Raw genomic sequence first — 125,073 nt, 5'->3', positions numbered from 1 at the left:
AAAAAAAAGTCACCAGAAAACTACGTTTAATGGTGCATGTGCAGAGTTATGTCAGCAATGATTACTTATTTTTTCAGTCAATCGATCAGCCTCGATCAGGACTGTGATAAACTGTGTTAAAAGAAGCATAAAGCTCAAGATGAACTCCAATGGCTGTTAACTCTGAGCCACTGCTCATTAGTTTCTCAATACCTGCAATATTTTCTAATAAATGGCCAACGCACATGAAAGCTATCAACTGTCTGAATTTGATTTCTATCCAGGCTTTTTCAAAAGAGGCTGCACATAAACAATATAATAGGAGTGATATGATGACTAAAGACCCAGCGAGGTTGCATCGAGAGCTGTCAGCCACCTTTGTACAACATGACAAAGAGCAGCAAATGTGTCAAAACTGTGACAGTCTGATATAATCAAAAGTCCAGCCGAAAAACACAATGTTCACCAACACGTTATCTGTGTTTCAGGACTGGGCTCATGGCATGAACCTCTATGACATAAAGATGAATTAACAATATAAAAAAATGATATATTACTCAATAAAGCTGTCTTATTTATTCTCAAACCATCATTCCTTCCATATCTGTCATGGTGGCCGGCGACATCTGAACGAATCTGCTCCTCTCTGCAAACAAAGCCAGCTGTGACTCCGAGGAAACATGCAATATTCTCCACAGCAGACAATGTTTCATCACCACCAACCAAGTTCAAATGTATTCTAAAAACCCTCTTTTCACTACAGTGTGTGTCACATCATTAATGTTAATGTTATCGCCCAGATACTGAGCGGGAATAATCACATTCAGTCAATTTGAAAATGGTAAAAGATGGGGAAGAAAAGTACTTGCAAAAGATTTTCCCATTTCCTGTACTTCTTCATTGAGGTGAGCATTGGAGTGGATAATTAAATGTAAACTGCCCAGTGTAATTTGTCATGTCATGTGAAGGACCCAAGGCATTTTCACAGCGAGCAGATGCTACTCAGCACTTCTCTGGCAAAATCTTTCATATGGGTCACAGTTTCCTTTGCTGTTGTTCGTGCCAGATGGCTAAGTTAGAGGGGTTTGCCTTTCAAAACCACCTTTGCGCACATTTTAATAGCTTATAAGTGTAACATTAATGAGAGCCTAGAATATACAGTGGCTGTCCAGGTGCCTTTGAGCAAAGCGCTTGACCCCCAGCTGCTTCACGATCAGCGGTGGTGCTGTGGTTCTACTGGCCAACTACTGTGTGGGGTAAAGATGCTGGATGAAAATGAAGAAGTGTGCTGCTCGAAACAGGAGTTGGTACAAGTGAAGTCTCCCTGAATAAATCAATGAAAATGGACAAATATTGAAAGAACCATCAAGTGTGATGCTGCTACTCATTCAGAAGAAACAGAAACAGACAAGTTCCACATTAAATCTGCAATTTTCTTGGATTTGAGTTCTGTCATAATGTACAAAAGGTTACAGATGAGCGACCTACAGTATTATACAAGCAACCGTGTGTATTTAGCCCGTCCATCGAAGCTTAAGTTCACATAAAATCAGGTTTCCATTATTTTTAATGACATGCTGCACCACTCCCTTCAAAGAGAGTGACAGTGCAGATCATCGTGTTGAGTGTTAACACATTTATGTTCTCGATACACCAACAACAGCATTCAGTTGTCAGTAGTTTAAGTCTCATGGTTTATGCATCTTTTGGGATAATACCTGGAATATTCATACACGTTGGGATCTTGACACATGCTGACTACAGGGAAAGACGTCAACCACTGCTATCAAACTACATGTCTGGACCGAGTTTAGCAATGAGACCAATTAATATGTGTCATGTTATGAAAAGGAGCAGCGTAGTGTTTAACCAGGAAGGATATCATCGCAGCACCAAGTTATATTTGAGTTTTTGGGCACTGACTACATATTTTGTAGTTAATAGTCACTCACATGCCATCTTCATGTCGCGGAAAGACGTCCGGCATCCAGGCTGCACTGAGGTCCACTGTTGGTGAAGAAAAGATCGTCTCTGCGCAGCACATCATCAGTTTTAGTCCATATGATTGTGGCAAAATGGCCTCTGTGGAAAGCAGCCAGTGAGAATCTGACACTCGTGATTTGAATCAATGACTTTCTGAATTCAATCTGAACTCTTTCAGTGCTGGAAATATCTGAATAAGATGTCACAGCGTCAACATTTGTTCAAATATGCAGGAATTAAAATAACCAATTTTAGCTTTTTACAGATGTGTCTTCATTTTTGGTGGAGTTTTTTTTTTTTTTTTTTACAGTGAATAATAAATGTTCTAACTCTAGATTAAGTAAGCCTGTGGTTATCTTTTATCCTCTTATCTTTTAGTCATTAGGCACTGCAGACCTAATTTGTCAATCGTGCCATAGTAAGCCCCCTTCTTAAAGATTGGTGGTTGTGTGCAGGCAGAACATCTGCAGTTATTGATCCACCAGACTCTAATGCCCTTCTGATCCATATCACTGTAAGGCCTTATCAGTGACATACAGGGCTTTTCTTTGATGCTTATAGTATCCAATGAAGTTTCACGCATGAATGCCAGAAAGGATACTAGAATATGCAACTTCTCTTTAAAGCGGGAGCACAGAATAACAAGATATATCTTTGGTGGTCTTTGAGGCCCACAGCAGGGTGGTGCCCCCCCCCACCAGACCGACCGTACCCACGGACACTGCTTGCACTGTTTTTATTCATTTTATACTACACTGATACACATCATTGCACGCATATCTTTCATATTTTTGTTTGTATTTGTTATGTATTGCACTGCTTATCTATTCCTTATTCATTATATAATTCCTCTCCCTCCCTTACATATCGATATTCAACTGCTGTGAGACCGAAATCTCGCCATGGGAATTAATAAAGCACAATCTATCTATCTATATACGTAAAAGTGATGTAAACTTAAATGTTTGATACAACATGACATGATTTCTATGCATTAAATTGCTCTCAGTGGACTCTTGGTTTATAGATTACTTAGATTAGATGTGTAGATTACTGTACTTTGCAAAAATAAACTCTAAAGATAAAGACAGTGCTTAAAGATTTGCCTTGTTCCCAATGCTTAGAGGGATTATGATATGCACAGAGACGGCAGTGTAGAGCTCGGCTCGAGGATAATAAAGTGTGTGCTTATAAACCAGTCAGCATGGCAAGACACCTAAGCAGGCTCAACTCTTGGCTGGTGCATATCACATTGAATTATCAAGAAAAAATGAGCAGTGTCGTACCGATGCGTGACTGCTGCTGGTGCGGCAAGAGCAGCAATAGGTTAGTGAATACATTTTGTTTTTCAAATCAAACTCTTCATCCCTGATCCCAATCCTTCCGACACCCCCACAAAGACGTACCTCTTGTCCTCCTCTAAAATGACTAGCTAGCATGTTAAGTTTTCTATAGAATACTGCTGTCAGGACTCTATTACGAAATCGTGAAATATCTCTTCGAAAGCACAAGATGCAGTTGTTCCCATGACGATGTCGACTCGATTGTAATTTACCGCACAATACACTAATAATTTGTGCTCATATGAGGTAGTTTGATATGAGAAGATGAATACGTCCATCCAGTTGGTTTACTTTCTTTATGGTGCTTCCCATAATTTCACTGTTTTAATCGTAATTCCATTGAGCAGAGGCCTCATTCTGGGGTTTCCCTTCCGATCTCACTCAGGTGTACTGAGGACAGTGTCACAGATATAATAATATTTGTGTTGTGACCCATGTGGAAGTGTATCTATAAAATCTGTGCCTCTGCAAATGTTCAGCACGGAGAGCAGCAGAAGGCATGCCACATGTTTTCACAAAACAGAAACACTTGAGTAAGGCGACCGAATATCAAAGAAAACAGACTTGCCTCAGAAAATATTAGAGCATGAATGTCCTCAGAAACATCTGCTGTAATACTTCTCCAGACAGAAACAAATGCACAATGTATAATTTGTACTTTTTGGCAAAGAATTAGGGAAAATATTCTACTTTAATTAAGATAAAAAGTGTTTTACAGTGAATACAGTGTTTGGCGGTACCATTGTTCATTAATGTTATATCATTATATCATCATATCTATTTTATTATCATAATGTGTGTTTTTATAAATTAAATTCCTCCAGATCAACACCATTATATTATAGAATTTTAAATAGCACAGTACATATTTCAAATCGACTCTGACATACAATTGCATGCAATAAATGACATCATAAACAGTGATGTATTGATTTTGACACCTTTTACTGATACTTTGGTTGAAATGCAGAACTAATATTTACAGTAAGATTTAGAAAAGCTTTTTGCTCATCACCCAGTTCTTTCTTAACAGAAACTAAAATAAAGATAACATTTTTAGTTATAAAGGATGTTTATCATTTTTCACATGAATCAATTTATAGTATATGTTTATATCTCAATTCTCAGGTGTGACAAGAAATCTATGATTTACAACTTTTTTGTTTTAATTGAACATGAATTCTCAGAAATAATTATCTTGAGTGACCCAGCAACTATACAAGTCCTCATACCTGAATCTAACCTACCACATCCAGGGTTGAAGTCTGGTTAAATTGTAGTGCTTGTTTAAGGTTTTGGAAAAATCACGGTTCACAATTTGGCTCCTCCTGTCCACATGTGGAAGTGAGCTTGGACAAGACAGTGAACCCCAGGTTGCTCCATACACACTTGTGCTACTGTATCCTCAGGCAACGTCACTGAGTTCTGGCCATGGTTGTGGCCTCATGGCTTATTACCTTCTGTTGGAATCTGGGCTCTGCATAACATATGCCTAACATATACTTACACAGTGAAGCGCTTGGCATTGGTTGATTTTCATCTCTGTGACATCACTTAATTTAAGATAGCAATACAGAGAGAAATGTGGGAACACAAACGCAAACATAGGCTACCTTTTGCTTGATAATGTTGCTGTGGCTTACTTTTACCTCTATAAGTACATTTTGAGCACCTGCACGAATGAGTCATGAAAATGAATTAAAATTAATTTCATCACCGTCCTGAGTGGAGAGACTGACGTTGTAGGCCTATATAATCCCCATATATCATAATGTTCCCTTTTTTGTAAGGCCAATGACTCATTGGCATCATAGTCTGTAGTTTCATATAAAATATTAATGTGACTCTGCAAGTCTTTCAAGTCTAGCCAAGTTAACACTTGCAGCACACCTAAACCCCATATCAAACAGCAGCAGCTGCAGAGAAGCCCCAAGCCACCTCAGCTTAATCCAATTTGACTGGCCATCACTGTGGGCGATGCTGGATGGAACATTATGTGAGGTGGATAGAGCTTTTTACTCTGCATTAGTGGAAAGAGATTTATCAGTCCACTTTTGACTTTGCTGTGAAAAAATAAGTTGGTCAAAGACTCATATTTATGCAGTTATGTTGGATCATACAGTCATTTGAGCGATAAAATGAATAAACTGGTATTCATCACTGTTAGTCACATGCAAAGGAGACAATGGGTGGGAATCATGGGTCTATGGTGACAGGTAGGTTTTCATATTTCACAACTATTCAGAATAGCAAACAAATTGTTGAGGAAATCTCACGCTGATGCAGATTCTTATTATTATCTGCACTTCCGCTCTTTGACCTTGAAATGTAATTGGCTGACTCTTCCTTTAAGGGAAGATGCACATGTTGGACAGTCTCCATTTCTGTTGCTTGGACGCTTCAAAGCCCGCATTTGGAAACTGGTGAATTGTCTGAGGAGTCTGAGCTCCAGTGACAGAGAAGGTGCAGAAATAAGCTTTTAGCTAATCCATGCCAAACATATCAGACATCTGTCACTTGAAGCGCCGGCCAGCCTTCTGCTTCGCAAGCTCATTTGGCACTTGAAACTAAAGATTTCTGAGACAATCTTTAGATTATGCTGCTATATATCTGTCTCTGTACTTTCATGGTGCATGCACTCTATTCTGGCTGCCAACGTATCAGGGGCTCCCTGTGGTTCAAATGTCAGAACGATGCTCATTCCAACCGACAGAATTAACTTACAGTCAGCTCAGCACGCAAGGGGTCCAAATGATAGGATGCACCATCAGGAGATAATGTTACTCACCTGAGCTGCAGCTCTGTGGAAACAAATAAGTGAATATGTGAACAGATGCAGAGCCACTGTGGCATTGGGATGACCTCAAAAACAAGCAATTAGCATCATGGATTTTTCCAATCTGATAAAATATGACATGATTTTGCTCCAGCAGAACTGCTATTGTTCTGTTATGTTCACACACTCAAAACATATTTCATATTCTGTCACATCCATCCTTGCCCTCTCTCTCTCTCTCTCTCTCTCTCTCTCTCTCTAGCTCTCTATCATAACAGATGGTGAGAGGGATTCACTCCCTGGGTCAGATGCACACACGGAACAGGTACTGTACAGCAGTAGCTCAAAGCACTTCATCGCAGTGTCATGGAAGAGTGTTTTTCAACAGCTCAATTGGAAGAACAAAAGTTTGCTTAGTGGGATAGCCTGTAATATCTCCAGCACTCGACACGGTTGTGTTAGCACGGCAACTGTTGCTTCCTAAGTGAGCTCTAATTATTAGAAATAGATGCTGTGTGGTAATGGCTGTATTACAGGTGCCTCTGTGTGAGCATGTGGGCTTTTCACATTAAAATACTGCTGTGACATTAGTTGGGACGGCAAGGAAATGAAGGAGAGAAAGAATGAATGTGAGACGGCGTAGTAAACCCAATTATCTGTATCATGTTTCAATTTCAGCCACATTGGACATCTCAGCTCCTGAAGACCCAAAAAAAAACCCCATAAAGCAGACAGTGGACTGGCCAGTCAGCTTTAAAAGCACCTGGGAGTGAAACTAGTAAAATATGCTGATAGAGAGCAGCTCACAGGGATTATGTAATGTGGTGTTGACGGTTCATTTGACAGCAATGTCTTAAGGAGGCCCGGTTTTGTCTTCACATTAAGTCTGCCCCATTTAAATTTGTTCATTTGGTTCGACTGACAACATTGCATTTCTTTAAATTGCGAAATAGAAACATAATCTCATGCCTAAGTAGGGAGGTTTTAAGGCAGAGAGATTCAGTGTGCCTAGGAAATGTAAAACTGAAAAGCTTTGGCACCCTCTGCTGTTAAAGTGATTTCCAGATGGCAGCTATTTACACAGACCTGCTGCAGACATGGCAGAGAGCAGGAGGGATCCCAACAGCCTGACAGAAGGGGAGGTGAAAACATTGTGAGATTTTAGGATGCTGTTATGGTCGAACTGACCCTCATATTTGGGCTTCTTTTGTTATTTCTTATTTTAAGGAACTCATCGTGATTAATATTTGACTCACTGGAAGGGTCATCTCTTATTCATCACAGGAATCTGTAATTTTCCCTTTAAAACCAGTGTTGGGGAAAAAAAAAAAAAAACAGCATTTATTTGCACAATTGTTCATCTGGTTTTGCTTTTTGTGCAAAGTTCGTCTTCCCAGGTGACGATTCCCAGAGGAACGCCAGACTAATTGTTTCTGTTGGTTGTTTCATATTCACCTAATACCTTGCAGCTTTGCTCGTGCTCCCAGGAGTACCGCACATTTGCTCGGCTGTTATTTGTTGGGGCAGAGCTTTGCCCGCGTGGTGTATAGTGTGCTCTGGTTATCCAGGGTGAACTAAGACAAACATTAATTGGTGGCACTGGATCCTCTGCTCTGTACCCGCTGTGAGCCCACACCACGCTTCGGTGTGGCAACCCCATCAGCCCTCCCACCCGAAAATCTCCTCTGACAGGGCCAGCGGCACCGAGCTCCTGGTTATCATTTATCATCCCAGCAGATTGGCTCATGTAACACACGGCAGACTGATGGGTCATGCTCATGCTGGGGACCTGGCTGGAGTAAAGCAATGGCGAGTTGTCTGCATGATTGGAGAGCTGAGAAATGGAGAGGAGGGCTTGTCATTAAAGGAGGGGGGGGGGTACACTTCTAATTCATATCGCCAGTCATCGCTCTGCAGTATAAGTGCTTCAGACAGCTCCAATATCGTATTAGCACACCTGCACAGGCCCCAAGAGGAAAGAACAGGACTTCTTAGTGGTGTTCCTCCTCAGCTCCCTCAGAGATGTACACCAGAGATTACCCCATTAATACATCCCACTACTCACTGGGGGGGAGGAAGCTCCCCTCCAAAGCACGTCGGTAGGATACCACAGGTGGCCTCCCCTCCGCGCAGGGAGGTAACCTGATTGTTTTTTCAGGGCTCATCAGCTCAGTTGGGAATGTTTGGTGGGCTTTGTTGGCTGGGATGACACCCAAAGTGCTACATGCTCTTTTACAAGCCATCAAATCACTTTTCCCATTTTGAGTGCAATGCCGTGCAATTTTCAGCCAATTTTAGTTTTGACTTAAAACATCACTTTTCATCTTCACTCAGCTCATTTATTGTGAATGCCTCCAGCTGATCAAAGGGTGGTGGTTGACAGGTCATCATTAAGTCATAATCTGCCCAAAACGCCTTTGTTATTCTTAAGATCTTGGGCAAAGCAATAAATGCATACTTACTGGTACTGAGCATGGGCTGTTATTCTGAAAAGGTCAAACCCACTAGTCAATGTTATCATGAAGGGACGTCAGCTGCTCCATCAATCAGGAGGTGACTTTGCGGACTCATGGGGATATTTACTGTAGCCTTTACACATTAATGAACTTAATTTCATAGCACTGCTCAACTAGGGAATATCTCTCTCTCTCCCCCGAACGTCACCATGGATACAGACTCTAGTTGGTGTTAATGGGGCAGACATGGACATGCTTGGATGACAAATTGAAGTGTTGGCTGGCTTTCATCTGTTTTAGAAGAAATACAGTCTCAGACACCAGCCTAGATTTCACTGTCCAAGTTTATAGAGGTAATATAAACTATGTTTTAAAGTGGATTTTTACTTTAATGGAAATTACTTTTGCATTTCACTTTTTGGCATCCAGCAGCTCAGCTGTCTCTCCATTACTCATCTCCTGGGACAGACAGACAGACTCTGACAGGTCCTACTCAATATTGCAAGGTGAGTGAATTGTGCCAGATATTATTATGGGTTTAATAAACTAAGCTGGTGCACAAACAATGATTTGAACAGCTGTAAGCTTCTAAAAATACAAAGCAGAAGGCTCCATTATCACACTTCACATTAGAAAAGACATTTTAATACAGACTGAATCTAATTATTTTCTGAGCAGCAAATCTGTCAGAATTCACCCACCCGCTGTGATACAGTGTGCACACGTTCAACTAGTTATAACAGGGTGTAGAGAAGTTGTGTGGTGCGATTTGGATGGACTGTGCGGCTGCGATGACAGAGGCACAGTTTACCATGACCACTCATGCTGTTGAAAGCAGCTCTCTGGGCAGATGTGATCAGCAGAGGCAGTGTCTCCCTCCAGCCCAGATTGACAAGCCAGACCAGACTCAAGAGATGGATATCACAAGGGACAGCTGAGCTGCAGGAAACCAGTGGTGCAGGCAGTTTTCAGCCAGCCTCATTACAGTGGACAGGTTGATCCAGGCAATTGCTCCTCAAACAAGGTTGACTCCAAAGCACTAATTGTGCAATGCAATGTAGGATGACGATTATGATACAGTTCCCTGGTGTAAAAAATTACTGTAAATAACGGGGATGTTTGTTTTCACCTGAGCAACACAAAGGTATGTGTGAGCTGTGTTATAAGCAGCATGCACTTTGCACTTGCTAACTGAATGTCTTTACTGTATGTATAATTCAAAACAGGCCACTTGAGTGAGAAGTGAAACTGTGAAACAGTAAATAGGCAATTTATTCAAACTGTGTACACTACAATTGTAATCATAATTAGTGTAATGAAGGAAACATCTTGTCTGCAATTTGCTCATTCACCTCCTCTTGCACGAGTGTTTAATGCTTGTCTGCTTCTAAAGATATAAGCAGCAGATCAATTCACACCCATGCACCGTCTTTCTGCATTTCAAGATTCTCTCATGTGTTTCACTCATCATGCCAAGAGCATAATCTTTGAGCATTAATCCTTATTATTCAGCGGTGCCACTGCAGACTTCAAATCACCAACCATATACTCAAGGTCACAGTAAAAAAAAAAAAAAAGGGGAGAAAAAAAACATTTTACACAGATTAATAAATCAAAGTGTATGCCCCCAATCAAAATGTAAGTGGAACACTCAGTATTGATTGAGGTGTCCTTTTTTGCTCAGTGTAGCCATACTGAATACATATTTCATAACACATCCAAAGACACTAAATGGATTCAATTGAAAGACGTTAGCTTTTCACTTAATTCTTTTTCTATCAAACTGGCAATTAAGCATTCTGAGGCAGCAGTATTTGACTACTGTGCTCTGGGAATGCAAACTGCCCAAGACAAGCAGTTGTCTCCAAACCTGCTGTGAGAGCAGACAGATCACAGATCGCCGGTCAATTTACTGATCAGACACACACACACACACGTATCGCATGTGCACTGAGTGAGTTCAGTGAAACAAACAGCCTGATTTCTGACTTTTCTTATCAAAGTTATTACGTGAGGAGCAACGAGCTCTACTCTGCAATACAATAACTAGTTACCGACACGGATTATCATCTGTTGACGACGCTAACTTCAGTCTCAGCCGTGTAGCATGATATCATATATGCAGCCAACACATTTTTCAGTCAAATGGGCGCACTAAAAAGTCACAGAGCTCCCTTTAGCTTAATCAATTAGACGGCTGATAAAATCTGCCGGTGACAGTTGTCATTTCATAAGTTGCCAACTAGAAATAAGAAGCCTGTTTTTGCCTCCACTGTTTCAGGTCAAGGATCTTTTATTTCAAAGCATTATCTTGTGTTTTGAGTGGTGAAAATGTCATTGTTGCAAACTTCATTCAAGTATAATAGTCCCACCAACAGTAAAAAAGGGGTTAACTTTATTTAACTTGTAGTCTACTCCTTTTCAAAGTTGACCTGCATTCATAAAACACAAGTCATACACCATGTTTTGATCCACTGAATATCCACCCACTGAGTTGTGGGCATTCATCCATGTAAAGAACCTTTTTAAAAGACATATCTGCAAGTGAAAATTAGTAACTGAGTTGTGGCTGTCCTGTTGAATTGCAAGATGCTTGAAAAGTTTCTTATCAGTTCATTTGAGTGATTATGAAAGAATTTCATTCCCCATTGTCTGCTGGGGAGGCTAATTATTTTATCACAGGAATTTTAATTAGCTGTATCTCAGAGTTGTCTATGGAGCCACAAAAGCGGCAACAGATAGAGGAAACAGTGTATGAGAGGCTTTTCATAGGAAGACGTATGCTTCACGTAGAACTGTACAAATCCTTATGGACTGTGCAGGATGCACACATCACCTCTCCTCCATAAAAGGCAGTGCATTTAGTACAGCTTAAATGTCAGTAAAACTGTAGAGACCATCTTACAAGGCCGTCAGCGGTTGCGTGAATGTTTGACTGTGAAAGACTCACCAGCACTTGATTCCTGCACAGTAAGATCAGTGGAGATGAATGTGATGAAAGGATTGTGCAAATGCTGTAAGATCATCGCTTGAAGTTAATAATTTTACAATGGAGTAGATCAGGGGTTAAAAGAAAAGGTGGCAGAAATCCCTGGCTCATGATTGATTAGTGAGACTACAGCCCACAGAAGACAATGGAGCACGTTAATGCCAACGATAAAATTATGATGTTAACTCATTTTCATCTTTGTTATTAATGACTAAGCAGCTCTTTTCCAGGCATCTTCAAGATTGTCAGTTTTTTTTCTATCCCACCCCCTCAGTTCCTCATTGCAGGGTAAAATAAATTATAGACAGGAAAATGAAAATGTGGCAGGTGATTTGTCGGACAGATAGTTTGTTATTGTGTGCATTCAGAATTGATAATTGCCAAGGTGACCTATGATCCCCTTGATTAACAAGGACACAGCTCTATATCCTGGCTGCTGCAGGGCTATTTCCAGAGTCCTTTGTCAGCATGATTTCTCTGCCTTTTTCTACTTAATGGATCACACTGATACACTATCAGTCATCCATATTTTTCCCTGAAGTGTAAAAAAAAAAAAAACCTATGAAACTATTTTTACAATGTTTTTCATAATACATTTTTCTTTTTGATTTTCGTGTTGGGATTCTAACATAACAAGGGAGGTCATCTGCTGCTCCGTATTAATTGACGATGACTGCATGACTGCAGAGACTGAGGGGCTTCAAAAACAAAACCAAAAAAACGATGCTTCAATTTGCAGAACGAAGTCTGGGCACCGTAGGTTTACGCTTGTCATGCAACTCACTGCTAAAGATGAAGTTTTAAAGTCAGGAATGCTTGTCAATCCACAGTGTGGGGGCAGCGACTCATGGAATATTTACACAGCCAGGGAGGGGGGCTTGCGGGAATCTAAGGCCTGGTGGTTGGAACCACATTCAAAGGAAATGGATAAAGGCCCTGAGGATTCATGCAGCGCAGCATTGTCTCTGACAAAAAAAAACAGGAACAATGCTGGGGAAAAATACCTTGATTTAAAATTCAGCTCTAAACCGAGGCATGGAAAAGGCAAATAGGAGTGCGAGTGGAATGTAAAACAGAGCTGTATGCAGCAGGCTGGCATAGTTTAGGTCACACATGCATGACAGGCCCTACATACATTTTTTTTTTTCTGAATTCCACTTAAAGAAATTGTGCCTGTTGAAGCTTAGTGATATATTGTGCCAATGAGGCTGCCTGGCAAGAATTTGCAAAGCTCGCATTTGATTTCCACACATATATTCATCTTCCCCAGAATCGTCCAAATTATGCCCGGTTTCTTACACATGTATTAAAAATGAAAGTGAATTTATTAATATTTATGCAGAGCCATATGGTAAACAAGTAACTGGCTGGCTGGGAGATTTGGTCTGGTTTGGTGGATGTCAGCATCATCTTTCTAAAAAGAGAAGTCTGAAAAGCAAATTCCTTTGAGTAGTCAGCAGACTGGTATATTTAACATCAAAAAGACCTGGGAGGGGAAGTAATGAAAGATGCTGATAGAAAGCACACTTGTCATCATGGGGATTATATAGTTCTGTTGATGTTTGATTGCCTTTTTTGTGACTGTTTGAGATAGCAGCCACTGCGGATACAAAAGGTTGTTCTTTAAAAGTCCCAATAAAGTGCTAAAATGGGGGAAAAGCTTTTTGACTTTGTTCATAATTATCCATATTATTCATATATGATGTACAAAACAGCCAAAAACCAATTACTCAGCAGTGCCAGCATGTGTACATAAAAAGTACAGCCAATGACACCATTACAGACTCCTGAACCCCTCCACTTTCCTCCAGCTCTGCCGTCACATAAATCCTGCAAAATCGCAATTTTCAAAGAGGCAATATGGTATGTTGGTGCGTGTCTTGGTTTGCACCTGTAAAAACCTTGTTTTCATGTTTCCATCCCGGTGGCAGGTGTGTATTTATTTTTTGAAGAACCAGAATTTATGATTATTTCCATTCCACCATCCTGCTTTTTTTTCAGAAACATGTCAAACCGCTGAAGCGAGACAACATCGGTTTCCCGGTGATTGTGAGCACAACATTCAAGCTTAGAGGCTTAGCTAATTCAAATACTGACCACTGTGTGTGTGTGTGTGTGTGTGTGACTGCTTGCTCAACTGTGTGCTTAAAGTTATTTTACAGTGATTAATCAAAGACGGCATCCGTACTGTTTTACCCCTCATCATCTTTACCCAACACACTCCGTTGTTGGCAGACTATTAATCGATAAACAAAATGTTTGTGACTGTAACTATTAACCACACAACGCCCAGTTAGAGCTCGTCCTACAATCCAAACAGATTAGCCACCCTCAGATAATGCCTGACTCCGATCAGTACTGTGTTTATTTTAGCCCTGTAAAACAGCTCCATCACTTTGATTTTCATTTTATTCATCTGCGCTATCCAATGTCACACTCAACACTTTAATCAAGTTCAAAGTTCATCCGTGCTTTTAGCTCTTCTGCATGACAGCAAACAGCAGTAAGGGTTAAAAGCAGCTCAGTCGCTGCTGTTAAGCGATGAGATCATTGAACCCAGATAAAGCATTTTTATACTGTTGACTAACTGACTTTTAGATTTCCCTGATTACTGCGAAGAAGCTGCCTGCGGGGTCAGAGGCACAGTTACATTTAGACTGGAAGCACCACATGAGACAGACCTTGGCCTCGTGTCTTTGAGCAGAGAGTTTTCAAGACTCTGTTCTTGCTGCAGAGGGTATCAAAGTGCAGTGTGTCAGTGCACCATACAATTCACCTCATTAATCAAGCAAGGTTATACTAAGTTTAAATCTAAAGTGGAGTTTAAGTTGTGTCAGCAAATAAGGAAGTACGTGAAAATATTTAAAATACATTATCAGTGAGTTTTGTTTCGATTCTAATGTTCCATGTTTCATATTGATAAATGGCACGTGAATAAGTTATCTTATATATTATCTTTATATTTCAAAGGTCATTTCCCACTGATGAATCTCAGATAATAAAGAAGTCTTCTTATCGCATTTTGTTTTCCCACGGGCTCACAGAGAGGCGTTCTCACTGGATATGACAATAAATGCAAATATGTGAAGTGTTATTTATACTGTTGCTGATGTTTGTCAGGAAAAATCAAAGGACATCAGTATTAATGTCATTCTGCAGCATTGTACTCAAGTGAACACTAGTTTTTTTTTCATTATATTAAAATTCTAATTGGGTTGCTGGCATAAATAAATGTGGTTAATAATGCATTCGCATTGACTAGCAAGGATCATGTGTGCTCATGAGTCAAAAGGCTCATATCTCAAACATGGGAAGTCATTTTGATACATCGATTGCATGTGCAGTACAGCAAGAGCCTCAACTATGCATCTTTTTGACAGACATTGATTATCTCATACAGTTAACATACAGTTCCCTTTGCACTCACTTGAAGTGTTTATGATTGCCATACAAGAAGTGCAAGAACTGCCCTCAGCACTTAACCTCATCTCGACTACAGCACTCTGCAATTTCTGCAACAGTTTTTAATTAAATATGAAGAAAAATGGGAAAACAGCCCTTGAAGGGATGCAAGGAAAGTGCCCACGCTTTAATTTGTTGATAGAGCATCTACATCGTTAGTGTAATGATTGTATCGAACCATAAGACACAAGCCTGTATACACTGATAGTGACATCCAATAGACACGACACATGAAGAACGTTACTGTAAGCATGAATCCATAATGCAAATAGTTTGTGAGTCTTTTAAACGAGTCAAACCTAAAGTGTTGGTGGAAATCCACATTCTCACAGTGTGTCTAGACATTTTCACAAGTTTCCTTGGCATTGCCATATGTGTGTAAGCGATTATGCATATCTATTCATGTCCCAGAGTAGGTTACATATTCCTTATTTAATCATGTTGCTCTAAATTGTAGAGATCTGGGAGCTCTTCCAGTGAGATTATTGTTTTTACGTGACAAATGCAAGACAAAGAGACCTTTAGAAAGGTTCACAAAAAATATTTAGCAAGAGAGACTCATCCATGCCAGTGCTCGGAGCTGAGTACTTAAATAAGCATTTAGTAGTTATAACGTTTAGCAAGTTCATTATCTTAGTTTAGCCCGTTAGCATGCTAGAAGTCGTTAATTAGCACTAAAGACTATGCACAGCTGAGGTTGATGGGAGAGTCATTGGTTTGGTCACAAACCAACTGGGCAAACTGGAAACCCAACGTGATGATGGCGCTCCATGAAAAGCCAGTAGATCACCAACGTGGTTATGATTCATCCTGAGGACAACGTGATGATGATGATGATATGATCCAATAGTTGCCGAAACATTTCACCGCAAACAAAAGATCACCAAAGTCACAGGGCCTCATCCTTTAGGGGACGTCAACGTCTGTACGAAATTTCACTTGACATGAGATGAAATGAAATCTTTTCCAAATTTCACAGCAATTCAATATAAATTTCAATTCATATATTGTGTCAAATTATTTCACTGACCTGTTGGTGGCGCTACAGGGAAAGTAAAGGGATCATGAAAGTCAGCAGAATTCATCCTCCAGGGACCATGAATGTACAACATTTCATTGAGAGTGGTGGACTGACTGACTTACAACACACTGAAGCAGTCTACCGATATGATACAGTAGCACCAAAAGGAGGATGCACCACCAGGAAAAGTAGCAGCGCAGTTGTAAAGAGTCAAGAAAACACTCCCAGTAAAGAAATATATAACTTCTGTGATGACAAATGGTGTAAAAAAAAAAAAAAAAAAAAACTTATTCCACAGCAGCACAGGAGGACACACAAAATAATTCAGCACTTCAAGAAACGCTTCTCTCAGACACGCTCATTTGGGGTTTACCAATAAGTCATCCAGCTGAGGCTCCTACTGGGAGGATCCCATTATCACTGTGCTCAGACAAATGAAACATATGGGCTACCTTGTGGTGATTGAGTTGAGCTGAAAATCTGAATACATTCCACTGGTGCCTTGAGAATTTACTCAGTGTGTGTGTGTGTGTGTGTGTGTGTGTGTGTGTGTGTGTGTAGGTGTGTGTGTGTGCTCTGGTGGTAGGAACAAAGAAAACCCATAATTTCTCTGTGAGACTGATAGTTGATGTATTCTTAAATCAGTCATACTATAATGATTCATAATGGCTGGTTTACCTCAATAGGCCGATGTTTATCACGCGATCAATAGACCGATGTTTATCGCATCAGGTTTTTTCTAACGGACACGAATGCCGTAAAACAGCCATTATATCAAACAGACGCTCAAACACTCACATGCCCGACGCAGGCTCAGCCACACAAACAGGGGAAGGTTATCATGGGGCTATTCTTTATGCAAGATCGTGAATAATTTAAAATCCATGTGCTCAAACAGATTATTGAGATGACAGAATAATATGACAGATTCCGCAACTGCAGTTGTGATGAGAAACATCAAAACTTGTTTTATAGATTCTAGCAGGGGGATGAACTGATCTGCTGTGTGTGCTGCTAGTAAGCTCTAACCATAATGCAATATCAAAATATTTCCAAAAATCCAAAAGGCTTTATGAATATATGTACATGTTTATACGTATATAGTTCCTCCAGCGTCTCAGTCTGGTGTATGTATAGCCATCTGACATTACTTTGACTTCATCGTGAAGCAGATTTCTCTCCATCTCGCACGAAGTTTCAAACTACATAATGTTTCGCTGCAACGTTTGTTCAATTTTAACTTTAAAATCACCGCAGGGAATAAATCTAATAAGGGAGACGCCTCGCTTGCATTGCGGTTGCACGATGACGGACACCACTCCACTATTCGTTATATATATTATTCAGCTTTGATGATATGAAACCACGTTTTCTCGTGGAGTTCATCTTTCCTCCTGGTTGTAAATGGCCAAACATGCAGGCTGCCATTTGGGCTCTGGAAACGTCCTTGCGAGGGAGAGTGATGGCAGCATTCCTGAAGCTTGGCAGTAGGCCTCCCCATGAGTCAGTGTAGAGATACTTATTGTGTTTTCATTGTTCAATAAGGCTTTGCATGAATTTCTTCCACCTCTTAGCTTACTGAGCCAAAAGCTCCCTGAACGCCAAAGTCTTCATTATGGCCATGGAAAGTGGGCTGGCTCGAGGTCACCCCTGATGTTCCACTGGCTGCCTGGGGAAGACTGGAATTAGAAAGCTACCGCAGTAACAGGCCACGGCTACCAACTGTGCTGAATGACTCCACTCTCCTTTATAAGTTTGGCAACAGATGAACAATGATGTAGCCTAAACCCTGCTTGGTACGGGATGCTGGAGATATAAACACATTCTTTCAGTTTCTCGCACTGCTGTGGCTGAGACTCTCTGTGTAGTTCTGGAGCATTCTTTTGGAAAAGGCTGGCATACAAACACTTCACACTGAAACTTCCTGGAAATAAATAAACAAATAGCCTCTTCATGCAGCATCTGCTCAGATGGAACACATTCAGTCAAGGCCTGAAAGAGACGGCCAGGCTAATGAGAGTTAACTGTGCACAGCGAAATGATTAGAGCAGCTGACCCAGCCCTCCAAAAGAAAAAAAAAAAAAAAGAAGAGGGAAGTGGAAAAACATGTTAGAATTGTTCTGGGGAGTGACTGCTTCTGTCCGCCTCTCCCACTGCAATGTCTCCCTTTTTGAACATGAAATAAATGTAAATATGCTCCAACTTATGTGAAGGTCACAGGTGCATTAACTTCTGTCACTCGCCTAATTAATGCACGGCAAGATTGTGGGTCTATAATTGAGAATGTGATGCTGTTTTAGTTTAAAAAAAAACAACAATAAAATAGATCCTCCATCTTCAGTGGGAAGATGACTGCTACTACATCCATTCACGTGTCCATCAGAGGCGCTTTCTTCCCATCAGGTGAGCCAATAAGCAGTGAAGGTTACAGCAGAGCCATTTGTGCTGCATTGTCAGTGACCCACCGCTGAAGGCTGCAGGTTAGGAGAGAATTTAATTGACTTTCGATTGTCAAATAAAGAATATCTGGGAAATGCATTTGAAAGAAAAGCATCAAAACATTAAAGATGAATTCACGAGATCCTTTATTTGTCAGATAGCTTATGAATACATTTTATTCTTACCTTGACAATAATGTAGGCTACATACAATAAGCACCCCCACCCCCCCTCTATGAGGACGGTGCAGCAGGCTTGAGCCGCACCTGTGAGGTGCACAACTACCCGGAACAACTTTCCCAAAGAGCACAAGTTGCACCAGGAGCGTTTGTTCCTCCAGCAGCGTGAAGCCGGCGAGCAGGAGGAGGTGTCACCAATCAGGAGCAAACACACCACAGCTTTTACATCCCACTGACTGAGCGCGCAGCTTGTATTTATGACCACGTTATTCTCATGCACTCCCCTTTTAAAAAAAAATAAAAAATAAAAAGATTAAAGTCCATGAGATATTCCTGCTCTGGAGAAACGCTGCAGCAGCAAAAGCCTGGCGTTGTCTGAGAAGGTCCAGTTCAGGGGAGGGGGGGAAACCCTTTTGACTGGATTTAAGGGGAGGCACACATGAGAGGAGAGAGAGAAAAAAAAAAAGAGAAGAAAGGAAGGAGGAGGGCAGGGAAGAAAGTATTGGTGGTGCCAGACGCAGCGGCAGTAAGAAGCGTACGTACGTGCTTTATCTTAGCGGCTGAGAGTGTGACGTGATATTGCAGCCTGCTCCCGGAGCTCTGCAAGCACCGAGCAAAGCGCGTCTTCTCCTCTCTCTGTTGTTACTCACTAGCCCCCAACATCTCTCATCCACCCACTACGGATCTCTTTTTTTTTTTTTCTCTCCCCCCTTTTTTTTCTCCCCTCCACAAGGGGAGGGGGGTGCGCGACTTGCCGGAGACTACATATCAGTGGGAATAGAGACGAGGAGTCTGCCGAATTAATTTATGGTAATACTGTAAGAATTTGCTCTCTTCTTTTCATCACTCCAAGAATTTCTTTCCTTCTGTCTCTCTCTCTCTCTCCCTCTCTCTCTCTCCCCCCTCTCTCTCCCTCTCTCTCTCTCTCGCTCTCTCTCTCTCTTTCTCGGTGGCTGGCGTGTGTTGTTGCGCTCCGTTTTGATGGGAAAAACCCAGAAGAAGAGGAAAACGGGGGGAATATGAGCGGGCAGACCGGAGTGTAACGCATTTTATTTTCATCCATTGAACCATCTTGTTGCGCCGGACTTCTATTGTCGGGAATGGGGAGTATTGATTCATTGGAGGGCTGCAGAATTTATTTATAAAGGATGTGGTCAAGTATGTTGGAAAAATAGCCATAGCTTCCGCAGTGTAAGGTAAGATGATTATTATTATTATCATCATCATCATTATTATTATTATTATTATTATTATCATCATTGCATGGAGCTGCTGAAGCTCATTCTCATATGCCATCTGTCTGTTAAAGTTTAGCCTCCCCGTGTTAAATATTTGTCCTGCCTATTCAACATGATGGCTTTGGAGCTTTCATCCGCTCATATTAGTCCTGGGTGCTTAACAGATGATTTTTAAGGGCTGATCTCTCTCTTAAGAGGCAAAAATCACTTTAAAGCGCCGAGCGGCGGACTGACACCGCATGAGATGAAGCCCGTGTCTCTATATTCAGATGTCCTCTCGAGACCAAATTGCTCTTAGAAGCCCCGGCAATAAAAACCAGCGTCTCTTGACGACCGATTCCTCCTCTCCAGAATACTGATTTTTGGTGCCTTGGCTGTGAATCTTGCAGGAGGATGTGGAATCATATAGATTTATCGCGACCAAAAAAGCAGATTTCATTCAACGCTGCTCCCACAAATCTTTATGTAACACGTATTATCCTCCTGTGGTGCCACGGAGAGCTTTAATCATTCAAAAAGACAGAAGTTGGAGACAAAAGTGCACATGTATCTATTCTCTGGACTCTATGGTATCTATAGCCGGATTTCAACGCCTACACACACACACACACACACACACACACACGCACACACACATTTGAGACACGCACGCACACATGCAGGTTCTGCTGTGACACTGCTCACAGCTGCATTGCCTGTAGGATTAAAGCAATCAGGACATCGCATTGCATTCTCTCCCTCTCTTTCCATCTCTCTCTTTCTCGCACACAAACACACTTAACCGCGGCGCACGCGCGCGCACGCACGCATGCAAGCTCCAACACACACGGACACACGAAGCACACACACACACACGCTCACACACACACACACACACACACACACACATACTGGCTCTTTATCAAATTGCATTGTCAAATATGTCAAGCCCTGAATTTCGGAGACATGCAGGTCGTGCAGTGGACCGAAAGCGCGCAGAGGGAGAGGAGCCATAGTGACCAGGCAGAAAGGCACAACCAGCCTGTGAATTTGTCTCCCTCACGTCATCTAACTGCTGTGTGAAGAAACAGACTAAATCACGAAGAAAACAGCTTGATTTGGAGGGGTGGGGGGGTGGGAAGAGAAAGAGATCCTGGTTACTGCGTAAAATGAGCAGTTGCGCCCCACAGCTCCTGAGCGCTGCACCGACTTGGATGCCTCCCTCAAATGTTTGTCTTTTGAAGTCCTATTTCCTAAAACAGTGATATTGAACTATCTCCAGGGATCGTGCCATAGCAAATACGACCCAATTATAAATGTCTAAATGACTCACATTATTGCACCCACCTCCCCACCAGTAAATAAATAAATAAATATTGGCTGAAGCAACCACAAGGTGGCAATGTTTGCACAAAGTATAGTAATGAAGGAGGCTGGAAGGGGACGCAAAAGACATGTTGCTGAGGTTAATGTTTCTTTTTCCCCCCCATTTTTTATGGCAGGGCGTGATTAGAAACGTGTGAAGCACATCAGTCAGACTTGATAGAAATCATCTATCATGACCTCTGTGTCCTCTGCCTTAAAACCCATTTGTGTAATTCTTCTCCATCTCTCCTTGCAGGCCAAATGACATAGGATGAAGGCTGTTCGAAACCTGTTGATTTATATATTTTCCACCTATCTTCTGGTTATGTTTGGATTAACTGGTGCCCAAGATTATTGGTGTTCCACTCTGGTCAAGGGGGTCATTTATGGATCATATTCGGTGACTGAAATGTTTCCTAAGAACTATACAAACTGTACATGGACGCTGGAGAACCCAGACCCTACCAAATACAGCATCTACCTGAAGCTATACAAGCGAGACTTGAGCTGCTCTGAATATTCTTTGCTTGCTTATCAGTTTGATCACTACTCGCACGAAAAGATCAATGAGTTGCTGAAAGTCAACGAGTCTATAGTGTACCTGTGCGATTCGAAGAATATTTATGTATTTTTGCTGTATGACAAGAATTTCGTTCAACTACGGAGAGTTTTCCCTTATGATTATAATGGATTGACACCACAGAAGCTGGATGAGGAGGAGAAATCCATTGTGGAGTTTTTGGTGTTGAATAAGGCGAGCCCCAGCCAATTTGGGTGTCAAGTGCTTTGTACGTGGCTGGAAAACTGCCTGAAATTAGAAAAAGGGACGGTGGAGACATGTGGGATCGTGTACACAAAATGCACATGTCCTCAGCATTTGGGCGACGGAGAATCAGAGAGTATGCTCATGCTCAACAACGTGGTTTTACCTTTAAATCCACAAACGGAGGGTTGCTTGTCACCCCAACTACAAGCTGGGCAGGTCTGCAATCTGAGTGCAGAAGTGAAACGGCCTCCTAAAGAAGGTGAGTATCCTGTCATCTTACTCCTATATGCTGAAATAAGACGTAGACTTAATGGACTACTGTATGCATAGATAAGATAGTTACCATGTCAGTCAAATGTGCACGTCAATCACTCCCTTCTCTGCCCTTATTGCATGTTTGAAGTGTGATGGCCCATGAAACAAAGAGCACACATAGATATATAGACTGCCGTTGGCTCAGAAACGTGTCAACCTCAAGAACAAAGCTGCCAGAGGAGTTGGGTGTAGTAAAGACCACAACAGCACAAACCAAACCACCTAAAGGGGGTCTTTCATTTGGTTGGACTGAATTCAAAATACCCTATCACTGCTGTGAATTTAAAATGGCTGTTTGTTTTTTTTTTTTGTTTGTTTTTTTTTTTAATACACATCAGCTCAGAGTTAAAATGGCTGCAAATCCAAAGCTAATTTTTCGTGTGTTATACATTTATGTCAGTGTCATCCTAACAAAGACCGACAGTGGCCCATGTGGACACATCCATCGGGTTTTATTGGCACCTGTGTCACATGGAGCGATTGGGATCGTGGATGCGGCGGCGTCAGACTGGAGCACATTGCTCGTGCAATGCAACCTTACAACCTCGTGGATAAGATTTAGGAGTTTAGTGTTTAGTTAAGCCTGCAGCTACTAATAATCAAACGTGCTTCGACTGAGACGACTGAGTAAAAGATCAGCGCCGGTGTTTTCGAAGCTGTTCTGGGAGGATTCTTCTTGTCCAGTGTTGCCATAGAGCAATGCAACGTGTTTTCACTGCACAGTCTGTTGGAACTGACCAATAATTTACATACAGCGAAGAGCTTAGCGGTGTAGACATGCCTGCAGTTGTAATTCATACTTTTGCATGAATGCATAGAAGCTATATAACCACACACACTCACAGAGGGGAGGGGAGGGGGGGCAGCTGAATGAACATATCATAGTAAACGGTTATGATAACGATTGTGTTCATTAGTGTCACCAGGTAACGGGGATTTTTTTTTTGTAGTTAACATACTTGTGTAGCTCTTTGAATTACAAAGGGAGCCCTTCATGGCACATAGCTGCTCGCATCAGATAGCAGAGAAAAACCCCAGAGGACTATGCTGCATACTTCAGAGGTGAGGTGCGTTTACCGTGAGACACACAGGAGGGGCATTCATCATGGCACACTGAACCAAAAATAATGAGTCAACCTTTAGATTTTGGGGGGAAAAATAATGATAGCAGGAATGTTACGGAGCTGTCTCCCTTGTGGCACTTACCAAAATAACAGTTGCTATAATAACACCCTGGAGAATGGGTGCTAGTTTTCTAATCAAGAAGAACAGGTGAGCATCAACTGCAGCTGTTGGTTGACTCCTGCTGACTGCTGCTACACGCGACTTCACTGTTTTAGGAATGATTTCGAAAACACTAATACCTTTTTTTCCCCCCCTAAAAATATAATACCTAGATACCACTGTGCCTAAGGGGTTTTTAACGCTTTTTTAGGAGACTATTTATTAAGCGGCGAGCTGCAATCAAGTTGGATGATGAACTTATTTTGAGTATCGTCCACCTATCGTTTCACCAGAGCCCCTTAAGCAACAATGCATGCAGTTTCTGATGCAAGTTACCACCACAACTCACCCTGCAGTCAGGCAGCATGTGCAGCAGCATCAGCTAGTATGACTCAGTTGTGTAGTTTTGTCAGATAATTTCATCATTTAATGAAACTCATGTTCAAATGACAAATATTACCAGGAAGCATTATGCTTTTTTTTTTTCACAGAAAATTCTCAGCTCCAAAATAACATTTGACATTTTTCTATCAGCATGTTAATAACAGCTTAAGAGCACAGCTTATTTTTTTTCTCTCAGAAGATTTTCCACAAGCTTCTATTTATAGGGTCGCTTGATGGGAGGTTTGAATAAATCCGTTTTCATCTGGATAACGGGGAGATCACCACTGGGCTTAAAAGAGCACTGTGTCTCCCGTGGCATCATGGTGACAGAGTGGGTGTTCCTGATGAAGAATAAAGCATTACAAACAGTCGACAAGGGCTCCATTTGATAAAATCACTTGTCTTTGATCTTCTCAGTTCCTGGTAGAGGATGGCCTCAGAGCACATCAAAGAAACGCAGGGCTGGAGGTTGTATACTCCAGCCATGCCACCGAAATGCCCAACCAGTGTTTCACGCAGACTGAGGATAAGAACATTTTAAAGGTTAAAGCTCTTAACTATTTAAGGTGATTAAGTAGACAAAGGACAGACCTCGTTTCCTCATATTGTGGCATTTTGAAAACCACAGTGACACAATGAAATCCTGCACAGAGGTACTACTCAGATGACTCATTAATGCAGTTTTATTTTTATCATATTCTTCCATTTCATGAATAAAAGCTGTAAAAGGAAGTGGCACGGTGTCGCAGTTGCACTCACAGCAAGACAGATTTAATTCTCTCTCTTTTTTTTTTTTATTTTTCCTTTGTGTTCAGCGTTCTTGTGGGATTCCTCCCACATCCCACACATTCAAGTCAAGTAGGCTGATGACTCGCCGATAGGTGAATGAGTGACTGTCTGTGTTAGCGCCGTGATGTCCCGGTGACGTGTCCCGGCTCTGCATTCTATATAATGGATGCTTGATTTGGCAGATCGTTGGGGTAGACAAATGACAAACAGGTATGAGTTAGAGCTAGGTAGGAAGTGTTTGATAAGTCATCTACACTTTCCCTGTGGCATGTATTTAGAAGAAAATGAATCAAGTGCATGAGGAGCAACTCCAAGCAGACATTTTAGAGCATGTTCTGACCCAGACATCGGCCCATCACTCTGCAATGTCCACATGTATGCAGGTTTAAGATCCTCAAATTCAAAATGCACTGTTCAAGTAAACCATCCACAGTTTGCACTTGGCTCCAGGAAACAAACAACATCACGAGGCATTGTCTTGCTCTGTGGCTCAGCCTACTTGTCTGCCCTTGGCTAAAGGAAAAGTTGTTTGTTTCGTCTGGTTGGGACTCACCAGTTTTCAAGCATCGGGGTCAAGGAGTCTCATTGCTTGGGATCAATGTGCTCTGCTGAATGTCCTCCAAGACATTCACAGGCGACGAAGCCTCAAACTGAGACGTCCATGTCACTGTTATTTCACAACAACTGTCCGATACAAAAAATGGTGACAATTTCCTTCATGTTCCTTGAAATAATACTTAATAAGCTTTTTTTTTTTTTTCTCTGACAGATATTTCAGTTCATGCAACTGTGCCCCCACTTCCTATTTCAGCACTGTCATTGAGTTGTAGCTAATAGTGGAAAAAGATGGCAGATGTGACAGCGACAGTAAGATGCTTTCTGGAGATGTGGAGGGTTCATAATTTGTTTCAACCCCGATAACGCTACAAAGGACTGAGGCTCATATGTATGTAAAATATTCTCATAAATCTTTTATGAGTCCACAAAGTGGGCCCTTAAATTCATTGTTAGTACAAGAAGTAGGTTAGAAAAGACTATGACATCACAGATTTGAGTCCCAATCCTCGTTTTCCAAAGTGTTCACACTGATGAACACTGATTTGACCCTTAAATGCAATCTGCAATACCATATGTATAAAGAGTCATCATTCATTTGACTTTTCTAGCTGTGGTTAACAAGGGTGATTTAACTCGACCACCGTGAAACTGACTGACTGAAGGTTTTCACGATATCTAACAAAGATCTTAAAGACTAGACGCAGATGCTTATTTGTGCAGTTGCAGATGCGTGTTTGATCATTACGGCCTCCGACTGCACGGACCATGTGCCACGTAGAAAACAGCAATAGGATTTTATTGGCAAATGAAATGTGTGTGTGAAGCGTTCTAATGCACTGTCACCCGCCAAAGTCCTGAGCACTGCAGCAGCTCAGCCCCGCTGCCTCACATAGTGAGGCCTTTTATTCACTTTGGATCTCAGTCAAGTCACTCAGTAGTCACACTGCATTATGCTCACCCCCATTGTTCGGTACACTTGGAGGCCATTTTAGTTCCAATTCAGTGAAGGAGGGAGCTCAGCTCAACACAGCACAGAATCTGTTTGTTTTATCTCAGACATGCATTATTTGTCTTAAGCTATAGTAAATATCTTACTATAAAATCCCCCTAAAATTCTTGGGATAAATTATTCCATCTCTTAGCCTGCTGGTGATGTTGCTCCCATGCACAGTTCTTAGGTTTTTAGGTACAGTGTTTTTCTCCGTGGTTTTGTGAGCCTGTCTTCTGTGTTCACTCTTCTGTATTCAATGTCCTGAGGCAGCTGTGTTGAGAAATGCTATAGAAAGTTGTTGGGGAATGACAAGGTCAATACAAAAAGCGTGATAGACTGTAAAACCCTGAAGAATCAGCATGAAAGTGCCAGCCATCTTCTTTGTCCATTAACTGTGGATTACATTTTTTGCGTATTCAAAAAAAAAAAAAAAGGGACGAGTGTGGAACAATTAAGTTTTACGCCTTAATCAGTTACACAGTTTGGGGTCAGTTCTGGTCAGTTATGTGAAACATGTAGAGAAAAGTGCTTCAATGAGGCCATACGTTACACCAAAAATACTTCAGGATCCACAAGGGTGTGATTCTTACGAAAAGATAATGGAGTCTGGAAGTGAGCGAGCAGCTCTTTTCTGTGGCTCAAAAATATCCATAGAAACTGTATATTCTTCAAATGGACCAGGTCGCTGTTTCTGGGAATAAAAATTCATGAGGCTCCGAGGTGACTCCTAAGTCATTTTACACAGTGATATAAAACCACAAAAACTGTTGTCATGTTTAAAGTTCTGCTTAAACCGCTCACACTGTCACACATGGATGCAAATGGGCTCTTTGGAACCACAAAAGTCTCCGTTTTCCAGCCATTACGAATTTATGATACAATAAAGTATAGAGTCCATCACATGAGCCTTGGTATGGTTTTTATTCTGCACGGCAAGTTAAAGGACTAAAAAGATAAAACCTGTACTTGTGCAGCTATGTATAATACCAAATAACACCTTTATGATTAGTGTTTTATTAACGGCACTATTTTCTCAGTGAGTTCTTTACAACTAATAGGATCCAACATGAAGAATAACATTTTCTACTCAGTTCAGTTCAATTAGTTTTTCGTTGTTTCATTGAGCTCAATTAGAAAAAGATGTTAAGCAACACCTGAATCAAAATCTGATGAAAGTTGTGAGTTTTTTGGATGTTGGATCAATTATAGTTTTAGTTAACTACTGTTAATCATCATTAATTTATTTCTAACTTGAGCCACTGTGTCCGTCTGCCTTGATGCTAACGATGACGACCTAGCAGTGGCTCGGATGGAGATCAGCTGTGAATACTGTGGTTGATTTGATGTGGGTTTGTGATCGCAGTCTTGAGGCTCAGTTTCAGCAGCATGACAATTGGAAGTCAAATTGATAACTCTCCACTGTACCCAGACTGTGTACTGCAAACAGCCCCAGAGTGAATTAAAGCCTTGTGTTGTCACAGCTGAACTGCAGAAAGGATGCAATGAAATGCAGTAAGCCTGGAAGAAAAACCTCAAACACAACTGTAAAAAAAATGTGTGTGGACATGATTTATAGCTGTCTGGCTTCTAGAAAGAATTACTCAGGAAGAATCAGAATCACATATCAACAGTGACTGCATTAATACATTCTTTAAGTTTAAAGTTAAAATGTCCCTACAGGGAAAAAATGTAGCTGTGATGATGTAGTGCAAAGTCCCTCCAAACTAAAAGACAGATTTTAATATTTCTCCTATATAAATATACTATTATGTTATATCATTAGCTATTTTGGGGTATTTATATGGTCTTGTATTGTTTAATCTTCACACAGACATCACATTATATATATAGATAGATATATCTATATATAGTAAAATATGAATCTAAAAAGAAACAAGTAACTGTAGGAAGCATTATATGCTACATAATAGATGTAGTGGGGTAAAAGTACAATTTCTCTCTGAAATCTAGTAAAGTATAAAGGGACAAGACATGGAAATACTCAAGTAAAGTACTTCAAATGTATTGTTAAGTACAGTACTTGAGATACAGTGCACCACTGACAATAACATATCCGAGCAAAGCACCTATAAATTGCCCAGAAAGGCTCAAACCTTCATTTCTTTAATTGGTGCATCAACCAAGTGCCCATCCCTGTCACTTCTGCAGTGTCACGAGGTGACAAGTCCACATCTTTAACTTTACAGCCTACAATAAATACAACTGTGATAAAAATGTATGAGTAACAGTTGTTGCCCATAATAATGTCATATTACTGCAGCAATCGTAATCAGAGTAATGGGTTACGTAATGACATGTCTAATTCTCGGATGTGAGGCGGCCATACCTCTCGTCCTCAAAACTGCAGCGCTTCACCAGCAAAATCCTGCACAAGCAGTAAAGCAGCGTGCAGCATGTCTGATTTATTAGCGTGCATATTCCACCTGTGTGCATGAACCACAAACAGTGGTAGATTTGTGTGGCTGTATATCCACACAGCACCACAGCTACTACTAATAATAAATTCTTCTTGAAATGCCACAGATTTGCGTGTTTAGCATTCAAGCTCTCATTCAAACTCAGCATTGCCCATTAAATAAAAATAACACAAAGCAACAAATGTGAGCCACCGGTGTGTTTTAGAAAGTGGAACGATTTAGCATCACGTGTCAAGAAAGGCAAAGCAGTGAAGAGGCGAGAAGAAGCAGTTATTTTTTGCCTGTCAGTATCAAACTGCTTAATTTATTGTGTTAATGCTTCGGAAAAAATTTTGCATAATTATAATCTGATATTTACACATAACATGTGGTTTGCACTGTTGGAGACACTGGAGCAGTGCAAAGCATTAAAGGGGTTTGAATTGTGAAATAATTCCAGTGTTTTGCATAATGAATAAGTCTAAAAAGGTAAAATATTCATGTTAAGGGCCTTTTTGTTTTTGCCCTTAAAAAAACAAACTTTTTTCTACATCACATCATGTAGCTCACTGGTGCTGCATCAGTTTTGCCCAAACTGGTGTGTGCATGGCTGTAGCTGCCTCCAGCCTTTGTGAAAGGCTCCAAACAGTCTGCAACTGTGCTGCTTTATCACCACAACAGTAATGCATACTTATCATGAAACATTTCCATTTGTAATTGCCCGTCTTGCTTTGACATCACAGCATCCACTCTCTATTTTGCAATTTATGAGTTAAAGATAAGCGAAGCGTATAAATCAAAGGAATAGCCACCGTTGTGCTCTTGTCTCCTTTGACTTCAAAAAGGTTTCTATATGAATGCAAACATAACAAGTAATGAGTCTCTGTAGATGAAGAACACTGTCTCATCCTCTTATTATACAAATTAGTGTCATCATATGCACGTTATGAAGTGAAGGTTCGGTGTCGCTGCCTCACAGCATAAAGGGGCAGTTCAGCTCATTGCAAAAACATCAGAAAACAACAATTGTGATTCTCATATGACAAATTCAATTCAAATGGAAAAACCTTCCGAGTGCTATTCATCCCTCTAAGAAAACATGAACAACATGCACATGAGTCTGTTGCAGCTTTGCTCCACAGCTCTGCAGCGAGGGCGAGTCTTTGGAGCTCTTGGTGTGGATAAACACTGTCAGATGTCTTCAACATTTCTTGTCATTTTTAAATAGGCTAAAAAAAAAAAAAATAAATAAAAATCTAACTTTTGTGTGGGCTGGCTTAATGTGGTAAATTTTTATCAAGCCCTTGTTGTGCGGTGCCAGAGATGTTAATGTAAATTAGGCACTGCTTTCAGCCTCTGAGTTGAATGTTCCTGCATTTCAACCCAGTTAGTTTTGGCCTGTCACTGGATGGCTATTTCAGCCCACAGAGGAGAGGCATTTGCATAAACATCCACCCACAAAACCTGGCAAATGAGTCTGTCACTCAAAGCCACTGTCTACGTGGTAAAGTGGAGGCAAACTCCAGTTTTTTTTTTTCCTCCAGGGGCTTCTGTAACTGCTCTCACTGGCAGCCCCGCTGCAGAGAATGGCAAGTGTCCTCGTGTAGTTACGATGGATGCTGCCGTTAAACTCACATGTTATACTATGATCAAGTGCAGCGAAACCATGTAGTCTGCACATTCCCCAGGGCCTCTCAACGGGAGCAAGAATTTAGGAACCAGAAATGTTTTTTTCATTATGGTATTAAACACGAGCTGATAGCAGCCACACACAGTGGTAGATTTTTTAAATATAGCCTCGTTTGGAAGTGCTGACTCCTCCTGTTTGAAACATTTACTCTGGAGTACAGTTTTATGGTCAAGGGCACTGAGCTAAAGGTGAATACCGCTCAATAATTCACACCTTTTCCCTTTAATCTCAGACTGTGCAATTTAAAATTTAAAAACGTCTCTTCTAACACTGGAAATAAGAGAATCCAGGCTGAACACCGGACATTTTCTTTTAGATTTCTGTATATGTACATACCTGCACACATCATTTCTACTGCCAACTGTTCCATTCTTTCCAAATAGTTACCATGAGCAGGGTTTCTTCTTGTTTGTGCTTATAGGAAACTCTGATGCCTCTAATCTCTACAGAGCACCAGAGATGAGAGAAAAGAGTTACATAAAGTACAATTAATGCTATTTATCTAACAGTCAGTGTTAAAGGAGGGTGAACTATGCACGTCGTACATGAACTAGCGATACAACCGTTTGCAACAACTATCTTTGGATGACAAGACGACGTTTTATTGTATAACAAAAAAGGAAGTTCAATTGAATTTTCTATTTTCAGATTTTGTAATACAGTGACGTTTATTGTCCAGAGGGAGAAATCCAAAGCCGGCACATAAATCAGAATATGTCAAACACAAAAGCTGACAGCATTGAATATACTTATTATTTATAAACTAAATAATATGACTATCATCATTTCTAGAAATCAAAAAATAAAATACTGACATTATTTTTGCAGTGTTCTGTGATTTGTGATGGACCAATAAAAAAAATCTAAGTTTCTTTTAACCCTCTCACTTGTCATATTGGCCCTGTTTGTAGTTATCAGATGTTTTTTGGTTCAACAGAGGACAAAATAAGAAAATAACACATCCATTGTACTGCATCTTTAGGAATCACCTTCTTTTAGCACTCTTGTACTTTGGTTTGCTTTTTTTTTTTTTTACTGGAGGTTTGCAATTATTAGTTGTAAATCCATAATTTCAAAAGAAGAGTTTCACAACTGGCTGCACAGATGCATGATGGTATATTTCAGTAATGGCTGTCACTAACTAAGACAGCTGACGCACGACCCAGGGAGCATTGCGGTCTCTCAGTGTTGTAAAATGTAAAACAGAATGACATTCAGAGATTATAACCATGCGGAACCTCTTCAGCCGGATTGTCAACTTGTCTCCAGCCCTCCGTCCAGACAGAAATGACTATGGAGGTGAATCTCCTCTGATTGTCCATCACAACTGGCAATCTGATATAAGTAAATAATGGCTATTCTTCGGAAACATTGATAAATGGCATATTCAGATGAGAATCAGGCTATTTCATCAAGTCTTGACACATGGGACCTTAGCGTACAAATCAAATTTGAATCACATTCATGGCTGCGTTGAATTTAAGTAGAATTTCTGGATACTGTGTATGACACAGTCTGCCGGTTCAAATCAGATTTAAAATGTCCTTAACACCACTGGCAACCAGCACACAACGCTGATGTCACATTGAGAGCATGGTTAGCCTGCCAACATTGCTGTGCATCTTAAACTCATCTGTCACCGATGCTGTCTGGTGTGGTGGCAGAGTTCTGCACCACAACAAGATATTGATATGGCATGAAGACAGAGACGGTTTATCTCATCCGGCATCCTGCACTATGCAGATCTGACGCCGGCCTCATACCTACACACTTCTGTGCCTTTGCTATAGCAACCAGCCTGAACATGCAATTCCCAATCGATCACTTACAAATAGCAGTGTGGACAGTTAGCCTTTAAATTGGATTTGAGACACAAATGTGATTTTCTAGCCGTCTGGATATTGTCTTTATGTAAGATAGCTTCTGCTGATGTTTCATGCCTCTGTTCCAGTCTGACGGTCCAAGTCTGACTAGCTAAGTAAGGTTAGTGGAGGATAGTGGTCATCAGAGTCATTAACATGTTGATGTTTAGCAGGTAATATTTATCAGGGCACCGTCTTAGTTTAGCCTGTCAGCATTTGGGGCAAATTGATATTTTCACCCGATAATGGTGCAAGATGAAAAACCAGACGATCACAAAAGTCATTTCATCTCCTCATGCAGGGACCTTGAGTATCTGTGGCAAACTTTCAACCAGTAATTCCTAAAAGAATCCAACCAGTAGTCTTCCAGATATTTCACTCTGACCTACAAATGTCAGCCTCATGGTTGGGCTAGAGGAAAAGTCAGGGAATTGCCAAATTCAGCAGGATTCATCCTCAGGGATCCTTGAACGTCTGCCCCAAATTTCATGGCAATCTATCAATTGTAATTGAGATATTCTCTTATATTTGTGGCTTTGACGTCGCCACCCGCAGAGCCACACTTATGACAGTTTAAAAGTAACAGTGTGGTTATGTTTTAGCATCAAAAACCGCTTTGTTATGTTGGGAGAAGACTGCAGCGACGCTTTGAGGGAAACAGCATCGACTGTTGGGAGGGGAGAGGACACGAACTATTGGCCTCTGGTGTCAGAGTCATGTGCTCTGCTCTGCTATCACAAAGTCACCTGCTTGAGCAAGCGACCCATGTTCCCATTTCCTTGAGAGGACTTTTTGTTGTGTTGTAGCATTAATTTGGCCGCGAAATGCATCACACTCAACTAACAAAGCATTTCTTCTTCTTTTCTATATTGTAGAGAAATAGCTCAACTTAATTATTTAATATAATAAGTACGCTCTATCCTTAATTGTTAATTTACTCACACTGTCCTTGAAGGCCTCATGGCAGCTTCAGGGTGAGATCTCTAAACACAGTAAAATGAGCAAATCGCACTCCACCAAATTAGTGACAGTTTGCTGCAGGGAGTCCTAATGCAGCCAATACAGAAGACACATCAGATGGTTAGATGCTCTCTGTGGTATTGTATTAAAGAGAAAGAGCTTCAGAGCGCAGGAGTCATAATGAAATGTGACAGATAAATCAGAAGCACTTGGGAGATGGCTTCGGATTACTGAATCAATACTGTACCACCACAGCTAGGCCAGACTTCCCAGACCTGCTCCGTTCTGACAGAGCCTCCAGTAAAAGCTTTCGTTGGGGAGTGAGATTTTCCATCCTTTGGCACAGCCAGCTTGGAATTCCAGATTTTGTACCCTGGTCCCAAAACAAAACATATTTGAAAAATAAAAGCTAATATGCAGATGCCATTCTGAGAGAGTTTATCACCAACATGTCACCTGAGATACAAAAGACACTCTAGACTACATGGTACATCTTAATTCCTAAACAGTAACTGCTTTGCTGACTTGTTAATGTTCTAACTTTGCTGCAGTGATGTTTCCTCGGGGTGCGTTCAGCACACGGTGGCATCACAGATACGACAGCACCTACCTCTGAAATATCGGTTGTCTTCTTGGTGTTAACTTATAAACTGAACCATGAAGAGGAGCTGATGATCATGTAAATGTGCAGTCTGTTGTTGTTGCCTCATCAATGGGCACATTATGCTACATTCAACTGTTGAAGACAAGGGCTGCTTTTATAAAACTGTACTCCTGGTATGAAAGATGCAGTAAAAGCTCAAAATAAATAAATGACCTTGAAAACCTGAAGCTAGAAGTGACGCCTTTGCTCTGTGAAGCTCTGGATTGAAACTGTACAATATTAACCCGTGATTGGATTATGAAAGAGGTCAGTGAGTTGGTATCAGCCTTCCTCCCTCTGATGATGAAGATGTGCAGTTCTTTGTGTTAATTACTGGCAGGACTGGAGACAAACCGTGCTCCGTGTCATTTCATGTCATGTTTGATTTCTGCTCATTTTTAGCAGCACAATAGCAAAAATATTCTGCAAACATCATCTCTATTATGTGATGTTTCTGGAAAAAGGAGTTTATGGTGATTTCTTTAGTCATATCCATCCCTGTCCATCCATGGAAGTTCAAGTAAGTCACTTGAAAGGATGAACAAGTAATGGAAGATTACCACTGTACATTTAGTGTGTAATTAATATTACAAACATTATACTTTGTTATACTTCATAGACTTTATTGGATCTTCTTAGTAATTTATGTTTTTAGTCCCTGCTAGCTACACGCTGCACATTTTCATTATGTTTTGTTAAGTACAGTTATTTATAACCACAGCAGACCTACTGTGGTAGATTTAAAGTATAATAAGTATAATTTGCAGATGCTAAGTTACTGCTAATGTATCACATCATCGACATTTGACGTCTCTTTTTGTGATATTTATCTTTTAAAGATTCATTTGGCCTCCATGTGATCATCGCTTGACTAAATTAAAGCTTCCCTTGGTTGGATTTTTACATTTTCCTTACAAGAAAACAGACTAGCTCAATTAACTTCTATTTCCACAGTTTTCGCTCCTCTGAGTGGCTGATGCCACTCTGGGAGGATGATGTAAATCAAGTATGGCTGCCATTTAAAGCCTATGATCAGTTTAGTCTTTGATTTGGTGCATTCAAAGACACCTTTGTTTCTAAAGGAAACATTAATAGACCATTTCTATGGGTGAAGCAGTTTTACAAGCCTTTGATTTTGTCTCTTTGAAACGTATCTATGAAAAGAGGTCATGAACACAGCTGCTGTTTGTGTGTGTGTGCGTGCACGTGTGTGTATTCTATCAGGCTAATGAATATAGAGCAAATGGCACTGAAGTGATAATGTAGAAAATAATCGCTCTGCGATTCTTACCCCGCCTCTGAGGTGCATTTGGTTTCTGTCACTATTAATAAACATTTCTGGCACTCGCATGAGTCATTACGAAATTGTCTCTTCTTGTTCCATGCATTTGTACTCACTTTAAAATATAAATCCAAATATAGTGCATGTAGAATAACAAAACACGGAAAAGTAGAACTTCACCAAATTGCCTCCCTGCTTTGCTCTAAGGCTGGAGTCCAGTACTTGGTGGTCATCTCTGTGCATCAAACGTTCATGTGGTCACTCACTCATATGCAAAACCCCCCTTTTTTATGCACTGAGTTAAGTAATACAAATCTGCCTGAACAGTTTTGGGTCTCATCTTAAACGTAGTAAATAAATTAATGCACCGTAGTTGTGGTTCATGAGCAAAATGTTTTGATTTATAGGTTTATAAATATATTTATTAAAGCATCTATATTTGATGCTGTCCTATTTGAGATGCTGCCGCACAAGGGATGCCACAACAGAGGGGTAATAATGAAGATAAATCCTAACGGTGTATTGATTCTTTCCATCCAAACTGCCTTTTAGCAGATTGTTATTGCAGCAACAATGATGAAAAGTTTTTCAGTAAATTGGTGTTGATTTGTAGTAATTTTACAACACTTAATCATTTAACCCTAAAAATGTGAATTACTGGACTCGCTTTGTTGGTGAAATCTGAAAAAAATGTCTTACCATAACAGGAAGCCAAAGCTTTATTTGACATAAGATTCATTTGTATGGCTCATTTAAGTGTACAATCTTAATCGCACAAATGCATGGCACCCTCCCTTGAAACAGCAACATTATGCAAACCTCCATTTTTGTGTGTGTGCAAATTTCACTCTCGTATCCATGGAAACCATTGCTGCAAATGAATCATGCATTCAGAGACAGTGGTTCCATATTGTACAGTCTCTTTAATCATTGTTCAAACTGATGGATCCACAGTTGCTATACATATAGCAGCACTCTCTTAATAAAGCAAAAGCATCGTCTGTAATGAATAGTAAAGGTGACCCTGCACTTATATCAAAAGCTGTTGAAATCAAATGTAAATTCACTTTGCTGGGAGCTTTTGTTGGTAGGATGTACAAAAGGGAAAACGTAGGCAAATGCTAAAGGTTAGTGTGACAATATAAATGTAAACCTTCACATCAGACTGTGCTGTGTGAAGCATTTTTTTTTTTTCTTAGAGTGGAGCTCACAACACAAACACATTTGTTTTTTTTTTTCCAAGGCAAGCATTTCAAAAAGCTTTTGCTTATACGCTCTGGGTCACACTGTTGGTGATTCTCAGATGTTGTTGTTTTCTGTGATATTTCCACATACCATAAAGAAAATTGTGTCTGAGGCAAAAGATTGAGGATTTGTCACCACTGGTGTACACGCTCGCTGCTGATCGTGTTGATAACGGGCAGAAGCTGAAACTCTCTCCCTTGACCTGATTAAGATATACACGAAAACTCCCAATAGTTGCCAAAGTCCTTATTTGCATGAGCAACCAAACTGATTAGTCCCATAATTTATTTGCCTCAGGCTAATTTGGGAACTCTTAGCAATAGCAGCTTATTTACCAAAGCTGATTAATGTATACTGTTAACACAAAGTGCAGTAAAAACTTATCAGGATAAAACACTTGATGATTATTGCTACGGACAGATAGTTTACATTAATTTAGCAATTTTCTCATTGATATTTCACATGATGAATGTCATATTGTCTCTTTTAACCAGGAATTAAATTGAATTTGAGTGTAATTTTGAATTGAATAATAACCACAGTGCTCCTTCACCGTAGTATGACATGCCTGAAAAATGTACAACATTACTGCTGCTGCAGGTCTAGTAAACAGTGATGGAAGCATTTCACATTTCTTTATGCACCAACACCTGCTGAACTGCTGGGTTTACCCCTCCACGGGCACATTTACATGAAAATGCCGATTCCCTCCAGTCTGCTCATGCAGTGATCTAAAGCCATCATTTAGCAGGTGCTTTGGAGCTTTGAGATCCTCCAGTTTAAGAGCTCGGCTCCTCAGACCATCTTGTCTAACCGTCAGCTCAGCGGTGTCCAAAGCTCGACTGTTGTGATGTTGTTTCAACAGTTAGTGAAGTGCAATAATTGCAGCTTTCTTCTCTGATGTGAGGTGACAATTAGTGGAAGGGGGCGATAGAAGAGGATCTGCAGTGAGAGTGAGAGAATTCTTTGCCATTTGGCAGAGTGAATGTACACATACTGAACTGCGGGATAAATCAAAAGATTTTGTAAACATTGTTCTTTGTGGGTGTCAAGAGATGCAGCGCTGACATTTTTTTCCGAGTGGCTCCAGATACGTGATAAGACCTGAATATATTTTCATACTAACACAGAGGCTTATTGAGTTGCCTTTCGTCTTCTGCTTTCACTTTGGAAATTACAGAGTTCACCTTAGCTTTGTGACTGTAAAGTGTAATCAACAGCTTTAAGGTCGGCGTCGCCTCGTGTCTTTGACCCAAAAGACAAATGAAAAATAGTGGCTGATTTCGTTATCTGTGTCCTGAGCAGACTGAGGCATTACAATAAGCCTCAGAGGTCAGGGTCAGCGGGCGGATGCAGAGATTGCTCAGCCTAATGTCAGTGCTTATCACAGCACCTTGCTCCGAAGTGTCCATGTCTGTGTGACCCTAATATGGTAAGTTTCCATCCACGAGGCCGAACAGTTTAGACCATAAGGTGAATTTCACTCTCCATTTGCCGTAACAGTCTGTACCCTCCAGTCTGCAGTGCACTTCTTCTAATTTGCACAGTTTACAGATTGCTGATTGGAAGTGTCTTCCTTAGAGCTATATTAGCTGTGGCATATGTTGCTGGCACAGCAGTACAGCGTGGACAAGAGATGTTAATGAGCTACAGAGTATCGGTGGATGCATCCCCACAGCACCACTGCTGGTTAAAGGAAGAAACAGAAATCCAAGACAAAATTGAATCAATAGCATGTTAAAGGGTCCTTAAACCTACTTTAACAACCTGATCCTTACAGAGAGTGAAGGAGTCCTACACAGACATGAGATATTCTGCCAAAGTAGCAACAGTTTAGGTTAGTAGACATGAAATCTTTAAGTCTCTACAGTTTTGTCTGAGCCCTTTGGGACGTGGTAATGCCACATACATTCATATAAATGTTGCAGCCCTACATGCAAGATAGATGTTGACCTCAGTGTAGTGTATTATTCATTGCACATCCACACACACACACTCACTCAGACACACGGTACAAAGACTACATTTCAGAACAAGACTTGCAAGATCTATCCAACGGCTAAGACAACACCAAGGACTAACATAGAACTATAATGAAGAGAAAGGCCTTAATCACATGTCACAAAGGATGAGTTTGCATGTTCCCTCCCTGCTTGCGTGTGTTTTCTCCGGGTACTCCGGCTTCCTGAGGTTAACTGGTCGCCCTAAATTGCCCGTAGTGAGTGTGAGCTATTCTGTCTCTATGCGTCTGTCTCTATGATTGATTGACTGGCGACCAGTCCAGGGTGTACCTCGCCTCTTGCCCAATGTCAGCTATGATTGGCCCCCCGTGACCCTGAAGGATAGACAGTGATTTCCTTCACCATGTGCCATCGAGGCCCAAACAAACATTGCGACATCTGATTTCAGCGATGAAACCATAGCTACTTATAGCTACGGCAAAATCAGCTCCTGTTTTACATGTTAGAATAATTCTACCTTGAGTTTAAACAAATGCAACGGGCAGGCAGCTGGATATAAGCCGCTGTAACTTCAGTGGGTTGGATTTTCCCCATACTTGCCTCTCTATTGCTTGCACTTGCTGAGGTAATACTGTGATTAAATTACATCAGAAATTTTCCTTAGGGTCTCGCTGAGCTCAGCGAACCACTCTCAAATGCATCTGACAATTCAGATATTGAGCCAGGAGTTATTTTGACAAAGCAGACAAGTAGAAGTGTGGATGTTACTGGGTGGATCATTATCAAGGTGGCAATACACTCGAACACACAAACACATGAACGTCATGTCAAGAGAGGTGCAGTCATTGAAGTCAGCTCTTCCAGATATTAGTGCACCGAGGTTTGGGTTTAAAACGCACGACACCACAGTATGTATAGACAGTACAAAGCAATGTTTCATCACAGCCATTTTGGCTGCACTGACAGTGGAGGCTAAGTCAGAAACCTGTTCAGAGAAGAATCTAATTTGAGGTTATTTAACTGGTTAGTTAGAATAGAAAATATATAAGTGATTAATTTATGTAATTTATTTAGTGGGACAGACAAAATCTAAATTACACAATCATGCAAGAATATGGATAATCACACACACACACATATATATATATATATAAGAACAGTGACAGGTATGTGGTATTCTAATAATAATATCTGTACAGTACTGTGTTGCAGCATCTCTTGACATATTTGCTTTTGATTGTCCTCAGAATGATATTGATCACTTGTATTTTTCTCTCCGTAAGGATCTCGCTCTCATTCGCCTCAGAAATCTCAAGTTTTTCTTGTCTGTGATTGTCTTGGCTAATTTTGTGTTTCTTTCTACCTCCACCATGCAAGAATATGTTTTTCTTTGTTCCTTCTGGTCAATTTGCAATTTCCCAACCATGTCATGGAACAGCTAAGAGGGCTCTCATGTGGGTTACTTTATACAGGCAGAAAACCCACTGAACAAATGTCTGTGTATACTTTCCGCCCTAAGGCCACACTTGTTCACAGAGAAAATCATGGAACACTATTTTGTCCTTGAGGGGAGAGCATATTTGGATGTTTCGCCAGTACTTTATTTGTGCCTGTCCTACAAATGCCCTCCATCAATTTCTTGTTGCGTTCGTCTGAAAAAGCATTGATTTATTGGCCTCACAGCGTTTTTGGACATTAACAGTGAAAAAACAAATTTCATCTCAGAGGGAGTGTTGGTTTGTGTCCATTCTTGCAGCATGTCAGGTGTGTAACTCCAAGCTTGACTGAATTCCCAGATGGACTGAAGCCATCAGCGCTGGCCAGACAGATGAATCTAAAGCAAGCAATGAGATTTCTGCTGGAGTCTGCCTTTCAGGACACAACGGCTTTGGTGAACTTAGTGTGAAAGAGGTATTTGGTCTAGACAGCGTCTCCCTGCTTTTAATGCACAAAGATGATGCTTTGTTTAGGAGGCCCCTCACGTTCTGGGGTAGGGCAAAGCCTGTCAAACAGGGACTGTCAGAATACCTCCCGTCTTTAACAAAAAGAGGAGCACACTGAACCCATTTAATTATTCAAGACCTCGGACTGGCAAGGAAAAATAAACGCCACCCATCTGATAATGTCAGTGTTGGCTTCGACAGAGTAAACACCCACACAAATCTGTCACTACCTTGGTATGTTAGTACTTCGTTTTCTCATGAGATTTTAAAATGTAAATTGAATGCCTATGGAGAACTGCCGCTCTGCCGGCTCTTTTTCTTTCTTTTTTTAGTCATGTGCTTGAATCAAGCACAGTAGAGAAATTAATACAATCTGTGTTCTTGATTTCTGGCCAAAATCACAAGCATGTTAAGTTCACACTGGGACCATCAGGGGACCATCAGGGGACCACCGGCTGCGGTGAAAATAATTTTAGTAATTGTGCTGTAATTTAGCACAAAAAGCCGCAGCAATTTGCACACACTCCATGCAGCCTTAGCATTATTACAACAGGGCAATTTTCAAGCTATTTTTCTGCTGCTATACCTTAAAAATGGCACCAGTTTGCTTTAGAATAAGATTTACTTTGTGATTCTGACGTCTCCTAATTCACGACCAAAAGGTCAACAAAAGGTATTATTCAGCACGATCTGAAACTAGATGGTTTAGCCCGTCAAATTCATTTTAATTTCTTCCGCTCCAATAAATTACAGTATGCCCGGAAACCCCAACTTCCTCTATCGCTGAAATATTTTTGTATTTTAAAAAGGTACCAGCATTTAAATGACAAAGGAACCATTGCCAGGTTTTCATGAAAAGTTTTAAACGGTAAAATTAAAGTAGATTGGCTCGTGGGCATTGGCGCATAACATCACGTCTCCATTTGAGTTTAACATATCCCCATCTGAGCCGGATATTAAGCCAGTGTTGTACTAGTTCTGATCATCCCAAGGCTCGCTGGAGAATCAGCTCTGATATACAAGAGCAGGGGAAAGTTTGCCCTTTAATGTCTGCAGAGTAACACTGTGTGAGAGGGAGAGAAAAACAAGATCAAAAACCTCAATTGTAGAGCCATATTTTACCACTAGTTCCCAAAAGATTAATGATGAAACATAACAAGAACCAAAGCTCTTTGTTTAAAAAAATGTTTGCTCAAAACGTCTGTTTCAAGATATATTCTGTTTCTGGAAATGTCCAGAGTGTGACAGCTCAACCATTCAGGTCCAGAGCAGCTGATGCTTCAGCACATGTCATTTCCTTTCCCACCCATTTCTAATGTCATTCATTGAATTACAGTTTGCTGGCTCCTGATAGCATAGATGCTGTCTGAGTTGATTAATTGGCCGATAATTGTGGAAACAAACACGTGTGAAGACATTTCAATCTTGCTGAGCTTTAGCGGTACAAGACAGCACGTCGTAGTTTATTATTTGCATGACTTTGTTTACGACAAAGGTTACTATTACGTCTGATATAGAATTTTAGAGTTGGATTTCAGCCTCTACGGTGGTTAACAAGTGTTTCTACATGTTATGATATGTAAGTTATACGTTCGGCTTGATTCACAGATATCATAGAAGTGACAGGACAGAGGACGGAGTTTAAGATGCAAAAAAAGGGATGTGAGCCAGATTGAAAATCACAGTGCACTGCATGTCCCCTGCTTGCTGAGCAACCAGGACACCCCATGGCATGTTATATTTTGATATTTTCATAAACATGTCCTATTATTAGCTTGTCCTCCAGCACTTGTGACATCAGTCTGACTGCAGCAGTCTCCCTTCATGTCTTGGCTTTGCCTATTACACTTGGTCTGACTCACCAGTGGACTGTGCCTCCCAGCTGGCCATAGGCTGACACTGTCTTCCACCTCATTACCAGGAAGGCCAGTGAATGAAGTGAACGCGCCTCCTAGTCTAGTTAGAGGCTGGCACCCAGGGCTGTACAATACCTTATGTCATTTACCTTGGAAGACAACTGCAAAAACAGATATAATGAACCAGTTAGGCAAGAATCATGCAGCTCAGAGATTTCTTTTGAATTTTTGTAGTCTCTTTCACGAGATGAAAATACCCACTGCGCGTATTTCCATTTTTTTTTCAATACGTCTCTTGCAGAACAGTGATGTTGTCGGATGCTGGCTAGAGCGCTGGCTAGAATATTTATATTATTCCGCACACCGCCTGCAAGAATTCCTCTCTCACCGGAAAGCGTCCGACCCAATTGATATTCTCACGTCTTTAATGTCCCCTCTGAAATACAACATATACCGACTGTTCCTCAATGCTTTTCGCTTTAAAACTCATTTAAAATGCATGTAAAGCAGAAATGACTGCCACAAAACATAAACATGCTCTCTCTCCAAATCTTAGATGTAGATCAGCAACTCTTGCAACATTAAACCAGTAATTTGTCGACTAAATTATTTTGGCATGATACTACATGCTGCTGTTTGTTTCCTTCTCTGTGTACACTAAGTATAGTCATAGCTCATTTAACTCCCATCTTTCTTGCTCTCTTGTGTATCAGAACATTGATTGTGTTTTAAGAAATTGCTGTGTTATTCTGTTTAATTCGGTTATGAAGGAAAAGCTGGAAGTAAATTTAGACTCTTGATTCAGCTTCAAATCTGTATGTGTCTCACACCTGTATAGTCAACTACTGCACTCTACTTTATTTCACCTGTCAAGTCTTTTAAAAGGGCAATCTCCATTATTAGTAGATTGTTTAGAGCAAAAGCATAAGGTCACCTTTGTTGCTTTCAGGGGCTATGCCAGCTCTGCAATTTGAAATTTTGCCATTTTGCTAAAGAGACTTAATTATGGATGGGCTGAAGCGAGCATTTATCATATTTCACACCCAATATTATGACATATTTGTCAGAGCATTAATTTAGATTAATGGCATGGGGAGGGCTTTGTGTGATCTGCAAAGCCCTTGACAGCTCATCCCTTTAGAGTCAGATGGTTTTAATGAAGGTGGTCTGCACTGTGGGCAAATGCACAATAAACCTTGAGCTAGTAAAATGTATTTCAGACGCCGTGTATCCACATTCTGTTAAAAAGACGGTGGCAATGTTCAATATGCAGTAAATGCCCCAACCTCCATCCACCCACTAGGTATGTGTGCAGAATTAAGAGGAGGCAGGTGCTCCGTCCAAAAATAAATAAATGAAACAGTGAGGGGGAACAAGGGGGAAACTGTTCTTTAGATAAGAATAGATAAAAAGAAAAGAAAAAATAGGTTAGTTAACAAGGGAACAGTCACCTCAGACAGCTTCAGTGACCTTGGTATTAATCTTAATTTTGAATAATTTCACACTTAAAATCAGCACTTTCCACTTGTTTTATTGTTAGCAAAGAGAATTATAGACACTTGCAGATGCCCTCAAATGTGATAAAAGTAGCTCCCATTAAAAGCTCGTTTTATTGAGAGGTAGTTAGGCAGGTGTTTGAGCAGTAGTTGGGCTCGATCTGCCCATGTGCCTCTCGACTAACGCCTCGGCCTCAGCATCACCGAGGATGCCTGCATTATTCAAATGCATTTGGTGTGTCAGTTATCTGTCATGCAGAGGGGCTGTCAAGCACCATAAAAAGGTGGGTGGTTCTGTCGTATGCTTTCCGCCCGCTGCTGAACTGAAATGAACTTGGCACACAGGCAGAAGCACATAAACATAGGATGGATATTTGTTGTGAATGTGGATGGCTCGGTAGGGGCGGATGCATTCTAGACGTTTACATCCCCTCCTGCCCACTTTCATACACATAATGGGACAGCTGTGTACTTTAAAATGCTGTGCTTCTAATACTGCATGAGTCATGGCTTTTTAGGGTCTGCGGTCCAGCAGTGACGAGCTATGTTGTGTCAGACAAATTAATTTTAATCAACCATTTAGGAGATTTTTTTTTAACATTATAGATGAAGAGGATATAGATGCTCTGTGTTGCTATTCCCAAAAACCTTAGACAGCCTTTTGTTTGCATAATGCTTGAAGAAGCAGGATTTAAAGCAATTTCATGAGGCGGTAGTCAATATTTTCTTAAGCGAGGATCTCATCTGTCTTTCTTCATGCACATATTGATAAGTGGCTACCTGTTTTCAGGTTTCACTGATTCCTTGATTCAAATCGCTGATTTCAGAGAAAAAGACATAATGAAAGTCAGCCTAAACATTTAAATCCTTTCTGCTATTTCTTGTGTCTTATCCTCTTACTGTGGCTTTGTCCTTACTACAGACAAAGGAATAGCTAACATCACCCAAATCTCTTGCCCTGTTTGCCTCCCTCTCCCTTCCTCTCACTTGTTTTAAAACCCTGCAGAGAATTTACTGCTCTAACCATCACCACTGGCCAACTGCTTTGGATTCAAGTCGCATCAACTTGGGAGTCTCAATAATGCCTCTAAATGAGCCAAGTTCTCATTAAAGGAATTTCAAACACCCCACTTAGACTTGCTCTGTTGTCCACATTCCTATTGCTTTGTCCTTTAATGTGGTCTATCCAAAAAGAGGGCTTGGAAACAGAGAGGCAGCCCAATTCCCCTCACCCTGCCATTAATATGGACAGAGTGTTATAAACATTGGTTTACTGGTTGCTTGGGAACAGGAAGCTATGCATGCGATTCCCTTCTCTGCTTTTTTAGATTTAATTACGGAGTCATTTTATAAGTGATATGCGGGTTAGCTCATTTTGAATCTTTACCCATCCGATACATGCGAGACAATCTGAACTGACTCAGCTCAACGTCACACAAACAAACCAGAGATCTGCCTCATCCCTGACCCACGGGAATGAAATGAGTGCATTGTGGAAGTAGAGAAAGACTGTCACTTGGCCGTGTTTTTAATCATTGATGCAATTTACTCAGATTTCAAGTGGAAGTGAGAGTGAAAACAGTATTGCTGTTTCGGTAGCCGACTAATGAACATTGCCGTTTTCCGACGGGGACAGAAGCTAAATCTAGTAGACATCAGAGCATTGAACCCCTCCGAGTTAACAAACAAAAGTCTTCTTGTTCTAACTCCAGAAGCTGCACTTTGTGCTGCTTGTGGCATTGCGGTCTCCTTTGCCCTCCCCTTGCTTGCTCAGAGATGCCGCTGAATAGATAGAAGGCGTAATTCTAGTGGGGCTTGTGGCAGGAGGGGGTGGATAAAAAAGGTCAGAGGATTTGGGGGAAACAGCTCTACTGTGGCCATAAGATGGTGAGATTATTATATTTAGTTTTTATTAGCTGCATTTTGAATGGTTATTTGAATGAATGACTTATTATTCCTAATCATCAGGTGATTCCATATCGAGACTAAGAGTCCACAGAAATACTGGTGGCTCTGTGGACTCTTAGTCAGATCACACATCAGTGCTTTGAGCTACACACTAACACCAATACACTGACATGCACTCAGTTAAAATGCTAGCATAATTATTACTCATCTTAATTAGCATGCTAACATTAGCTAATTACCACTAAACACAAAGTACAGCTTAGATTAATGGGAATGACTTGCAGGTAACTGATGAACCAAATGAAAATAAAACAAAACAAAAAAAAAGAACATTTTCATGGCGCTAGATAAAAAGTTAGGCCATCAATAAAGTTGTTACAGTTCCTGAGGGGGACCATGAAAGTCTGCACCAAATTTCATGGCAATCCATAGACATTTCACTCAAAACCAAATGTTCCAACCTTATGATGGTGAAAGAGGGAAATTAAGGGTCTCATTGGGATCCATCCTCAGGGTGTCATGAAATTTTATGGCAATCCATCCAGCGGATGTTCAGCCATTTCGGTCTGCATCAAAGTGGTGAACAAACAAACTATCCAATGCTGCCGTCCCTTGAGCCAATCCAGTAGCAAGGCCAGCAAACGATCTATGCGAAACATCATTCCTCCATCGTTATGGGCAATTATATCCAAAGGACTCGCGGTAATTTGATCAGTGATCATGATGTGTCAACTTCTCCCAAAGAAATGTGAGCAGAGAAATGCATTGATTTGCATCTTTTAGATCAGGATTCAAGAAGAATTCCCCATTTCTGTTTGTTTGTTTTTTTTATTCTGCTGTTTCTATTAATGACCAAATATAAAACCGGCATAAAAAAGAAGAAACAAATGAATATAGCTGTAAATACAACCTGCAATATCCACAAACTAATTAGGTGATTAATGAATTATTTTCCAAGGGAGTCCTAGAGGAGAAATGTTTTATCTGCTCAGTATAATCCAGAATTTCTTGTTGAATATGATATTTTCATTGAACCTAACATGAATGGTGTCTTAATGGTTCAGGGAAGCAAACTCTGTGATGATAACATACTGCAAATAAAGCCCTCTCCGTTTTATAAGTATAATTTAAGTGTAGGCAGACCCTCAGTAGATGCACTGATGCAGACGTAGTGATATATTCCGCTTTTTGAGATGAGTTTTGCATTGACTGGGTTTATGGCAGTCCTCTGTTATCCACAGTACCTCACCATTAAAAGTTTACTGTACTTTTTAAAGAGGTGGCTGGGGAATTCATTAATTGTCCAGATTTCCACAGCAACAGAGTGAAGAGTCGGAGAATGAGTAAAAAGGGAAAGCGAGGGATGAAGTTGCAGCCACGAATAACTGTGTAGCCCCCTACTGGGAAGAAGAGATAATGAGAGAGAATCTCCAACTGATTCGTGCTCTTGTGAGATTCCCTCGGAAGTCGCCACCACTGCATTTGTCACATGCGTAAGATGTGACAGAAGGTGTCTCTGATGTGTGTTAACAATGCAGTTTTCACAGATGATGGGTCTCGGGCTAATCACGGAGGTCACTCAGTGTTAGCTGTCAAGCCACGGCTGACGGAGACACTGAAATGAGGAGAAACAGGAAGGGATCATTTGTGATGAATTATTGAGAATGTCATATAATGAATCCTGTATCCTGTCTCTGTTGGGGGCCCAGAGAGGCCGGAATCGCTCTAACATCATACGAATGTGCTACATTTTGCATTATGTTATAAATATAGTCATGGATAAAGTGTCTGGGTGCATTACTTTGAGTTATTTACATGTCAATGTGCATTAAATATAAAGCCACATATAAATACACTGAATATTTACAAACTATTATGTTGCATTATTAACAACAGAAATGCCATGATTTACTTTTCATAGTCTTATTTCTATTAGTGACACACAAAGGGACACACTGGTTATCACAACATAAATTGTATTAGTTTGAAGTAAACTGTTTGCCATCAACTCCAGTAAGAAGAAAAACGATGTCAGTTTTTCTCAATTTCTGTAGCAGTTTGTTAATTATCCATAATAGACACTGACCTTTACTCCTGCCAGTTATAGTAATGCTCATTTTATGCCTGACTGGTTCTGATTCAAAATTATTAAAAGGGGAATAATTCATTTCTTTTAAGATTGATTTCTGTGTCCAAAGAATTGATTTTTTTGTCTATAAAATTTTTCAATAAACTCAGTGTTATCACAGCCACCAGTGGTTAAAAAGCTGATCAGCACATAGATCTACGTGCTTAAATGTCACCACCGTCTGCCGCTAGAAATTAACTGCAGAGAATGTTAATTGTTGCCCTGAAACATGGGTTTGTAGATACTAAGTGAAAATATGTCGCTTTTTATTGGGGGAAACGACAACAAGCAATAAAATGTTGCCTTGTGGGATTTGACAGATCAATAATGTTATCTAAGCAGTCCTATTATGAATTTGAATTGCTCTTTTATGTGTAATCTACACAGTTTGGCATAAGCGATTGTGTTTTAGCACTTAAAGTCACTTAAAGAGGAGAAACACATATCTGTAGTAGCATTCTGTACTGTAGCATCCTTGCTACACGATACCAAGGTTAAGAAATTAAGAGTTATGGTGAAACTGTCCTCCATGTTAGCCAGTAATACAGAAACAAGGAGATGCATCTGTCAGCTATATCAAATGCCAAACATTCGGTGGGTAGCTGGCTGGTTAGGAAGGTGGGCATTACGATTTGGTCTGGAAACCAAAACTATTTGGAGAATATGAGCTGTGTGGGAGCTGCTGGACCAGTGTTACTAAACTTTGGATGAAAAAGCCAATGAGACAAGCTAGCATAGCTTTTTTTTTCTATCTAGGAGTAGGTTACAGCCCTCAGTAGCCTGTGTATGGTTCATATTGTAATTACTGTTTTGTCAGCGTTAAACAACTACAGCTCCCACGAGTCTTAGCCATATGGTGTGCTGTTAAAACCTCATCAGAAGTGTTAAACACAGATAGAATAATGTTGATATCTTTGAAAAATGACAAGGTGCTTTGATTATACTCTCCTGTATCAATACCAGACACATATTTTTAGTATCATATCTGAAAACATCGTCTGGCTACAGTGCAACAGAGGCTAACAAGGTATTCTGTTACTGAGGCAATGGTGAGGACAAGAACAACCTTCCCTCCTTGGAAAGGTGACTGCCTGCCATTTTTGCTGCCCCGTTTTATTCGGATCAGACTTCAGTCAATCTGGCTCTTTGATTTCAAGACCATCAGTACGGCTGCTTGACTGATGCGGTTCAAAGCACGGGAAATTATTCTGTGTTTCCAGCTACCAATAAATGTGAGGTATAAACACACCGATCAGTTGGACAGTCAGTCAATCAGTCAGTGTCTGTCTGTAATCTGACATTTTACCCATAACCTCAAATGGCACTCGCTCACTTGGTATTGAGTGATGCTCGCTCGCCCCTATTGCAGTCTTGCTAGCGTGTGACATTGATTTTTCCACTTCAGTACCAGCTGTATATAACACATACTTGAAAACACTCCTGATAAAGCAGAAATTTCACCTTTATGTATCTTCTTCAAGTTTGTTCTTGAGTCTGGAAGAGGCTCCTGGTTGCCCCTTGTGGCAGGAAGAAAAAAAAAAAAAAAACCTACGACAACGGCGGATCAAACTGGCCGTCAGGTGCCAGCCAGCCTCCGGTCTTGGTGCACGGTAATGAGCCCGTTACGGCTCAGCGCTCCACAGTGAGGTGAAGAAGACACCGCACTATAAGAGTTACCTGGACAAGTGACTCAAAGGTGACGTTTATGCAGTATCAGAAGCATTTTCTTTTGTTTCGCAAGAGAAAAGACTTCAAGAATTAGGATAAACTGGTTGGTTTCAACAAGGCGAAGACCTGACATTTGCAAAGCTGGAACCAACAAACATTTGGCATTTTGCTTGATAACATAGGTAGCTGGATAGAATATCTGAATGGTAATTGATTAGGTCTGTAGAGAAGCGCAGCGATACAGCAGGTTACATCCACTCCTCTCATCTAACTCTTCTCGACAGTGATGAAATAAACCTAATTATTCCTGCACGTCAGTAACTTCAACTAAAGCAGCAGTGGATGCTGTCAGCGCTAAATATGCGATAACGATTAGATTAAAACAAACAAAAAAAAAGATGAGTGCTCCAAGAGATGTTTTTTATTATGAATATTTACATACATGCCAATCAAATATTTAGCGAAATGGTTAAGAGGTGACCTTTTAGAGCAAACAAAGACGAGGCTCCAAACATGGGCGATTGAATAAAGTGTATATAAAGTGTTCAGAAGCAGTGGTACAGAGATTATATAGAGCTTTCCTTAAGGTGTAGCACACACCCGATTTGAGATCATTAATAATAAACAAACAAATAATAAACAATAAAAAAGTATTCAGCATATTGACACTTCTGGTTGTTTTGTATATAAAGAACTTTCTCCTGATGTTAAACTGTTCTCCGCTTTGACATTTTGAAAGAATAAGTCAAGTTGTACATAACCAGTGCAGAGCAGAGGTCGTGCAAAGATCCCAGATATACTATATTTTCTATTTTATTCTATTTTCTGTCAACTTCTGCTCCAGTTTATGCAGCACGCCGTTAGACAGTTGAACTGGCTGTCGCAGTGGAACATTTAAAGCGGAAATAAAGATATACAGATATACATAATGTTCCCACCAAACCCTGAAGATTTAAGGTGTGTTACGTATATATTTATGTGCTTCTGCAGCTGCAAAACACAATCCATGTTTATTTTTGACATTTAATTATTAGTTTTTAATGGAAACTGAGGCGTGCTGGTAAAATCAGTTAACAGAACTCACATAGCAAATCTCCCTCTTTCACACTTTATGTCGTGTTTACATGCAATAATGACATAAAACTAACCTCTGAGATTGTGAGAAAGTTCAATCTATTACAGTCTGAAATTATATTTCTCCCCACATGGATATACATTATGAATGTAATTTGAGATGATCTGCACGTGTTCACATGCAGATGTTTTATTTTTCATATACTGTACCCTGTCCATGTGGAGGAAAATCATCCAGCCATAATCCTGGTGCTCCATTTCTGGTCTTCACAGTATTTGGTAAATATGAGAATATTACATTCTGCCCTCTGATTACCCTCTATTTTTACTTCATCCTTTGTCCACGGAGATTCAATTACTGGCTGAATATAGTTGATTAATGCGACCATTCAGTGCCACCTATTTTAAAATCTGAAGGAAATAAAGAAAATATGCATTTATCAGCACTTCTAAATGCCGTAATGAAGAAAGAGCAGTGAGGAGATGAGGAGATGGTTCCTTTGCCCATTTGGTGTGCTATCCTGTTCTGTTTAAGTAGCTAGGAAAATGTAGCTATTGATGTCCTTGAACTTTTGCCTAGTTTAATAAATTCTAATTAGATCAGAGCGATAGAGTGCATGAAAAGACAGCTCCTTTTTTTTTCTTTGCTGATTAGAGTGGGAAAAAAATATATGCACGGGGCTGCAATTTTTGCATTGAAGAGCTCATTAGGGCGGCTCTCAAGTGCAAAGGGAGTGGAAGGGAATGGTTTTTGTCGTTCAGGCTCACAAACAGATCACATTTTGTTTGTTTTGCGAGAAACACCGAATTAACAAGTGGCTGCCTTCAAATGAGGAAGTGTTGGATGCTATAGTCTGAAAGCAAACGGATAATAAATATGTATTGATTATTTAGTAGAGCTACGCAGTTGCATTTATTCATCACAAGTGTCTCACAAAATTAGAAGTTAGTCCACTTTGGAGAATTTAAACGCTGCGAGTCAGTAGGTGGTATTAGCCTTGGGAATATCCGCAGAAACCTGGAGACATTTTGCAGAATAGTCACCATATTCATGACAGATTATTCTCTGCAAATTAACCGCTTCGCCTGGTACCATCGGTAAATTGAAGAAAGAGATACGTTTTAAATCACCTCCTTATATTAAGCCTTACAGCACTTTTGCTGAGAGGCAGACCTGAAAGCTTTGACTGCATATCAGACGAGCACATCGACAATAATGTGGACTCGCCAACAAAAGGTCAGGCAGCCTATTCAGCCAAAGCTATTGGAGGGCTTGGGTGTCACGGGCCTTTAAAACTCCACGTTCCTCTGCAGTGAGTAGGTCCCCACCTCCTTATTTCAGTGCTCTGCAGTGCACAGCTGAATGGACAGCAGCCATTGTGTGCCCAGATAATGCACTTCAATCATCCTTAATGTCATCATAGCCAAAGAGGCTCAGAAGCTGGGTTGAAGAAGTTTAATTTCCTCCCATATCCAAGAACAAAAACTGATAATAAGATTTAAGGCTGTGTTTGTTTTGCACACTAATTACACTGAGCAGCTGTACTATGACATGTGTTATGTGCATGGGAAAGGAAATGTGAAAAATTGCTGTAGCCCTTTTTGATGCACATTTGGTGGTGGCCTCTGGGTGGAAATGATTAAGCTGTCATGTTTAGGTTAAAGCTGATTTAATTTACTTTTTTGAGTATAACTTTTTTTTTTTTTAAACATAATACTTAATATTCTGGACATGGTAGGCTGCAGGGAAAGCTTGTGGTGTGGTAATCAATTCCATACATTGGCCAACGGTAAGATGTTGAATGGCTAATTGACCACAGTAATGGTGCATGGCTATGTGGCGGTGGACGATGGAGACGTGCACATTAAAAAACAATTAATTTCCAATACTAATGTCACTCTTGGCTGCCTCTGCTGCTGCGTATAACAAGGAGCTGTCACTGATAAGTCATTTCATACTCCACCTAGGATTTAGTCCAGGCTAAATTAAAGATCAAGATACGTATATTTTCTCTTTAAAGCCACCTGAGGAGAATTTACGCTTCCTTTCCGTTTGATGATTTTATCTAAAATCCATTGTCTCCTTTTCTGTAATGCTGTAAGGTCATGGTCTGGTCATTAAGTGATTACATTTTCTGCTACTAGCCACGGAGTCAAATTTCCTTTACTCTTTTTTTTTTTACAGCATATTTCACGCTGTAGCAAGCAACTTCGCACTTTGGCGGCGGCTCCACATGGCAACAAGACATCATTTTAACAGTTGAATATCGTCACTATTAAGAAATCATAAGATGACCTCAAAAAAAAACTGCAAACTCAAAGCTAGTTTTTCTGTATTAGTGACTGGGTAATTTTGGGGATTATCATTAAAAACAGCCAGCAGGTTCATTGCCATCACTGATAATTAGTGCTTTCTTGGGGTGCTGTGTTCGCTGGCAGCTGTGGAGTTAGTTTTCATTCAAATTTTGATTTATTACTTTAACTGCATACTTATTTATTTATCTACATGCACATGCACATTTACTTTGCTATGGTTAGAGTGCATTGCAACCATATCAAAGCAAAATACCCACACAGAGGCAATAGTTTGATTATCGAGTCACAGCAGCCTAATTTCCCTTATAATCTGTGCGTAAATGATGTGTGTGATAATCAAGTTAATGTCCAGAAAGATGTGGCAGACTATAAGAAACATCTTTGTTCGTGTCACTGACAGACAAAAAAAAATGGAGCAACTTCATTGGAGTTATTTCTTTTCCCATTGATGGATGAGTGCTGCTTTCATGGGGGTTTTGTTATATCTCCCTCCAACACTGGCAACACAGCCGCTCAGACAAACCTGGCTGCTTCTGGTCCACCACGGTCTTTATGTAGTCGAGCAGAAAGAACCAAAAATGACAAAAGTGCAAATAAATGGAAATGTTTCCCTACCTATTTACCACCAAGGCTTTCATCCGGTCCTCTAAAGGGTGATTGCAAAGGTTTCAAGGTGGATAAAAACCTGAGATCTTTAACAGGATACAAAAATAAAAACATTATGAAGTAATTATTCTTTTTTTTCTGAAATGTGCCCTCTCTTTTCTTATTTCGTGCAATTACTTTGCCTCCCAGCATAATTCAACAGCACTATTCAGCATAATTTAAAATGAAGATAATGCTATTTTGCTCTGTTAATTTAGCAGTACTTCTCTTTGATATAGGTTTGCACAAGTTTGAAAAATAAGACCGTGAGAACAGGCATTGAATCCAACACCATACTGGCCATATAGTACATACAGTTCAGTTTGGAGGGTGTTTTATTGTTGAGCCTTTTCACTCCGATAGATGTTTGAGAGGAAAAGGCAGCCGTCTATTCATCTGACTCTCCCCCGCTTCTGAACATCTTTGAGAAAGGCTGGAAGAGGCATGGAAGTACACGGTCACATTGTGTGATACGTTTGTCTCCAGAATATTCTGAGTTTCCAGAGATCATCAAGTGGTTAATTCCCCTGCCTCCTGAACTAAATGCCCCCCTTGTCCTGGGACTGAATCCCTGCAGAGCCTTCTCTCTTTTTGCAGTGTTTCCAATTCTCTCTCTCCCTCAACACTTTACAGCAGTCTAAATAAAGAATAGAAAATACCACGGGTTAGAGAACCACCCTACTTTAAAGGAAAAACATTCAGAGGTTTTGGGACGTCACCTCTGTCACGACTAGGAATAAAGAAAAGACTTGATTAATGCAGGCTTAGTGATAAAATTATGATATATAGCACACCGTATATGTATAAGCACAGTCTCTGTTCTTTTTTTAGTCGGATCCGTACTTAAACCTGCAGTGTGGAACTTTTGTCTTCTCCCCTGGCAGTGAGAACGTAATTACACAAAGACTGGCAGTGCGTCATTATTACATATGCTGATTTTACCAATTTTATTTATGAGTTTTTTGAAATTACGTTTTTCAAATTGTTTTTATCTGAAGCATCAAAAACTTTCCCCCCCTCCCCTCTCTAGTCTGGCAAAGCAATCATTGCTGGTTGATGTAAAAGGCGTCACTAAGAGAGGGAATGCCACACCAGACACCTGATTTACAAACTGCAAAATACAGAGATTTACCAGGTGGTGACAGGCAGGATGCTCTGAGCTCGTTTGCATGTAAGGGACGTTCCCTTCTACGTTATGAGGTTGCTTATTAGGTCCCACACTCCAGCTTTAGGTGTCATCCATACGTAGCTGGAGCTGTTGGGCATCTGGTCATGTTTGATTAAAGAACTTCATTTATACCAGATTTAACAGATAAACAGATTGTCACTTTGCAGAAAGCCCACAATTTAAAAACAAAAATTAATTTGAAAGGGGAAGAATCAAGTTAAATTCATGAAGCCCAAATACTGTTTGTGCTTAGTTATTAAAATACAAACAGTAATTGCAATCTAGTGCAGCCATGCATGGCTTTGAAACTGGTAATAACTGTGATGGTTCTCATGTTTCCAGACTTGGCATCAGAATCCATTAAATAAAAATTGTATTGCGCTGCTGTTGTGCTCTTGTCTGAGGACATTTCAGCATCGCCACTCTGTCCTTGTAATTATTTTGGAGAGTGTATTTGCTTTAACATGAGCTTAGCCAATGAGCAAAGACAGGGCATGTTGCAGGCATCTTCCTCATGACTAACTTGCATATGACACAATGTTCCCTGTGCTGATAGATGCAGGGTGGCAGTCTGAAGCAGTGGGTTTTACCACAGCAAAAGGATCAGACATGATTGGTGCTGTGGAAAAGCTGACAGCATGAATTATGAAGGTCTCATTAGGGGCTGTTGGAAATGATTTATCTTGCTACGAAATATGGTCATCCGACCACACTTGCCTCCATGGTTACAGAGTCCATATTGTGTTTTGCTCCTTTAATTTCACAGGTGTATTGTTTTCAGTTTATTAATGAGGAATTTCCATGGATGCCAAACCATGACTCTATTAAATCTAAGGTCACTACTTGGTATGCCAAGCAAAATAGCTCAGAAAAGGACAAGGTATGCTCTTTGAAAATTGGCTGCAGTCGCAAAGGTGCTAAAAAATGTGTCATGTTTCTCACTTGACAGATGCATTGCTTGGCATGGTGGCATTGAGTTTGGCAGTGTGTGCGACTGCCAGGTCATCTACTGGGGTTGTGTGTCTCTATACTGACGCCAAGAGCTGTTTCCATAGTTTTCCAGTATCCCCTAGCAGGATCATTGTAGTAAAACATTATTTACAACCATATATTAAGATCCTATCCTGCTGATAAAAAAAAAAAAAGAAAGAAAAAAAATCTCTTGTTTTGAGGCGATTGGCCAGAACTTACAAGAGAATATTTCATTAAATGCTTCAAGCATGAGAGACTAGTGTCCTAGATTTGAGAAAGCCTCAGTATTTCACACAGTGTACAATGTGTGGCTCCTATACTATTCATGTAACCTGACTTCTCTCTCTGAAATGGTTTCATTAGTAATCCGCTTCCATCCTTGTTTCTGTCAGTGCACAGTAGTCCTTTCAGTTGTGTCCCTGCAGCAGCCCCACTTTTAGTCACGGGTGGTTCAGCAGCGTCGCCTTTTGAAAAGGCTGGTGATTTTGAAAGTTATAAGCTGCAATCTTGGCTTTGCTCTCTCTTTAAAATGCTCCATAGGCGGATCCATTTTCTGATAGCATCATGCAGCTGAACTCAAAGCACGACACAGTGCTCACATTATCATGCAGAGGGTATATCTTTGTGAAAAACCAGAACAGATGACAGGAAATGAGTATCTTCATTTGTTGTTGTTGTTTTCAACCTCCCCCCCTCCCCCCCACCCTCTTTTATTTAAAATCAAAGTGAAGTCGATTTTCCAAAGAGTGATAGGCAAGCATTTATTTACAGCCACGGTAACGTGGATCATGCTTTTGATTCCCGTGGTTGCAGTTTATTACAGGATAATGTTCAGATTGTGGAATATGCATCCAAACTGTGTAGCTTTTGACAGAGTAGAGATTCAATTTATACACGTTCTGATGATATGAAACCAGACTGCTGAAGCCTGTTCCCTGAAGTGTATGGAAAAGAGGAGGAATGATCTGCTCGCGGCACCCAGCAACAGGGCTCCTTGATGCAGTGCTTTGATAACGTCAGAGCTCCATCTAGGTTGCTTTGTGAGGTACTGCTCAATAACCTTGTGATTTAGCACTGTGCTGTAAATTTTCAATGCAATCTACAGTAGCCACTCATTTGCTACACATCAGTAATACAAAATATATCCTCCGCGCTAACAGCAGACTGTATTCGGGGTGCGTGTCTCGTCACACTCGTTCCATTTTTAGACGAGTTCACATGACTTTGCAATGAGGTGCAGTGGCAGTTGCACAGAATTCTAATTTGGCTTCAATCTAAGTCATTAGGAGAGTCAACAGGAAGCAAACAGATGGCAGAAGGAATATGATGGATAATTGTATGTCTCAGAGGACAATTCGTAATTTGTATCTGATTCCAGGCAACCCCCTCATTTTCTTAATGAAGGACTAATTGAGTTTTTTAGATTGGCTCAAGCATATGGTCCCACCAATAGTGGAGGGTTTGTGTGACGGCTGTAAGGAGATACTGTGAGGACACTTGAGTGGATTCATAGCATTCGAAGGTCGGAGTAACATTTAAGACTCGGTTTGGATATGGAGTATATTTATGGGAAACACGATGCATCTTCATTACATCATAATCATCATCACTATCACCATCATCATCATATTTATTGTTGTTTTTTACCCTGAAGAGTAGTCTTGTCTAAAACACTGCTACTTCCTCTGAGAAAATAAAATGTGCTGTCCTGCCTCTAAAATGTTGGAACAAATAAAACAGTAGTAGAAACTCTGAATGAATGTATATGTTTGTTTTCCTTTATGTAATGTATTTTTTATGTATTCCATCGAAACAATTATAATGACTGGTTTTCTTTTTGCTTTCCTCTGGAATGTATTTTTCTTTATTATAACTTTTCCTTCACTTCCTACTTGTTGTTAATTGCTAATTGTTATGTTTATTTTTTGTAGCAAAAAAATTCCATAATCAACCAGAACAGGCTTTGATCATTTCCTGCATTGTTGCTCAGGTTTTAATACCTCCAGGAAACAGAACAGCTGCCGTCGGTACGAGCAAGAATAAGCAGAACCTTAAATTATAATACAATTGTTTCAGCGTGTGGTCATTCTTACCTTCTGTAAAGGTTAATGTCTTTTATTATGGTTTGTTATCTTTTATGTTTGAGTTATGAATTGCAATAGGAATATATTCAAACAGAAGACCATAAAATCTAAAAACCTACTTTAGGCATCTTACAACCCAGAAATATCACTCCATTTGGGCAAAATTTTCCAGCCTCAGTAGCTCAGCTGTTGGGAAATGGATCAAAGACAGACATGGAATAGGGAGGTATCCCTCTTCCTGGTCTGCCTGGACTGTACGCTTGTCTCTATTTTGGGAACTTACACTCTTCAAAGTGCAGTGGTAATGAAGTGCCTCTCATTAAGAGCTACATTTGTGACAGTCACTCAGTCAGGCAGGAACGCATGGAGGGCCGTAAGCGGAGTGCCCCTGATAGAAGCTACTCATAGGGGCCTCTGAGTAAAGGCTCATTTCATGCAAGGTTAGACACATCAGTCATTGGACATGGGGCTGGCTTTTACTGCCTTTCAATAAAATTACACATGGAACGTGTCCACACAGTGAAGATGAACCTGGAAATGAAATGTCTTCCATTGGACTCTCTGCGGCTGGCGTGATCACTGCCAGTGTGTCAGCTGATAATTCCCTGCATACAGTGAATCAAAGCCTCAGTGATGACAAAGGTCATGGACCCAGGGAACGTTCATTGTCTTTGATTGGTTGCTGAGTCTTTATTTGTTTTAATTTGTGCTGCATGTACTTCCAAGTAGGACATTAATTAGATCAAGTGTGAATACCTTTGTAAATGTGGGTGCTAATTAGGCTTAAAAGCATCACTGAGCTATGATGAGTCAGAAAAGCTCCAAGTCCACCAAATCAGGTTCACATAAATAGTTACTATCCAGCACTATCCATGCTCGTACACCTCTGACACAGTCACACTGCTGCCTCAAAGTCAGAGCCCTGGTATCCTTCTGTTATAATCCTCATTTACCGTCACCTGCTGAGGTCACAACCCAGTCGTGACCAGAGCGGTGCACCTGCACAGCCAGTAATTTGAGCAGGCATTTTGTAGCATTTTGGCCAAAGACTTTCATTTGTTTTGGCTGTTTTTGTTTCTGCATGCAGTCCTGGCTTTGCTAACAGATGCACCCCTGGAGATCAGCCTCCAAAGCTGATTGAAACAAAAGAGGTTTCTTTTCTCTTTGCTTTTTAGAGTGGCCAGATATATCTCATGGTAAGATCAATTCGCAAAGCAGCCTGACTCATGTCAAGATATTTATTAGACTAGCCACTAAATCATGTCACTTCTTAAAGTTTAGAGGAAGGTATTTTGACTGAAAATAGCTTAATCTAATCTCTCTCTTTATTACTCACTTGATTTGTTGATAAGCAAAATGGCAAGCAGGCAAAATGGCTGCCATTATAAACTGATGGCACAGCATGGTGGCAGCAAGCAGTCTTTGCATGCACCTCTTAAGAGATCCATGTTTGCACTTTCTGGAAGTAATTGAAGGTTTGATGTTGCAAAGTGTTACTGAATGGAGGGAATATTCTTCTTCTACCTTAAGCAAAGAGGAGCTTTTAAAAGGGTGCATGCATGAGTGTGTCCGTGTTTGTGTCTGTGTGCATTCGGTAACTGATACTGTAACTAAGTGATTGATATATGAGATGGCCCCAACCCAAAATATGAGCTCTATAATGTCAAACGCAGCAGCAGACGCTAATGCTAACATTCACAGAGATCCATGTTACTGTACTGTGGTTCATGTGTATCTATAGTGAGTCACAAAAATCATCAGTGAATCTTCTGATGACTTTACCTCTGAGGAATGGTGCTATTATAATCTCAGTTAAGTCATTTCTTGATCCTACAAAAAGAAAAATACATGGCACTGGGGAAATAATGTTACAGTCTAACAGTACATTGTTTGATATGAGAGGAAGGAGAAGAAAATATCAAGAAAGCAGACGTATGTATTTGATCAACAGTAAATACAGTAACTGCACAATCTGCTAGACGGAGCAGCTTAAATGTACATTTTAATGCCACATCTCTCCACAATCAGTACTAATTTCATGCATTTACAATAATCCAGACTGCAGCGGATGTAAGTAGTTGAGTTCTACTTATAAGCACTATTCCTGAAGAAGCACCTCCTCCCTGTCCATGTACATCCGGTCAGAGTGTTTAAGATGGTCTGGATTTTTAAATCATTGTTGGAACAAGCTGCACGGCTTTGACCTTGTGTTAAATTGTGCTACCTGTTGTGGAGAGGAAAAGTGGTTATTGCTGATCTGTCTGCCAAGGTCATCCAAGTAATTCTGCAGCCTATTTTAGGCAAATGTGTTTAAGAAAAACACCTGTAGACTTGTCAGTTTTAGGGATTTAGCCCAAAACATGTGTTTTGTTGGTGATGCATGCCATTGAGGTTATGTGCATGCAAAACAAAGTGAATGCAGCATTCATTCCACAAAAGGAAAGAAAGCCAGCAGTGATGGATTCATCTGAATGGCTCCTGTCTCTCCTTTGTTACTGATGCATGATGGTTGAAGCATGATTGTCCATGGATATCAATAATTTATTCTCTTTAGTCCTAACTGAAGGACAGGCACCTCATAGAACTTCAAAAAAAGAACTTGAAAAGAAAAGAGAGAACGCAGTTAAAAAGGATCCTGGTGAAAACTTGTAAATGATGGCGTCTCAAACAGAAGCAGTGTTTCTAAGTAATGACACGCTAAATGCATCATCTGTGCTTCCTGCCTGGTAATACAGAGTAGACATATTATTTTGGGCTGCTTTGACAAATGACAACAGCCTGCCCCTCCAGTTATTAAAATTCTGGTTTGTCTCTCATGTTTACCGTCAAGTAGCCACGGGCTTGAATACAATCCTAGTAGTTCAATTAAAGCGTTGTGCTTATTTCTCAGTACTTTTCTAGTGTCATGTTTCGACATCCTGCTCCTTTCCATTCTACCTCAGGCTCTCTGAAACACAGCATTAGGATTAGCATCTTGGCTTTGTGGCATGAAAAGAGACTCCAGTCTCACATACTTAAAACAGAGGCTTCTTCTAAGCTAAATGAACCAGTTTATGCTGAGCTGTGTGCGTGTGAGCCGGTCCTGTCCAGTCTGATGTGGTGAATCCATGGCGAAGAAACTCTCCCTTTAAAAAAACGTGTCAAGCTTCATTCATACAGTAGCTGACTGTTGGTCATCTACTGTTTCTTACTGACGTCAGGCTTAATGGCATTTTGTAATGTCTTTCATGTTAAAGTGCTTCTGTTGAACTGTGTGTCTTACTCTGAGGCTAATATCACCATTTAATAGTCGATCATTGTTTAGCAGAGGCAGATTATTTTTAAATGATCAATGATTTATGATGCCAGCCATGTAAGTATTTAAAAAAAAGACTCCAGCTCCATATAGGACCTTGATATAAGAAGCGACTAGTTTCTTTACATTTCTGTAAATGATAGAGCAGAGAGACACAGTGTTTAGTGCCTTTTGCACTTGTTAACACTGTCTGTAATGACTTTTGCATTATTAACAATTAATATACAGTAAAAGCTCTGACAGAGGCCCAGTAGTGTCGTGTATGTTGTCTATGTCCATCCAGTCCTACTGCACGCTGCACTTTTACTCTTCAATTTGGTTCGTATAAATTCATTAACAAGCTGTTGTATGTTTTCCAGCAATGCAGCGAACATTCAGGCCGACTAAATCAGAACGACCTTTTGATTTACATTTCACAAACCCAGACACTACAGGGTAGAGCACACAACACAGGAAAGACAAAGTATCCACAGTGTTTAGCCGAAAATGACTAAACATTTGATCAACTGCCTGCTGTTTGTCCAGCCATTAGTGTACCTGCACACTCTTTGTCTGGACCAGAGTTCAGCCCAGGCTTTCTGCTTAATTTGAGCAAAACAGATGTAGAAACGATCGAATCATACTGAAAGACCTTTGAACGTGCTTCTGAAGCTCGTTACTTTGTGCAGTCATGGTTCTTTAGATCCCAATCAGCATCAAAAGGCGGCGATGTTTGTTTCAACCTGGCGGCCTTTTCTCCTTTCACGATACCCTCTTGATATTCAAATCATTTGTGCAAACACATAGGCAGCTTTCCTCACGCTATACTGGGGAGGGATGCTGTTTGAACATAGCTGAAAACCCAGAGTCACTTTCTTTTCTCTTCCCTTTTTTTTTTTTTTGGTCTTGATTTATTTATTTATTTTTCTTAATCCAATTATGGCACATGTTTGTTGATATGATTTAGCTAATGCCAACAGTCTGATGCCTGGATCAGACAACTGTCTTTCAGTCAAGTGAATTACCGTATAATTAGTCATAAAATTTTAGCTTTCAGTGGATCGTGATCAGATGAGATGGCAGATTTCCCCCTCTAGGCCTCACAGTGAGGGAGGTCAGTCTTTCTAGGCTCACAGCTCACTGTTGGGAACACATGAGGCTTCAAACTATATTAGAAGAGATGATTTAAACATCCTCCCTACCAATGGCTGATGCATTGTATTGTCTAATGTACTAACATAAGCTATGTGTGAATTTGTTGTTGATGCATCACCTGCCTTGCCTATTTGCAAATGATATAATCACCTCATTAGGACCACACTGCCAAAAGTAATGCAAGTTTTAAATTAAAACAGGAGTTCATAAACAATTTGCATGAGCTATTTAAGTAAGTAAAGTCAATGTTGTCTTCCAGTGTGTCAGATCTACTTCAAACAGCTAATGCAAATTCTTAACTTGGTGCAAATGCAATGTCGCTAGCATCACTTTTCTCAGTGTGGCATCAGAACATTTGACTCATTGTCTCTTTGTCCCTTTATGGGAAACAAAGAGGGCATGCATTGTACTGAATACAGCTCAGAATACATTTGTCTAATTTTACAAAAAAAAAAAAAGGCTCACGATATTTTGAACTGGGTGAACCAAAAGGAAATTCCCACAAAGATGACAAACTTCTCAGGAAACTGTGGATCAATAGCATGTTATGTCCATGACCCCCCTCCTCTGTGGCTTTCTGATGGCTTACACATTTTTACTTTCATTTTGTTTTCTTTTCTTTTCTGGGTGTGCAGGAGGGTGGGGGGCGGGTTTGGGTTGGCGGGCGGGGGGTGGGGGGGGGGGGCGGCGCCGGTCTGATGAAGTGCTAGAGTCTTAAAAACCGATGTGAGTTTATTTGCATGTTTGCTATGTGTCTACGCTGTGCTTTCAAGCTCAATTAATACTTCCAACTCACCCTTATAAATTCGTTGCATTGTTCTATGCCCTAGAGTAAAGGACAAATTAAATACAAACTTGTGTGGTCTTTGTTTCTAGCCATGTACTGCAGTTGCTTCGAACATCCTGAAAAACAGTATGTAATAAGCTTTTGTTCTCAGAAAACCATGTTTAAGCCTAGCTTTCATATGAACCTCTATTTTGTCCCATAGAATATGGAATGATCGGAGAGCATACAGTAAAAAGTCAGCGGCCAAGATCAGTTCATGACACAAAGGCCCTGCAGGAGCAAGCTGAGTCTGCTAAATTTATGGCACAAACTGGTAATACAATAGTTATGTTTCTTTACTTTATTTTGTTAACTAAACTTAATTTCATCATGCATGCTCTCTCTTGTACTGCACCTTTTAAGTGGAAATGTTTTGCATTATTATTTTTTCCAACTCATTCTCTATTGCTATATATGAACTAGGAAGATAAATTTCCCATTTCTCTATGAGTATTTACTTTGAACATAGAACATAATTGGGTTTTGTGGGTCTGTTTGTTTTATTGTCACATAGTGAGTTGGCGAGTGGATTACTCATACAGTATATTCATAGAACATTAATTAAACAGCAGTTTAAAAACTAAGGCTCTGATGTAGTTAATCATTTCCTCCAAGGCATGATAAATTCAGCCAAATATGAAACACATACTTGGCAAAAGTTAAACTGATAGATGCTGCCCTTAGAGATAAAATGAAGCTGTGTGGCTTAATCAAGTGTAGCATCCAATAAATTAGTAAATGAAAGTATCCAAATTCATAACGACTTTTAACAACCTACCACCTTAGATGTTTTTAAAAATCTAAGAGTATAGAAATAAGTGACAGCAGTGTTAAAGCAAAAACCTTACTTTTGCTTTTATTACTCAGTTCTTTTTGCTTTATTCTATGTAGAAAACCCTTTTCAGTGGGCGGGTGTAGATATCTAGCTGCTATTGAGGTTTTTTTGTTTTTTTTTATCCTTTATTTTGATTTTGGGAAATGTTTTTAATTTTTTTCATGTGTTGTTCCATTTAGATTGCAGTCATTGTTTAAAAGATCCTTTCATTACCATTTTAATTTGTGACACACCATACATATATACCGGTATACTAACAAATACTCATTAATCCCTCCTCATTTTACACACGCTGTAGGTATGTTGTTTCCCTGTTGAGTCGCATCGCTGTGCTTTTCTGTTTCTCATTCTCACACAATTTACTCTCCCTGTACTGCCTCATTTAACAAATTGATCCACCTTTCAGTCTATTTTATGATCTGCAAAATTAAGGGCAGGGTTTAGATCCCCATTTGGCTGAATCCACGTGTCCCTGATTTTACATGCTGAGAAATTACTTTAAATCATATTGTGCTTAAATTTCTAATATGATTTGATGACGTCCCATGACATAAATGTATTCAGAGCTGCAATTGAAACTATTCCTCTTTGTATTAAATTATTTCTCCAATGCATAAAACCTTGACGAAAATGAATACTTCACCTGAGGGTTTAACATAATCAAACATCAATTATTTGGTGACCACTCCGATGTAGGACTTTGATTGTCCATCCACTTGTCACCAAATAATTCATTCTTTTTTTCATTTAGGCTTCCATGGCTTTGGAAAAAATCACCCCACTGCCTCATCATAATATGCAGCTTTATTTAGCATTTCATGCCTTTTGAAAAGAGATGAATATAACAACTATGGTCCTTACTAATCCGCTACCAAATGCTATATATATCTATATATATGATCATTTATTTACAATATGTTTGCATGCAGAGTTAATCTTCTTCAAAGTCTGCTTGCCAAAACCTCCATATAGGCACAAAGACGTGGACAATAGAAGCAATAGAAGAGTCCAGTGGCTTGAACACTACCTGTTACGTTTCCTCCAGGGCACTCACAGTTGAAATTTTAATATATCCAAAAAAAAAAACGCCTGCTTTGAGCCACATTTCCACCAGAAAAAAATAAAAAATGGCAATGATCTGCTGAATAAAATCAGCTAACTTTCTCATTTTCCTCCACTTTTGGGAGTTAACAGGCTAAGATGGACTTTAAAATTATTTGAAACCTTTGTCTAAAGCAGAGAATTCGCGCCACTGTTGTCACGGAAACTCGACAGTTTGCAGTGCAGTGCAAGGGAATTCATATCTCAGACCTCTTTCTGAACTAACACCCATTAAGCTCCATTTTATTTTCTCAGATGTCGTCTTTCTTGCATGTCACCATATTATGAAAATTTTTATTTGTCTATAGTGATTTTCTCAGTTTGTTTAACATATTTTTGGGTTTCATTGAAGTGCATGAATTATTTTTTTTAAGATGAAGTGAAACAGTTAGCTCTAACCCTAATGTATACTGTTTATCTTTATAATCATAGCGATGTCCTCTCTGTGATCTTTGCATAAATGCACATTTAAATTTGCTCTAAATCTGTCCTACACTATAAAGCCTATTGTTAATGCACCTTCCCTCTGTGATTGCAAACACTTTATTGTTCTGCATACACATGAAATCACTCGTCAGACGAATTAGGCTGCCAATTCAGTATTTATCAAAGATCACATAAAGGTAGTATAGACCCCACTTCACCCCAACGTGACTCATGTTGGCCCCTCCCCATTTTTTACTAAACCTTGCCCACCTTGCCCCACCCCGCCCCGTAAGCCCTGCCCCAGGACCATATTGCTGCATTTAACTAGTGTCACCCTTCTCCCACACAGGTGAATCAGGTGCAGAGGAGTGGTCCCAGTGGAGCTCATGCTCTGTAACATGCGGTCAAGGGTCGCAGGTGCGAACAAGAACATGTGTCTCACCATACGGAACACACTGCAGCGGCCCTTTAAGAGAATCAAGGGTTTGCAATAACACTGCCCCTTGTCCAGGTAGTGTTAGCCGCAGATTCTTGAATATGAATGTTTTGTTCATTTGTTGTTTATGGGAGGAAATATGTCATTGTGTTTTAACAAATGTGACTATTTAAGAATGTATAATCATCATTATTGCAGGTGTTATTATAATTATTGTTATAATTATTATTATTAATCTAATGCTTTCTTTCTTTGATGTTATTTTGTGAATGTGGGTTTTTTTCTTTTTTTTTTCTTTCATGATCACTTTTTTTGTTCACCATTTCATATAACTGTGAGGCGATCCATCAGCATTGAAATGGTTTAATGACATGTGGTTCTGCATGGAGCTTGGGGAGCAGTACTGATGTGTTGTCTGCTTCATTTCCTTGAAGGTCAGCCGTGCATTTTAAAATAGCTTGGCGGCGTTTCTTTAAACACAGGGGCAGAGCAGATGAGTCACTGATAGTCAGGTATAAGCATCAGATGTTCGTCTGACAGTGTTTGTCTGCACGCATCAGGTAGGACAGCGTGTTGTTCTAAACAAATCGCCATTTATTTGATTGTTAATGCAGACAAACATGTTGATTTCGTAATGCGATTCTGAACTCATGTTTAGTCAAGATATTTGATGGCGCCGTTAGGTGTAGTGCCTCTGATGCTGCATCACAAACTCTTAAGTAATTATGGCTGATCGGAAAATACTGCGAGCTGCGTCTTCTGACATTGTAATTTATGATGTACTGTATCATTTTTAGATGAAGTGGCATGTGTAAGTGGGAAGTTGGCAGTTTTCAAAAGGGTCACTCTCTTACTCTGCGTGGACGCTAAGAGCTAGAAAGAGAATGAGTCATTTCTAAAAGAACAGTTGCTTAAATACCAGTCTTAGTGTGACTTGTGTATGGCCACAAAGCATCAAAGCTTCTATTTCTCAAGAAAATAATAAGCCACACAGCCCAATTCCATGTATGTGCATTCATTTGCAAGAAAAAGCGATTATTAATTCAGAACCAGAACTCAGAGAGCTGCCCATGTGAATTCATTATTGTCCCTGATTTATCTCAAGACCTGCAGACTTTAGGTGTTTGCTGGCGGCTAATTGTGGTCCCACAACTTCCTTTCACATAATAATGCAGAAACACTTATCACCAAATAACTGGGCCATAAAAGCCGGGGATAACTTCAAAGTTTCATTTTGACATCAGACATTTGTCATCAGAAGCGTTAAAACTTTTTTATTTCTAGAGAAAGTAAGACAGGGAGAGTCTTTATTACTTCTAAAATGTCACTATTTCTAAATTTATTGAATTGTTTCATGGGTTTTTAATTAGCCCATATCATATCATATCATATGTACCGTAGTCCTGGGGGGTTGTTAAATTGATTTGAGTGTTATATATGAACAAAGATGGTCTTTCTCTTCACTCACTGTACTTATATTAAAAACCTAGACCTGGGATCATACAATTTGTTCTACCAAAAACAAAAAAATACAGCTGATGTAGCTCTATCCTTACTTAGTTAAACCCAGCTGGCATGGTGCCACGTAAAACACAGTCTACAGTTAATGTAATATTCTGTAAGCAGACAAATCAATTTTCTGTCTTCGAACTGCCAAGATGGAAGGATACCTCCCAAAGAGTGCGCTTAAATTAAAGACACGTCACTTGCAGTCTAAGAGGAGCCTTACCTTATAGCCACCGTCACTGAAAACATCATCTGTGAACAGTGGGTCAGACGCTGCAGGCACAGCTCAAGTGTGTTGTTGGAAGTTCTGATGCCGCTCATCCAGCACAACGCACCTGCCAAAACATAACAACACACAACAAACAGCAGCAGTGGTTATTTATTTCCCCCTTCGTTTCTTATTTTAATTCTGGTACAGTTATTCTGCAGAAAGAAATCAGTCCAATTTGTTAATATCTTACATTCCTACAGTGCAGGATTTGAGTCCAGTGCCAACGTTCAGAGCCAATGCAGAATTAGTTCATAAACTGTGGCACAGACTGCAGCGTAATGAGGTCGTATCAGCATTCAGTGTTATTCTGTTTGAAGAGTGGGTTAATATTAACTTAATGTCTCAATTTATCAACCTAACACTCCCCGTCCTTATTAAAACACCACACATATACAGCAAGAGCTGCAATAAAACATACAGCATATCAACTATCTCCATGATTTTATTTCTTCCTGCCATGAGTGCTAAACTTCCAAAATGAGCAGCCTCTCTCTTTCAATTGTGTTAATATGAATTGTTTTTATATCATCTTCACATTGGCTGATTACGGCATCAGTCACTTTGTAAATTCTTCGCTGCCACGACGTGTCGGTGGCTCATTTTATCCAAGTTACAGGCTGATATAGTTTATTACTTCGTTCCATTAAAGCTGTCAAAACTGTCAAAAACACATAAGTGCCATAGCATTGAGTTTGGGTGACACAGTCCTTCATTCCAATGAGCACAGCTGGCTTTACATCGTGTTTCTCAGCTTGTTAAGCGAGCAAAGTGATGCCATCAACAAGGCTCTGCATAAAGCATTAGCACTTCCAACATGCTTCCTGTTCTGCAGGGTGTTAATGAAGCCTCAGAGTTAAATCACACACACACACTGTAGAAAAGCTTCCAGGTCTATGAAGCAAAGTGAAGTCAATGCCTTAAACCTGCAGTCTTTCTAATGTCCAGCAGGGGGCGACTTTACAGAAATAAGTCAGAAAGAACGGAAGCCAATGAGAAAATGACCCTATTTCTCACTTGATGACCTCAGGAAACTTTTTCCTAACGAGTTTATGGTCTCAGTCGCTAGTTTACAGTCTTCTTCAGCGCAGCTTGATGTTCATTCAGTAAATTATGGTCCCCACATAGAGGAAAATAGACCCGGAAGAGGGGCGGGACTATAGCTGTAGCTAACCAATCAGAGCCGGGCTCCAAAAACCAAGATGGCGGCGCCCGTGAAACCAAGATGGCGGCGTCCGTAAAGCCAAACTTTAAGTCATCCGGACGTCAAGGTGGTCACGTCCGCTTCTTTTAGACAGTCTGAGAGTTAAATACACCTGCTGTCTCATTGCAGTGAATTAATATGTCACCCAAGAGCAACGGTATGTCTCCTGCATCTGTTTTAACGGGCTAATGGACTACTCTAGGCTGTGGCTGGCAGGCTAAATGTGTTTGTGTTGTCATGGCATTTGTTAACAGGAGTAAATAAATAGATACAACAACACCAGACTTATCTAACAATGTATTTAACTCAGGGAAGAGTAGTGCTAGTTAGCCTGCTAACAAGCTAAAGCTATCTGAAGTGCCTGTGCTATAATAATAATAATAATAATAATAATAATAATAATAATAATAATAATAATGATGGAGGGCTAACTGACAGACACTTTCTCTAAAAATGATCCTGTCTGCACAAGACATGGTGGTAACACTGATTATTGAAGGTGTGAAAAAGGATAAACTGGAAATGCAAGGCTTGGCTAAGCTAGCAAGGCTAAGCTACCCCCCTTAAACACCAAGATCAGTCCGAAATAAACAATAAGGAATAAACAGAAAGCAGAATAAACTTACAGTTAGCACCAGTGGGACTATTAAAGTCTAAGAAACCAGAGGATGAACAGATTCAAACAGACAGATGAGGACAGAGACAGTAAACAGTAAACTCTTACAGCAGTCACAGTGGGCGTGGCTCCAGCAGACTTCCGGGTTCCAGAGCCCCCACCTGTCAGGTGTCCACACCTCACACCTCATTCTATATACTGGGCAATTAGTTTAATACTCCACATTTGGTTGGTTTATTTGGTGTGACAAACTGAAAACATATATATATATTTATGTCAGCTTACCTGGGCTTTAAATTAGAAGAAACAAATATCACAACCATGTTAGACTCATTAATAATTAGTGCAAAACAAAGGTGAAGAAAGAAACAATAATAATAATAATAATAATAACAATAGGAGTTGATCCTAGTACGAGTAAGAGCAGACGTTTTCGGCTGAGATGTTAATCTAAGAGATCAAAGTTTGAATGCTTGTTATCTTTATTAAATTTATGGGAATATTCACATTTTTTTATTGAAAAACCTATTGCAGAGCAAGATTAAGAGAGGATCATTATGATCATGATTTTATTATATTGGATTTGTAATCTACTCTGACAATCTGACCTACTGTGTTGCAAAACAATTTCCCGGTGCCATTGATAATTTCTTAGCGATGTTCAAACGTTAGAGGCAATATTGTGCACAGCAGCCTTGGATTGCATTCACAATTAGCAAACAGAATTAAATCCACACTGGATGTTATTGTGTTTGTGCTGTTTTTCAAGGAAACTACCTCAAACAGCTATGTGGCACAAAATAGTAAATAGAATGCTGATGAATACAGTTTTGCACAAGAGGCAGGATAACAAGTTACAAAGGTAAAACCTCACTGGATTGTTATGAGAAGAGCATCCAAATCCCAGTTTACTGCTCATTAATGACACGAACATTCTTGGCAAATGCATTTGCTTCGTCCACTATCTTATATTAGTCCAACAATGTCACCTCTAGCAGCAGAATACGAGTGTTCATGGACGTCCCTGTAAATCATGGCCACAGTTCAGGGGAAAAAACATGCAAAGAAGTGGAATCCTGTTCCATCATTGCTAACTGTGGTGACTGCCTGCTTTGAAATCATTTTTTTTTTTAAAGCAAAGGCTTCAGCCACCAAGGGACACTTAGCTAAAAGCATCAAAGCAGCGCCTTGAGGCAGGGGCCGGGACAGACGGTAGCACGGCTCATTGCGGACCGTCCGCTTGATTCCAAGATCCAATTATTCTACAACTGAGCATAAGATCCAAATATTGTACTGCAGGAACTTTAAGCTGCTGGATTGTGATCCCTCAGAAGACAAAACATCAATTCTCTTTGGATGAAGTAGTCAGACGTACACTCAGATCCCATGTGCAATAAATATGCTATCAGATATGCCAATGTCCATTAACTAAAAATGTGTAGGCATGGCCACACCCACATCAGCCTCTTATATTCCTACTGCACTTCTCTGTGCACCACTGTACAGTAGCTGATTAGAAAACAAGGACTTTGCAGCTATATTGTGTTAGAAGACACATAGTTCTGGTACTAAAAATAGCTCCAGGGCTGATTTAAAAATTTCATTGCTTTAGAATTTGTTTTGGAGGCCTCAGTTCTTCCAGTACATGCACTTAACGCCGGGATCAGGAAACCAGCAGCTGCTTCAGAAACTGATAAAAAGGTTAAACTCGCACATTTTTAGACATGTGTTCGTCATTTCTTATCACATGAAATTTAGGAATTTACATTTAGGAACACCGCCAGTGCCAAGACAAGACAGGAGGTGTCTCACAGTACTTCTGTCTGTCTGTTTGATTTACATATTTCCCTCTCCAAAGTAAAACTTTGAGCCAATAGCAGATATTCTCTGCAGATCTATGAAGACTCACCATCTGTCAACCAGAACCCAGTTAAGCTCACTCACAAACCAAGATGGAAGACGCAGGAGAAATTATGCATTTTGCCAGTTTTTGTAGACACGGGAACAGAAAAATCAGTCGTATTTTTAAAACTGAAATTAGCAACATAGCTGAGAAAATTGACAAATGTATCAATATCATTATATTATAAAAAATATATAAAAAAATATGTGCAGTGTTAGAAATGCAGGGAATGATTAGAAGCTTAAAGCATGTCAAAATTAAGTTTTTCAAATTTAAAACTTCTGACGGTTTAGTTTTTAATATTCTGATAGTAACAGTAACAACATCCTACATGATTCAGAATTATCTTTTAGTGTTTTATTTAGAGAAAATGACTTTTCTAGCCTTTAAAACATTTTAGCCTTACTCATATATTCCTATACATCTGACAGGCCGACACCATATTAAACGTAGAGTATTAGTGAATACATTTCCTTTTGGATTTGGGCTGTCTGGCCTGATATTTAGTCTGAATGGCCATTTCATTACCAATCACCCGATAAAGCATAAAATGTGGGCGGTTAGTCAGAGGTCTGGAGCCAGGTTACGGTCTGTCTGCTTTGTGTATAACCATGATCAGTATGTTGGTGTAACGACAGATTTGCAGAACCATTGTCAGCCCACATTAACCCGAAGGTCCGCTGCTATTAGATTCCCAGCCAACCAAGGAGACTCAACAAACTCCAACACTGTGCAGACCTGCTGCCTCTCACCCAAAGCTTCAGAGTCAGGATTCATGTCGTTGTATTCTGTAGGTTGAAGCTGCCACGTGGAAAGACGTTCGTATCATGTTCTAATCTCATCTTTACTCCTGTAAGAGGCATCGTTAGTTGGGTAGCAGTAATTGTTATTATTATATTAGGTCCAGAGGCGACTGAAGCTTGTGGTGGAGGCTTTATGAAGCCCCATAGTGTCTGTGTGCTCAGTGTTTCATTTACATTAGTTTTGTTGCTAATTGTTTTTGATTGATTTTATTTCATGGCTCACTTGCAGTTTGTTATGGGTTTGTTTATTCCATAGCAGGGACAGAGACATTGATTAGGCCTGACGCCTTTTCTGTGCCCGCAGTACACGGTGTATGGGAGGAGTGGTCACCGTGGAGCCTGTGCTCATTCACATGTGGCCGAGGTCACCGCACTAGGACTAGGATGTGTGCCCCTCCCCAGCATGGAGGCAGGGCCTGTGACGGACCTGAGACCCAGACTAAGCTTTGCAACATAGCCCTATGCCCAGGTATCATCTGTCTCCTCTCTGAATATATTAGAAATACCAATACTCCCAATGATCCCTGAAGGCATGACGATGAGAGGGATGGAAGAGGTGAAATCATAAACTACTTTCAAAAGTTCAGTTCTTCGGGATGGGTAGCTCTTTACCTCGCACACAGCTATATAATCATTAATCAACACAGCATTGCAAAGGTGAGTAAAGAAAAATGGAATGAAAACAGGGTTTGTGTTGCATTTGAATAGTGCACAATAATGCAATTTAGGAAACCCTGTTGAGACACAATACTGTGATGCTGACGTCAAAATCACTTACCCGCAATTGCCTGTGAATGATAAGCAGATTAGTGATGATGAGTTTTTCACACACAGTAAATGTTAGCTTTGCACTGGTAACAGACTCAGTGAAAACCACTCAATCCCAGATGTTTTCTGTGGATGGCTAACAAATAGCTTCTGCAGTTTATGCCTTTGGCATTTTAATGATCTAAATCTTAATATGAAGACATTCTACCGAAACACTTCTTATGTTTTATTCTGCTTTTGGCTATTTTGGGAAATCCTAAGCTGTGGAAAAACCAAGGGAGAAAACCAGCACTGTCCAAAATCTAATAGTCATGTCATTTTTTTGTCTGTTTTATGGGCTTTTAATCTCATAGAGAATAGTGATCTGAATATCTCCTCCCATTTTTGTCTGCCGTCTCTTTCCCTTCACATGGGACATGCTTTTTGGGTTGTGGTTGGTGCCTCAGTGGACGGACAGTGGCAGGAGTGGAGCTCTTGGAGCGATTGCTCGGTGACCTGTGCCAATGGCACTCAGCAGAGGACCAGGCAGTGCTCAGCCGCCGCCCATGGGGGATCTGAGTGTCGCGGTCACTGGGCAGAAAGCAGAGAGTGCCATAATCCTGACTGCACAGGTAAAATCCTGAGCCTCTTAATTCTGTATCCGCTTTGATGTCTAAATTCAAAATCATGATTTGAAACAGGGAAAACAGAGACAAAAAAACAGCACGTCCCATATTGTCATCATGATTATTACAGTCATGATTACCATAATCATTACTTTCGATTGAAATATATTGATTTTACTGAGCTGGTTTACTTTCTCTGTTGCGTACTGACAAGCTGTGCAGCAAAATTCAAAACTGTGTTTTAAGAATCAAGAATAATGTTTAAGACTGTGCTCTATCAATTGGATTTGTAAAATCCAGTTAGATATACTGTATGCCTTTCACATAATTCAGGGTTAGCTGTCCAAACTGCCTGTCAACATCATAGATGTATTAGAGGCTCAAAGATGTCAGCTTAGTGGTCTCCATCAGGCTTTGAATTGTCTGATCATATGAAGGGCCTGAGCACTCTCATAATCTCCTGATGCAATTTTCACTGCGGCAGCATAAAACAGCTGGGGTTTTATTCTGTATTTCTCTGGTATCTGTGTGGCGAAGAATCTCCTTTTATACTTTTGTGAAAATCAGTGGGAATGTTGTATAACCAATCAGCCAACCTTCTGCTCTCTTGGACCACTAAAACAGCGGTAAATGCTTGTGGATGCGTTTTTCCAATTTGTGCTTATGATAATGAAGCAGGAGATGCTGTTGTTTGCCTCACAGTGAGAGGATGCATTATACAATTTATTCATTTAATGAGCCCTACCTATTTAGCAATTCTTATTTGTTTCCAAGGTGAGAGATCAAACATCGTTGAGACAACACGGTGTGCGCCATCGTTTAACAAGTCAGCATGACGACCGTGGAGATCGAGGAAAACCCAGAATGTTTTGTAGAAATATATCTTCAAATATCTGGTGCGCTAACAGGCAAATATCTATGAAAGAATGAAGGAAAACAGAATAATGTAAAAACAAAAAAGGCAAACGAATGACTAACAGCTCCAATAACAGCCTGTGCAGGATTTTAATCAGTGTTATGTCTTTCAAAATTGAAAGAATTTGTCCAGGACTCGTGGCACAATGAGTTCTTTGAAACTCATGAGCGTGCATCTGTCTGAGGAATCAGCTGCTCCGATGTGGAGCACAGGCTCCAGCATCTACAGGGCTTTGATCAATGTCTTGCGGATAGTTTCAGCCAACAGGTCACAGTGATTTCTGTTTTTTCTCCTCCTCCGGAAGCAGTCCTGACAGAGGTTAGTTGTAGGACACGAAATAGCCCCGCACGTGCGAAGGAGGGGGTAAGTGGAGGTTAAAACGAGAGTGGAGTGTGTTTCCTGCTCACAGTGTTGTACCTTTCCGTTGAGACAAGGGCATGTGATTTACTACATCGCTGAAGGGGAGCATCTGTTTTTTTGTCTAATGCACAATTTAACAGTGTTCATTACAAGGGCAGAAAACGTGCTGCTGGTTTTGGAAACTTCAGCATAAATACCTTTTGATATTGGAAAAGTGAGGCAAACAATCACCACTCACGGAGCCCCTTCGTTAGCCATAAACCACACAACCTCCTGATTAGTCCACGTGATTTTGGTCATTTTTGGAGCATTAGCAATAAATCTACACTCTACAAACTGAATGCATGGATAACAAAAGAAATAACTGTAATGAAAAAGGATATTTCTAGAAGTCACACACTAATTAAAGCTTGAATGGCGTACAATAAAAATTGCACACGGCGGTCTGTCATTTTAGCTCATACTCATGTTGTTTCTTTGGCAGATTTGATTCCCCCGATAGTATCTGTTTCTAACCGAGGATGATTCTGTTTTAGCTAATGGCCAGTGGAATCCTTGGGGCCCGTGGAGTGGCTGCTCTAAGTCCTGCGACGGCGGATGGCAGAGGCGAGCTCGGGTGTGTCAGGGGGCAGCTGTGACGGGGCAGCAGTGCGACGGCACCGGAGAGGAAGTCAGAAAGTGCAGTGACCAACGCTGTCCAGGTGAGCCAGAGGATAATAAGATTTAAATCTGAATGAAAGTAGGGAGATAATTATCTCCGTGTGGTGAGTGACATGTCTCGTTACATAAGATCAGCTAAAACAGAATCCAAGGAAGAGATAAGTGGATCCAGAGGAGGGATGAAGGACTATGAATATATTCCATTGAATTAAATCACTGACATACTGGTGACATACCGACGATTTCCAAAATAATCTCCTTTTGAAGTGGAATAGAGTCACTTAGTACTTCCATTCTCTGAAATAAAGAAGCAGAGTTCCTCAAGATATCATCCTTGTTTTTATTATTGTAATTAGAGCACCTACACTCACAAAAGGTGTGATTACAGGAGAGGGTACATTTTGTTATACTCTCCAAACAGCACGGTCATGTTCACCAACACTATACAGCTTTGATCTGCTATATTTCCATACCTTCTCACATGTAATATGAAGAAACGGTTGCATCATATTGGCAATGCTGAAAAGCTCTTTGCTTTGACTTAGTCACACTTGTACAACTTTGCTTTTCAGCACCGTATGAGATTTGCCCCGAGGACTATGCAGTGTCAATGGTGTGGAGACGGACGCCTTCAGGAGAACTGGCCTTTAATAGATGCCCACCGAATGCCACAGGTGAGGACACCAACAATAACTTTCCTTTCTTCATTCAGCTTTTGTTCTCACTGCCTGCTTTTTTTCAAGAAATGGCTTTTTCAGTCACACTATCCGACACTTTTGTCACGGGATCTGTGTTTAAATACATATTATAATGTTGCTAATCTGGCTCCATGATGAGAAATAGTCCTGCCACCCTATTAAACGCTCTTTTAGTCCAGAGGTTTTCAACGAGGCTCCTTCTTTTCAAGTTGCCCACCTGATCTTTGCATGGTGTATAAAATCACCAGAACATCATGATAATAAAACTGTATCTGCTGCCAGAATTGTGTTTCTCCATCTGAGGAGAAAGCGCATTTCCTTTTATCCCATTGCCACATGCAGCGATGTAACTCGTGGCTACACCCGTCAGTACACAGCTTGTGCAGTGGATGGAAAAAATGGTAGCTGTGATTCTGAGAGCATTGCTGGGGAAAAGCACAGTGAGGTCTGTTTTCAGACAAAAAGCAGAAGCTTTAATATGTGCACGCAGAGAAGAGCATTAGAGCAGAGGATGCGAGTTCCCCAGCAAGGCGAGTGCACATACAGAGAGAGAGGAGGAGGAGGAGGAGAGAGCAGCTAAGATACTTTTGTTCTTGCTGAAGGTCAAAACAACAGAACAGGACAATGTAGCGTCGTCGGTTGCGGTTGCCTTTGTAAAACTTGAAACATTGTTCTTTCACAACCATAAAATAACTGATTGGCAAACTAGCTGTGGTAGCAAACACCACAGTGCCACTCACAGATGGCTCACCTGCGGCAAAGTTACGCAGCGTAAGATTTACTAGCATGACATTAGCTTTCTGACTTGACATTAGTTTTATGGCTAATAACTGTTTGGCGCTATGAAGTTATTTCCAGCAGGCAGGGAGGCCTTTTTTTTTTGTGGTTTTCTTTTTTCCTTTGTATAATTTTGTTGGAAAGTTGACACCTTTACTGATGAACAATGTGATTTACACCAAGATGTGTGTTTATGCTGCAGGTCAGTCAGGGAAGGGTTTCCTACTTTTATACAGTCAAACTAATTAGTGTTCTTTACTGAGCAGTATCACATTAATTGCTTACATTAATTGTTTTTTAAAAAAAGAATAATAGTTGCGTCAGTGCAAACCGTGGAAATTAATGAATGATTTATCCCACAGTATTTTCCACTGTGCATTTGAATCATTACACCGCCGTCGTACACAGATGTATCCTGTCACTGCATCTATGTACTGTTATCTTCTGTGAGCGTACAGTTAAGTTAACACATCTTACAATAAATCAGAGCTGAGTCCTTTGTGTTTGTAGTTGTTGGTCCAGAGAACCAGGACTAAAAGATAGCATACATGTTTCATGTCCCCCCCCTGTCAAGGCTGGCACTGACCAGTGGAAAAAAAAAAACCCACCATGATGGACAATAGTTCAGGTCAGGTCAAGTTTATCTGTTAAGCCATTAATCACAGTTAATCACAGAGAGCTCATTGTGAAACTATAAATGAAAACAGCACCTCCCAAACTTTGACCTGTAATTAGATCAAGGTCAAACTCTCAAAAGCCTTAATGAGAGAAATGTGAAAAGAAACCAAAGAGCTCACAAACAGGCGTCCTCCTTCCAGGACAGTCAGATGTGTAATTGCTGCAGAGAGCAGGTAAACAAACATGAAATATTGATCAGCAAAGGCAACACAACAAAACGTGCGACACGAATGCAGTAAGACTGCTCGGCTGGAGCGTCCGAATGTGTTAGCGGACATCAGCGCCCGCTCAGCCGTAGTCACCGTCATCATCAAGGTCATCATAGGAACAGCACCCAGTGCAGGGGCGTCAGCGCCGCCTCGGTCATCACGGATGACAACTACCACCAGAGGCGAGGAGGGAGGAAGAGTCGAGGGGATATATATACAGAGCAGATGAATGTGTTCGCTTCGTGTAACTCAAACAAAGGTTCATACGTTGGTCAACACGTAAAGTAGATTTACAGCAGCAAGTAGTCAGACTGTCCTGAAGAGGCTGGGTGACTTCTGGGTACCGTGTAAGGCTGAAGTAAAACAAGCGCTGTTAAAAGGCATTCTTCAGATACTTCATCTTCCCTTTATTCTTAGTTTCCCTTATCTGAAATGAAATGTAATGTCGCTTCTCAACAGTTTCTCCTTGATTTTTAAATGAATTCTTTTGTTGGCCTCATGCCTTTACATGCAGTTTGTAGTCTGAAGTTATTTGCTACTTTGCAGAGGACATTTTTGCGTGTTAAAGTTCTTATTTATGTTCCTGTCTAATGAGAGCCTCACATCATAATTATCAATTAAAGTTTTAGGCACTCGACTGAAAGAGGGAGCAATTAAAAGCAACTGAACCACAAGCTATTAAACAAACTCTTCACAGGTTCATGTTGAAAATAAATTAACAGGTATTCAGCAAACACACGAGACACCATCCATTAGAATTAATTTTATCCCTGATATTTAAGAACATGAGTTGTGTTTGAATGAATGAATGAATGATGTAAAATCTCCTTTTTTTCTACCAATTCAACACACTGAGTCCTTCCCAGAGAGCATTTGTAGGCATGTGTCCTGCTGTAAAACTGGACAGCAACAATGCCTCAGCGGAGTGCAGCCGTAGTTTTGATAAAGCACATCTCCACTGACCTATATTTCATATTCTTAATCTTAGGCTACATCACTGATGATGCAAGGACAGATGACACATTGGTGCAGAATCACAGTGAAAGCCTCACTTTGCCATCTCTGGCCTCGTTTGATTCCACCACCAACGTGGCTTAAAGCCAAGAGGGGTTGTAAGATATATGATTTACCAAATGCAGATATAGAATAATAACAATACAACTGATGGGAGACCCTGACGGAGGAAGGATGACCGATGAGATGTGTTGTGTCGTCTCTTTCCACTGAGTTAAAGCTTCTTTTACTTTTGCTCATTCCCACCTCAGTAGTACATGTCCCATGGGCACTTAAGAAGTGCTTATGGGTATCTTTCTGTTATGAAATGTGATGTTTTTACTTTATTTCATACAGCTGTGGTCCAGGCGTTTCAACACAACATGATTTTTGCCTTGGGCATTTATCTTCTAGTGCTGCTGAAATCGACATAAATGCAACATAATATGGTATAATACAAAAATGAAAGCAGGCTAAAGGTCATCGAGACATCTTTGCCAAAATGTGTCTGCAGCTCTTGATTTAACTCGTCTTTCAAATCAATACAAAAGCAAACTCCACATAGAACACAGTGGAATAGAACTGGATAGAACAGAATGACTTTATTGTCATTGCAGATTGTAATTTTGACATTTCACATGCACAAACACATCCATACGTACATGCATGCATACATACATACAGTACATAGGAATGTGCACCTGCCCATACAGATAAATAATAATAACAAGAAAGTAGTGGTTTATCAGAAGCTACTGTGCTTTTGCACCTTTTATAAGGATGGACACGCATCATTTAAGGAACTTTCATGCTTATCAGTTTGCAACAGTTCTTGAATGTGACTTCTTTTTACTCCTTTGTGTCTTTTTGCCAGCGCCCACTTAAAGCGTACTGTCTTTCTCATTTTACAATGACCTTTAGGAATGTCAGAGCCAAAACGCTGAAGTGAATTCCTAATTTCTAGGTATCAAGCCATCATAAAATACACTTTTTACCACCTTTTGGGAGAGTGAGGGCCTGAAAGGTGATCGAATAAAAATGTGAAAATATCCCTTTGAGTGCTGGCATCTTTAAAAATGGGAGTCTGGATTATGAAAGTAAATAAAACCGCCCGGATGAAGCCAGGGTGGAGGGAGCCAAATGCTCAGCGTGGTGTAAAGCAGTGGGCTCTGCTGCTGCCCTCTGGGTTGTCTCACGGTGCTGCATGGGCGCTCCCAGCATATAGCAATATTTTGTGTGCACTCATGGCTTCAGTTCACCAGGTAGTAGCTGTAGAGAAGGTGGGTGTGGGAGGTGTGGTTTTGATCTGTCTTTGTCTGTGTGTGTTAACGTGTGAAAGACAGAGAGAGAGAACAAGAGATAGCGAAGGGTCTATGTGAAGCGCGGATGCCAGGGGAAATGTTTTGTACTGTGGGAGTTTTCCTCAGGATGTCAAGCACCTGTGTTGGAGCAGTTGGGTGATGTGTGAAGTGCACTCCACCAGGTCGACAGCTGGGAAGGTGTGATGTTGGACCCCTATGTGGGATGTGTACGGCAATGTGGGTGGATATTGGGTGGTTCTGCTATTTCGGGATCACTGTTTAAATGCCTGACAGCTATCAGAGCTGTGCTGTTGCATGCTTGAATAATCCACTGTACCTTGCATTAACTTGGCACATAGCACATATATTAAAAGCCGTGGAAGTGGGTCTGCTGCTCATGATATAAAGGCAGGTCTGTTCAAACACAGCTGCACTTCCCTTCCCTCACTCTTTCTACAATGTGCCTTAACTCCACGGCAACATTTAATGGGAAACATCAAAATCTGATGCTGAGTGATGATGGGCAACAGAAACGGACCAAAAGGGAGAAACTGTTATTTAATTAATAATTCTTCCCTTTTCTCCTTTTACTGTATCCAACTCCCTTCACTCCCCCACTTCCCTCTGCCTTTCTTTTGCCTCTCCTTTGGTCTTAATCCGACTCCCCCCCTCCCCTCCTTCATCTACACTCTCTGCGCCTGCATCCTTATCCCCCCTCTTATCCCTCCCTCCCTCTTTCTCCTCTCCATATCTGTCGCTGTCTCTTTCCCCTCTACAGGCACCACTAGTCGACGCTGCTCTTTGGATCACCGTGGTATGGCCTTCTGGGAGCAGCCCAGCTATGCTCGATGCATAACAAATGAATTCAGATACTTGCAGCAATCAGTAGGTGCAAAGTCAGCTCCCTCTCACAGCCTCTGTTTCCAATGCATCATAAATTACCTCCCTAGTGTTTTCCCCATCCCCCCCATTCTCATCGCACCGTATCCAAAGATTAACCACTTTCAATAGAGGAGCAAATTAAAACACTGATTTAGCCATTTTTCTCTGTGTAATATACGGTCACCCTCCAGTCCCTAAACTCTTTGATTTAGAGTTTCTGGCATGTTCTCGTCCGTGTTTGTCGTTCTGCCTCAGCTTGTTCTTCTGAAAGAAGTGTTTTTCCCCTCGCTTACACCTCCTCACTTTACTACATTTTAAATAACCTCCATTACAATGCAATTTTGTATTGGACCATCAACCAGATAACAAAGACAGGGAAACTCCCTGAATGACTATCTGCTACTTTCTCACCCAAACAAGCTGGTGTGAACACTTTCATCTCTCTTTCACCCTTTTTTTCACATCATGTCTGATGAGATCACACAACATATGTGTTTATCAGAGTCTGTGTGTCCATTTAAATACATTTTTGCTTCAGTGTGTTTGTCTTTAGTCTGGAAACACACCAGCACTTGCACTAGAATAGTTAATTTTGGTAGCCCTCCATCACTGTTAAAAATAAAATAATTCAGAAGAGCTGAGATAGCACGTACTGTATAGCGCTGCACCTGTGAACGTGTATTTATGGACATAAACCCTGTGCAATGATGTGAAATGTCATTTTACTGTGCAATTTTTGCCTAAATGTGTGTCTTCTGCTCCAGTTAACTCTTTTATTCGTATTGGCTCATTTCAAAACATCCGTGAGGCAGAATACATTTCAGCCTGGCTTAGATATAAGTGTCACATAAAGGGCCTCGGAGAGTCGAGTCTTTCTTCACGATTTTTTTCACTCCATTTGCTCCAAATGCGAAGCTTAGCATGTATCTCAAAAACCGTCATAGGACACCGATGCCCCAAGTTCTGTCTTCTCCTGTTTTTGGAGGTTCAGGGGCACCTTGCCAAGGGCCAGAGGATGCTGGCAGGGGATGGGATGTCCCAGGTCACGAAAAACCTGCTGGACCTGACCCAGAGGAGGAACTTCTACGCTGGTGACCTGCTGTCTTCAGTGGAGATCCTTCGCAACGTGACGGAGACCTTCAAGAGAGCCAGCTATGAACCGTCTTCAGATGATGTGCAAGTGAGTGCACAGTGGGCTTACTTTATCACGCAGACATGGATCTCTGTGAAATATATTTATACCCGACTGTATAGTGGCTTACTAGCCGACGTCTATTTGACAAAATAATCAATTGGATGAGGATAATGTCTGATACATTTCACTATGATCGCTGTAATACATGAGAAAAAGCGTTTTCTGGCATGTCTGAAATAGCACAAAGGCTGACGAATGCACCCCATGGCTCTATTGTATCAGGAGATCTCCTCCACATCCTAAGCTGTTTCATCTCATCATGTTGGGGTTGACTGCAGTCTTGATCCTCTTTATGTCAATAGGATGATGGAGATTATAGCCAAAGCTCCTCCTCCAACACCAATAAGATAATTTATGTCCTCAGTGCCGTGTCATTTTCAAAGACACCCTTGTCTGGCCTCTTTGTGCTGTCCGGCACGTCTGTTTCAACTGAACTGGTTTTGTTTTAGTTATTTAGTTTAGTTATTTCAGTTTAGTTTTGGCCTTGGCATGCTTTTTTTTTTTTTTTAAATGAGCAGAATAGGAGTAAATGTTACTTGCTCTCTGGTGGAAACAGCAAAGAAGGTCAACTGTCAACAGCTTTGTAGCTGTATGAATCTTATTTGGTTGTCATTCTTCTGCATTGATATCCTGTACATGTAAAAGCACTGGGAAAATTAGAAAAGTGTTAGTCTTGCCCATCAGCCATTTTAATAAAATGAAAGTTCTCTTATTTTTTAAAGCCCCATAACACCGCGGTGTTCCCAGCATTTATATATTATTATATTAAATATGAAAATGTCCTACTGGATATTTTTAATATCAAATATTACCCATAATGTTGGTGGAGTGGATGTGAGTAAAATGTGATATAAGATATAAAAAAGCAGACTAATCATAACATAACATACAACAAAGGTATTTAATTTGAGCTCTGGCATCATTTCAGTTTGGCTGGCACACAGATTGTCCTGCTAAGTTAGGATGTGTTGAATTAAATCACCTAAATGTTGAACTCACTTCATTACGCATGTCCAAAGTGCAGTGGTATTTTGATGTGAGGGATGCTCTTTCCCTTAGTTTTCTGCACATTTATTAAGAGTTTTCCCTGAATGTCACGAGCACAGTCTAATATTCTGCAGAGATAAAACCCAGATGTGCAGGCCATGGATGGTCTTACCCAGGGCCCATTCAGCCATTTTCCCGCCCTTAGAAAATCTACGAGATGAGGAAAGTATCCTGTCTGTGGTTATTATGAGAGCTCTATAGTGTGTGTGGGCAGACAGAAGAGCAGTCAGCCAGCCCACCCCCTCCGTGTGTCTCTGCGCTAATGCAGTGTTAAAGTGGGCACATTACCACCAGAGGGAGCATAAGCATTCAAGTAGAAAACAAGATAGCCTGTGTCAAGAGAGAGAGCCACTCCCTCAGGCACATTGTAGACCAGACGAAATAACAAGGCTAAAGATCAGACAGGGGTCTTATTACTACTGCAGGCATGCACCCCAAGCAGCCCCTGCTCTCCACTGCAGAAGAAGACAATCCACATAGCTGCTCACACATTCCCTTTCATCTTTTTCTTTTTTTAATTTTTTTTCTGATTGCAGCTTGTGCTTCTCTCCTCTAGCGTTACGTGTTTGCTCCAAGCTGCGGGGGGGCTCAAGGTGTATTTTTTTTTTTTTGCCACCTTTGCTCAGATGGTTTGACATCGTGGTTTCAGTGGAAAATGACCTTGTGCGATTGAGCTCTGCAGGGACTGTGATTATTCCTACACAGAAATCCCTGAAATCAGAGATGTGACTTATCCATAACAGTCCCTTTTGAGTGCGTAGTGTTTATGTGTCATGGTTTTAAAAAAGCCTCCTGCTGCAGTGACTGTAATACTTGTGTGTGTTATGCATTTTCCCCTTTTCATCATCTCCACAGAACTTCTTTCAAATCATCAGTAACCTCTTGGAGGAGGAAAATAAGGAGAAATGGGAAGATGCGCAAAAGGTAAGCTTGTTGCTGTACAGTCTCTAAATAATTCAGGTTGCTGCATTAAGTGTTTCAGTGTCTCAAAAAAAAAAAAAAATCAACTCAGAGCTTGTTTGCAGTCGCTCCATGTGGATGGAGGAGATAAAGAGGAAATCAGGTTTGTGCTGAGATGATGTTACACTGGCACATATCATTGCGGGGGGGGTCACTTAGCGTGTTCGACATCTGCCTCGTTTTAAAGAGCCACTTCCTCAGAGCTCCACTTGGTGGCAGCAGCAGTGCCACAGACTCTGTCCAACCATTAACACTGCAGGACTCACACACACACACACACACACAGACACACAGACGCTTTGACCCAGCTGATAGAGATTATGGCAACAACTGTGATCAAACCATTACATCTGATGAATTTTATTATAGAAACAAAGACTTTTATTACCTTTACCACAGCAGCTGTGACTCCAATTCCCTGTCTGACTTCTCCATCATAGCAGTATGAACAAACTACAGCTCTTTAGTTAATGTACTCTGGATCAAAATATATACAACACCACAGTTTGCGACACTGTGTGCATCCTTGGAGACTGGCCTCTGGCTACGTCCTCTGTTGGACACATCTCTCAGCTGGAGAGGTGGCAAGTTTTGTTTTCAAACCTGCCACGGGTGTCTGAGACAACCTGAACCCTGAAATCACGCACATCTAGCCTCTCACGGAGATACCATCTGTGATGACTGCGAGTCTGCAGAGGGCATCTGCTCTGTTGTCACCTCCACTGGTAAATTGACTTAAATTAGGTATCGCCTGCACTGACACATGACTTGAGGTGGAGCCTTAAAATCAGTCAGATCTCTTTTTTTGTCTCCGTCTCCCCACGCCTGACTTCAGCTAAGGTGGTAGAAGAACACAGGCAGTTCAACTTCTGCCAGGAGTGCCAGTCTTGACTGTCTCTACAGGCAGTAATTAGGTGTTTACTCACTGCAGCTTTAGTTTGGCAGGCCCCAAAGGTAGGTTGTCGGTGAGAGGAGCTCACAAATGAGCAGTTTCATCAGTGAGAATGCGTCAGAGACAGAGACAGACGGAGCAGAGAAAATATAAGAATAGGAAAAGTTGTCTCTGTGATTGAACACCCCGAAGAGATACGTGTTAATTATTTCTGTAGTTATTAATGTGCCTGTCTAAGGAGTGCTGCTTCAGTTTCGGCACTCTACCATTGGCTAAGCAGTGCCGAGGAATTTCAATAGACCATGTTTGGACTTCACAGTTATCAATTTTTCTCACTTGCTGGCTTTTTTTTTTTTTGCATTAATGAGTGTTCAGAGCTCAGTTTCCACAGCACCCACACACCGCGTGCCGTGGACATTCAAGACACTCACATGAAACACCTCACTATGAGGTTTCACTGGCTGTAGACTTGGCTCTGTGCAGAGATCACTATATATTCACCTCCTGTCACTGTTACCATGGCAAGCAAAGGAAGAGCTCTGTCTACAGAACCTCCACTGCAGCCATTTCCCTGCACTGCCTTCACATCTCATGGTTGCCATGGAGACCGGCACGAATGAGCATGACTGCACTGTGCGTCAGACATGCCGGAAGGGGCGACGTGATGTGCTTTTTCTCCCCCACTATGGCTTTCACTCTGCTGTGTCAGAGGCTCTCAACTTCAGCATTACTGATCCGCTTGCCTGGCTTAGCAGCGGCACATGTAGCGGCATGTGCAGACACACACACACACACACAACGCTAGGTGTTACAGAGGAGGGGAATACCTGCCTCAGGTGTTTGTTGAATATCCACCAAGAGTGAGGTGTTAATCGCTTAATGCCACTCAAAGGCCTTTCTAATTGCTCAACATCATCATTATGTGCTCACTCGTTTGTTAAAGTCCTGCAATAATAATTCGTACAACATGACCCATTTCTCATACAGACATTTTGAAAGGTTGTCACAGCTTTGTGCCGCGTTGCTGATGCTGTGACAACTCGACAAAAGAGTTAGCGTCACGTATGGCACAGCCACACAGTCCTACAATCAGTATGCACAGTAGAACAGTCACGGGACAAAGCTGGAGGACCCCAAATCAAAAGCCTCTTATTAGATCTGACCCATCACCACTAAATTGGCAGCCAGGACAGCGGTCCAATCTTTTGAAGGTCAATTATTGGATTAGCGTCCATTTGATTTATCGACTCGGAGGAAAGAGCTGACCCAACCGGCAGTGTCACTGGAGCTGTCCATGGTGCTGGATTCCTGGCTCTGCGTTCCCTCGCTGAGCGCCCATGTCCACCAAGCGTCACATGAACCCAACAATCACCCTTGACTTGGCAGAGGCGTTCAGGAGTGAAGCCAACCAGCAACTGTGTGTGAAAACTCGATGGCCGTAGCTCCGATGCTGACGTCACGTGGATGGGTCAATTATCGCTGCCCATTATTTAAATTATTAGGGATGAAATGATGAATCGATTTAAATGTCAGGAAATAATGAAGTCCCACAACACTCGAGGTTACTTATCAAAAGTGCTTATTATGTAAAACCACCAATTCAAAAAAGAAAACAAGAAGCTGAAACAAGAATTTGCTTTGAAAACAACTTAAATGATTGGCAACATGGAGGCCAAATACATTTCTGACACTCAGGGAATCAATTAATTTACTAATTCTTTCAGTTCTAGATCATTCAGTCACAGTTATATAAACATTTAGTTCAATTATGTGCAAAATTGTGAAAGCTCAAGACGTTTTAAACTTAATTAAAATGTTTTTACCTCTGTGGCCTTTTTATAATGCATTCCTTCTTTTTCTTTTGTTTCATCATTGCTTTAGCTATGTGTTATGCTCTTTACAGCTCGTGTATTCAAATACATACCTGAAATGTATTTCTTAATATATCTATAACCTTCTTTGTCACCTGTGTTTTCTATTTCAGCCGACTGCTGCTGCATTTGTGAAATCATGTCGGTGGCGTAGAAATCTAAAGTGTCTTCTCACCTTATTTTTTTTGTTCTAATCTTGTCCAGATCTATCCCGGAGCAGTGGAGCTCATGCAGGTCATAGAGGAGTTCATCCACATAGTCGGACTGGGCATGAAGGATTTCCACAACGCCTATTTGATGACGGGGAACTTGGGTGAGAATCAGCCCACTTTTGCCCCCGTCCCACCGCCGCCGAGCTCCTTCTACCGTTTATTTCTGCTTGACACGGACACATAATCCCTCTGCTCTGCTGACTCCTTGTGTCAGTTTCCCCACCATCATTAATTTAGGATAAATGGTGCGTGGTAAGGGTGGGGGAGTAAAATTACTGCAAATCAATAATGTTAATTAAAACTGAGCTTGTGGTCTTAATGTGCTAAACTCCTATGAAAACACTTAACACCCAATCCAATATCAGGAGCATGTAGTGAAGGAACCCCCACCATAAGAGAGCTTGTCTTTAACTAGCACTACATATGTACGCTCTACCGAACACTTTCATTCTTCATAGACAGACGCATTAAACAGGGTTTTTTGCAACAATCAAATAAATATTTACGGCATATCTGAAGGTGAAGTAATTCTGTCTGATGTTGCACCGTACCGCAGTGCAACATCTGCTTTGAGAAAATCATGATTAGCCGAGCGTACCCTGAAGCATGTGGTGCAGAAGTGCAGCAGCATAAAAAAAAAAAAAAAAAAAAAAGATTGTTTGCCAGTTCCTTGCAAGATTAGCAGTCACGGGAAAAAATATTGTGGGAGTGTCTGATAAAAGGCTGTAAAATTGGAAGTGAAATTACAAGTTAGACTCTGCAGCTGTAATGAGCTTGCAAACATTTCTTTTCTGCAACACTGATTGTGGTCCAGATTATAACTCACCCTCTTTGGAAAAAAAAAAAGTCTCTGGGTATGAGTCTCTGAGCAATATTTCTCTTCCCTAATGTTCTCGTGGGTTCTTTTTGCTTCTGTCGCACAGCCTCTTGGATGATCTGAGGTCTCTGTGGCATTTCATTTCTTACTCAGCCATAAATGGTGTCTTACTGGAATGGAATAATAGAACTGCGGTCGTGATTTATTCATGCAAGCGAATGTGAACATGTACAGCTGTGCTGGTTGGCGATTCCTCTGGAGGAGTGAGATTTCTTCCTTGTATTTATAACAAAAGCTAACATTTGACCCACTTCTAGCAAACACTCACACTCAGTGGCTCTTTACGTTATGTGATTTCCATAATGATGAATAGGTAGCCTGCAAGAATAGCATACCAAACATGGTACAATGAATGCACCCATCAAAATGCCATTATGAAACACTATGAAAGACAAATTAAGTAATGGACACTTGGTAATAAGGCCTGAATGCACTTCATAATGGCAAGCATTAATGAATTCTTTCATAGATGTGAGAATATTTCTGTGCCCTTGTCCTATTTTATATTTCTTCCTATTTGGCTTAATGGTAGTCGTCCAGTCTCAGTGCCATTGCCTCCACTTAACGCTTGAGAAAGCATTAACGCATGACCTCTGCTCTACACACAATGTGCAATCTATTCTATGAAATTGACTCTAAATTGACAGCTAAGGGTTTTATCCAGATTCATACAAATTAACCGAGCAGCAGTGTGTGTTGCATAACCTCACTTGAATATGAAATACTTGACTCTTATTATATTAGTTAGACATATGACTGATTTCTCCTCAAACCTCTGGGACTACGACTTAAACTGTGACCGTCTGTCAGACATTCAGAGTATACAGATACACAGAAACTCTTCTGGTAAACAACTAAGCATCGTGTTTCAGCGCTGAATGACATAATCAGACTATATTCCAATATATATTATATGTCACATTTCATAATGTTCTCTAATTTCATTAGTTTCAATTGGATTAAAAACGATATGAAAATGAACTCACTGAGACCTAAAACTTGACACAAGCAGTCAATCATTAGTGATTATAATGATATATGGTGGTGCACTACTGCATTTAAAGGGGCTTCGGTTTAAAAATTGATTTAACTGAATTGAATTGTCTTCCCTGCTCTCTGTAAGGACAGCAATGTTATTTGTACGTAAAAAATAACACTTGTAAGTCCAGTGAACACAACAAATGTGAATAAGGCCTTAAAATCCTACATCACAGTGTCTTAGTAGCCGCGTTTTCCCTTTTGATTAAAGGAATGGAAAGTTTCTGTGGTTCCACCGGTGGAAGCCAAGTGGGGAGCAGCATCTGGCTGAGTAAGATATTGCGGCATCATTTCGTCACTAATTTATGGCAGCCTCTTGACACCTAGATAAATACTCGCTGTCACCAGTGCATCGTCCTCTGTCCTCCTACTTTTAGTCAAATAACCTTGATTGAAAAAGGCTGTCCACTCCAGCAGCTTGCTCTCTCTCCTTACAAGCAAACGCTCGGAGGTCGTAGCGAAGCTTGTGGGACATGTTAAAATATTGAACGCCGCTTTGAAGGTGAAATACATCACGTACATTTGACATTTTTGTTCTGGTTGTTTATTGTGAGGCAGGATTTCATGGTCAAGATAATATTTTGACATTAATAGTGATTAATTGGCACTAAACGCACACAATGGCTCTAAATGCTCAATTTATTTTCCGTGCAAAATGCTTGTGTTGTCTAACTTCAACAGTTTAGTTAATGCTGAACCTCTTATGAACCCATTCAGATGTAATGAGCAATGCTATAATTCTAATTAAAATGAGCCATACAGAATACTCTCAGCGCACTGAATCAGTATTCAGAAGCATCACAATCCTGAATTATCACTTTATTTGTGCTGTCTAGCCCCGTCGGGCCTCCGCAAAGCCCCATTTACCTGCAGAATTACCCACAACTCTGAATGACAGTCTTGCTAGCACCCTGTTGTGCTTCACAGTGTGCCCCGTGACTAAAACCACCAACGCACACACACATAAACACACACACACACACACACACACGCTCACCACTCTTGCTCCCGACATCTGGTGCTGTGAACAGGCCTCTTTGAAAATTCCAGGTCTGGTGGTGCTTTGTGATTTCATGCCCGCTGCTGGATCATCCGAAACACACAGACACACCTTCTGTCACAGATTTCTCTCATACACGGAGTCTTGCCAAGATTCAAATTGCATTATTGCCAGAGCACAAGGAACAATAGAGCTTTTTGCATCAATGGTAGGATTAGCCTCAGATTCCCCTCGCTGAAGCACCACCTGACCGGGACGGGATGTGATACCAGGTAGAGAACAGCACAGCTTTATCCTCCTCTTGTAATGCTGAGGCCTTTTCAGTTGATCCTGGGCATTTTCCTTGTCATTGCCTTAGTGCGTGCACTGGCGTTTTATGGCACGTCAGCTGGGCGGTGAGCAGGGGAAAGAGTGATTAAGGAGATTACCTATCTACCGGTCGTCAGGTTCTAGCTGGAGTCCATTTTGGGATGTCTTTTGTTCACAGTCACAGTTCAGTTAGACAAACTAAGTGTATAAGTCCTGCCACACTTAAAAAGTACTGATGAATTTAAACATCTGCCTCTCAGTTTAGGAGTGATAGCAGGCTTCAGTTCTGTGTTTTGAACTTGGATGTAAGAGCCTGTTTTTTCAAGAGTAAAGCAGTTTAGTTGCACAGCCTCTGAGGGATGAAAGTTTCAGCTGTCATATTTACATAACCTGCAATGTTCAAGCTGAGATTTAGCAGGTGAAACCAGGTAGAATTACATTTTCTGTTCAGAATGATGTTACTTGCAATATTACATCACATTTAAGGCTTCAAAGCTGAAAACTCTTTCAGCCTCACTATATACAACGAGTTTGATTTCTATTACTGGATTATAATTAATAGATAGAAAACTCACTCACATATCATTTCACTCATGTATCTTACACACTTCCTGTACGCAGACAGCTGCTATCATCAGTACTGATCAAGAGATTGAGAACAAATGATACTAATCAGTCTAAACTGGTAATACACAGTATTCACCTCATCAATATAAATACTTTTCCATACTTCAGTCCGTTGCTCAAATGGGAACAGTGTTCACAAGGCAGGAAAAACACATGACATGCGTTTTTGCTAATTGGAGCTCGGACGATTCTCCATCCACAAACTCATAAATACTTTCAAGCGTATTGATCACCAGTATTTCTTCGTTGGTCTGTTTGAATTCTGCAGTGGCCAGCATCCAGAGACTTCCAGCAGTGTCTGTGATGACTGACATCAACTTCCCCATGAAGGGTCGTAAAGGCATGGTCGACTGGGCCAGGAACTCAGAAGATAAAGTGGTCATCCCAAAGGGCCTCTTTGTTTCCCAGTCAGCAGGTATGTGACTGGATATATTTCACAGAGCTACTCTGCTTGTAGTCTAATACACTTTCTTTAAGACTTTGAGCCACATACAGTGTCCATGTACTAACTTTCTATTTATTTTAAGTTTACTTGTGTATAAAACGTGCAGTAACATTTCTAGAATCTACTAGATGGTCTAGTAGAGATGTTAGTGAATAGACGATGATCGAGGAATGGAAAGTAAAGTCATCTCAGCAGAAGCTGAATGGTTGTAGTTTACTTTGCCTGAAAACTTAAAATAAGACTTTCAAAGACGCAGCAGTCTCCCACAGAAGGTATTTTCTTTATGTTTTATGCCACATCAGTCCTTGTTTTGGGAAAGTGAAATAATGCTACAAGCCTCTGAACAAAGCCAGTTTGCTTGCCTGCGCTTGTTCAGTCACTGAGGTTTCCATCGACTCAGCATTTTCAGCTTCCTTTCAAACACTGCCAGTCGTGGCTGTATATTGCAATCCAGAGCCAGACAATTTGGTTGATTGGTGTAATCAGTCTTATCTGGAATATATCAAAGATAACAAAACAAGGAATTGATTAGGACTCTGTGCCACGTGCCTAATCCCAGGCACTCTAATTTGGACGGTGTAAGAAGCTGATTCTACAGGAGAATTTACCACTTCTCTTTCTGGAGTCAACAAAGTCTGATGGAAAAAAATAAATAAAAAAATTTGCAAAAAAAGTGCTCCTTGTGAAAAAAAAAAATCTTTTTTCCTAAAGTGTTATTGGCAGAAACTGTACTGGCTCTGCAAGCTAGCGCTTCGCACTTCAGCCAAGTGTTACTCCCATTTAAAACGTTAATGCTAGTCGATAGTTGGTTATTGTATTAAATATACTCTGCACAGACATTTTGAATCTGGTAACAAGGTCGTCATGTATAATGAGTTGGGGTGATACTTTAAAAAAGGAAGTCTATCAGTATAAAAAACCCAGACAATCCTGCTAATGAATTGTTCATTGATCTCTTTAGACATGGAAGGATCACCTGTCTTCATTTTGGGAACAGTTCTCTACAAGACTCTTGGACTCATGCTACCTTCACCAAAGTAAGTGCAGCATATCTCCTTGTCTGTCTTTTCTGGTCTGCTGGCAAGAAGAAATATGAGACGCATTTAATCTGCTGGAAGCTGGAGGGCAGTTCATTTTCATTCAGAGTGATGTCTTAAAGCCTTAAAAACAGCCTGCGTCTGACTCCGATGTCCCGGAAATGTTCCTCTTCAAAAACGTGAAATTCAAAGGTTCAACAGGAGAAACAGAAAACCAAATACCTTCCCTGTATGATTTTTAAGGAGTTTTCATTTATAATTCTAACAAACATCAGATTTTTGCCTTTACAGAACTGTAAGAACTGAGTGTGTTTGTGTTGACGCTCATTCAGTAAATGAAACATATTCACTGAAGCATGGAATATGTAGTTAATTAAGGATGACATTAGTGCCTGGAAAAGCAGCGGGATGTCCCGAACAAACACCTGGTGTCAGACCCCAATCAACCAGTCCTTGGCACCATCGTCCCAAGGACAGAGCGGTCACTCCAGGACCGGCCAGGCCAGCTGTCACAGGTGGAGCAGCAGCCCTCTGTGCACATGTGGAGACAAGCTCATAATGGGGCACTGAAGCTCGCCCTCTCCTGAGACTAACAGGAGGATAAGCAGATCGAGTGGCCACGGCGGAAGCCTTGAGGATTCTCCACTTGCTTTAGTTTTAAGCTTGTGAAGTTTCACAGGGGGAAAATAACTTTTTTCTCCCCTCCAAATGTCAGAAGTCTCTCGGTGCACTTAAGAGTGGAGAACTAAAGAAATTATACTTTTACTCCATTGATTTCCATTTGCACCCTACGACAAAGTCAGACAAGAAACGTTCTCAGCTGAAGTGGTGCTGGCAGGACAGGAGTGTGCAGCAGTCTCACCTCTACTTTCCTTTGAGAAGCTGACAGGTCTGTTACTGCTGGGGAGCGCTTAAAGATGTCAGCTTCTAATGAAAAGAATATTGTGTCAACTATACAACAGCTGGAGATGGTTTTTGAAACGACTGTAATGCCAGATTTTCAGAGTGTAAGATACAAAGACTTGCATTCCCTGTTTTCTGGCCTGTTTGGATGTTCTGACATCTACTGGGCAGCTTCTTCAACCCTCCTGTTACTAAATGGTTGCCACATTTGGAAAATATCTTAGATTTTTACCCGACTTGTTTAAAAGTTAATCCGAAGAACTTGCACTCTAAATTTGAGATCTTTAGATAAGCCCACAGAGAGGGACTTTAAATTTGAAATGTGCACACAGAAGCTTCTCGGGTACAAGTGTTCCTTATAGATCCCCCATAAGTCTCACTGACTCTGCACTTAAACATAATCCTGAAGTGCTAATGCTTCTTCACGGAGCATAAAAAGAGACCTCAGGTGTTTGAAGTGAAATCAGGGTTAAGGCTTTGAACACTGCAAATGTTGTCCGATGTTCATCCTTTATACCCGTGAGCTCCATGAGCTTAAATATTCAACATGAGCAGCTTATTAATCACATTGCGTCTGTGATAGTTCAGCATTTGACCCTCAATGACAATTAGACGGTGTGTGACAGGGACGTCCAAGACATTTTCTCATATTTTGCCAACTTTGTTTGACTCAGGAACCACACAGTTGTGAACTCCAAGGTCATTGCTGTGACTGTGAGACCTGAGCCCAAGGCAACCGAGTCCCACCTGGAGATTGAACTGGCTCACCTGGCAAATGTAAGCACCGCAGTCACTGCTGTCATTTTGAATCACAGTCACTGACATCTTCACAAAGATCAAATAAATGTTGCTCGGACCAATGCATATTGCTTTTGTTAGTTTTGATGTAAAGATTAAAGGTCCATTCTCCGAAAAGAGTGTGTTATTTCAGTTGACTGGATGTTCTATAATGACCACAGCACGTATCAGCTACCATTAGCCGACACACAATGGTGATTAATTGGCTCGATAATTAATTTGCAAGCACCCGGTGTCAGGAGAGCACGCTGCAGTCAGATAATTACACGCACAATCCCTTTTATGATCCAGGCTTTTTTGTTCATCTTGGAGATAAAGTGCATGTTGGTCTGAACGTGTCAGCAAGTCCGTGTGTGTCTGATAGGAAACGTCACACTAGTTTATTCTAATCTACACGCAAGGACAAGAATGCAGTTGCTTTGTAATGATGATGATGATGATGATGATGATGATGAGTTACCTGGTAAACATTTTGTCCTTTTCCTGCCTTCCAGGGAACAATGAACCCGTACTGTGCACTGTGGGACAGCACCATAATGTAAGTGGATGCAGTTTCATTATTCTAACGTAGTTTTTGTGCTGAGGGGATTCCTGGGTTTGTTTTCACTCTATTTGGTATCAAAGTAGTGATGTGGTTTTCAGAATAACGCACTTTGACATTACCTTTATTACACTTTTTGAAATTGGGGCAGAGTCCATTCTCTTCTCATCTTGAAAAATCAGGAGCACATTTCTCCTGAGCTCTTTTCAGCCCAGCTATAACTTCAGCTCTCGTGAAGCAAACTATATGATGTTTATGCTTCGCTGGAGCTCTAAGGTGTTGGTTTAAGCCAGTGGTGGTTACGTGTTTGGAGTTTTTCAGTGTCTGAGTCAGGGCTGGTGACGTTGGACCGCTGCAGCGTCCCCGCGTTCAGGATATGTTGTCGTGATTTCGTCGAGACTCTTAACTTAATGTAAGACACTCATGAGTCATAAGTTCACCCCGTTAATCCCAGTTGCTGCGACATTTGTACAAGCGAGCTGCATTGTACAGAACATTAGATCAGAAGGCAATTAGGAGCGAGTGTCAGCTTCATCTGACATCTGAAGAACGCTCATTCTCAAGTGAGTGTTGATAAGACAACTTACAGAGATACAAATGGGCCAGATCGTCACTGCCTGAAGTGCTTTAGCACCAACCGCAAATACTGCAGAATTATGTAACAAAGCAAGAGGGAAAACTCTCAAAAAGTCATGAGCACATATGCAAAACACAGCTGCATTAGCAAAAGGAAACACCCCACAACAGCAGCACAGATTAACGCCTTCAAATGATCACGAGGACGAATCAACACCAGACAGAATCACAAGAAAATGTCACCTCTGCTGTACATTAAGGTGGAGTTGTTTCCTTAGTTTGGTGTGTTGCTGCTGTTTAAGGGGATTTGATGTCACCTTGTTTGCAGCAGACTGATTTTCATAGCTGCAGATTTAATATTTGACAGCAATGTTCTTGTCACAGTGTCACTGGACGCTGACGTTGTTGGAGCTCTTCCACCCGCAGAAAGTCAACTTTTCCTGCTACTCTGCAGTGAGGCCTGTTCCCTGCTTTAGCCCAGAGGCAACTGTTGACTAATTACACTTAAAAAAGGAACAGAAGCCGATAGCTGTTGAATTATTTACAGTTGTGAGCCTTAAAATCTTCATTATAGCATACCCTATTTTCAATGCTATTTAGAGCTCGCATTTTTGAGCAATAGCCATTCGCTGTATTTTCATTCTTTAATTGTTTCTCTTTATATAGCCGTTTTAATTATTACTGGGAGATTCTGTATTTTCTGTGTGGGATTCAGATTGCACACACATGCACTTTGGGAACAGAAGACAAGTTTGGTTGAATGAGGGGAATCCTCTCAGCCCAGGGTTTGTTGTCGCTGCTCTTCTGTTGTGTCTCCTTGATACGTGTGTCTTTTAAACCTGAGGACAGATTATAAAAGGCACTTTCTGTTGTCACTAGTAACCACAGGCGTCGCCAAATCAACCTAAACTGAACTTTTAATCTTAATAATTTGGAGATCAATCTGATATTTAGATGTGTTGATGAGTAACTGGACTGGTATATCTAATATTTCTCTAACACAGAGCACCTTCCTGCATCGCATGTTACAAAACAGCACCCTATAGATACTAATCATTTAATTTAAGTATTTCATGTCTAATTTCAATGAAGTTGGAGAAATCAGAGATGTTTTTCACCTCAGTTCTGTTTTATTTATGTGAACCTCAACAGCAGCTGTGGAGGAAACAGCTTAGGCTCATATGAGGCTGTTATTTTTACTTTGAAATAGCATGTGAATTCTGCATGGTCTGTCCTCTATCGTGGTATTTGAGGGCAACTGGTCTATTTTTGAACAGCAAAGATACAACTGGGACAACTCTGCTCCATTCTCTTTCTCTGACTTTCACAAACCGAGTGTTTAATATGAGCGTTTTGTTCTGATCTGCACCAAGTCATTTCAATCAGAGCACCAGCGAATGACTCCACGGTATGATCATCATGTTCATTTCCAACAGTTGGCTTGTCCTATTACACAATAGCAGCCACTCTCAGGACTCATTGAGGGGGTAATACACCATCTGTCAGCCATGTCGGTTCGAACCAGATGAGAGTGCTCACTGTAACAATTAGCCGAATGAAAATGTTGTTCACAAGTGGAGAAGCGTGTCCTCTGTGTTGCCCGTTGCACTGACTCGTAGTGGTCCAGACACCGAACATGCGAACACTCAGCTGAACGCTGGCGGCAGCCATAGTTAAGCTGCAGGGCCGAGACAGCTGCCACACCTGAGTCCCTGCCGCTCTGCTCTCGCCACAGGGGGGGAAACTTGAGGCGTAAATATTCTTACGTGACAACAAAAGGAAAAACTGATTTATCTGTTTATGTAAGAAACTGAGGACAGCTTGAAGAAGACAATATGCTTCTCATCTCTTGGAAGCTGTGGCTTGATGTGATAGAATCCATGCTATGTGTTGTTCTCTGCCCATATTTTGCTATTCACAATGAACCGAGTGGATGCATTTTTACAGGTGCTGTTAAATCCTAATAACTGTTAAACTAGAAAAAAAAAACAACAACTTACTGTTCTGTTTTAGCAAAAGTGAGTCTATAAGCTGCTGGAGTCTCTCCTGCTTTTATTTCTGAACAAACGCAAATGAGAATAAGTTGATGTAGTAAAATCTTCCCGTTTAAGGGAAAGTAAGCCAGTGGCACAGTTCTTCCTCACCAGTACTGAGAAGTTTGGATGATTTGAAAAAGAGTTCAGATGAACATAATGATATACAGTATTTTAGATCATCTGCATGTGCATTGTACATCATCAAGTACATTTACTCGAGTGCTGCTGCAAAGTAAATATTCTACTTTTCCCTCCACTACATTGATCAGACAGCTATGACTGCAGACGGGTTAATTAAGAGGTTAATGTTTTCTGAACAGAAATAAGGGCAGCTCATAATCTATGACGCATTGTTATTGATTATACTACGCAACGGGATACTGTATAAATCAGTTTGAATTAGCTCCAGCTACAAGTGTGAAATGCTACTTGTGTGTTTCTACATCAGTAATAGTAATCCAATAATATTCCTGTATTTGAACGCAGCACTACTGAAACTGTGGTATTAATATTTTTACACATGTAAAAGATCTAAGTAAGTCTTTCAGATCTATATATTAATGTAACAATGAATATAATCAATGAAACAGACTCTTTTCTGCATCATTTCATCAGATATTTAAGTCTTGACAAGATTATTAGATCTTTATTCAAATATTTGCACGTAAAAGAAACAGAATTACTCACCAGTCAGGTGCTGTGGGATGATCTGCTGCATCTGGCTGCCTCAGTGACCTTAAAGTAGTAAAGAAAATATATAGAATGAAGAATAAAGAACATAAACATGCTAATATGCAGCCATCCATTGTGAAAAAACACTGGAGCACCCAGAGAGCCAACATCTTTTTTTTTTTTTTTTTCATTTACTGTCAGTTCTGCGGCTCCACAGCAGCAGCTGTAAACAGGTCAGATGCATAAACTTTTATTACTCTTTCAAATGTCAATATTTTCAGCTATCAAACAAGCCTGAAATTACCAATATCCCACCGCTGTGCCTAGAGGAAGATATTAAATGCAACCCACTGATTTTAGATCAGCTAACGCCCCTGTTGTGTTCAAAAAGAAATATTTGCTTAGTAAGAACCTACCAATCTACTCGGAAATATTACACTATCTTGCACTATCTTGGCAATTTTTAGTGTCCAGCATGAGTTTAAATGAGACTGCTTCTAAGGTTAGCTCTCATCTTTCTTTAATTGTTTTGAAAAGATCTGTTGATCTAATTTTGCGTGTTGTAATCACTCGCATCAACTCTTAGCTCTGTAGTCGGTCCAAGCAGCCACCACACTGGCACAAAGAATGAAGTTATTGAATGACATTACAGGCTTGTTCTAGCATTTCCCCGCAATTAGATGCTTTTAAAAATCCTCCGAATCCTTGTAAAGCAGCGCATGGAAAGACACATTAGTGTTTTAATGGCAGATATTTCAGCGTCCTCTCTCAGATTATCCAGCAGAGACGAATAGAGGTCAAACCTTAAACTGAAGAGGACAACCTTCATCATTAAAGGCTTGTAGATCATGAAACCACTGCCACACCAGGATTAACAGCGTCTTGCCCCTTCTTTAAAGATTCCCATAAACACACAGCCCTCTTACCAACTGTTATACTTTTTAAGATTTACCTTCCCTTGTTTCACCTTTTTGCTTCCTCTCTAAAGAACCCTTAAGGTAATAAATTGTATTAATGCTACAACGCTATTGTAAGTATTAAATATCTCTTCCTGGTGCAGTATCACCAAACAGACTGTAATCTTTACGGCCAAACGTGTGTGGAGACTCGCAGGATTAAATGTTTCCCTCTTATAAAATCAGTTTCTACTCAAGTCAGCTGAGATGATTTACTCTGCCGAACACACAAGGTCATTTATGAAATTATAACAACCTAAAGGATATAAAAAATAACATGGGCCCCGAGGAGTTTAGTGGTGGGTTTAATTACAACGCTTGAAGCAGTTTGATTACTAAACATTGTGTAAATATGGCGATAAAAGACAGAGTGAGTGACAACAAAAACACAGTTATCTGAACTAATGAGTAGCCCGACGCTGTGATGCAGTTTTTACTAGCGACTAATGTAATAGTTATATCTCACACAAAGAAACCAGGAACCAGGAACACTCTACTTCCCCTGGAACCAAAGCATATGAATCATTTAGGTGTCAAGGTGTGAAAAGCAGCTGTTGCAGCTTCAGGTTCTACAAACATCTGGAGACTCTGGATTTGAGCCAAACAGGCCACAGCAAAACACCAAGAGAACGCTCCTCCATCTCCTCCGCTTCGACCTATGGCTGCAAACAAGTGTTGGACCAGAATATGTCGAGTTTATCGGGGATGTATTGTGTGATTACACTTAATAATTTTAATTAGTTATTCCCTTTATATAACATGCATGAGGGGAATTATTCAGAACAATTATTCATGTAGTTACAGTAAACAGTAAAAGCATTACAGGCAGTGTGTAATTATCACATTTTATTGATATTCATATTACCATTAGCTGCGGAGACATTGCAGTCATCCTAGTTGTGTCTGTGTAAAGCCTGATTCATACATAATTAATAATGTGTCTGCACTTTCACCATTTTGATCTACTTAAGTTTAGAGCTACTTAAGTCGCGTAAACAGCGGAAACACTGACGCAGACTTAGACCTCAAAATGCACATCTTGATGCTTTATCTTTCAAAGTCAGTTAGATTTTCAGTTCTATCTTTCCTTTTGTGTTGAAAGTGCTTTCTAATGGTTTCCGTCTTTGACATCAAGCTTCTTTGACATTTCCATATCTGAGATCAGCAGCTGTCAAACTTTTTTCCCGACGCAGACCCTCAGACAGACACATTCGCTACACTCCCGCTCTTGATCAGATTCCGTCCGAGAGATGTGGGAAGATTTTTCTTTGTTTTTTCGGTTGGTCTTGAATGCAAACTGTTGACGCTGCACATTGGGAGACGACACCGGTGAGAGCGCTTCATTCTTCATGTCTGGTGGCTTCTTTTGAAATGAAATCAACTCCCCACCACCACCACCACCACCACCCTCCTCCTCCTTCCGGTTATGCTTGGGACCTCTGCCTGTCCACTTTACAGTGATCTCTGAGAGAGGACGTCGGCAGGCAGCAGAAGTAACCATGTGGGCGCTGTTTACTGTAATTGCAAGCTTCGCTCCAGCAAGGACTCATGTCAGACTGATGGGGACACTAACCATGCATTAGTTGACAGCAGGAAGCATTGCTGTGTTTGTGTTTGTGTGTGTGTGTGTGTGTGTGTGAGGACAGGATGTGAGTTGGGGTAAATCACATGAGATACACCCCGAGGTGCTGCACCAAGTACAAGTGCAGCTGTGTGGTAGTGCTGTGATGACTCAGTGAAGCTCCATGCAGTGACCAGCTCTGACTGATGGGCTTCAGCTGATGTATTTACATATTGCTTGATGTGTAAAACCAGTGGCATTGATTCATACATGAGAGAGAGCAGGATTTAAATATTAGCTCTAAATGAAGAATCACACTATTTGACACTGTGTTGAGATGAATACCAGCTGATCTGGACAGATACAGCTGGAGGTGCACTGACGCTCAACTCACAGCGATAATCAGCGTAATTAACTGTTTTCAGGTGAACGACACCTTTATTTTGTGGGCACCTGTGGAGCCATTCATGTCCTCATGAATGACTCTCTTTCTTGTCTACCTCCTTTTTAGGGGTTTGTTCCATTCAGGAATAATAAGAGATTTCTCTCCACATAAAAATATGCACTCATTCTTCTTTTATCTTCAGTCAGCTAACACACACACACAATGTGGCCCACAGGCTGATATAAATTGCCTGTCATCAAGAGATCCAAGATGGATGGAATAACTTCCCATCATTGCCCCCACCCTCCTCTGCCTGTCTTTGTCTGTCAGTCTTTCAAGACTTTATAAAACTGCCTAAAGTGCATCGCCTGAGGCACTCTTAAAGCTCCGGCCCAGAGCCTGGCTAATCTGATGTGGGCATGTGATGAATTTAAAGAGCTTGTTGGATGATTACCCCCCCCCCTCCTGAAGAAACACTTCTCTCTGGTCTCCCCCTCAAGTCCCTCCATGAACTGCAACTGGTTCAGCATGCTGCAGCCCGGATCATCACCAGGACCCCTTCTATCAGTCACATCACCCCTGTTCTCCAACAGCTTCACTGGCTCCCAGTCACACACCGCATTTCATATAAAATCCTCCTCCTAACCTTCAAAGCCCTCCATAACCTCGCCCCTCCATACCTGACTGAACTCCTCCACATAAACACACCCAGCCAGACTCTCACATCATCATCCTCCATCAACCTCACGATCCCTCCTGCCCGTATGACCACCATGGGGTCCAGAGCCTTCAGCCGCTCTGCCCCCCGCCTCTGGAACTCCCTCCCACCGGACATCAGGAACATCAATACTTTGACCATCTTCAAATCTCACCTCAAAACCCACCTGTTTAAACAAGCCTACTCACTGTAACATCACTCTGCAGAGCTCCCACCCCTTGGTTTTTTACATTTTTTTGACTTTTTAACTTGCTTGGTGTCCTTGAGTGCCTTGAAAGGCTCCTATAAATAAAATGTATTATTATTATTATTATTATTATTATATGGTGAGTAAAGCAGATGCGTATATGCAAAGCTGAAAAGTGCGGTCATTCAGTCTATAAGGCCTCTCCTGCCTGTTTGGCTGGACTACCATGAGGTTACAGCGCTAGAACATCTGGACACATCATGGGTTTAGGAATAAGATCTCTGTAGCTGGAGGAGCTTCACCTGTCAGCAAGGAACACAAGCCTGATGTCTGTGCAAGACACGAGGGATGAAATGCTGAACGTGTCGAAGACTTTGTCGACTTTTTTGTCACTCTGCTGTCACTCATCTCGCATCTTGACATGTAAATATGCTTAAATTGGAGCGTGATGAAATCCTGTCACACATTTCAGCGCTGGAAGTTTTGATAGAAACTTGTCAATACGTCACTGCATGGATAGGAAGTGGTCAGCTACAGGGTACTTGATGAATGTCACGTCATCAGCCTCACTGTGGTTAACATCAACACTGCCACTTTCTCTTGGGGATGTTTTATATTCCGAGGCCACCGAGTCCCGATAAGGTCAGACAAAGCATCAGACGCGGCGTACATAAATCCCCAGTCAGGGACGCTCTTCTGTCAGCTCCTCTCAGTGGCGCAAAAGAGAAGCAAACATCTAGCGAGTCAGAAGTTAAGAACAGATCATGTCGAGGAATGAGTCCTCACCGGGGGGAAGAGGTGGATTCATCTCAAAGTTTTCAAGAAGCAGAGGCACCGCGCACGCTTTCGATTTCATCACTAGTTTTGGAGGGTGGCTTTTCTTTTTCTGACAATCAGTCAGAGAGTTTTGAGAGTGAAACTGCAGCGTGCCCACAAGGGCGTGGAGCTGTGGAAGAGGTGTGACGCTTGGTGGAACTTCATCACGGCCTTTAACCTTTTCAAGTGCTTTGGGCTGTGGTCAGTGCTGTAAAGCTTTATGTAAACTGTTGGAGCAGCATGGAGTCTTATTTTTACCCTGTTTGCTGCTGGGCTTGTTGTTTTCTACATCCTGCACTCATTTGGATCTCCTCTAGATCTGAGAGCTTGTAATAATCATCTTCAGATACACAGTATTAAAACATTCGGATCGTTACCATCTGTCCAAGTCCAAATTAGTGGAGGTTCTTAGTGTCGCTGCTTTGTTCGTATTATTCAGTGCAGCACAATATATACACTTAAAGAGCCTCTCCACAGACTTCACATTTATTTATCATCATGAAATGTCAGTGTTTGAACCTTCCTTTATGAAGCCATCAAAGTAATCCTTGAAAATTTAAATCAGCAGAATGATGCATCCACTTTGGGCCTTTAAGACATGATTCAGGGCTACAGCTGTGTCTGATCGGCCTTCCACAGCCAGCAGAGGAAATGGGCTTCATATGTCACCTTTATGACGATTTCCCCACATTTGTTGTTCACTGAATTAAGATTCATAACCACTGGCTGTGATGCTTCGGTCATGTAAGAATGTAAAATGTCTACACGAGTGTCCTGAGCTACAGAACAGGAGGTGGAGCAGTGAAGAGGTTTTCTTTTTATTTCTTTTTTATTGTTGCTCTAAGCCCTGGTCGGCCCTGGGTGGGAATTTGCAGTGGGCTCCGCAGTCCCTTCCAGGAATAATAAATATTGCTGCCATATTGATCAAGTGACAAAGCAGGACTGCTTCACACAGCAGAGGCCACTTTGCACACAAATCATCAGCCTGTGCTCTGTCCTCGGGATCAGTGCCGTGAACCTTGTCCTGCCCTCTTGAAGTGAGTGGGATGCTTTAGAGGGAAAAGACAGCAAGGTGTCCTGCAGGACAACAGGTGTTTGCTTCAGCGTTTGTGACACGAATGTTAATATGTGGTTATGAGCTGCAGCAGAGACCCAAAGTCAGGCTGCATGTTTGTGGCACTGAAGTTCCCACACAGGGTGTTTAATCAAGGAGGATGCTTTTTTTCTTCTTCTTCTTCTTCTTCTGAAGATTGAACATGAGTGGGGGGCGAATGACAAATGGAAGAGAAGCGCTCCTTTCATTTCACCTGCTAGTGGTGTGAAGTGGAGACTGGCTGCAACCATTCGCGCTGCTTCCGCGGGGTGGAATCAGTCCTGCAGTGGTTTTAGCAAAGCGCTTCGCACCGAGGAGCGACAACTTTCGTGCAAAATGATTTTCAGGAATAATCCAAAAACACCATTTATCCCCGTCACATCGTTAGACTTGCAGCCGAATGAGCAGATCCTGCGACAGCGTGCGTTTATTTTTTCACTGTACCAACCTCCCCCTCTTCCCACCAGCAGAGAGGAACAGAGTATCAATCTGATGCTGTCCACCGTTTCCAGGGTGAAAATTCCCCCTAAGGAAGCATTCAAAAGCTGCTAATTAAAACAGCTGAGGGGAAAAAAGATCAACCGAAAGGGGAAAAGAAAAGGATAGCAGGTGCATTGAGAGGAGAGAGGAGAGGAGAAAAAAAAAAAAAAAAAAAGCAAAGAGTCGTTTGGAAAAGATCTAGAGGACTAGAGAACCACGCAGACAGACATGCAGGTAAATATCATCTCAGCATTATGGGGAACAATGGTGCTCTGATATCAGTTGCTGCTATTTATCTGCGTATGGAGAATCAATCAGCACCGGTGTGCCCGGACAGCTCCGTGCGTCCTCCCCCTCCTCCGCGCCGCTGCCTCGCTCTGCTCCGGCTCAAACGCTGCTTGGAGCCAGAGCCGCGTCGGTAGTCTGCTGGCTGGCTGGCTGGCTGTTTTTTTTTTTTTTTTTTTTTTTCCTTGCCTTCAATCGTGACAGTCTGCACGGCTCTATAGCTCTCCCGATTCAAATAAATAATTAAATACAAAGCCGGAGCGATGTCGATAAGTCCTGTGAAGTCGTGCCACCGCTGGAATTAAACCTCTAATTGCCTGCCTTCTCCTTGCAGGAACGATTCTTGGGGAGCCTGGTCTGCAAAAGGATGTAAAACGGTGCTCACAGATGCATCCCATACAAAATGCTTATGTGATCGTGTATCTACCTTCGCCATTTTGGCTCAGCAACCAAGAGAAATAGTAAGTAGGCTATTGATTTGTTATTCAGTGTGGGTTTTATAGGCCAATGTAAAGGAGAAACGCTGCTAGTGTGTGTGTGTGTGTGTGTGTGTGTGTCAGTGTGTGTCAGTGTGTGTGCTGGTGCAAATGGAAATTGAATCTTTGGTGTGCTAATCCCGTTAAATAGTAATTCAGCGGTAAGGGGAGATTGTGGGGGGTATTTCTAGTTTGCACATAGATTTAGATAACTGGGGAGGGTGTGTGCATGCTGCTGCTTGTGTGTCAGTGCCTCCTCCTCCTCTTCTTCTTCTTCTTCTTCTTCATCAGTCAAAATGCACATTTGGTCAGCGAGGAGGGTAAAAGTTGTCAGATTTAACATGTTTGTGTTGCCTGCCTCGCTGACACGGAGAGAGAGAGAGAGAGCCTGGCCAATCCTGCAGGTGGGATCTGTAAGCCATGTTTGGGGCTGGTGTGCTGGAATCAGACTACAGTAAAGGAAGCAGAAGCCTGTCATTTAGTGAGAAGATAAAGTAATTAACGTTGAGAACACAGAGACGAACACAGTGGCCTCTGCATCAGTGCACAGCAGGAACTGAGACAGCACAAAGAAAGCTATTATCTATTTCTCTATATTCAACAGCAGAACGTCCCTGTAGCCATAGAAATGCTGTTTCTTCCTTTTCGCAGTGGCTCAGTCACGTCTAGTGTTCATCACGTATGAACCCACGTACAGCTGGTCTGACTGTAGCTCTGAGTTGCAGGCCTGTGGTCGGCCGGCTCACTTGATTTAAATTACGAGCGGAAAAAGCAAATGAAGACAGAGCACAGCATTTTGTTGCTCTTGAGCCTGCATTGGCAAGAGTGGCTCCGCTTCAGCCTCCATTGTTTTGTGATATAATAATCCAGCAAAGAGAGGTGGAAAGTTTCAGGCTTGTATCTAAACAGCCTTCAAGCCCACACATGCACGCACTTCAAAACCTCACAGCGTATTAAGGAACCCACTGTGGATTATTCAGATTGGTGGTGGTTGTTTTGATTGGTTCCATCTCTGGGCAACAATAAAGATTTACTGTCCTGCATGAACCACATCCAACCTCCCACTGACGGCTTCGTCTTGCTCCGTCTCCTCCACAGACCATGGAGTACTCAGGGGTCCCATCTGTGACATTGATAGTTGGCTGTGGTCTGTCTTGCCTCTCCTTGATCACGTTGGCTGTGATCTATGCCGTGCTGTGGAGGTAAGTGCACCACATAACGATGAATAATGTCACCCGACTACAAATTGAAGAAACACGCTGATTTGGTTGCTTTTGTCGTTCTTTGTTTCTTTAGATACATTCGCTCAGAACGATCCATCATCCTGCTCAACTTCTGTTTATCTATAATCTGCTCGAACATATTGATCCTCGTCGGACAAACGCAGACCCACAATGTGGTAAGTGTCATTTAAGGATTTCTTTAAGAGCTGCTGGAGGTCCTGTGGTCGTTTTATGGGCGCTATCAAAGAGCTAAGCACGGGTTATTCGTGCAGTGGAGCTCAGTTTTCTTTAAGTTTGTGTTGTAATGTAAGGAAATGTGCTCGGACAGCTGTGTGTGACACTTATTCAAGCAGAATATCACAAGGATGGCTTTAAAGGAGAAACTCCATCATGTTCAGCTGCTCCCAATCAATTTGAGAACCAGTTGTCCACCTTTATTTTGAAAAGTCTCATTCTTCGTTTACAGCACTAGAAGTCTAATCTGCCTAAATAGTGTCTGTTATGTTCCACCTCTGGTAGAATATGACCCTTACGTTATAGCACTCGTTTTCTTTTGGGTCTTGCGCAGAAAAGCTTTCATAATTTATCCAAATGGAAAATTAAATGTTTCTAATGCCTCCATATGATGTAGATCTGCTGTGTGTTGGCGCAGGACCACTGGTCTTTAATCAGGAGTTACACTGTCCTCTGCTAAACTTGAGACAACCCCAATCTGTTGGCACCGAGGCAGTGATGAGCTTTAATTGCAAATAAAAGGGCAACACCATAAAGAAAACAAAAAAAAAAAAGGAGAGTCAGATGACTTTGAGATGAAATACTGATGAGCAGCTGCAAAGGTTAAGGAGATCCAGCAGTGCAACATGATGCACACCAGGAGACACGGTGCACCGGTCAATCAAAGACGAGTGAAATGATCGTGAAAGGATCCTGTAACGGTGACGTGACAGTAAAACGCGCCTTAAATGCAGGTTTGGGGGATAAAAAGCAGCTCTCTTGCTTAGATTTTCTGCACAGAGCGCATTACTGAAATGACTCAAAGCCGTCACAGAGGGACACGAAACTTTTTATTGTTCAGATGTCAATGAGCGAAAGTTGAAATTGAGTCAGCATTATTCAAAAAGGACAAACTACTATAGTTAAAGGAGGACTGTTTCCAATAAATATGTATCACTTCCTCTCTCTGGCTTCATAACTGGCCAGTAAACAAGTGGCTAATGTAAAAGATTGTTTGGCAAACAGTAGTTGGGATTTACAAGCTGCCCACACAGATGCCCTTCTCAGTCATTTGGCAGCACTACAGAATGACACATTGTCCGTTTTATTGTGTAACCATATTCTCAGCATACCTTTACCTTTTGCAAGGAACACTGTTTTTTTTTTTTCTCTCTTCTTCTCATCTCGTTATGTCCCTCTGTTTCTCCTCATTAATCCATTCTCATTAGTTTTTTGGCTCGTTAGCAAGCCGGCGTTTTAGTATTTGGACATTCTTACGTTGCAGCTGTCATAGATTTTAGTGAAGTTCAACAGTACATGTAACACACAGCCAAAAAGCTTTTAAAGTGCTCGCAAAACATTTATGTCTGTGGGGGTGTTTGGTCATTAGACGTGCATGTTGCTGGTGCTGTACAGCAGGACTACTTACGCTGTGCTTACATGTATGACTTGCTCTGTGAGCAGATGGGCCCACCAGCAGTTGGGGGGCTCGTGTTGGATGAGACCCTGCTCATAAATCAAAATGCTTCCTGCCATTAATTTTTCTATGTTCAATGAAAACTGAATCATGATTAATGAAGGTGAGGTGTGTTTGTTAGGTCCTGGTGACACTACAGTCTGAATATGGACTGTAACTATCACACAGACCATGTTAAGCTCTTTGAATAAGGAAAACCAGCATCCACACATGATAAGTTCATCTGTTTCCTCGCTGGCCCTTACATCCTGCACACAGTAAGAGCCAAGACTATGAATGCACAAAGCTTCGGGGCATTTTTAAAGCTGAGCTGATTTGAAGCCTTGTCAGATTTAATCAGAGCTCCAGTTATCTCCTTTCTTGATTATGAGGACCACCACTTAACACAGAATACTCACTCGGCATGCTCCTAATAAGATATCTGTCTCTGAAATCTGCAGAGAGATTAGGTGGTTTTCAGAAAATGCACTGACATACTGAGGATGTCATTTGTGCAGCTGACTCTACAAACTACCTTGAGTGACTCACAGGTTGCCAGATTAAAGGAACAGTAACTGTTTTTTTTTTTTTGCAATTGGCCAATATTGTTATTATGTTAGTATACTGAAGATTGAAGCTGCACAAATCAATATTTTACATTACCAGTGGATCAGACGGCTCTATGTAATGTGAAAGGAGACGATTTAAGAGGCGTTTTCAGCCTTGTATTGGCTTCACGGCCCAAAACCTTACTGTTCCGGTTCCCTCTCATGGCTCTCATTAACCTGCCGGTTTAACCTGGTGAATGTTTGGCAGGTAAAAAGCGTGTGGAGACCATAAACAGAGGCAAAAGAGCAGTGGATATTGGACTCACATTCATCAGGTAGCCCGAAACACGACTCCAGATTTCCATATTTGTATTTCTTATGTTGATTGTACAAAAAGCTTAAAGACCAGCAGACTTTAATATTAAAAATGAATCATAGAATTCATTAGAATTACACCAGTGTAAAGTTTTCAAATAGCTGAACCAGAATTTTGATTATTAATTCCTCACAGCTCCAAGAAACAAACTTTCAAGCTTTAATTGGACACCTTGAGACCAAGCCAGCTCTTATGACGCCGGTCATCAGCAAAAGTAAAACACGCTGTTGTTCAGTCAAGTCGGAAAGCTGCATTTCTGTATTTCAGTCTCCACGATGCAATTTATTACTATTGTTTCCTTGTTCCGTCTCTCCTGTTGTAATAATATTTGTGAAATGTTTCATTTGTTTGATCAGACATACTGTGGAACCCAGTGTTTGAGTGGTAGGCTTGCAAGAGGAGAAAACATAGCCCCTGTGTGGGTTTAATTGCCATGCTGCCTGACACTGCCTCACTTGTTTTTCCTCCATCTCTTGTAAGAAGTGCATATAATTGGCTCCACTGTTTGTGGATTCAGACTTGCTCATCATCTAATAGAAATTACCTCTTTGGTCTGGAGGTGTCCTCTGGGAGCAGGGAGTCAGTGAGTCACCTTTGCCTGTCTCTGCTTTTTCTTTGTCCTCTGTCGTTGTTCATCTTGGTTTATGGAAAGGAGACAAAGAGAAGCAGACACCGTTGGTTTTGCCAGGGAAGGTAGAATAAAGGAGCCCTGGAGTCAGAGAGGGTGATGCTGTTCATCCAGTAATGAGTCAAAATGTATTGTAGGTTATGTAGGGAAGGGTCAAACCCGTCCTTTCATTGTTAAGAGAAGCCAATAAAAACATCAGAGGGAAATGTTTGGTTTTTATAAAAAATCTTACTCTCAACATGTCATAAAGTCAATTCTGGTTAAGAGCTTTGTGAGCTGACACAGTTCTTTAGATAAACAGCTTTGTGCGACTTATCTGCTCTCCATTTTTGGGGGTCTAAACCTCCTGATGCGTCAGGAGATGAACAATTATCACCTTTTGTTTAAGCGCTGCGTGTCATGTATCAGCACAGATGGCTTATCGTAGCTGGTGTCTTGTCAAAATTTAATATACTTATAATTTTGAAGAGCTTGAAAATTCTCCTTTGAATGAAATACTACTATAATTCCCATGATGTCAGTGAGTTCAGCCCCTCCACATGTTTTAAGGTGCAACATTAATTGGCAATTGTAATAAAAAATGGCAAACCGATCTGGTATTCGACACCAAATATTAAACAGCCACGATCGAGGTCACATATGTGCTGTAAATCACACATGCAGTAGCTGCAGCATGCACGTTTGAGCTATAATATAATATTTTTATTACACTGAGTCTGACCTCCCTTACAGTTAGAGTTAGGGTGCAGGAAAGAGGTTTAATTCATCCCGGCCTTGAAGGTTACACCATTTAACTAAATGATTTGTGAATAGAAACAGGACAAATCAGCACACCTGCCTTCCTGCATGCTTGGTAGCAGCATAATAAGCAGCAGGGATCCTCAGGTGAGGCTCAAGAAAACAACTGTGTGCCTTATTTGGAAACTTGAGAGTGTTACATATTGAAATAAAGTAGGCAGGAGTACAAGGGTCAAGTATGAATTCACATGGTGTGAGCATCATCCATAGAACCGACTGCAGAGGCAAAGTCAGTGCATTTTGTTCAGCGTTTATCTGCAGTTCAACAACACTTCGCCGCCGCCACCACTTTGTTGTTTGGAGTTTTTAATGTCCTCCACCCAAACACCTACTGTATAAAGCACTTGTTGCTTGATTCAAACGGTGCTTCAATCAAAATAACAACCAGCCTCCTCCTCCCACACTGATTCAGAACCGAGGGGAAGATAAAAGTAATGTCATGAGGTCTGGTCCACATTATACTACAGTATTTTAAATAATGTTCCTGCACAGTTTAAAACACTTTAATTAATAAGCTCCATTCCAGCAAGCGAGCGTGTTACTCTTAACGCTAACGCTAAGTGTTTGCTGCAGCAACAGTGAAAATATGTGTTAAAAGCAACATTGTTAGCTGCACTGAAAGTTTACTTTGGATAATGGATGCACAGTGATTGGCAAATAAAAATGCCCAGAGCTCTGAAGAAAATAATTTAATCACCAAGTCAACATTAGTTTAATCCAATTATGAGGAGGGTGTTTCCAGCCACTCGATAACTAAAACTGAAATCCCATTTCAGATTTCACACCAACAATATGTCACTGCTGCCTTTTTCAGTCCAGTGGCCTGTCACTGCGCTACGATGCAAAGTGTGCAACATGGCAACAGGCTTTCACTTAATATCTGAGAGAGCATCGAGACTCGGCCCAGACCTTTTAGTCAGAGTTTAGTCATGCCACGGTAAGAGTTTCTTCACATTTCCTGTCCTGACCTTAAAACCACCATTATTGAACCTGCTTGAAATACACCCCGTCAGCCCCTACCATTACCTTCATGTCTATCAGCTCTGCTATGTTTTAATGTGGTCCTTTCCTCAGTTCCTCTGTTTCCATGGATACTGACAGAGTGCGCTCAACATCTCTCAGCATTTGCTTTTCTAAAGGGCAGTGTGAACTCTAGATTTCAACCTTGTTCTTGTGCGGCTACCCATCTTAAACTGGCGCTTTCACAACGTCCTCATAATGCGCCTCTCTCTGTCCGTCCAAAAGCACAGTTTTTATTTACAAGGACTAATGAGGCTGGACGGTATAGGCACCCAAGTGAACCGCGAAACATAACGGCTGCATGTGACCCGTTTCCAGGAAACAAGGCAGGCTCTATTTTCAGCACCTTGGACAGCGCACAGAAACACTAGAGCTACCTTTGGATGTGAAGTCTATAGGCAGAATACAGTAGCTGCCATACATGACAGTCCCACATGGTTTCCCTTCTCCTCTCTGTCTCTTTAACTTAAAAATCAGCATGTGAAGTTGCTGTTTTCACTTTCACAGAAGAGTTTCTGTATCGATCTGTCATGTTTATCCGGTAATAATCACATACAGCACAGCGGTGTGCTGCCGTACGGGTCACTGGATACATGCATCCATACAAACAGGAGGAAATGTTCCAGAAGCAGGCAGTGTGTAGCTATGATGCAGCACAACGAGTGCTATTTCTTACTCGAAGCTTATTAAAGAGACATGTAGAGCATATAGTGTGTGTGTGTGTGTGTGTGTGTGGCTACCAAAGCAGCTGCACACACCTGTAATTACGACATGGACAGGTGGCAAAACGTCACGGGAGCTTCATAAGCTTTGATTTGATGTGTTGCTGTGATACTTTCATCTCTGCACCATTAGCAGCTCCACAGTCTCGTAAAAATGAAAAAGTCTGGTTACTGTGAGACATTTGTGGTATTTAAACCCTGAACACTGCAGAACGTCAACGTAAGCAGGGTTCTTCTACTTTATAGGCTGCTCATTGTACACTGATGTTCTTTTAAGTCCACTCTTAAAGACCACAAACTTTACAGTAAGTATCAAAGACACTGGGAATATGACTTTAGAACATGCTTACGGCCCCGAAAGCATCCGACATGAATTTTAATAACTTTCTCCTACCTGCATCCACATTGATGTAATTAATAACCCTAATGGTTGTAGGTAAACAGAATTTCCCACTTTTCATGCATGAGGTAATGCAGGATTATTGTCTCATATGAACCCCATGAACAGTGCAGGCGATGGATGGTTTACTGTGGTGTTCTCAGTGGGGATGTTAAGTGTATGGGAGATCTCGCAGTATGGTGTGGACGCCCTGGGACGAGATGATACACTTCAATCTTTTCCCTCTTTGTGCATCATCGCTCATATTACCACAGCTTCACACTGCAAACAATCTGAGCTGGGGAAAAAAAAAAAAAAAAGCTTAATCTCCTCTCACTCGCAAATATCAGTGTGCAATGACAAGATTCCTAAGGATACTTCTTTATTTCTAATCCTCTTCCAAACAATCCCATTTGGAGATGCCTCTCCGTGGAACAAAGACGGACAAGCTAATGAAGTTGAATAGTAACACTGTCGAGCATGAGTGCAATCTGCTGCCTTCGACGTGTGCGTTCTGTGTCATTTAAGCAGTATTGTGGTCTGTTCCCCTCCTCTCTGTGTAAAACAGTTGACCTTGGCTCACATGCCTCCAGGTGGGATCCCCAGCATACTAATGAGGGTTAGTGCAGAGGAATGCTACGCCATGGCTTTCTGTGTCAGCTAGCCTGGCTCTGATCTTTACTACTGTTGCCACCTCTGTTGCTGCACTTTAAGCGGACGCTTTGTTTCATTCACTGCACATGATGGTAATCAGGTGGATGGTCTAGACAGGAATAGTTGAAGGAAACAAAGGAATATCAATGTAATCAATGTGCAGTCTTGTTTTACAGTAATCTGATGGAGTCTGTGTTTGTGTTTGTCATGCACATCTGTTTTTATATTAGCTTTTGAATCCACCGTTGATGAATGTGTCTGTTTCTGACCATGTATATATTTTTCTTGTATGAACAGGGTGTCTGCATCATGACGACAGCTTTTCTGCACTTCTTCTTCCTGGCATCGTTCTGCTGGGTCCTCACGGAGGCCTGGCAGTCCTACATGGCAGTGACGGGAAAGGTCCGGACCAGGCTCATCCGCAAGCGCTTTCTGTGCCTGGGCTGGGGTGAGTTAGCAGCATGTTCCCCTAAACCTCTTCATTATCTCCCATCGTACCTCGCAGCTGCCATTTTCTCTCAAGGTCTCTCTGGCCAAGGTGTCTTTCCAAGTAACTGTGTGTCTGTTCCGTCTGCTGTTCTCATCCTCTCTGTGGGACGGCCAGATCTTCATCCTATCAGGCTCTTTGTTGTGATGCTTTTGTGCTTCAGTCAAGCTCTCTGAGGGCTGGGTAAATGGACTGGCCTTGAGCAGTGGGGGGAGACAGACTGGTGCGGCTCTCCCATAGTAGGCTGCAGTGACCTTATGTCTGATAAAGAGGGAGTGAGCCGAGCATTTACGCTGCAGCAGAATACATTTTATCCAAGAACCTCAGAAATAGAGTTCAGGAGAATGAAGGATCGCAAAGGTGATTGAATTTCTACACTCGACATGATCTGAGAGATCATTCTTATTCTGAAGTCCTTCCCAAAGTCTAACGTTAAAGCATTTGTAACATGAACATATATCACAAGTGAAATACAGGTAGCAACCTGCAGCCAGTGTAATGTTTTTATGATCCATATTGCGACACATTTTAATTAGTCTGGGTCTCAGTTTCTCTGCCTCCCACGCTGTGTTCCCTGCACTTGAATATCACATCACTAATAAATGAAATAATGACAAGTATACATATCTGTCAATACGCACAGGCAGGCAAAAACAATCTGTATCACAATTTGACAGATTTTAATTCCTTCATTTGATATATGTCAGCCTGCATCTTTGTCCAAAGGCTTCTTTCCTACTGACGACTAGAAATCTCTCCTTTAAATGTTTTTTTTTTTTTCATGAAATTTGATTATGAAAGAGCCCACACTCATTCTTCTTGTTACCTAGCAACAAACAAGGCTCTCTTAGTCATTGCAGTGCCACTGCTTGCTGCATAAAAAATGGACAAAGGCTGTTTTACAATCAGAAAGAATTTCGAAAAACCAGCTACAACTGATAATTTGATGATAAACAACACAATTAATGTTGTGCATCAATAAGAAGGTGTCACATAACATGGATGCCATTTTTCATACGTAATGACTTGAAAACAAAATGACTGTGATCCTCTGCGGATCACCAGGTGTGTTCAACCACAACACACAAACATTTTCACATCAGATTTGTAGAGCGGCACGCGCTGTCTGTTGTCTCTTAATTCAGCCTGTTTGAAGTGCAGCGTCTCCACCAGGCTGTTTGCCTGTGCGGTGATTCATGACATGCTTGTGTTCGCTCGGCACTCTTTACCTCTTCAGCACTGCAGAGAGGCACTGGATGGCCACAGGGTCTTCGCCTCGTGCCTCCAGGAAACTGATTACATCAATAGCACCTGCCTGCGCTGCTCCGAAGAAAAGCGTTAATATGCTGAGCACACGGTAGCGAGGGCCGAATCCATTACAGCGATCTATAATGAGGAGCTGTACAGCAACAATCCCCTCATATATATATATATATATATATATATATGTATATAAAAAAGAAAAGAAAGGTGTGCAGGGCGGGAAAGTTCTTACAGTACAGTGATGAAATTTCACTACGTGGTTTTCTGGACTCGATTCACTGCTGCCATTTTGTCAAAGCACAGTACAGCCTGTTCTCCTGAGCCGCTGAATGAAACGCTGTGCTGTCTGTTGATTGAAATACTGAAATGCATATAGTTGATCATAAACTCAGATGATTGCGTCGTCTCACAGTGTGGCTTCTAACAGAGCGAATGGAGCTGCACTTTGTTTAATGACTGGAAGGCACAGAGGCTGACTCTCTGCATTGAAGTGGGCTTAATGCGCTCATTTCTGACAAGCAACTAGAACTGCTCAAATAACTATTGATTGTTTTCTCTTTTAAAGGATTACCAGCTTTAGTGGTTGCTGTTTCAATGGGATTCACCAAAACAAAGGGCTATGGAACTCCCTTATAGTAAGTTTTTCTTTTTTAATCTAGATGCATTATTCAGTACAAGCGGTGGGTTCATGGTAACACTTAAGAGTAATGATTAAGTGCTTCTGCAGTGGCTTACTTATCCTAAATAGTGCCATAAACAAAGTCCCTTGAACCCAATCAAATTTCAAAATAGCACAGCAAGACCCCAATTTAGGGTGAGTTGTATCCCTGCTGGATACCAAACACATAAACACTGCTTAAAATCTCTTTAGCATTTTATTATCCTGTGAAACTTTGGAAATGGAGTTACGGCATATGGCACTTCTCCCCTGACAATTGAGGGAAATACAATTGTATGCTGGTGTGCACCATTAACTTGGATGTTAATGTCTTGGAGGGAGTTAACTGTTTTTCCCTGCTTTCCCTGCAGCTGTTGGCTGTCTTTGGAGGGAGGGCTCCTGTATGCCTTTGTTGGACCTGCAGCTGCTGTTGTTCTGGTATGTTTCAGTCATCAGATGTCCAGTTTTAAATGTTTATATGCTGTGAATATGAGGTAAACGTAGACTTGTAACTTTAAAAACACACTAAAAAACAGCCTGCATCAGAAAAATGTGCAGGTGTTTCTAAGTATTGATCTTTCTGTATGTTGTATACAGTTATCCAAACTATATCAGAATAAATCCATCTTCCTACACAAAATCTTGCATTATAATAATAAATAAAACATGACATGTTTCTCTTGTTTTCAAATAGCGAGACACACAAACCACAATTGCACCGAGTTGAAACTCAACAAAATGTTGCTACAGTAAGAAAATGCCTGACGGGAAACGCACTGTGGTTTCAAAGTCAAAGTAATGAGCGTCCCATCAGGCAATGTGCTCAAGTAATTCCCTTTCATTCACCATAATGGTGCTCCATGTAGCTTTGAGGTTATAAAGTATTTATGCGTTAGATCTGTTCAAAATCTACTAAACTGGGGGATTTTAATCATCGTGTATTTACATCGTTGTACAGAGAAAATTATACAAAGAATGTGATTATGCAAATCACTAAGTGTGTGTCAGAGGGACAGAGGACCGCGAATACTGAGTAATGTTTTCATTGTCAAACCTCTGTTCTGTAGAGAGACTCGAAATAAAGCCATTTCCCATATTTCAGATATTTCGAAAAGTGACTAAACGTCTTGAGTTTGACGGACCTCAGAGGAACACAAGCTAATCTTTAAGAAATGACAGAAACAACCCTGCAGTGACAAAGAACACCATCCTGCTCTTATCACTGTATTGATACTGTAACATCATGATAAAATGTCTCACAGTAGCAAAGCTTGTTGAATAAAAACTCCCCCAAATGTAAATGTATAAATACTTAATGAGCTCTCCAGCTAGAGGAGTTTGAAACAGATTGTAGCCGAATGTTTTAAAGGATTTTCTTCTCGGCTTCTGTAAATCTCCCTCAGTTTTCTATTAGTGTAGGCACAGCTAATAATAGGAGAAGGTGCCTTTGAGGAAGACAAGTGCTGCTTGTCAAGCAGATCTCAAGGCTGTTGTGCTGGGCTGAGTATCCAGGGCATGCCTCGTCCATTGGCTGAAATGTCAGAGAGATGAGCAAACAATAGACGCTAGAGGTCAAAGCTCAGTGAGAAGGGAAACCAGCGGGATAATGGCATTAAATCATTTGCTACCTATGCACCTATACTGTTTGTAACAATGGTTTTGAAAGAACCCTTTTCCTGTCCCCTTCCTACCGACAGGTCAACATGGTGATCGGTATCTTGGTGTTTAATAAGCTAGTGTCCAGAGATGGCATACTGGACAAGAAGCTGAAGCATCGAGCAGGGTATGACAGCACATCCTTGTTAGTACCTCCGTTTTTCTTCCTAACTTTTCTCTTCTCAACTTGAATCAAAAATATAAATATGGTTTTCTTATACATATGGAGATTTAGACCTCCTTTTTCTTGCCGTTGAAAGGAAATTAGAGGCATAAACATAAAGAGGTCAGATCTCTCATGGGAGCGACGTGGCTCCTTATTTCTTTGGCAGAATCAGTCCAAGATGAAAATCATTAAAACGCCCACACATTGGCTGCCTCTGCTGTTGCTAATATGACAGGGGAGAATTTAAAGCCGGGGAAGTGGCCGTTAGAGTTGTTTGTCATGCTGTTGTCTCTATGTCCCACAGACAGATGAGTGAGCCGCATACAGGATTAACTCTCAAGTGTGCCAAATGTGGCGTTGTATCAACAACTGCTTTATCAGCAACTACAGCTAGCAATGCAATGTAAGTGCCTGTCAGTGTCTCTGAATCAATAAGATGATGCTACAGGGAATCTCTGCATGTACCATGCGTCCACCTCTACAATACACACCATCTTGCAGTCCACTGCAGCGTAAACTAATGTTCCAGTTACACCCACAGTACATCAGGTCGACTGGAAGGGATATCATGTATTATAAGCACACCATGTTACATTCTTCTGTTACATTACTACGAGCGTAGATGTCAAAGCCCTGCTGTTACTCCAGAGTGAGAGGGCCCTGATAGAGACGTTGCTCTCCCCTCCAGGCCTTATCGTGTTATGTACACCGATTTGCTTGCTTTTATTTCCTCTACACAATCCCTCCTTCCTTCTCTCAGGGCGTCCCTGTGGAGTTCCTGTGTCGTCCTACCTCTGCTGGCTTTGACCTGGATGTCTGCAGTGCTCGCCATGACAGACAAGCGCTCCATCCTCTTTCAGATCCTCTTTGCCGTCTTTGACTCACTGCAGGGTTTTGTCATCGTGATGGTGCACTGTGTCCTACGGAGAGAGGTAGAGGATGATTTTAAGTCATCTTTCTTTCACTCATGACCTTTCTTTACGTGGATGCACTTGTTTTTCTAACGTTGCAGGAATCACAGATTCGATCTGAGCTGATTTAACTTGCTGCAGAGCTTAACCACCTTTACAAATTCTAAATGAATTAGAATTGTGTTTCTTTTTAGAGCTGACAGATGAGAATAATGAACTGTAAATGACCTGTTTCTTAAAAAGGTGTACTATGCAGTATTGTGGCCACGATGAAAAACTAATTCCCCGTCTTTAGGTCCAAGATGCTTTCAGATGTCGGCTCAGAAACTGCCAGGACCCCATCAGTGGTGATGCAACAGGAACCTTCCCTAATGGGCATGCTCAGATAATGGTAGGCACAGTTACTCCCTGCTATCTGTGACCATTAGATCCTCTATAATTTAAGAAGACCCAATGTTCCCTGGGTATTTATAACACACATGCAGCCCCCCCCCCTGTTCTCCATTGACCTTAATTTAACTCTTCATGCCGTTTTTTTCCCCTACTCTTTATTATTCAGTTTAATATGGCCTCTACAACATTCTGCATTGTTTCCCGTAGGTTTGTAATTTTCCACACAATGCTTTTGCAGAGCTGTGATTACATGCAGCGTGGACACTTGGCCCTCTGATAAATGGCAGTAGGTCTCTTTAGTTTTCTCAGGCCCTAAGCCCAATGCTTTATTTCTGTTTGATTGGACCTACCGCTCATGTTTGCCATGCGCCCCTCTCATTTCCTCTCACCGGGTAATAGAGGACTGTTCCCTGCCTGACCTTTGAAATGGGACACCAGTCTCTTCATCTAGCACGACCCCGCCACTGGCACATCATAGCAATGATCTGCCATTAGTATTCTAATGCCCCTCAGAGTGAAATAGTTTTCATGATAGCAGAATGGTGTCACGGCCCCCTGGTTCAATGCAGTCATTAGCAGCGAGCACAAAATACCCTCCAGCTGCTGCTGTTGCATTTTTCTCCATAGATCTTTTATTGATGTATTGTTACCATGAAACAGAGGGAAAAATGACCACTTTGCATTTCTTTAAAACATCGGAGAACTCATAAAAAATAAGTAGTATTGATTCTAATCTTGCAGCTGGCTGCTATGCCTGTGGATCTGTACATACACACTAAACGATATACATGGCTTTATGTTCTGCACTACTGACCATTTGACTGTCATCCACCCACAGACGGACTTTGAGAAAGATGTGGACATCGCCTGCCGATCAGGTAACGAACAGATGGTCTCTTATTAACAAGATCCTCCTTGCCTTGCATGTAAAAAGCCCAAAAGAGGTTAGGTGGCAAAAAATAGCTGAGGTTACATAACAGCCAACAGTCCCCACAGGAGTTTTTTCACAGTTAACAAAACACTGACTTTAAACTGAGAACAAAACGGTGTAAAAGGAGCTGTTGGATATTCACTTTATTTTTACTGCAATAAATGTGAATAACTGCAACTTTTCCCAACTTCTGGCTGATGCCCTTTGTAAGTATTGATGCCGTCATAGAGTAGCTGCGCATGTGTCTCATTTTGGGAGGAAGATCTTCCTCATCTCATACTAGTGAGAAATTAACAATCTTGGTTCCTCTGCACTTTTGAGCCACAGTAATTGTTGGTAGACAAGGGTATGATTTAAGAAAACTACATGCTCCCAAGACATCGTGCAATTTATCCTGCGTGTAACCAGTGTTGGCAGCTAATGCATGCCCAGAGCCTCGTCTCTCTCGCTCTCCAATTCCTTCCAAACCAATGAAGAACACATCCTAAATGGATCAGCAGGGAATAACCAAGCTGACCATTATTCAGAGCTCTCAGAAACACAGCTTGTTAAGAGAGGAAAAGGGCCGTGTGGCTCCTCTGACCCACGTTCCTTCATGCTGTGCAGCCTTGTAAAGCTAAAGTGAACGTACCAGATACAAAAAGGCAGAGCAGACAGGTGTCATTTATAAATCATGACCACATTCAGACTGGAGTGGAGCTGCAGTCGGAGAGCAACAAACTTCACAGTCCTCTCTCTGGGCTCACGCAGTTTAAATTGGTGGGAGGAGTAATATTCTGCAGCGTCACCCTTCAGTATGAATAGCAGAGCGTCCACACTGAGCACTAAATTACTCTCAAACAAAAAGCTAGTGTTGGATCTGATTTGTTGTCCTTGTAATCTTCCTGACAGGCCTTTTTTTTTTCAACAGACAATATAATTCCTACTGATTTATGAGTCAAAGTTTAAACTGCTCAGTGGGGAGGGCGATGTGTTCTTATAACCACAAAGTATTTCTGAATATAGATACTTTCTTAAACTATTTGAAGCATTAAAAAGTCATCACCAATCACAACATTAGGATCAGAAAGCTACATCCTGCCTGGCAGGGAGAAGTTCAGGGAGAGAATAAAACCGTTTCACCTTATTTACTTTGACGTCCTCTAGAGATTCTGCTGTATCTGTATCTGCTGTGTCCCTTTGCATTAAGCTGTAATGTCACACTCAATGCATATTCACAGTTATTTGTCCTGCCATTACAGTTTTCCCTCTGCAGCACAAAATCCCTCGAGAATTGGTTTCCATTGATTTGGATTCTCTTGTCCTTTTGGCTGCATGCTGGATAAACACAGAAAAAACTGTGACACTACTTTCATTACTGAGAAATTCCAACTAATCCTCGTATCACTCTGCCCTGCAGCACTCCACAAAGACATGGGCTCTTGTCGCGCCGCCACCATAACAGGCACCCTCTCCCGCATTTCCCTCAATGATGAGGAGGATGAGAAGGCCCCTGAGGGCCTTAACTACTCCACATTGCCTGGCAACATCATCTCCAAAGTGATTATCCAGCAGCCTTCGGCTCTGCACATGCCGATGGGAGTGGGTGAGCTGAAAGAGCAGTGCATGGCTGACAGCAATGCCGACATGCGCCGCACTGTTTACCTGTGCACCGACGACGCCATGCGCCAGAGCGACCATGACATGGGCGGCCATGAAATGGAGGGCCACTCGATCCAGGGCCAGATGATGGAGACAGACTACATAGTCATGCCCCGTGCCTCTGCAGCCGCGGTCTCCGGGTCGTGCAACACGTCCACCCTCCTGAAAGACGACACCAAGATGAACATCACTATGGATACGCTGCCGCACGAGAGGCTGATGCATTACAAGATGAGTCCTGACTTCAATATCAGCCCGTCAGGCTTGGACCACATGAATGTGAATCTGGAGCAGCAGTATCCTAGCGCTCCGGAGCAGATGCAAAACCTGCCCTTTGAACCTCGCACGGCCGTTAAGAACTTCCTCGCTGAGATGGAGGAAAGTGCGGGGCTTTCTAGGAGTGAGACAGGGTCCACAATATCTATGAGCTCCTTAGAGGTACATATTCTCATGTGGATCAAGCGCAGAGGACACAGAGCTGCAAAAGCCTTAAATATGCCACACATGTTTATTAATATGCATACGCTCTTAAACTGGTCACTTAATAACTCACTGCCTTCATGTTTTACTTTCACAGAGACGAAAATCACGATATTCTGATCTGGACTTCGAGGTACGTAAAAAAAATAAAATAAATAACTTTTAAATATATATATATATATTTTCATAGTACATGCATCTAGCTTTTTACGCAGAGAAAAGTCATTTTTTGCAGTTGTGTTTGTCATTTGATTTACTAGTACTTGTTGTGCCTCTTAAGTTTATTAGAGTTACACAGCCTTGGCTCAATGAGATTTATTGATGCTGTGTAGTTAAGATAAAAGCAAGGCTGTCAACTGACAAACAGGGCACCAGTTCATCTACATCTGTTCCTCCTCCATCTCCTACATCCATTAGCTATACGTTGATTTTCAAAATGTATGCTTTAAAGTCATTTGCACATTTCACATCTGATTTTACCACTGGTTTCAACAATGATTTTATTGGCTTGCGAACACCAATCCAAACCCCCTTTGGCAGGTTCCAGCATTTCCTTTGCATTGTTAAATCAGGCTCTACTGCATATATATTGTACACACTTTCAAAGTAAAGGAAACATGGGGGTTCTGGCAGCTATTTTAGCGTGGGGTGCATTTTGTTTTAGCTTAGGTGCACACCAACCCTTAAAATGGAAGATTTGTGCCAAGGTTTGATTATAAGGATTTCCCTTACGCCGCCAAAACTCTAAATGAGGCAATTTGTCACTGAAGAATTATGTTTAATCCAGATCCTCCAGCCACTGCCAATTAAAATAGTTCAGCCTTTTCGATGTCGTATAGCCCTAACTTTAATTATCTTGGTGTTTCCTTTATTTTGGCAGTCACTTTTATATATTTATATATATATATATGTGTATATATATATATATATATATATATATGTATGCAGAGACAAGTAGATTTGTTTCAAACCTGGCCTATAAGTAAACTACCATGACACTAACAAATTGATCAGAGTTGGAGGGGGTGGAGAAGAAGATGCATTTCCATTATTGGCTGTCAATACCAAAGAAAAAACCCTTGCCATTGCAGAAAGTCATGCACACCAGGAAAAGACACATGGAGCTGTTCCAGGAACTGAATCAGAAATTTCAAACCCTGGACCGATTTCGAGACATACCAAATATGGGCAGCATGGTGAGTAACAGGAAACCAGGGGGGTGGCGGTCAGCCAATTAAAGAGAGCAACATCCAAATACCCTCTTTAGTTATCCGGTGCAGGACGCATAATGTGTGATTGTGCAAATGAGCGGTTATGTAGCTAAAATATTCATGTGGAAGTGAACCTTCCTATACATGGTGGACATGCCAGCAGCTGGCGGGGGGCGAGTGAGGGAGCTGCCCCTTAAAAGCACGGAAGCATTTTCTCCACAAGGCCAGTCTCAGGGAAGAAAGACCTTTGGTAATCTTGTTGCAATAGAGTGCATCCATTCCAATGCAAGGCCATGAATGCACTTTTATTTACATGCACATTTATCTACTTAGCAACCCCATCATTTTTCCATTAATGCATGGCAGATTATTTAATCTATCAACATCTATACGAATACTACCTTAAGTTTGTTGTTCTCTTACTGCAACTGTGTGTGTGGGAGGGGAGGGGGGGGGGGAACTTGTCTTCTTTGTCACATTGGATCTAGAAGTCAGGCGAATTATGAGAATCCTCCCTGACCTCACTGCGAATCAAAAGCCCCCCCATCTGTCTCCACACCTGGCTGGAGCTGCAGACAATGGGAATGTGGAGCTTTATCCAGCTCCCTCAGACGAGCAGCAGTGTTTTTCGTAGTGAATGCAACAAATAGAAATTGGGCTGGTGACCAAACACAGCCAGACTATTAGACAATGTCAGCTACGCAGCAGGCTTTTGGCTGCATGTAATCCTTTTTCACTCACATTTCAATCACCCCTACAGCACGGTGTAATTTGAGGCCTGTTGCTTAGTTACCAGTGCAAGTTCTTTTGTATAGTAAACGATAACTACACTACATTCTCACTCCCCCCTTTTTTCTTTTTTTCCCCCCAAATGTATCTACTGCAGAGCTGGCTGCAGACATTAGTATCCATTTTATATTCCCAGACTGGGAGCAGCGTCTCTCCCTTATTTGCAGTAGTGTCTTTGGAAGTGTCAGTGAGAGCACATTCAGCTGGATGGCTCACACATGAAGCCCACATAAATGCACCAGTTTCTGAGCTTGGGGAAAACACAACTCTGCTATGACTCCATGATAACAGTGTAAGCATGGTCACATTTAATACACTACCATTATCTTTTGTTATTTGATGCTTTCCACAGCATTAATCCATTATGTTCAATTAGCAATGGGTAGGAATCCATATAATGCCCTTTTGAATGAAATGACTTCTCTGGAAAAGTTTATTTTTTGTCAAAATAACAGTTTAGCTGCAGAGGATGTCATGCCACTAATATCACACCCCACTGGCCGTGTTCACAGGACAAGGCAATGCCAAACAAGAACCCATGGGAGAGCTACAATCCAGCCTGTGAGTACCAGAATTACGCCACTATGAATGTACTAGAATCTGACACCAAGGACTCACTGGAGATGACGCCTGCAGAGTGGGAAAAGTGTGTCAACTTGCCCTTAGACGTCCAGGAGGGAGACTTCCAAACGGAGGTCTAGAGGGTGGAAGAAGGAGAAAATGCAAACTAGGAAAGAAGGAGAAAGGGATGTATTTTGCACTGAATAAAGCAACAGACTTTTCTAACAGCCTTGGCATACATATCTGGATTATAGTGTGGCAGGGACATTACGTGCCAATACAAGGACTGAGGAGAGAGAAAAAAGAAAAAAGGGAAAAAAACATCAGTGTTACTTTTTGTATTCTCACTAGTGTACTTAGTGTGGGGCAGCCTGGTGTACAATATTTACCATCATGTGTTTCAAATTATCTGTTGAGGAATTGGCTAAAAAAGGTAAAACTCTCTAGAAGAAACCTCACAAAGCAAATGACATGCCATGTCGTCCCAGCTTCATCGGGTCTAGTTTTGATTTCATAAAAACGGGACCCGGGAGCACAATGTATATATTTATGCAGGTTTTTAAAAAGTTTATAACAGTCTGTTTGGCCATTACTACACTTTTTACTTTATAATATAAAACATGGGAGGCAAAGAGGATTTTTTCTGTCATATTAAAATGAATGTTTGTCAAGCTACATTCTTCATTGCTTTAAATGCAATAAAGATAATACTCACTTTTATATAAATAATATATTTCACAACTTTAATACTGCAGAATCTGCTTGAAGGATCCCAGCAAGCTCTCTCATCTGCAGCTCTGTATAAAATATTTAAAAACAAAATGTTGTATGGTGTAAATAAACTTTTGTCTACATATGTTTTACTTGTGCCAATTTATTTTAATGAGAACAAATGCCAACCTGATCAAAAGTTATAGCGAAAAATGTTAACATTTGAAAAGGAATGTAAATAAAAGAGGAAATATGTTCGTACTGCTTCAGAGGTTGTGTCAAGTTTATGTGCTTTGTTGGTTGTGGAAGTCATTACTCACTGTGCTTTGATAAGAGGACGATTGAATGTATGAAATCAGATGAAGGGCGTGTGACTGGATGACACAGCGAACACTTATTGGTGAGATTTATACAGATTAGACGTCTACCATAACATGATTGACAGCGACTGT

At 41.1% G+C, this 125,073-nt stretch overlaps 1 protein-coding gene across 1 annotated transcript; it reads left to right on the top strand.

Moving 5' to 3' along the window:
* Nucleotides 1–21,479: 21,479 nt before the first annotated feature.
* Nucleotides 21,480–124,600, top strand: adgrb3 (adhesion G protein-coupled receptor B3). The gene is made up of 30 exons (XM_070840799.1): nt 21,480–22,233; nt 62,972–63,082; nt 65,520–65,681; nt 72,211–72,375; nt 73,121–73,285; nt 75,092–75,256; nt 75,788–75,889; nt 80,650–80,756; nt 81,739–81,933; nt 83,851–83,919; nt 86,923–87,031; nt 91,050–91,196; nt 92,188–92,263; nt 93,841–93,943; nt 94,459–94,502; nt 104,605–104,731; nt 105,845–105,948; nt 106,043–106,145; nt 113,061–113,211; nt 115,079–115,148; nt 115,543–115,609; nt 116,869–116,954; nt 117,298–117,396; nt 117,754–117,925; nt 118,200–118,295; nt 119,136–119,175; nt 120,628–121,307; nt 121,447–121,482; nt 122,441–122,545; nt 123,862–124,600. The coding sequence occupies exons 1-30, from the start codon at nt 21,480–21,482 to the stop codon at nt 124,048–124,050; spliced, it is 4,599 nt and encodes a 1,532-aa protein (XP_070696900.1). The 3' UTR covers nt 124,051–124,600.
* The last annotated feature ends 473 nt before the right edge of the window (nt 124,601–125,073 follow it).

Source organism: Pempheris klunzingeri, chromosome 12 (genome assembly GCF_042242105.1).
Source record: "Pempheris klunzingeri isolate RE-2024b chromosome 12, fPemKlu1.hap1, whole genome shotgun sequence".
In the NCBI taxonomy this organism is placed as follows: Eukaryota; Metazoa; Chordata; class Actinopteri; order Acropomatiformes; family Pempheridae; genus Pempheris; species Pempheris klunzingeri.
Note: the sequence above shows the minus strand (reverse complement) of the source record. Positions and strands in the feature narration are given on the sequence as shown.

Bases quoted from the DNA above. Each gene is read 5' to 3' on its own strand.
- adgrb3 (XM_070840799.1), top strand. From the start codon at position 21,480: ATGAAGGCTGTTCGAAACCTGTTGATTTATATATTTTCCACCTATCTT. The intron at 91,197-92,187 runs GTATGTGACTGG...TGATCTCTTTAG, and splicing joins CTTTGTTTCCCAGTCAGCAG to ACATGGAAGGATCACCTGTC. The intron at 104,732-105,844 runs GTAAGTAGGCTA...TCTCCTCCACAG, and splicing joins CTCAGCAACCAAGAGAAATA to ACCATGGAGTACTCAGGGGT.